General features: G+C 49.7%; 32 protein-coding genes and 2 non-coding genes across 34 annotated transcripts in view; 16 read left to right on the top strand and 18 right to left on the bottom strand.

The window, feature by feature from the left end:
- BCR38DRAFT_67607 (uncharacterized protein) overlaps positions 1 to 344 on the top strand; it is a 2,033-nt gene extending 1,689 nt beyond the window's left edge. The window contains exon 2 of the mRNA XM_040865552.1: positions 1 to 344. This exon is cut by the window's left edge and continues 1,110 nt beyond it. Within this exon, the coding sequence (XP_040711975.1) occupies positions 1 to 297 (297 nt within the window). The 3' untranslated portion in view covers positions 298 to 344.
- A 2,366-nt stretch (positions 345 to 2,710) lies between these two features.
- On the top strand, positions 2,711 to 5,076 carry BCR38DRAFT_446137 (para-nitrobenzyl esterase). Its single transcript, XM_040861070.1, has 4 exons — positions 2,711 to 3,600; positions 3,683 to 4,193; positions 4,271 to 4,404; positions 4,515 to 5,076. Exons 1-4 carry the CDS (start codon positions 3,104 to 3,106, stop codon positions 4,888 to 4,890), a joined length of 1,518 nt encoding a protein of 505 aa, XP_040711974.1. The 5' UTR covers positions 2,711 to 3,103; the 3' UTR covers positions 4,891 to 5,076.
- Positions 5,077 to 7,788: 2,712 nt separating this feature from the next.
- Positions 7,789 to 8,638, top strand: BCR38DRAFT_460575 (uncharacterized protein; the record flags this gene model as incomplete). Its single annotated transcript, XM_040862430.1, has 3 exons — positions 7,789 to 7,831; positions 7,880 to 8,491; positions 8,547 to 8,638. 3 exons carry the CDS (start codon positions 7,789 to 7,791, stop codon positions 8,636 to 8,638), a joined length of 747 nt encoding a protein of 248 aa, XP_040711973.1.
- A 1,629-nt stretch (positions 8,639 to 10,267) lies between these two features.
- Positions 10,268 to 11,132, bottom strand: BCR38DRAFT_412977 (uncharacterized protein; the record flags this gene model as incomplete). Its single annotated transcript, XM_040858769.1, has 3 exons — positions 10,268 to 10,273; positions 10,312 to 10,767; positions 11,010 to 11,132. 3 exons carry the CDS (start codon positions 11,130 to 11,132, stop codon positions 10,268 to 10,270), a joined length of 585 nt encoding a protein of 194 aa, XP_040711972.1.
- Positions 11,133 to 11,419: 287 nt separating this feature from the next.
- BCR38DRAFT_412976 (uncharacterized protein) lies at positions 11,420 to 13,468 on the bottom strand (the record flags this gene model as incomplete). Its single annotated transcript, XM_040858768.1, has 3 exons — positions 11,420 to 11,445; positions 11,498 to 11,535; positions 12,000 to 13,468. 3 exons carry the CDS (start codon positions 13,466 to 13,468, stop codon positions 11,420 to 11,422), a joined length of 1,533 nt encoding a protein of 510 aa, XP_040711971.1.
- Positions 13,469 to 17,355: 3,887 nt separating this feature from the next.
- BCR38DRAFT_446130 (major royal jelly protein-domain-containing protein) lies at positions 17,356 to 18,944 on the top strand. Its single transcript, XM_040861069.1, has one exon. It carries the CDS (start codon positions 17,456 to 17,458, stop codon positions 18,740 to 18,742), a length of 1,287 nt encoding a protein of 428 aa, XP_040711970.1. The 5' UTR covers positions 17,356 to 17,455; the 3' UTR covers positions 18,743 to 18,944.
- Positions 18,945 to 23,398: 4,454 nt separating this feature from the next.
- BCR38DRAFT_351637 (uncharacterized protein) lies at positions 23,399 to 24,599 on the bottom strand (the record flags this gene model as incomplete). The annotated part of the gene is made up of 3 exons (XM_040856657.1): positions 23,399 to 24,125; positions 24,253 to 24,426; positions 24,490 to 24,599. The coding sequence occupies 3 exons, from the start codon at positions 24,597 to 24,599 to the stop codon at positions 23,399 to 23,401; spliced, it is 1,011 nt and encodes a 336-aa protein (XP_040711969.1).
- A 3,676-nt stretch (positions 24,600 to 28,275) lies between these two features.
- On the top strand, positions 28,276 to 30,507 carry BCR38DRAFT_446108 (serine carboxypeptidase). The gene is made up of 3 exons (XM_040861068.1): positions 28,276 to 28,928; positions 28,984 to 29,493; positions 29,556 to 30,507. The coding sequence occupies exons 1-3, from the start codon at positions 28,657 to 28,659 to the stop codon at positions 30,499 to 30,501; spliced, it is 1,728 nt and encodes a 575-aa protein (XP_040711968.1). The 5' UTR covers positions 28,276 to 28,656; the 3' UTR covers positions 30,502 to 30,507.
- A 9,047-nt stretch (positions 30,508 to 39,554) lies between these two features.
- Positions 39,555 to 39,627, top strand: BCR38DRAFT_t304. Its single transcript has one exon. It is a non-coding gene; the product is annotated as a tRNA-Lys (tRNA).
- A 272-nt stretch (positions 39,628 to 39,899) lies between these two features.
- Positions 39,900 to 41,603, bottom strand: BCR38DRAFT_460571 (lipase; the record flags this gene model as incomplete). Its single annotated transcript, XM_040862429.1, has 2 exons — positions 39,900 to 41,035; positions 41,114 to 41,603. 2 exons carry the CDS (start codon positions 41,601 to 41,603, stop codon positions 39,900 to 39,902), a joined length of 1,626 nt encoding a protein of 541 aa, XP_040711967.1.
- Positions 41,604 to 42,225: 622 nt separating this feature from the next.
- On the bottom strand, positions 42,226 to 43,925 carry BCR38DRAFT_412970 (uncharacterized protein; the record flags this gene model as incomplete). Its single annotated transcript, XM_040858767.1, has 5 exons — positions 42,226 to 43,122; positions 43,186 to 43,311; positions 43,365 to 43,564; positions 43,616 to 43,623; positions 43,675 to 43,925. The coding sequence occupies 5 exons, from the start codon at positions 43,923 to 43,925 to the stop codon at positions 42,226 to 42,228; spliced, it is 1,482 nt and encodes a 493-aa protein (XP_040711966.1).
- A 7,569-nt stretch (positions 43,926 to 51,494) lies between these two features.
- Positions 51,495 to 53,414, top strand: BCR38DRAFT_351686 (thiamine pyrophosphate enzyme, N-terminal TPP binding domain-containing protein; the record flags this gene model as incomplete). The annotated part of the gene is made up of 3 exons (XM_040856663.1): positions 51,495 to 51,659; positions 51,724 to 53,056; positions 53,155 to 53,414. The coding sequence occupies 3 exons, from the start codon at positions 51,495 to 51,497 to the stop codon at positions 53,412 to 53,414; spliced, it is 1,758 nt and encodes a 585-aa protein (XP_040711965.1).
- A 2,944-nt stretch (positions 53,415 to 56,358) lies between these two features.
- Positions 56,359 to 57,240, top strand: BCR38DRAFT_295645 (cyclin-domain-containing protein; the record flags this gene model as incomplete). The annotated part of the gene is made up of 1 exon (XM_040854492.1): positions 56,359 to 57,240. A coding segment is annotated over one exon (882 nt), but the record flags the coding sequence as incomplete, so codon positions are not given.
- Positions 57,241 to 58,553: 1,313 nt separating this feature from the next.
- On the top strand, positions 58,554 to 60,172 carry BCR38DRAFT_488998 (prolidase; the record flags this gene model as incomplete). Its single annotated transcript, XM_040864350.1, has 4 exons — positions 58,554 to 59,387; positions 59,451 to 59,822; positions 59,892 to 59,998; positions 60,070 to 60,172. The coding sequence occupies 4 exons, from the start codon at positions 58,554 to 58,556 to the stop codon at positions 60,170 to 60,172; spliced, it is 1,416 nt and encodes a 471-aa protein (XP_040711963.1).
- Positions 60,173 to 63,405: 3,233 nt separating this feature from the next.
- On the bottom strand, positions 63,406 to 64,940 carry BCR38DRAFT_351835 (uncharacterized protein; the record flags this gene model as incomplete). Its single annotated transcript, XM_040856673.1, has 4 exons — positions 63,406 to 63,765; positions 63,837 to 64,016; positions 64,072 to 64,567; positions 64,639 to 64,940. The coding sequence occupies 4 exons, from the start codon at positions 64,938 to 64,940 to the stop codon at positions 63,406 to 63,408; spliced, it is 1,338 nt and encodes a 445-aa protein (XP_040711962.1).
- Positions 64,941 to 68,296: 3,356 nt separating this feature from the next.
- BCR38DRAFT_295534 (bola protein) lies at positions 68,297 to 68,539 on the top strand (the record flags this gene model as incomplete). Its single annotated transcript, XM_040854491.1, has 1 exon — positions 68,297 to 68,539. A coding segment is annotated over one exon (243 nt), but the record flags the coding sequence as incomplete, so codon positions are not given.
- Positions 68,540 to 70,918: 2,379 nt separating this feature from the next.
- Positions 70,919 to 71,588, top strand: BCR38DRAFT_488995 (uncharacterized protein; the record flags this gene model as incomplete). Its single annotated transcript, XM_040864349.1, has 2 exons — positions 70,919 to 71,456; positions 71,512 to 71,588. 2 exons carry the CDS (start codon positions 70,919 to 70,921, stop codon positions 71,586 to 71,588), a joined length of 615 nt encoding a protein of 204 aa, XP_040711960.1.
- A 1,026-nt stretch (positions 71,589 to 72,614) lies between these two features.
- Positions 72,615 to 72,717, bottom strand: BCR38DRAFT_t299. Its single transcript has one exon. It is a non-coding gene; the product is annotated as a tRNA-Thr (tRNA).
- Positions 72,718 to 73,678: 961 nt separating this feature from the next.
- BCR38DRAFT_67224 (fungal-specific transcription factor domain-containing protein) lies at positions 73,679 to 76,955 on the bottom strand. Its single transcript, XM_040865550.1, has 4 exons — positions 76,479 to 76,955; positions 75,234 to 76,428; positions 74,706 to 75,172; positions 73,679 to 74,646 (listed from the first exon to the last, which is right to left on the bottom strand). The coding sequence occupies exons 1-4, from the start codon at positions 76,664 to 76,666 to the stop codon at positions 74,130 to 74,132; spliced, it is 2,367 nt and encodes a 788-aa protein (XP_040711959.1). The 5' UTR covers positions 76,667 to 76,955; the 3' UTR covers positions 73,679 to 74,129.
- Positions 76,956 to 77,256: 301 nt separating this feature from the next.
- Positions 77,257 to 78,964, bottom strand: BCR38DRAFT_351926 (hexose transporter; the record flags this gene model as incomplete). The annotated part of the gene is made up of 3 exons (XM_040856676.1): positions 77,257 to 78,305; positions 78,384 to 78,752; positions 78,820 to 78,964. 3 exons carry the CDS (start codon positions 78,962 to 78,964, stop codon positions 77,257 to 77,259), a joined length of 1,563 nt encoding a protein of 520 aa, XP_040711958.1.
- Positions 78,965 to 79,818: 854 nt separating this feature from the next.
- Positions 79,819 to 80,772, bottom strand: BCR38DRAFT_460562 (uncharacterized protein; the record flags this gene model as incomplete). Its single annotated transcript, XM_040862428.1, has 3 exons — positions 79,819 to 80,079; positions 80,153 to 80,551; positions 80,614 to 80,772. The coding sequence occupies 3 exons, from the start codon at positions 80,770 to 80,772 to the stop codon at positions 79,819 to 79,821; spliced, it is 819 nt and encodes a 272-aa protein (XP_040711957.1).
- A 2,880-nt stretch (positions 80,773 to 83,652) lies between these two features.
- BCR38DRAFT_477514 (chaperonin 10-like protein) lies at positions 83,653 to 85,307 on the bottom strand (the record flags this gene model as incomplete). The annotated part of the gene is made up of 5 exons (XM_040863075.1): positions 85,148 to 85,307; positions 84,802 to 85,085; positions 84,151 to 84,712; positions 83,876 to 84,098; positions 83,653 to 83,723 (listed from the first exon to the last, which is right to left on the bottom strand). Exons 1-5 carry the CDS (start codon positions 85,163 to 85,165, stop codon positions 83,653 to 83,655), a joined length of 1,158 nt encoding a protein of 385 aa, XP_040711956.1. The 5' UTR covers positions 85,166 to 85,307.
- A 269-nt stretch (positions 85,308 to 85,576) lies between these two features.
- On the top strand, positions 85,577 to 86,677 carry BCR38DRAFT_399548 (uncharacterized protein; the record flags this gene model as incomplete). Its single annotated transcript, XM_040857720.1, has 3 exons — positions 85,577 to 86,362; positions 86,436 to 86,586; positions 86,637 to 86,677. Exons 1-3 carry the CDS (start codon positions 85,715 to 85,717, stop codon positions 86,675 to 86,677), a joined length of 840 nt encoding a protein of 279 aa, XP_040711955.1. The 5' UTR covers positions 85,577 to 85,714.
- Positions 86,678 to 89,061: 2,384 nt separating this feature from the next.
- BCR38DRAFT_446036 (uncharacterized protein) lies at positions 89,062 to 89,416 on the bottom strand. The gene has a single exon (XM_040861067.1). The coding sequence runs from the start codon at positions 89,409 to 89,411 to the stop codon at positions 89,241 to 89,243; it is 171 nt and encodes a 56-aa protein (XP_040711954.1). The 5' UTR covers positions 89,412 to 89,416; the 3' UTR covers positions 89,062 to 89,240.
- A 3,077-nt stretch (positions 89,417 to 92,493) lies between these two features.
- On the bottom strand, positions 92,494 to 92,998 carry BCR38DRAFT_446033 (uncharacterized protein). Its single transcript, XM_040861066.1, has 2 exons — positions 92,858 to 92,998; positions 92,494 to 92,807 (listed from the first exon to the last, which is right to left on the bottom strand). Exon 2 carries the CDS (start codon positions 92,741 to 92,743, stop codon positions 92,570 to 92,572), a length of 174 nt encoding a protein of 57 aa, XP_040711953.1. The 5' UTR covers positions 92,744 to 92,807; positions 92,858 to 92,998; the 3' UTR covers positions 92,494 to 92,569.
- Positions 92,999 to 95,578: 2,580 nt separating this feature from the next.
- On the top strand, positions 95,579 to 96,859 carry BCR38DRAFT_352037 (C4-dicarboxylate transporter/malic acid transporter; the record flags this gene model as incomplete). The annotated part of the gene is made up of 2 exons (XM_040856686.1): positions 95,579 to 96,326; positions 96,390 to 96,859. The coding sequence occupies 2 exons, from the start codon at positions 95,579 to 95,581 to the stop codon at positions 96,857 to 96,859; spliced, it is 1,218 nt and encodes a 405-aa protein (XP_040711952.1).
- Positions 96,860 to 105,676: 8,817 nt separating this feature from the next.
- Positions 105,677 to 106,412, top strand: BCR38DRAFT_67103 (uncharacterized protein). Its single transcript, XM_040865549.1, has one exon. The coding sequence runs from the start codon at positions 105,858 to 105,860 to the stop codon at positions 106,281 to 106,283; it is 426 nt and encodes a 141-aa protein (XP_040711951.1). The 5' UTR covers positions 105,677 to 105,857; the 3' UTR covers positions 106,284 to 106,412.
- A 39-nt stretch (positions 106,413 to 106,451) lies between these two features.
- On the top strand, positions 106,452 to 109,529 carry BCR38DRAFT_399541 (serine-type endopeptidase-like protein; the record flags this gene model as incomplete). The annotated part of the gene is made up of 8 exons (XM_040857719.1): positions 106,452 to 106,580; positions 106,631 to 106,978; positions 107,031 to 107,149; positions 107,203 to 107,293; positions 107,346 to 107,482; positions 107,540 to 108,041; positions 108,091 to 108,185; positions 108,241 to 109,529. 8 exons carry the CDS (start codon positions 106,452 to 106,454, stop codon positions 109,421 to 109,423), a joined length of 2,604 nt encoding a protein of 867 aa, XP_040711950.1. The 3' UTR covers positions 109,424 to 109,529.
- Positions 109,530 to 114,323: 4,794 nt separating this feature from the next.
- BCR38DRAFT_446010 (uncharacterized protein) lies at positions 114,324 to 115,723 on the bottom strand. Its single transcript, XM_040861065.1, has one exon. It carries the CDS (start codon positions 115,673 to 115,675, stop codon positions 114,605 to 114,607), a length of 1,071 nt encoding a protein of 356 aa, XP_040711949.1. The 5' UTR covers positions 115,676 to 115,723; the 3' UTR covers positions 114,324 to 114,604.
- An 857-nt stretch (positions 115,724 to 116,580) lies between these two features.
- Positions 116,581 to 117,196, bottom strand: BCR38DRAFT_412955 (uncharacterized protein; the record flags this gene model as incomplete). Its single annotated transcript, XM_040858766.1, has 2 exons — positions 116,581 to 116,838; positions 116,954 to 117,196. The coding sequence occupies 2 exons, from the start codon at positions 117,194 to 117,196 to the stop codon at positions 116,581 to 116,583; spliced, it is 501 nt and encodes a 166-aa protein (XP_040711948.1).
- Positions 117,197 to 118,908: 1,712 nt separating this feature from the next.
- Positions 118,909 to 120,879, bottom strand: BCR38DRAFT_399535 (dienelactone hydrolase). Its single transcript, XM_040857718.1, has 2 exons — positions 119,937 to 120,879; positions 118,909 to 119,857 (listed from the first exon to the last, which is right to left on the bottom strand). The coding sequence occupies exons 1-2, from the start codon at positions 120,694 to 120,696 to the stop codon at positions 119,037 to 119,039; spliced, it is 1,581 nt and encodes a 526-aa protein (XP_040711947.1). The 5' UTR covers positions 120,697 to 120,879; the 3' UTR covers positions 118,909 to 119,036.
- Positions 120,880 to 122,479: 1,600 nt separating this feature from the next.
- Positions 122,480 to 122,788, bottom strand: BCR38DRAFT_351834 (uncharacterized protein; the record flags this gene model as incomplete). Its single annotated transcript, XM_040856672.1, has 1 exon — positions 122,480 to 122,788. The coding sequence occupies one exon, from the start codon at positions 122,786 to 122,788 to the stop codon at positions 122,480 to 122,482; it is 309 nt and encodes a 102-aa protein (XP_040711946.1).
- A 4,959-nt stretch (positions 122,789 to 127,747) lies between these two features.
- Positions 127,748 to 128,796, top strand: BCR38DRAFT_488982 (uncharacterized protein; the record flags this gene model as incomplete). Its single annotated transcript, XM_040864348.1, has 2 exons — positions 127,748 to 127,946; positions 128,000 to 128,796. The coding sequence occupies 2 exons, from the start codon at positions 127,748 to 127,750 to the stop codon at positions 128,794 to 128,796; spliced, it is 996 nt and encodes a 331-aa protein (XP_040711945.1).
- A 2,213-nt stretch (positions 128,797 to 131,009) lies between these two features.
- Positions 131,010 to 135,055, bottom strand: BCR38DRAFT_445994 (uncharacterized protein; the record flags this gene model as incomplete). Its single annotated transcript, XM_040861064.1, has 1 exon — positions 131,010 to 135,055. The coding sequence occupies exon 1, from the start codon at positions 134,703 to 134,705 to the stop codon at positions 131,010 to 131,012; it is 3,696 nt and encodes a 1,231-aa protein (XP_040711944.1). The 5' UTR covers positions 134,706 to 135,055.
- Between the last annotated feature and the right edge of the window lie 660 nt (positions 135,056 to 135,715).

Below are 135,715 nucleotides of genomic sequence, written 5' to 3'. Positions count from 1 at the left end.
CAGAATCGCGCGCCCATCACTGCAGCGCCTGCTGGTCCACCTCACCAGGACATCCATAGTAACTTCATTATGCCCGTTGCACGGACACCCGAGCAGGTGGAAACGGCTATAGCAATGATTTCTTGCGCCAGCAATTGCTTGCTGGCTGCCGAGACGATGAAGGACTTGCTCATCTCACGAAAAGACGGGAAGCCTAGGATTGGGGGTCTAACTGGTTTGCCACCGTCAGAAGCAGATATCCAGGTCGCACGTCACAAGATGAGACTAGTCGCTAAAGATATTCTGAAGACGTTTTAGTATTGCAGCCATTGAGCAATCAGCTTGGACTTGAGTGCGCTAGATGGTATGCTCCTGTGCACATTCACGGCTCGTCGATTTCCAAGCCACCTGTTATGAGAAGCTTCTTATGGTCTGAAAGTAACTATTTGAGTTGTTGTAGCATGAATTTGAACGAAAATTGCGTCTCCGTATCGCTGCACGCAGATGGAAGGTACGGCCAAGTACAGGGCTACAAAACCCCGCCTCAAACCAGAAGTAACCATCATAGAAGAAGAAAAAAAACATCTTTTTTTGGCCTTTATATAAATCTCACGCTAGCTTCAAGACGAACGGCGTCCTGACCACTCCCGCCTTTTGCATTTTTTTGATGATTGCGTAGGAGGAGTAAAGAGAGTGCTACCACGGAGTTTCTCAAGTGTATTCTTGCTATGCATATAGGTGTGCTAATCCCGCCAGGGTAGGTACATCGCCATGTTTACTTCCCTTGCACGTAACCTCTTCCAAACCTCTGGTACCTCGAATCCGGTGTCGAAAGTTTCCGCCGGATAACTGTGTGGGGTTCCGCAGTTTGCCTCGAGAGGATAAATATCCATGTTTACTCCTTCCCAACCTTGCATACCAAGGCCAAAATTGATCAATAGTTAGACCGGCGACTGCCGTTTCTGTAATCATTGTTAATGCCCCTTGAGATATGTTACAACACATCTCCAGGGATTTGCGGAAGTTGTCAGAAATCTGACGCAAACGTAAGAAATTCATTTCTTTATCCTCAATACTCGGACTGACACTCGAACCACCACATTGATCAAAACTGCCGCTGCGGCAGACGTGAAGGCACTCATAGAAACCGGGCTCATCTGCCCCGCAGGGTTGGACCTGTATAAGGAAAGCACCGCTAGCTACCGTCCCTGAGAGCATAGAAGAAATCCCACTGGATTGCCCACCCCAAGACGACTGACCTGAGCTGAAGCAATTGTGTGATATTTCTACCATCATTAGCTACTGGTATGACCGTCGATCGAAGTACCTACGGCTTTCGTTAATATTACTAAATTTCCTTATACTACAGACTATGTAAGCTGAATGTGACTGATTATTTTCATTTGCTGGGAGAATGGTTACTTTATAGCGGCCAAACCTTAGCGCCCGCATTATAGGCATGTGCTAGATACTATGAAGTTAGTATAGAGCCGGGTCAACAGGCTAGCTGGAGGCTCTGCTTGGGGCTCTGACAGCTGATACAGCTATGGGAAATAACTTGCTGGATGAACCGGACGAGGATATAGAAGAGGCTATATCCAACTTCGCCAGCATTTTCCCAGGGGCAGGTCACGGCGACGTTAGCGATAGCTTCATTTCTTAGCATTTATTATAAATTTATAGCTACCAATCTCACCTCATCTCACCTCACCTTACCAAGCTCACTGGCGTGCTAACTTCAACAGCGTTTTGCTTACTGATTCGCCCACGCACCAACCCAGTGGGGTTCGTGAGGTTGGTGAGACTAGTCCGACCCTTGAGTACTTACAGGTGCTGTGAGACGCTTGTTGTCCGGGAACTCTAGTTTGTTGGCAGTTTGTAGTGAAAGCTCAGGGGCAGACCCATTAAGGTTGGAATAGGAGCTCCCATTGTATAAAAGGGTTTGCTTGCAGGGTCTAATATATGTATAAGACCTTTGAAGTTATAGACGGGACGGTTGATTCAAAGAGAGGGGCTTGTGTGGCATCCTCATCGCAGGTAAAATATGGTCGGCAACTTCCTACGGCGATCCTCAGTGAAGCACCGGTATAATTCGACAATGGCGACAGCTTGTGTCACATGATTAGAAGACAACAAGGGTTAGGTATGGAGAGGTACATCTAGGCTGCAATTTCACTGGTGTCAAGTTTGGCTTATCAGTTTGAGCCAGTCGTAATATGTTTATCTTGACATAATTATATAACTGTCGATTACAACTTACCCATACCGTTTAGAAGCAGCTCAAAGATGGGCAGCCATCATTTTCTTGCCATAACTGATTATACTTCCCCATCAGACAGATATTCGTTTTTGTGACAACTGTTGGTATGTCTGCCAAGTATTTCCAGCAACCGTTTAGGTTAGATCTCTGGAGTTAGCGATGTCGTAGTCGAACAGCTAACGCCGACAATGTTTCGTAATTTAGGCATGAGCCATAAGCATCACCTTCCGTACATGCGCAAGTACAATCCTAGCTGTTTAATGCAAGTATAGATCAAATTTCGATGTAATGCTGCATTGATAGTATAGGTTAGACTTCCTCATAATATAGAAGAAGTGGGGTGATCTCACTACCAGTATGAAGGCAGGGTCTTTTGCCTCCAATCTCACTGCGGCCCGAATACTCAGATCTTCAGCGATATGTCAGTGCCTGACGACCCGGCCTGTTTCTCCCCGCTTCTCCGCACTTTAGTGACACTCTCTGATCCCTGCTTACAGAGCCCAACTCTCACCTCCGCATTCACCTCTTACCGGTCTCATACGCGTGGGGTCGGCTCTGCCGACTTCTCTCATTCCTCGGCTAGCAGGACTTCCCCGATGGCTTTTACTCCTTACGGCCTAGATTTATGGATGATGTATCTGGCGATCGTCGATGGGGCGACGGAGGAAGCGCATGGTTCATCATCAAATCAGGTTCTGAGACCATTCCGGGTAACTTGATTCCGAGAACCGGCAACCTCGCCCGTGAAAAGGAATAGCTTCTGCTTGCTGAGATAAACCCTCAAATTTTGAACCACACTGCAGTACGCTTGCTTATTATCTCCGCAACCCCTATCAAGACCAAGTTACTCGTAACTAGATCACCATGCGCATTGCAATCATTTCCAATTTGGTAGCCCTCGCGGCGAGGGGCACCACCGCCCTGGTTCTCAAGGTCAACACAACATCCGGACCAGTGTATGGCATGATCAATGGTACAACTCCCAATGTGCGGCAGTTTCTAGGCGTACCCTTTGCCGAGCCACCAGTCGATGCCTTGCGCTGGCTGCCCGCCGTTCCCAAGAAGTCTGTGGACTATATTGATGCCATGGCATTTGGTCCGTCGTGCCCGCAATATGAGAGTGCGATCCCATCCGTATATAACGTGGACTCGCGCAATTTTCTCATCACGGGTCCAACATCCGAGGATTGCCTGTCCTTGAACATTTGGGCGCCCAAGATTGGATATGAGGAGCACAAGAAGTTGCCGGTCATCATCTGGATCTACGGTGGAGGTAGCTTAACGGGTGGTGGACGCATCGGGTACCAGATTCCCGCCCACTGGATAGAGAGAAGTCAGAAACATATTGTGGTTGGAGTCAAGTGCGTATTTCTGCCAAGAGCCAGACTAGCTCGCTTAAACGCAATTCTACAAGAATCAAAATTAACCCCTAGCTATATACAGCTATCGACTAAATATCTTCGGGTTTCCCCGTGCGGCTGGCTTGAAGTCAGACCAGCAGAATCTAGGCTTTCTTGACATCCGCCTCGGCGTCGAGTGGGTGCGAGACAACATTGCCAACTTCGGTGGCGACCCTTCACGTATCAGCATGTGGGGGCAGTCAGCGGGTGCCGGCGCCACAGATGCCTATAACTTTGCCTATCAGCAGGACCATATTGTCGCCGGTATTATACTGGACTCGGGCAATGTGCTCGGCAGGCCCTCAACCTTAACCGCGACTGATTATGCGAACTTCACCTTTGTCGCCTCTCATTTTGGCTGCGGCAACAGCAGTAGTGCACAAGCTGAGCTGGAGTGCATGCGCAAGGTTGAGCAAACTGACATTGAGGCTTTCCTGAAGGCGTACCAGGATGGGGGTTTCAACCCATCCATTAGCTTCGTTCCGGCCGTAGACGGTGTGACTAAGTTTGAAGATTATCCTGCTCGTTATGCAGCCGGAAATTTCTCCAGGGTGGTGAGTTTACAATTCACGTTTTGATTATATGAAGATGTTGGATTATGGTACGGCCTGGACTAACAGATACACAATAGCCAGCAATCGCAGGTTCAAATGCCGACGAGGGCACGTCGCTGTCATCCTGGGTGGCGAATGGCACTGCCGTCAACCAGACGGCTGCAGATATTATTACCATGCAAGAACTGTGTCGCGTTACTGAAACCTCCCGGTATGCCCACAACCGTAGTCCTCAATTCAATCCATTTCTTTAATCAATTCTTCGCCTTTCGCACCGCAAGTACACGAGACACGATTGCTAATCTGCATTAACCTTCCTAGCGCTCGCCACGCGGCTGAAGCTACGACCTTCCATTACTATTACCACGGCAACTGGTCCAACATTTCTCCCCGATCTTGGGGGGGTGCTTACCACTCGTCCGAATTGCCGCTAATCATGGGCACCCACGACATCGTACACGGGCCTTCTACAGACTTTGAGATAGCTGTATCTCATCGCATGCAGGATCTCTACTTAGCATTCGCGGAGGACCCGTATGCTGGACCTATTGCGCTGGGGTGGCCGGCTTCGGCACCTAACAGCAGTGTCATCGAGTTTGCTCCCGATGATGGCATCGCCAGTCGGCGCGTGCTAGTAAGTGAGTTCGAGGGGAGGTGTGACGGTGCAGCACCGGTGGTGGGGGCCGTGCCCATCTGAGGAAGGGGGGATGGTCACACGTCGTTACTGGGATGAAGGCAGTAGGGATAGCGTAAAAGTATGTAATTCGTCACTGAGAAAATACTATCTATCGTCGAGCTCGACCTCGTGGGGCAGGGGAACCCCCTACAAAAGTGTCGTTAGTGGATATCCAAAAGATATCTCACACTTACCCCGAGCAACGCCAACCGTTGGCATAACTCCCGGGGTCATAGTGCCTGGCATGACTGCAATAATCCCAAAATCGATATTGTGACGAGAGAAGGCCTTATCCAACGCGATAACGCTAGAAGTTCCTTAATCGACTCCAAATTCGTCCATATTGGTTATCCGACTCTGCAGGAGGCGAAAGACGCCTTTGGAAAAGAGAAAAAGGGTGCCGGGAGGGGGATCTACAAAGACCACAACACTCCAATGCAACATAATTTGTTCCTAACTAGTCAATACTTGAAGAAATTGGTATGTTGTTTTGGTGTGTGTAATTACGGGGTCAAAGCGGACAAGCCATCATTCATTCCTTCATTTGTAACATAAGTCGGAACTGGAGGCACGAGGACAGAAAAAGATAAAATATGATGATGTCTGAGTTCTATAGAAACCTTAATAGCTGAAGGAAACGGAAGAAAATAAATTACTATACCGTGGCCAGCAGGTGACGAATGGAGGAGCTCGCAACAATAAACCATAAAGTGAACATCTTCTGTCCTTGGGAGGAGCCGAGAAATATGAAATCGGCCCGTCTCATCTGATAGCGACGCATGCAGCTCAAGTTAGACGTCAGCACCCGCCACCTCCAGCGTGTTTGGAAACCGATGGTCAACGAAGCCCATGCCTTGGAGAACCTGCGTCACCTTGCTCGGAAAAGCTCGAGAGGATAGTAGAAGGAAGACTTCGAGAACTATACAAGAGTGGGGCTAGCCAATCCTGATGTCTGAGGGCTAAAATGAAGGATCCCGTGGCAAAAGAGACGAGGGGAGACCACGCCATTGACTTGATAGGTGATACCGCCCCTCAGACGACCCTGAGCAAAATCGCCGCCAACCTCCCAGAACATTCGTCAAACAAGTTGCCAACCCCTGCCGAGAGAGCTCCCATGGAAGAACCCAGATGCGTCAGCACGTCCCACGAAAAAGGCCAAGGCAGATGAGGTGTACTGGTATCCCAGTGCGAATGCGACACAGGGAATATCGTCCTCGACATCTATCTCTATTTTTGAAAATGATGGGGATGGCGAGTACAACTCAGCACCAATCGTGCGTCCCAACCGAACAGTATGCCTAGAATACGCAGGTTGCAGCCGTTGCCGGCCATCTCTATTGCAGGGTCCGATGTAAGTGACGCTAACACCGAGCGGTTGATCAGAAATACTTGACAAGACCTCCCGGCACCCAGTCTTTGACGTCGTTTGCCATGAAAAAAATCATCCGCTGGCAACAAGGCTTAAGCCATGGCAAAGTATGAGACGAGTCTACTGGCAGCGACAGTGAAAGCGAAGCAAGCAGCGACTTGGAACTGTTGTAGTTGCTTTTTACGTCGCTGGTCTTTCAATGCGGCTGCCAGAGACGAGAGGATTCCATAAAAGCTTGAGGGGCTGGCATGGGGAAGCCGTAGCAAGGGCCAACTCCAAGTTTGAGCCCAAAGCAAAGCATATGCTGCAATAAGCTGCGTCTTTGTCCAGTAGCCTGGGATGAACGCGGAGGTGAAATATGAGCAGACTAAGTTTTACGAACACGCAAGAAAGAGGGTAGATGATGGGCATGGGGCGAAAGTCCCGCATGTACTGGAGAGCTTTGTGTAAGTCCAGCTCGTAGGAATCACCTCCCTTGGGCCCGTTCACAACCGATCCTGGCGAGACTTAACAATTAAGAAAACCCAAAAGGCGTTTAAGTGCTCCTGCACTTACTCAGAAACAAGTCGTTCTCTGTGATTATCAACAACTATAAAGGTACATGATTGATAGGAAGCTGGGAGAGGGGCTAATCGGCATAGTTCTCTGGGACACACCTATGTGATGATCAGCATTCCATCTTCAACAGGAAGCTTCTTGTGAAGGAAGACATGGATATAGAACCGCTGCGCGACGAGAATAATTGCAAGCGCATTCCAAACACTCAATGTCAAATACAGCGCTTGTGTATATTATCTTTGCGGATGCTCAATGTTGGTAATCGGCTTAACGACGCCTATTCGTTGCCGGTATAGATGTAGCTTGGGAAGTGAGTTGCTCAGTTACAGGCGCGCATAATGTGGGTAATGTTACCTTCTAAATCGAACCTCCATATTTGTCACTGTCGTGGGAGTGTGGAGGTTTGGGTGTCCCCGGCCTCCCCTCTACCCCGCTTGCCTCGGACCCTATCCTTGGCAGTTAGCCAAGCTCCTTCCTAGGTTGTCCTATGTATTATTAGTCAATTATTGTTCTATAGGATGCTTGGTATTGACGTGCCTTCTCCACTGCCGTTAGAGACTGCTGTTTAGAGATATGCAACGGCATTGAACATTATTGCCTATCTCCAAAATCCTCGTAGGGCGTTATCCGCGTTACACAAGTTGCAACCCTGTTCCTGCGTTTTACTGTCTTGTATGTGTCTCAAGCTCTCTGCGTAGACACCTTCCGGAACGAACGTAATATTTACCTCACTAGTCTCGTTGGCCATTTGAAATTTCCGGTTGCTGGCCGCTGGTTCCTGGGAAGTATTGATAGAGGATAACCAATATTTGAAATTGTGGAAAGATTGCTTATCTTTGGAAGTCTTCAGTGTTTTCGAAGTGTATATATAGCATGCCAAGCTCGAATACATTTTCAAATTATGAGACCAGTATCACTTGCCTTCGCATCGGGCGGCTTGCATCTTTAACAATCAAAATATTCACATCAGCCGTTCTCCCTTAACCGTTAAGATGTTTATCTCCAAGACTATTCTGTTGCTTACCTGCTTGGCCGGTCTTGGAACCTCGTCAAAACCCGCTTACAACCCTCCCCTGAGCCCAGTCCGAAAGCGCGGCGACCCAGTCCTATCCACTTCACCCTATCCCAACACCACCATCGCCGGAATCACCGTAATCGACACGCCCACAGTCCGCGCGGCCATCGAGTTTTCGCGCAATCACAGCTCCGAGGCCGTCTTCTTGCACCAAATGCGGGCTTGGCTCTTCGGCTCCCTCATCATCGCCGGCAACGAGACGCTCCGAAACAGCGTCGACATCGAAGTCCAAGCCGTGTCGGCCCTGCTGCATGATCTCGGCTGGAGCATGGCGCCGAATTCTACCATCGTCAGTAGCGACAAGCGTTTCGAAGTCGACGGAGCCATTGCAGCGAGGAAATTCCTCGCCGACTACGGGGACGATGGTTGGGATGCGAGGCGCACCCAGTTGGTTTGGGATGCTATTGCTCTGCACACTACAAGGACCATTGGGTATTACAAGGAGTACGAGGTGTCGACGACTAGTATGGGCATCTCGGTTGACTATGATGGGCTGAAGCCTGGCGTGACGAATGAGACGTTCGCCACCATTATTAAGGAGTTCCCTAATGATGAGTTGAAGAAGGTTACCAATGATACTTTTACTTGGATCTGCGCAACCAAGCCAGCTGTCACGTATGGTAAGTTCCCCTGTACACTACACAAGATATTTACTACTGCTAATAATATGTCTAGACACTCAACTGCAGTCGTGGGGAGAGCGATACGTGGCAAACTATTCGACGGAAGGAAACTTGAGAATTGACCACATCTTTGACAATTTGTGAAGCGGTGGCATGCCAAACTGCGTTTGGTAATGGCCAGAAAGCTACAGCCGTCGGGCTTAAGGGGTTCTGAAATATCTGTAGGGATGGATCATGGATGCAGTCCGCTGATTTGAACTGAATAGGTACCATTCTTTTTGCGCGTTGCTCGATTACATAGCCCTAGGTACTTAGGTACTTTTTACTAGGTGTGTTTATGCTATGAATATCAACATCTAAACCCGACATCGGAACTTAGAACAAGATTCAATAGCAACGATGGCGTTGACATACATTTTCCTGATGTGTACTTAAAACCCTCGGTTTCTTAAGTAGGTAGATAATGATAACAAATTTGCTGCTATTCGCTGCTATTCGCTGCTGTTCACTCTATCCTGGGAATGCGTTTGATTTCATATCAAGACAACTCTACTCATACACACCACGAGGAAAGACAGATAACCATAACTATCAACTACCTCAATACCATTGGTCAGATGCATGTGTAATACAACATATAGACTGTGACAGCTTGACTTACATACCATGCCCTCACTCCCGGTAAAGCAGCGACAGTTTCGGCCCACTCGCGAAGAAGGATCTTCGAGAAGACATTCGCACTTCGAATTGGGCTGTTTCGGAGAACATTAAAATATTCGCAGATGTTAAGTGCAACTCAATGGATAAGCGCAGGGGTACACCCCATTGATTTATCGATAATTTTGTGGCTATTGGAGTGGCTATGGGCCTGGCTTGTATCATGTAGTTGGGACCTCTTCTCGAGTATAACCGAAATGGGACGCATTTGAAGACTGAACTACTTGGTGAAATACACTATCAACTTCAAATTTTTGTGAGACAACCACATGCCTGTTTAACAAAGCACGCTAGTCGATACTGTACAATGGCTTTGCCGATATTCAGCATGCCCTATTGATGATGCAATCAGTCTTATGGCCTCGGAGTTTGAATACATTATTATTATTATTATTATTAAATACGCCGTAGGCTCGAAGCCCCCGGTACCTCTACTAGTACTCCCGTATGTCAAACCGTGCCCTAATGGCTGGACTAAATACATACGCTGCGTCGTCGGTTCGCCCTATTGGCGACTGCGTTGCGTTCACTACCATACTACGTTGGTTCTCAACCTACCAACAAAGTCCCCCCTGAGAAGATCGATGCTATCTGGGCCTTGAAGCTGTCCGACCCGTCCCTAGCAGCCACCTTACAATAGTCCCACTAACTACTGGTTCTCCTGTTGCCGTTGCGAGGTCTCTGCGAGAGTATAGTGGCCGTGGTGCGATAGCGGCCCGTAATCGTTCCCTCGGTCCTTCCAACAGCCCGCAAAAGAGGATCACGTGCTCTGCCGTCTCAGGGGCGTCGCCACAGCGGCATAGCGGCGAGTACACGCCAAAAGCCCCTGTCTTGAATAAGAAGGCTGCTAGTCCTATTTTTTCCGTCCTGATCTGGCACAGCGTAGACGCTTCCAGTCGGTTCAGGCCGAAATACTTGTCCCCTTTCGGTATCTGCATCGAAGGGCCCTCCGGTTCCTCAGCGATAGCGCGTCGCTGGCGATCGTGATGCTCTGCTCCGGTGAGCCATCTCTTCCTCCAGTGGCCGAGGAGGGCAGCCGGGAAGTTTGAATACAAATCATTCCTGCTGAGCCACTCAGTTATGGTAGCAAAAGAATTCACATAAGGTTCAGATATAAGCCAGCTCAACGTAGTGAGCATGAGGACCTGCAGCTGGTTCATAGCTGTGTAGTAATGGGTAGTATTCGTTCCATTAGCGACGCCGTCGAAACTGGCCTTGAAGCCCCCACGACTCATCAAGTTCGGGCTCGGGACGTCGGTGCCGTTGACGATAACACTGGACGTGCTATTCCCTCCATTGACGTCGTACGTCGTTTCAATGAACCCTCCGTATTCAGGGCGGATGGGTCCTGTCGTGGAGTCAAACATGCTCGCCCACCCGGACAGCTCTGACCATGGAATCGTGGGCATTGTACAGTCTTTGTCACTGGTCTCATTGGATCCGTTTCCAATCGACTGCAGGGCCTTGACACGCGCCTGGCCGAGGACTGAGGTGCAGTTAACGCTGTTCGTGTCCTCCTCGGTGTAGGCGTGGCCACGTTGGCGAGATAGTCCATTCTGGAGAGAGTAGTGATGCAGAAAGGCTCTATGGAGCCTCCCAGGGCGTCTGACAGGTTGTCGCCGTCAGGCCAGGTGAAGTCGTAGACTGTGTTCACGACGTGGGGGTTAACGTAGGGGGTCAAATCACTCCATGGGATGTTTGCGCTGGGGACGAAGAAATCGGTTACGTTGACGCCTGGCCGCATGGATTAGTCATTACTTCAGCTAGTCCAGCGACATGCTTGACGCAAGGAACTTACGCCACGTCCATTTCGCATATTAGAAATCAGGATCATTGGAATACCAATCGAATGGTCTGAAAGTGATGGAGCGCGTTGCATTGGGGTTCTCGCTCGCTTGGCGAATTGTGTAAATGGTGGCATTGCTCGCGCTCCCCATTTGGGGAACTGAGGATCGACTCAACTCCGAGGAGCAAGGGAAGGAATCGGCGCGTACGCTTGCGGCCAGGGTGGCCAGGACAAAACTTCTCACCATGGTTGCTGTCATAAAGTGTAAAACAACCAAGATGGAATCCAGAGACATACGGGAGGTGCACGGTTTTATACAGGACATGGCAGGGCTGGTAAACCAAGTACCTTGTATTGACGTGTTGGTGACCAGGGCTTGTCCACTGGGTCATAGGTAATTACTGCTGCAATTACAACCATTATCACGCGCTCAAAGCCATTGGCCTTCCTGGAATGTGATGCAGAAAAAGGATCAATAAGTTAGGTATTGCTTAACTGACGTCGTGAGGACCCGTAGAACTCGGCCGCCAAGGCGCGACTGGTTATGCAAATTTAGCAGGCAACAGCGCCCTGTGATCAGCCTCGCAACCCTGCGGCACAACTTTCCATATGCAAAGGCACCTGCCCAGCAATGCCTCGATCGAAGCTAGCAAGCAACCTTAGCAATATCATCTTTACATCGTAATTCAATACTTACATGAATATTACACCCAAGCCCTCGCGTTCAGTCTCGAGGACAAGATAGTCGTTCCCGTTCAAGGCCTTATGCTAGAGTACCTTGTCCTAGAAACCAGCCAAGAAGCTCGATAAGGTGTGTGAGAGCTACCAGCCAAAACCCGCTGTGACGAAGTCCCCAATCGTTCAACATCCAAACAAACAACAAACGCGAAGGCGCGCTCCTTGCTTGTGACCTTCGGACTAGCCCGGCTCATATCTCAAGGCGCGGTTCCGCTAAAATGCCTCTAGACTCTGCAGAGTTGAGAGAAGTGCTCCCTAGCATACCGTTCGCAGTGATCCGCAGGCCTGCCAATGGCCCTCCCTATAATCTTCCACTTGTTCTCCTGGCGTTCCTTCACGGCATCATAGAGGGTCTCGACCTCTTTATTTGTGAATTGAACGGCATAGATTTCCTCCTGATCGTAGTCCGGCACAGCGGTTGTGTTTGGTTCAGTTGGCGGGACCGCAGCTGCCAACGTTTCCGCATTTGCGTTCCCAGGCCCAACCGTCGACATGCTGTACTTATGACCATCTTTGGTCAGTGTGGCGGAGTTCGCATTTTCGTTGGAAGCACCAACATGTCTGCTCTCTGGCGGCTCGTCAACAGGCATACTCCCAGCAAGGCGTCTTGGAAAGCGGGAGTTACCGTGTATTGGGCTCTGCGTCGGCTGATTGGCACCCCTGCTCGCAGCGGTAGCTGGTGTAAATGGAGTGATGTCGTAGTGTATCGGTTGCCCAACATTTACTCTAGTAGCAGCGGCTCGCAAAAACGCAGAATTATCGCATGGCTTGTCCTGCATGCGCTCGAGGACCTCGCGGCCAAGTTGATTTTCGGCTCGGAGTTGATTATTCTCGCTTCTTAGCCTCTCTACTTCCTGCCACAGTACCTGGTTATCATGTCGCAGCCATTCTATCTCGTTGCGTGGGTTGTTGTTTACCAGTTGTGGGTCCTGGCCCCTCGGTATCTGCATTTCTGGCTGCTGTCCCGCGTTGCCCATTGTTGGCCGTTGGTTGCCTGGCACCGGTACTGCGTTCTCAGCTCCCGACACGGGATTTCGTGTTTCCAGCACCCAATTCAGTTGGTATTCCTTATATTCCTTCGTATTCGATGGCTCGCCGCGGCTGACTTGTATCTCCAGATCTGTCGCCGCCGTGCGTTGTGGTGACTCTAGGCTGTCGCGCATAAACTCTCGAGCCGTCGCTCTTCTCAATGCCATGACGTCTGACTCCCGCATTTTCCTCCGCACCGATTCGTCCACATCTGCTATGTCCATCGCCTGCGCCTCCTCGGCCAGCATTGCCTTCTGTTGCATTCTGGCCTTTTTCCTTGCAACGTAACGGACATTGTTGGCAGCGTGGTCTTCGCCCTCGAGCAGGTTCCACCGCCGTTGCAATTGCCTTATGGTTCTGACCCCTTTTCTGAGTTTCATGCCGCGGGACAGCATGATGGTCTTGATCTGCTCGGCCGATTTGCCCTCTCTTGTCAATTGGGTGATTTGCTGATGGTGGGTGCGCTGGTCGCGACTTTCGAATGCGATCGGCTCCTGTTTGACTGCATCTGGGCCATGCGTTCGTTGGCGTTTGTTGTGCGGTCCCACGGGTTCCACCGGGTCGCCATAGAGTCTTGCACGGTCCTGCTGTTGTTGTTGGGTGTGTAGCGAGTTGTGCGGCTCGATGACGTGGGGGAAAGGAGAGAGGGAAGATGTCGACGTCGAGGGAGACAGCGCAGTAGAGCTGTCTGTCCAAATTGACATTTTTGCGGACTGGTAAGTTAGCAAAAAATTAACAACTCACTACATTGTGCAAAGAATTGATATATTGTGCGAACGATACACTTGTTGACGCGTTTTCGCGCGGATGCAGTATGCATCTTTGCCAATCGCGACCGGAATCATGATGCTTGTATTGTGGTCCCACGCTCTCTTGAGCCACCCTAAGCCACAAAGCTCAAGTGTAATAAGTACTTCTACTTACATACTTCAGAGTAAAATCGATAATTGAATACACAAAGTAAACACCATAAACAGTGCAGGTCCGATTTGCTATTAGACCAACATTGGTAGTAGTTAGCAATACCCAACTTCTTCGGTGTCGGCCAAAATGGTCCTGGCCAACGTTAGTCTCATCTTCGTGAGAGGAGCTTTCCATACTACTAGAAAGGTCGTGTGATTATAGCATAGTTATGTAACTGTTTTGCTTTGTGTTTCATCGCAAGAACCTTTCAGATCCCAAATAGGTCACTCTGTATACCTGTATGCTCTTAATTCAGCCAGGTTGATGCGTGCGTTGTCTGACAGATTTTATTGGGCATTCGAAACTTCATTGGCCATCCAATGCCAGGGCGATTCTGAGGACACAGGATATCATCACGTGGATATTTCTAAACATTGTCCTTGGCCAACTGTAGCATGTTGGCATCGGAACAAAGTGCGAATCAAAGCTCAGCCCCCCAAGTCTCTCCAGAAGTCTCTCCAGAAATCATGACCAAATTTAGACTGATAACCATAGACAAGTGGGGAAATGTTACTTATTTTCACTACTCCGCCTTTCCAGTCATGGATCAATACGGGACCGCGGAAGATCCGGTGATCCACAAACGCCAGCATATCTGAAATCAGTGAGGCAGATGTCCCGAGGGCCCACAACCTACTCAAGCACTCTTTTGATCATGACCAACCCCAAAGATCTACGTTCGAAGGCGAAGCAGGCTGTGGATGTAACCTCAGCGCCTGGCAATTAACATTATAACCAAGACCGAACGAAGCAGTAAACACACTACTGCTTAGGCCGGATAAATAGATATTTCCCCAAACTTGGTACAATTTCAAATAGGATATCACTACTAATATTTTGGCAGATGCTAAAGTGAGCAAAAGGAGGGATTCAGTCCTCTATTGATGACTCTGCGTAGATCCAGTGTTGATTGATCTATCTATCTGCTCTCTGTTCTGTTGTGTGTAGCTATTTTATCTACGAGGAAGGGTTTTGACCCCACTAGTGCAATTGCCGCTACACCACCTTCGGCCTAGGGCATAACCGTGGCGCTCAATCCCATACAAAACAGTCTAATTCAAAATGCGAATCTCTTCTTTGACAATCTCCATCTTCGTGAGTGGGCCGGTGTTGTTGCTGCCTTAGCGGGAGTAGCGGGAGTAGCGGGAGAGCGTAGTGTGGAAGTTTGGCGCAGCCAAGGAGGCTCGTGTCTCCCCGGCTAAAGCTGCTATAACCCACAATTAGCAACTATATATGCAGGGGCACTTGTCTTGATACCATTTTAGACCCAGAATTGCGACTCTAGATTATTAAAAATCCACACATTGCAACGTTACTAGCATCTATTGCCTGTCTGGCTTTTATTCTGACCTTAGTACTCACTGCTGAATAGAACTATCGCGTTACAACGGGGAATTGATACCGCCAAGGCCTTAGAAACTGGATGGATTCACTGCCACGCCCGGATCCTCCTTTCATTCGAGTTGATCCAACCAATTTTGATCTCATTTTGACTCTCAAGCACAGGTTCTGCGAAAGTTATATTGGTGATGTTAGTGGTAATAGGACTAACTCTCAAAGCCCGCGGCTACTGTAGTGGGGCCAGGCCGGACGTCAGGAAAGTAGGTGACGGGGGCCAGGGAGGACTCCCCTGTCTTCCACACTTCTTAAGGGACACGGAGATGACAGACAACTTTCAACAACTCGTCATCTCTTTTCATTATCTTATTCAATCAACTTGACTTTTGTTTTCTATTCTAGTTAGCTAGCCCTTCAATTATGCGGTTCATTCCTACGTGCACTTAGACACTACTTTCGAAATCCTATTATTCTGCCCTCATCCTAGCCTTGACAATGACAGAGGATTGTATATTGCTCTGATCAGAGCAATCTAGTGCTAGTGAGAGCTTCAATTCGACTTCCAGAGCCAGACGTCTTGTTCTGAGAATCATTCTGACGAGAGTCTCAGAGGCACATCCGACCAACTCCCGCACCAGACGTGTAAGAGCGAAGCTCTTACACCCAGTACCACGATCTTCGTCTGATCAGACCAACAGATGGGATCTGTTGGTACTGGAGCCGTCTGTTCAGTGTGTTAGGTAGTAGGTATATCCTACTGACCGCCTGACCCCGTTTCACTACGTGAAGACTTATTGGATTGTGGGCAAATGGTCTTGTATTGAAAGTGTCATTGTAACGAAACCTCCAATAGTCTAGCTGCGTAAACCACTAAAGAGTCTGTAAGGGTTTGTGCTAGTAAGTAAGTCCTGCTGCGGAGTCCTCAAGCAATAATATCGGGGTTTGACGTATGGAGTAGAGTGCTTTGGGTAACTGAAGTATTCAAGTAGGGTAATCGGGAATAGAGTCGTTAAGGCAGTTTGCCTCACCGATGGGTTAGATTGATGCTTAGATTGATCACTGAAGTAGAGACTGTCTATCTATGAAATGCCTGGGAGTCCTGTCCCTTATATATCCATCTCTCCTTCACTGATCTCGTTGGATCACTCCTATTCTTCGTGACCCTACCGGGGTGGCTCACTGGCTCACTGGGTGATGTCACGCCGTGCCAGGGGTTGCAATCCTTGCCACTACGCCACTGTACCAGGTGTCTTCACCAAAAGAGACCAATACTGTCACGACCTGGGTTGCATCGCATTGGTAGAGACCTCGATTAGGTGCTATCGACGAAGATTCTACTCTAAGGAGCGAAGGAAAGAAGATGACAACTTAGGTTTGAGGGAGCGCGACTAAGTCGTCCACGCTTGGCGGGGCTCCTACAAGGGTTATGATTGGCTTCCCATCTGGCACTGCCAAGGCAGGTGTTCCAGCTGTAAGCCACCTGGCTGTAGTGAGTCTGCGAGGGTTGACCTTCACAAATACCAAAGTCCCTGACTTTGGTATCTGCAACCACTTATCAATCTGTTCAGACCAGTGTGGGTCAATCACGTGACAACCGTCACAGGTGATCCAGTGATCCGTCACGTGACCTTCTCTAGTCGGTCCGTCCTTCTTCCGTTCCTATCTTCTATCCTTGTTTCCGGTCCTTTCCTGCAGGTATCCACCTAAGGCCTGCCAACGGGCCTATTCTGTGTTGGTTAGGAACGTGGTTCGTAACATATTAGTGTAAAGAAGACGTACGTAAAATTTCGTAATAATTAAATCGATATTAGTAAAGATAAAAGAGGTTAAAGTTAGAGGCTAGCGGTGTTAATAAGGCATTTTTAGGTGTCCTATATGTGGGTGTGGGACGTTACTAATATATCCTTAATGTTTCTTGTTAGCGATCGATCGTGAAAAGCGGCCCATAATTCCAAACCTAGCGACTACGGTGAAGGCGGCTATAAAACAGAGGAATGCAGATTGGTACGCGGATAAGGATAATTAGGAATGGGATGTGAAAGGTTGCACCAGGGGGGCTAACACATGCATTTTCTATATAACTAAGTCACAGCCACACTTAATTCTGCTAGGATCAACAGATAGCGGTACGCAAGAACATGTAAATAACAGCACATTTCGATGTCTGAGATCGAAGATCTTTAGAAATTACCTTAGGCACTAATGGAATTAGCTGCATCACCCCAGGTTACACGACATGCATTAGAGTGCCGACCTGCATCATGATATACGAGGGTAATTAGTAAGAAACTGTTGCTACCCTTTATTCACCTGGGCAAAAGCACAAGCTGGACTTGCTTGAAAACCAAAGGAATCGCTCATCAACTTGAAAGAAAATCTGCAAAAACAACATGGCATTGGGCCTTCTTCTTTCACTGGCCGTAGCCGTGGCTGCGCAAATCGACACCTTCTGCCCACCAGTCCCATTTCACGGCTTCCCAGACACTTGCCCATCTACGCCTACCAGAGGTCCAAATTCAACCATCGGTGTATGCACTCAAGATTTTGACATCATCGGATCGGGTCTGGAAGCCGTCCACGAGAGCATCCAAGCACCAACAGGACTCGCAGTGGACTCAACCCTGAACGTCTACCTGACCTACCCCCGCAACTCCGGTCCAACGCCCAAAAACGTCGTTCTAGCGACCAGCTTCACAGAAGAAGAACCCTGGCCATCTGCTGATATCCAGAACTGCACACCAAGCCAGAACATCTCGGAATGCTTCATCAACGTCCAGAACGTAGTGCTCGACTCTCTCGGCCAGATGTGGGTGATCGACTCGGGCATAGCTCCAGGCCAGAGTAGTGCGGTCCTGTTTGGCACCAAGGTCATGTCCTTCAATGTCACGACTCGGGAGTTGATCCGGACATATTTCATCCCCGAGTCCCTCTTATACGAGAATATGAACGCGAACGACCTGCGCATCAATAACACCCTTGGAACCAACGGATATGCCTTCATCACGGACGCATCGGCCGCGGGTTCGTTGATTACCATTAACCTCGACGATGGCAGCGCAAGCAGACGACTTTTCAATACTACGGTCACACGGGCAGATCGTAACTTCGTAGGCTCGTATAATGGCCGCCCTCTCTATGGTTGGAATGGGACGACGAAGTTATTTCCCAAAACAGGATCAGACGGCATTGCGCTGGCTTCTGGAAACGTGTACTGGGGTGTTCTTGCCTCTCGGCGATACTACTTCATTCTCCAGTCCACCTTGGTCGATGATACAATTTCGGACAAGGACATGCTGGACGCAGTGCAAGATCCGGGGCAGTTGGGCTCGGAGCAAGCTGGTTTCACAGCTGATGATAGAGGGCGAGTTTACATCATGGCCTCTGAGCATAACGCCATCTACTATGTGGACACCGTGCAGTCAGAAATGAGAGAAGAAGTCAATGGCGTTGCGCCCGGAGGATCGGGCTTAGTGGCTACGGAGAATTACATGGTCAAGACCTTGGTTCGGAGCGGGTTGATTCAGCATGCCGATTCAGCTGCTATAATGGATGGATGGCTGTACTTTTGCACGAACCAACTTGCACTGTCACCTGCGAGACAGTATAATAATGTGGATGCTAGAAAGGGGCCGTTCAGGAGCTACAGGACTCGGATCGGGAGAGGGCCCGCTGCTTGAAAAATCTAGCTTCGAGCGACTGACATCCAAAATGAAATAGGTTCAGTCTCTGATACTGGTGCCAGTTACGCTCTAGAGTAAGCCTGTGGCAAATGAGCAGACGATATTCCTAGATCTTGAACAAGTTTAGTCTGTAGGCCGTTTAAGGTTGTTCCTATCACACGTTAATATACGTAGTGGTTAGATACCCCATATAAGTAAGTTCAATATATATATATTGACGACGGGCAGTTAAGCCACCCGCAGGTTCAAGGTTTTGTGATGATAGCAACGAATAACAAGATCGAAGCTCTCTTGCTCCGATCAGAATAACAAGTACCTCAACAGGTCCTTGAACAATCACCTCAACAGGTGATAGATGGGAACAATGGCCTCAGCAGGCACAATCAGATTTATAGGGGCAACAAAAGCACCTCAACAGGTACGTCAGACAATAAATTCCTCTCCAAGTAAAGAGAATTGATTCAGATTACCGTGGGAAAGGCCGCTTGATTTCCTATCCTTTTCTCAAGAGAGTGACTATATACACAGGGTCTTGAATACCCTTAAGAATACGCTTAGATAATTCGTCTGAATATAAAAAAACGAAAAATAACACCCAAAAACCCTTAACGTAGTCCACAAGCGAACGGGTCACGCCAACTAGCAAAACATGGAATTCAACACGATTTCGCAACCACAACGCCGTAAATCAATTAAAACTACTCAGAATACTCTTGACCAGATAATTCTATCTCTACCTGACAGGTTCGCGCATTATGCCCGGTCTTCCCGCATACGCCACAGCGCCGTTGCCGTGGCTGGCCGCGATTTGATCCAGCGCTATTTCCACGCATTTCCTGCTGTACTTGCTGCGCAACGTCCTTTTGATCTTGAAGATCTTGTACGCCTTGTGAATTAAGTGATCCTCCAAGCCGTACTCGTGTTTTTTTGGCCCTGCGCCGCTTGCTAATTAGAGCATTTGCCTCTCGAAGTTCGGCGACCTCAGCTTGGAGTAAAGCCATCTTATGCATAATACTCCGCGCTCCTTTCGAAAACTGATCGATAGCATCGTAAATTGACGTCGGGGAGCTATTTTGATGCCTGGAAATTCGATATTTAATAAATTCGGATTGCGAAGTAGCCTCGGTTGGGTTGTTTGGCGTCCGAGAAGCCCAAGGAAGGGTTTCCCGCGTAGGGGGCCGGGAGGACGTTGGAGTCTGTAATTTCACATCCAGCTTCTCAATAATAATATCTGGGCTTAAAGGCACAAGCCCAGCCCCTTGAAAGCCTGCACGAATATTGCTTTCGGTCAGGCTCTTCTTGAACGCGTCGCAAAATGCCGGAAGAAAGTCCTCCTTTGTGATATGCGAAATCCGGGCTCGGACAAGCTTCTCAATTTGCGAGCCGTAGGCCTTTTTTAACGGCGCAAAACATGCCACATCTAGTGGCTGGAGGATATGAGAAGAGTGGGCAGGCATACAAAGTGTAATAATCTTGTTCTCTTTGCAATATTGCTCAAAGGCGTCGGAATGGTGGCTTTCGTGGCCGTCCAGGATAAGAAGGCGATATACACCCGATTTCCGGCCTTTGGTGTATTTGTCAAAGTGTTTTAGCTAATCTGCGGTCAATTCGTTCGTATTCCAACCATTTGGGCTCACGGCGATCCTCCAGTCCTTCGGCAACGCGTAGTTTTCGTACCAGGAAGAGAGGTGGTATTGGCCCTTGACAATGATGTATGGCGGGACCGTCCAGCCTTGGGAATTGACGCCCTGGATCACCGTAGCCTATTCCCGATTGCTAGTCTGGGCTAGCTTAGTCTTACCTTTCCTTTCAGAGCTCGTAATAACCATCGATGCGGTAATCTGACCTATCATAAAGCCGGTCTCGTCGAAATTGTAGATGTCGGTATCGGCGATCCCATATTTCGCAATTGTACTGCGCACAAGGTCAAACCAGCCTTGAATAAGCTCTGGATCTTCGCATAAGGCCCGAGAATAGTTGTGTTTACGGCTAAATACCGTCTTGAGCTGTGGTTGTCGCTTAACGAAGTTGGAGGCCCAGTTCTTGCCGACGCGTAACGCGTCGCGGTTGCGTAGCAGTCGGTTTGCCATATCTTCAACAGCACTTAGCCGGGGAGGAAATGCTTGCGAATCTAGCTCAATTATCCTTTGAATAATAGTATTTTATTCTAGTTTTGTTAAATTCCGAGCGTTAGCTTCGATATTGCGACGTGATTGACGTTTTTGAAGACGCGCCTGGAGAGTAGTATTCGAGACTTTGTAGATTGTTGCAGCACGTCGGATACTAAGTGTTAAGTCATTTCTGATAGCCTGAGTTGCAAGGAGGAATTGAGATTCTTTTTGAGCAGAATCCATCGAGAATTAGTTGCATGGTAAAGTTAGGAAGTTTAGTTCTATTTTTTGCTATGGGCGTGACCCATGCGGTTGGGTGACCCGTTCGCTTGTGGACTACGTTACTATTAGGGACTAGTAGTTTTAGGAGGGGAAGTAATTATAAGGATAAGGAATAGTGTAGCTGTGTAGCTGTGTGGCTGAAGCCGCCGAGCGATCGGATAACTGTCGGAGATTGAGCTTCTTAAAAGGGGCCAAACGCGTAACACTTAGCTCGGCAGATAGAAGTTAATAAAACATCTCACTTCTTGGAATTAACTTCCATGATAGCCTACACATAGTCACCTTCCCTAGCACCCAGCCGCACCTATCTTTATAGTCTCGAAGTATTTCTCGGCCTAGGCCCTTAGTTTCCCGGGATTGGCTTTGATTCTATCGAGCATACAGCTTCGGGGCCGGGACGAGGCGGCTTCTAAGGTCGCTCCACCTGTCAGGTGGCGGCGCGTCATGGTAGACGACACCACCGTCATGTTAGCGATGGTAAGGTAGAATAAGTCGAGACGAAAGGAAGGGAGAGAGAAGTTTTGGAGAGTGATATATGAGTACGGGGAAAGGGAAGTGTCGAATGGTGATATATGAGGACTAGGACGGCGAGAGGCGACGAGAGGGCGACGACGGCGGCGGCTTTTAAATAAATTAGTTCTCGTTTCTTCTTCCCTTTGGAGGGAGTTGAGGACAAGGTGGCGCAAGCAGGGCTACAAAGGCCCCCAGCAGGGCTCTGGGCCGGCGAGCGCGTAGATTCCATCACCAATGACCAGCCCCAGAGCTAACAGCGGCCGGCCAGCGAAGGTAGGCTGTAGAAGAGACCTCTCTGGTCTTCGTAAACCCTGCTCATTATTCCGTCGTGGCCCAGGGCGAAGCGTGATGGGGGAGGGGTGGCGACAAAGAATAAGCAAGACAAGATCCCGGTGAGTAGGGGGGGGGGAGGGGTGTTATAGCCCAGAGGTACTCCGGAGCCAGGTGCGTTGGAGTCGGGCGGCCAAGCGGGTCAGGCATGGTTAAGTAGAGCGCGTACGAGGTCGTCGACGTTTTCCTCTTTTAGAATGGAAAGCATCGCTTCTTACAAGCACTCTGGGACTTTATGACTCTCGTAGAGAAATTTCCGATGTTCTTGATCATGTTTCCGTATGTGTCCGTGAGACAGATCCCACTGCAATTGGCGACCGCAGGAGCGCATGCTCGAGGGCAGGGATGACGTAAAGAAATGGAGCCGATGGAATATGACATTGGGCCTGTCAGGTTCCTGCAGCACTGAAATAGTTAGCCTTCTGTGCATGAACACGGATCTTTCAGGGATGTCTGACATGAACTCTCGGTTGTGTCTCAGCGATCTTGCATCTACCGAGTGATCCACAGGACTCTGCACTGGAGCCAAAGACAATGCTCAACATGTTGGACAATGACAGGCAAATGACTATGAGTGATTCTGTTTTTTTGTCACGTCTCTAGGCAACCGCTAGAGCAAGCTTCTAATTTTCTTTTGCGCCAACTTCGCCGCGACTGAAGGCAAATACCGCATCTACGTAGTGTATTGAAGCATAGAGTTGGCATACTATCGGAACTTACCATTGGAGCATGATTATGGCCTAATCATTGTAGTCTGGGTGGATGTGACGGTAATGGATATGCCTGGAGATGACATGACATTGAATGTGACGTGCCAGTCAAAGAGTACTCAAATCAAGTACGGAACGATCAACACAGCAAGGAAGCTGTTCGTCGGCACAGGGGTCCGGCCAGACCAACTTTAGTTGCAGATCTTATTTGGCATGTGCAGCCTGTATGTCTAACTAGGAATAGAAGGAGAAAACACCAAAAACTGGAAATATCTAGAATTAAACTTGAGCCCTTCGAGATTCAAGCAAAGAATTACCTAACAACATCAAGCCACCAAAAGAAGAGCTCCTGAATTGTCTGCACACACTGCCCCGCCATCGACTCCAACTATCGCACCTTGAATTCGCCCTATCCGCCAGATGCCTTAGGAGATGTTGTATGCATCACTTTGGCCGTTAACCAGTTGGAATTGACTTGAATTTCTTTGGAGACTAAGGGCACGGTTATACGGGTCGCGGCCATGGCTAAAGAGGGTTAACGGCGGGAACACTGTTCATGGCTTGATTAGACAAACGAGATTTCCACGAGAGAATCTCGTGTGAGCCTACTAAGTCATAATTACTTCAATTGGTGATTAAAACGGATCTTCTGACACATCTAAACTTCTGCCCAAACCCGCGGCCAAACCCAGACCCAGCGCTCCAATCTACATGATTGGCATGCCACCCGGAAGTTCTGTGAGCCAACCGTCCAGGTTCTCATTGACCTCTGGCTTGATGGTACACTGATTCGCTTGATCTAGCGACTGCACCTGAAGTGTTGGGCAGTTGATCTGGTTAGCGAAAAGATCGCTGTTGCAGTTGTTGTCCATCGCCCTCTGCAGCGCATCGCCCTTCCAGCCAAAGACATAATCGCCATGGATACCATAACCCGTGTTATCACCAAATGACCAAACGAAAGGCTGAGAGCCGTCGGTGGGCCAGATGTTCTTATCGTTGAATGGCCTTGTATCCCAGTAGGTCTCGTAAAACACCTGAGGGACGACCACAGGATGCGTTGACGGGCAGGCATTTCCATTCGGATAGGCGACGTGGCTCTGGTGGTCGGGACTATCGGTATTCTTCCCATCCCAGCACGTCGGAAACCGGATGCTGACCATGATGCCCGCGGCACAGGTCGAAGTGGGGAAGTTGAGGGTTTGCCCACCGCGCGTCATGGACGACGCCAGGCAGGTGAAGTCCATGTACTTGTACTTTGCGTTGAGCTGGGCCGCGGTGCGGAACGTGGGGTCGCCGACGGTCATGCGGAAGCCGGGCTTGAAGGCGGTTACTTTGCCTGAGGAGAGGTAGTACACAGTTTGGCCGCCTTTGGCGGACGTGAAGCCAAGTTCATTGCCAAAGGTGTTGACGCGCTTGAAGGTTCCGTTGCGCGCACTAGTGGAAACGTAGTCAGCAAACTGTCGTTGTTTATAATCAGAGCCTGCCTGGGAATTGGTCTCAAGACCAGTGCTCAACCCTGCGTTGCAGAAATAATGGAGAAGAGTAGTATATGCCAACATACCGGAAGAATAAAGTAGCAGTCCAGTAGTTGGAAAAGTCCTCAACCGGTGTGCAAGAAGTACACGTCGCGGTAGTCGGGAGGTCGTGTACAGCAGGGTCCATGGTCGTATTGAATGCATTTCCTCCAACAACTTGGTGGAGATGGGGCGAGGGGTTCATGCCGGGGTTGACCAGTCTGGATGAAGATAGTGAGCACAGCCCCTATTTATTCATCAATAGCCGTCCTAGGTTGACTTACGGATCTAGACGATCAACAACGAGTTGCGAGCACGAGAACCGAAGTGTCGCAGCCGCATCGACGCTAGGCGCGATGGCCGCCGCGGCTAGGACAAGTGGTCTCCAAAGCATGTTGGGCTTGACTGGCAGCTGATGATAGTTGCGTCTTAGGATTCAGATTCGTCACAGGTAGAAAAGCGTGCCAAGGTCGACGATGAGCGGAGCGGCATGTGTAGAGAATAAATAATCATCAGACCGCTCTAAGTATCATATGCCGTTCTCCCGAGACTGGGAGATCCCAAGTGCCGACATGACCACCAGTACCAAGTCATGTGTCCTCGGTCCTATAGCGGTCTTTCTGGAATCTAGGGCGTATAGCAGGGGTCAAATATTCCAAGGACCCAGTCCTATGAAAGTATTGTCAAATCGTTGCAAGTTATGATATAGCGGGTGAATCTTGGTGGCCAATTATCCAGATTGCATTCAGCCGAGAGATGAGCGTAGGCGTCCTATGTGAACGAAACCCTTGTCATGACCACGTCGGCAAATCTACCGTAGATCACTTATTCTAGAACCCTAGCTTAGGTTACACGTAAGACGACGGAAAAGGATTAGACGTCGAAACGCGGGGATACAGTTCCCGTAGGTATACAGAATAGGTGTTGCGTTCATGAAAGTGATAAATGCAACTAGTGGGAACTATTGATGGCGCCCGCCTTCTCTTGCGAGCGCTCAAGTGTGGTACAGGTCATGAGCCATTTCATCAACCTGGTTGAGAAGGCATATCAATTTGGAGACTTGGTTGCCAAGTGGTTGCCAACCTAAGGGCTCCCCATTTTTAGTAATTTGCACGTGCTAGAGGCCCCTACTAGCCCTGTAGGAACTTTAGCTATCATCTCGGCGGTACTCTGGCGCTCAAGTCACCGAATTCTACGGAATCCGAATAAAATTAGCTACTTCAAGCTCGACAACGCGGGAAATGACCATATAGCGGTCAATGGCTTGGCTAACAGCTCGGTTGCGATGGACGGCGCCGGCATGCTAGTAGGTTAGGGCGCCGGCGAGGTTGACGATGATCTCATTTCCGGCTAGTTATGGCAGCCACCTTGACAATCAGTCAACCCAACCCAATGTGCATGGCCGGTTGATCAACCCAAGGGAAGGGGATGGTGAGGTTGGTTGGATTGACCCGTGGCTTGCTTGCATGTTCCTCAATAGTGATCTCCTTTTGTAATGTTGAGAACGCCGGAGGATACACTTGGCGAAGAGTTAAGCTTATGGAGGATTTAAGGGTCATACTTACTCTCAAGTATAAAAGAGATGAGAACTTCGACTTCAGGAGTGATTGGGAGAGAAATTCAGATTAGGTACTTAGGGACGGTGGCGTCCTCAAAGAACCATGATATAAATTAACTCAGGTTTGTTATTCATGAAGCATTGCCATTTTATCGTTCAATATTGCATATATTCTACGGGATGGACCACCGGGTAATGCCGTATACTAGCAGTTCCTAGATCGAGCGCCCGAATATGATGCCACTTAGCGACAGTGTCAATGACATTTTTAGGTGACGTTTCCAACTTCGTCTGATGGAGGATGATAAGCAAGAAGAATTGCTTGCGGCCTGCCTCATTTGCTCGGGCATGACACTTGTGCTTATTCGCGTGTATGCATGAGTTCATATACACTACGGCGTGGCTTGGTATTTCAAAGTCTAAAATCCTATAGGATGTTATGATAGGGCAATGAACAGGTGTGGGGAAGATTTTCGGCCGATCAGGTCTTTCGGGATAGGGCTGTAGATGAGAAGTGTCACGGCGTTATCGATGCACCTTAATCGCAAGTCGCAACGGTCTCAACGGTCTGGCTCTCTTTGTCTTCTCGAAAAATACATGAGATCCCTAAGGCTTGAGCTAAACATAGTTAACAACTTGCTCTCGAGTTTGAGCCCCTATCTTTACTGTTCAGATCCTGATCATTTTGATTCACGTTTAGGACCTGAAACAATGGCCCACGAAAAAGATAAACCGAGTCACAGGGGAACTGGACGCGACGAAAAAGCATGAAAGAAGTTCTTTTCAACAAAATGTCAAATGAATCGGTCTTTCCGCATAGTGCATTTAGCCAGGTCGATGAAACGATCCGTCGAGTTATGGTAGAGGCGCTTAGGGGCACATTCCACGAGTCGGGTTACTCGGAGGTATCGGTGAGAGATCTTAGCCGTAATCAACCCGAGTTAAGGACCACATGACGGCGATCAGAGACTCTGCCATGGCGAGTTAGATGGTGAAGAATACTCAATTGAGTATGCATTCGTCTGAAACAATCCGTTGTTCTCTTTTGTTTTGCAGATGTAGAGCAAGTGTAACTACTATAATTAACTTGCATGAAGGGCATCTCTCACAGACACAATGATAAGCAACCTTTGTGACGAATCTAAAATACTTCGGGCCATCACCCCCAGAACACGATAATCCGTCCAAAGGTTTTGATCAAACACGCTTTTATCTATTTGAGAGTTTGGGGACGAAGAGGGAACAGAACAGTGCATAGAGGGCGCAAAGAGAGGAGTAAGCAATACCGGAGAACTTACTTGCTGAGTTCGCGCTCAGTGTGGCTTGCCAGGTTGGGGCTGACTGAGAATGGACGATGGAGCTGTGAATTGCATGAGAGCACGGGAACGGCATTGTTGAAACCCACCGTGTTGCCGCGGGATTGCGACTGAATCGCAAGGTGCTATCCATAATACTGCGGCTTGATATGCAGCGGGACCGCCAATCGTCCAAACGCCACGCCCACATTCTCACACCGGAGCGACGAAACTCCATCTTGCCTTGCTTTTGGTGGACCAGCACAGGTGTTGTTGATCTGAAGAGCAACTTCTCTCGTCCCTAAGGAAAACTTTGATCTGGCTGTGCCGGTTTGAGTTAAAAAACTCCAGTTTCAAGTATGCTTGATTTGGGTCAATCAAGCTTTGAATGCCTGCGTGGATCATTGACTAATTTTGATGCCATTGTTACAGGTTTTGGCAGTGGGGCCAGATTGGATGACGCCTCAACGCTTCCAGCGTCTCGATGCTCAATCAGTGCCGTCTTGTCGACTCATTACATCGGACGATCTACAATCCGGCAGGGGTCGCAACATGGGGACCGGGATTGGCCCATAACGTACAACCCCACCTTTCCGGCCACCCACCATTCTGGCCACATATTGCAATCCAATTGAAGGTATTCGAAACAGTGTATTCAACGTACTATTATAGCTATTCAGGTACAACCAGCTCTAACAGAAAGCTGTGCTCTAGGGCTTCCTGAGGTATAGATCTGATAGATTCTGACGCCTTAGCTGGGTCCAGCATTACCTGATTCCGACGTTGTACCTAGTCTCGTTGCCGTTCTACTTCAAGGGCTCGATCCATCGCTTCCTTAATCTGTACAATGTTACCAAATCGTTCATTAGGCCCTAATCGTACCTTCTTACGTGGTTTGGGGCGTAACGAAGTTATAGGGTAGAGCGTGGAACGCCCCATCGGAGGGAAGCCTGGCGCTGGGATATCCCTTGATTGATATCGTTGAGAGCGCCTTGAATCGAAATTTTCTGAATATCGAGGCATTGTATAATAATAGCCAATACCGACGATAATCTGTTGTGCCGAAGGTTGTTGTAGCTGGCAGATCAGGTGGCCAGAAAGGTGGGTGGGTACGTTACCCCCGGCCATAGTAAGACACTGTTTTCGAGATTGGAGAGGCTCTACGCAGGTCAGACAGTTCACACAGACCAACAAGAGGCGATTGTGTCAGCCCGTGTCGGGATTTTCTACATAAAGTATTGGAGTATTCCGCTTCAATATAACATGCTTTGCTATGATTCCAACTGCAAATTAGCCAATCTACGAGACCCTAAGCGCCGTACACGAGTCAAGACAGGTCCCAAAATTCTGCTTAGGTCTATCCTAAACGAGATCTTGGCGGCTGAAACCCGCCTGCCACCCGATCTACTACAGGGAACCACAACCCTCGCCGCGTGGCATCTCCGTCACCGAGATTTAGATTGAGGATAGCGAGTCCCCAGCGCTTTTGAACTGAGGCTCCAAACCCCACGTTTCCTCGGCACTTACGCACATGCCTTATCTGGTCTGCTGTTCTTTTGAGTAATGTATTAATTTCTTAACTATATCAACATTTGATCATGATTTGGTTGTGCAGTCTTCTCCTTCTCCGAGCGATAGTACACAACGATGTCTCCGCGCAATTCGTCTCGCCGCCCGACGGCTTCACCGAGACGACGGGCTACGCTGGTGTTCCGGTGCGGTACAAGGAGGTCCCAGCCGGCATTTGCGAGCTGGATCCGGAGGTGAAGAGTTTTTCGGGATACGCCGATGTAGGGGAGGATCAACACATATTCTGGTGGTTTTTTGAGGCGCGGAACGAGGAGCCTTCAGAGGCGCCGTTGACAGTGTGGTAAGTTCTCTTCACCGGATTGTCGTCGAAATGCGTCCCTAATGATGCGGTGCAGGATAAATGGCGGCCCAGGCTCCAGTTCCATGATCGGCCTATTCCAAGAACTGGGACCTTGCGGCATAGACTACTACGGTCGTGTCTACAACAACCCGTACTCGTGGACCAACGCCAGCAACATGCTCTTCATTGACCAGCCGAGCCAAGTAGGGTTCTCTTACACCAAGCCAGTTCCGGGCTATAGGCTGAATGACGACATTATAGAGCTTCCGGACAGTCACTGTCCCGACTTTGTCTCCGAACGCTCGTCATGTGGGACTTATTCATATCCCAACTTGACGCTCACGGCCAACTCGACGCTGAACGCCGCGCCCAACTTCTGGAAGACATTGCAGGGATTTATGGGTGCATTCCCGCAGTACTCGAGAAACGGATTTAACCTTGCGACTGAGAGTTATGGTGGACACTACGGCCCTGTGTTCAGCGCCTACATCGAGCGCCAGAATGCTCTCGATATTCCAGGAACAAAACAAATCAAGCTCGAGACATTACTTGTCGGCAATGGCTGGTAATTACCCCTTTTCAACCCACGAATCTCCTAACTCTGACCCGCCTACTAAACTGCACCAGGTTCGACCCCATCGTTCACTACCAAGCCTTCTACAACTTCACCGTCTCCCCTGGAAACACCTACGACTACCGCCCCTTCACCCCGGCCCAAGAAGCCCTCCTCTACACCAACCTCTACGGCCCAGGCCACTGCCTCGACCAGCTCAAAGACTGCAAGCTTAGCGGTCTTGACGCCATCTGCTCCCAAGCTGACAGCTTCTGCGCCAACCAGGTCGAGGATCTCTACACCAACTTCCTTGGCCGAGACCCCTACGACGTGCGCGAACTGACCCCGGACCCGTTTCCGTATTCGTTCTATATCGACTATCTTAACACGGCCGAAGTGCAGGCGGCCATTGGTGCGTACACCAATTTCTCTAGCAACGACGCCGCGTGGGCTGCCTTCCAGAACACGGGCGATGATGCGCGGGACGTAGATACCGTAGAAGACATCCGGTACTTGCTTTCGCACAATGCCACGGTGGCTATCTATGCTGGTGATGCGGATTTCAACTGCAATTGGCTGGGCGGCGAAGCTGTTGCCGAAGAGATCCTGGCTGCTGGGTTCGAATCGGCCGGATACACGGACTTGCTCACGAGCGATGGCCTGGTGCACGGGCAGGTCAAGCAAGCGGGCAGGTTCAGTTTCACACGGATTTATGAGAGTGGGCACATGGTACCGTTCTACAAGCCCCTTGCGGCGCTCGAGTTGTTTGGCCGCGCCATTAGGGGATTGGATCTCGAAACGGGGAAGGAGGAAGTCATGGGAGATGGCTATTTGACGAAAGGTTCGGAGAGGAGTACGTATCGCGAGGGCAATGCGACGATGCAATGGAAAGTGGTGCCGGAGAACGCGACGTATGATGCGGATAAGAATAGACCGGGTGAGGCGTGGGAGAAGCCGAAATTCGATAGGCCCACGCAGGAGATTCTGTATAGGCCGTATCCTTATCAGAAGTGGGGCTAATGAGTGATAGAATATTATGTAATAATTAATGATACATCAAACCCGAAGACAGTCTCACACTGCGGATACCCAGGGCACAGCTTCAGAGCAAGGCATCACCAATCACGAGCAAGAAAAGAAGCAAATAACAGTCAAAAAGACTCAAAGCACCAAAACATACAACACCAGGGATTCGCTGGTGGTCACCCACCCAACTACTAATCTGGCGGTTTGCAGCTTGTCTATGGGAGAGCGGACGGGATCCCGAATTCTCTGCAGCCTATGGTCGTATGTGTTAAGATATGGTGTTAGTGAAGCTTATGTAGGACTCTAGAGCCTCCCTTGAGCTCGGATAGCAACACCTAGAACAAGGGCGATAAGACATCCAAGTACAGCTAAAATCAATTATACCACAAAACATAACGTTAGGACTGAGGATAAGGACTCTAGCGAGACCAAAAATAGCTACGGATATTCATAATATCTAGCATACGGCCGAGGGCAAAAGCATAGCAAAAACATACAACACCAGGGATTCGCTGGTGGTCACCCACCCAACTACTAATCTAGCGGTTTGCAGCTTATCTATGGGAGAGCGGACGGGATCCCGAGTTCTCTGCAGCCTATGGTCGTATGTGTTAAGAACGGGTTGTAGAGTAGATTAAGTAGGCAAAGAAAAACATACAAACTACGGATTCACTGGTGGCCACCCACCTAACTACTAATCTAGCGGTTTACACTCTTGTATTCGGGAATACCGGTGTCCAGAAGTGGATGCTTCCAACATCAGAAGTGGCAGTGGATATTCCCGAGGCAACACCTCCATCAGATCTCTAAAAACGGAGAATGATTGAAAACGGAAAAGAGTACCGTCTTGGAACACTTATCTTAGAGCACCATGTCAGTCCTCCTTATTCAAGAGGCACTTTCTTTATAAGCTGAAGTAAGTACCTCGTGTACGTCACGGTAGTGCTAACATAAGAATTCATCGTGGATGTAAGGCGGGAGGACCACGTATGTTTACATATTTGCGCTCACAGCATAACTATGATTACCCTGGGTAAGAGTCTAATATAGGAGCGACCAGCAGAATTTGAAGTGTTCAAGTTTGATAGGTAAATTCGCATATATTCACAATGCTTCAGCAGATGTGCGTTTCTGTAATTTTATGCCCTTGTCTTGAAACCCTGATGCCTGGGTCTATACACACTTGAGTCCATATATATGCTGGATACAGCCCACAGGGTTACCTAACAAGGTTTGTGGAGGTCTATGGGGGCTTGACACGGATCCGATAAATCAAGTAGCATCTTCTGGATACCCAATTCTGGCGTAACGCGCGATACGATTAGCGCCGAGACCCTGGCTGATACTAGCCAATAGTACATCAGCAGTTAGCCTCGACAATCTCGATACTTCAAGAGATATATCCACACGTTTCGCGAGTTATCTACCCCAATGATCCCACACTCTACGTGCTATCGGCAGGCGAGAGCCGACTTTATATATTCCTTGTGGAAGCACGAATATCATGAAAAGCACTTATTTGGTTGGCCAGCCATGTTGCATTACATACGTAATGTGATTGTACGTGCATGTCTCGCATGGCGCCTGGCATCGACGATGAGCCTAGATTGGTTGAATAATTTCTTGAAGAGCTGTGTATATACACGTGTGGCGACCGTTATGATGATGATGTTGACTTCGTGCGTTGCGACAACCCATAAAAAGAAGGTCATACTGTTAAGCGGTCACCCATGGGTTCTATGAGGGAAAATGGGAAATCTGGCTGGTATGACTGCAAAACCCGTAGCTTCATATGCCAAATTTTCCATCTCGATCTGTCCTTTGTATCTCAGTACTGACCGCGTTGAGCCTGCTGGCGTCGATATGTTGCGAACCGTTGGATCCATGGGCTCGTTGGCAGGCCCAAGGACAGAAAGGACCAAGTTACATGATAGATCATCAGGCTCAGGTGAGTCGAGGTGATCTATGCACATCAATCAGGATACGTATATTCGTAGTAAATTTCCTAGCTAAACAGTGCTTATGATGCGAGTGCATATGGGGTGTGAATTGTTGTATTGGGAAAGGATGCCAGGTCAGCTATTCTGGCCTGGCAGAGCTCTTTTATACCTCTTATCTATCTTATCTATAGCTATAGGGTAACCCCCATGGGGTCACGTATCAGCTTACCTACAAATGTAAGCATTTAACCCACAGACGAGACTTCTACTTTCAAAGGCTCTATGGTGAATATCTCCCTACATGCTACACAAGTAAAGTAATTCCATTGGATTGTGCGAAGACTGTTAGTTACGCAATGTAGACCCTGAACACTGACATGTTCTTTGTAATATCCAGGGTTATCCTTTGCTGTTATTCATTTGCATCACCTATATAACGAAACCTCTAATAGTCTAGCTGCGTAAACCACTAAAGAGTCTGTAAGGGTTTGTGCTAGTAAGTAAGTCCTGCTGCGGAGTCCTCAAGCAATAATATCGGGGTTTGACGTATGGAGTATAGGGCTCTGGGTAACTGAAGTATTCAAGTAGGGTAACTGGGAATAGAGTCGTCAAGGCAGTTTGCCTCACCAATGGGTTAGATTGATGCTTAGATTGATCACTGAAGTAGAGACTGTCTATCTATGAAATGCCTGGGAGTCCTGTCCCTTATATATCCAAATGATCCAGAAGAAATAAGAGGGAATGGATATGTTGGACAACCAACATATCCAAGTGGGGATCAGTGAAGGAGAGATGGGTATATAAGGGACAGGACTCCCAGAAATTTCATAGATAGACAGTCTCTACTTCAGTGATCAATCTAAGCATCAATCTAACCCATTGGTGAGGCAAACTGCCTTGACGACTCTATTCCCAGTTACCCTACTTGAATACTTCAGTTACCCAGAGCCCTATACTCCATACGTCAAACCCCGATATTATTGCTTGAGGACTCCGCAGCAGGACTTACTTACTAGCACAAACCCTTACAGACTCTTTAGTGGTTTACGCAGCTAGACTATTAGAGGTTTCGTTACAGAAACCACCCGCAGGTTTAAGGTGTAAGATGATGACAACGGACAACAAGATCCTCAACAAGACCTTACTATCCGGGAGGTGGAAAGAAATAACAAGATCAAGAGCTCTTCTAGCTCTGATCAGAACAACAAGTACCTCAACAGGTACGAACAACTAGAGCCTCAGGAGGCTAGGGAAGAAAAGGAACCTCAACAGGCCCTTGAACAGTCACCTCAACAGGTGAAAGATGGGAACAATGGCCTCAGCAGGCACAATCAGATCTATAGGGGAACAGAAAGTACCTCAACAGGTACGTCAGACATTGAATGCCTGTCCAAGTAAAGAGAAATTGGATCAGATTACCGTGGAAAAGGCCGCTTGAATTCCTATCTTTTTCTCAAGAGAGTGACTATGTACATAAGGTCTTAAATACTGTAGTGGGGTCAGGCCGGACGTCAGGAAAATAGGTGACGGGGGCCAGGGAGGACTCCCCTGTCTTCCACACTTCTTAAGGGACACGGAGATGACAGACGACTTTCAACAACTCATCATCTTTTTTTTATCATCTTATTCAATCAACTTGACTTTTGTTTTCGATTCTAGTTAGCGAGATCTTCAATCATGCGGTTCTTTTCTATATGCATTTAGACACTACTTTCGAAATCCTATTATTCTGCCCTCATCCTAGCCTTGATAATGACAGAGGATTGTATCTTGCTCTGATCAGAGCAATCTAGTGCCAGCGAGAGCTTCAATTCGACTTCCAGAGCCAGACGTCTTGTTCTGAGAACCATTCCGACGAGAGTCTCAGAGGCACATCCGACCAACTCGCGCACCAGACGTATAAGAGCGAAGCTCTTATAACAAGTACCACGACCTTCGTCTGATAAGACCAACAGATGGGATCTGTTGGTACTGGAGCCGTCTGTTCAGTGTGTTAGGTGGTAGGTATATCCTACTGACCGCCTGACCCCGTTTCAATACCCTTCAAGAACGCGCTTACATAACTCGTCTGAAACCGGAAAAAACGAAAACGAGCACCCAAAAACCCTAACCCCACGTCAATATCCGGGCAGGTTTCAGGGAGACAGGACTTATTCCGTACGACCCGGAATATGTGATTTCACAGCTGGATATTAAGCTACATACGCCTACACCTCCTGGGAGCTCGTCTGGCGCCCCCTTAATCTGGGAATCCAAAACTCCAAATAACCCAACCGAGGCGCAATCCCAGTCTGAATACGTTAAAAACAGAATCTTATAGCATCAGAATAGCTCCCCGACGACAATACTTACGGCTATTGACCAATTTTCACGTGGTGCGACGGCTGTTATGCATCGGTTAGTTTTACTTGAGGATGAGGTTACTACACTTCGGAAGGCCAATCAAGAGCTAAGCCGTCGTCGAAGGACTCAAAATCGACAGCTACAAGTTGGAGGATCTCTTAGTTTACGAGACGCTCAGAGCGCACGTGCCCCCTGCAAAAACACCGGTCCCCTATCGTTTGTATGTTTTGGGGCTGGAACGTTCCCCGGTTACAACCCCAGTATCTGACATACTGAGTAAGGCATGTTTGACACATAAAACCAGGGGTGGAAACTCCTAGGACAAGCTGGAGTATTGGGGGTTTCTACTCCAGTAGCTACCCTGTTATCTGAGCTAGCTGGTACGAGGATCCCATCTATCTTTGTCAATAATTGAACACACGACCTATCACCATGTTTATCCTTGCTTTTTATCCATAATAAATCCAGTGCCTGAGCGCTCGATGCCAACACGCCGTCAAAGCTGTGTGTGGGTGACAGTGGTAAAGGGAGGCAATAGTGTTGGCGGTATTGGCCAAGGTATCATCCCATAGAGACTTGCTTCGACCTACTGTATCTGTTTTCTCGCTGCCCATAGTTCAGAAGGAGGGTTCGCAAAGGAGGTTCAGAAAGGTGGTTCGGTGGATGTTGCCTTGCCGCTCAATTGCTTCTGCCAGGATTTAGAGAATTAGTAACAGTTGGGAGATCAAGCGGTCAGTTAGTTAATTTCTCCGAATGGGAAGGTCTCGTTATGAGATCTCCCGATTTGATATAGATAGAGAGATGGAGTTTATTTCGCCCGGAGACCTAAAGTGCACCCATGCTACTGTGCATGGTTCGCTGTTCCTATTTCAGCGTGTCCTTGTCAGGCCTCATTCTTTATTATAGCGAATCTTACGACATTTAGAACTGCAACAAGCATAGCTGTGCCGACCCGGCTGAGGGTCTTATCGAGGTGATCATTTGCCCCGCACGTCTCATCTGGCGCCAGGGAAGGTGACTATGTCTGATGAACGGCGGTAGGTGATTCCAAGACGTGATATGTTGACGCGACTTCTATCTGCAGATCTAATCTCATGCGTCGAATCCCGTTTGTGGAAATTGCGCAACTATTTATTCTTGGTTGTGTTGTCTCTAACTAAATCCCTGCCCTTGCGTGATCAGGCAATTGCCATACCGATATGTGGCTGTGGGTACCCCAACAGGATGCTAACTACCCACCTGATGCGCTTGGTCTTGATGCTATCTCTTACACTAGGGAGCAAATTAAGACTGCATACTTCAAAGCGTTGTTACATTCCCATCCTGATAAGCGGAGTGGCACCGGTATACCTAATGACAGGTGGCCTACGGTGGACCACATCAAAGCTTCACAACAACTTTTGTACCAGAACTGCGACGATGCCGTGAATACGTATCGAGACTTTCCCCGATCGTTTTTCCCAGACCAATTCAATCCAGGACACCCTGCGACGCACCTGGTTTTATTACCTGCCCCATATGTTCCATGGTCACAAGAACGACATCTGAAGTCAATCACCTGGAGTATTCGCATTTGTTTAAAGAAGTGAGAAATATGCGAAGCAGAAATTTCTTTTGAGCTAGCTGACGATCATTATCGAGTAAAACATATTTGCCATCTTTGCAACTATCAGTCAGAGAGCCTACCACAGCATATTGCCTCCGCGCCGTCCACTAATTTAGAAGTAGGGTTAGTCACGAAAGATAAGCTTCCGGCTATCCTAGAGGAGTATCTAGTAGAGGTGCCTCTAGTCTTTCTAGAGGAGCTAGAAGTTGTACTAGCAGATGATATAGAGTCGCCGTAGGCGGGAACTGCTAAGGAGGGAAAGAAAGCAGGAAGATGAGCAGTTATAAGTAATTGCACAGTCAAAGACAAGACATTGAGGAATTTAGCTGAACTATCCCCTGCTTATAAACGACTTTCATAGCTCACTAGGCTAGCTAATCCGTGTTATAGGGGTTGGATCAGCTGATAGCTACGCCCCCTAGCGGGCCTTCTCTAATGACGTGCTGCTCCTCGAAATAGCCGGCCCCTCGTAATAGTATTTCAGCGTGATCGATGTGCCTGGGACCTTCAAGAGAAAACCGAGGGCCTTGTAACAAAGGAAGACATCGCGTTGGTGGATGATATGGTCCGGACATATATACATATTAAATCCTCGATCCGTCATGCTCATTATCGTGTCGTGCAACGTTGATATTGTCAACTGGATATCGTTGAGCAAGTAGAGGATCTCGATCATCGCGTAGCGCTATTGAGGATGAAATTTTCGCTATAAAAGCCCCCTGTAATTTGCTGAGCAAGGCTAAGGTCGGCATCGACTTATTACGATGCCGGCTCCAGGAGATCCTAGCCCCTCATATCCACCGCTAGTTTCCAAAGGTAAGTCAGTCGAATCGCATATATTAATTAGCTATTATTCATACCCGCCACCTAATATGTAGCTCGCTCACTAAGGTTCTCTTTCGATAGTGATGCGAGTGCATATGGGGTGTGAATTGTTGTATTGGGAAAGGATGGCCAGGTCAGCTATTCTGGCCTGGCAGAGCTCTTTTATAGCTCTTATCTATCTTATCTCTAGCTATAGGGCAACCCCCCTTGGGGTCACGTATCAGATAGGTTAGAGCGGAAGTCAACCAGAAAATAAAGGAGGGACATAGGCAGCTCGATATGCTTAGGCTTAAGAGGCAGAGCTAGCTAGAGCAAGTCCAGTTCCTTATGGACATCGCACTACGCTTCCAGGACATAGTAGCCGCCGCCACCCGCGCTGAATACGGCTAATCGAGCCTCTTCGACGATGACACGTTGCGGTTGGATACAATAGCGGTCAGCCGTGGCGAGGAGTTTGATCGCGTCGTGGCCGCGAGCGGTCATATGTTCGGCTTCGACAACTCGGACAGCATAAGAAAGATCACCGAGATGGACCTTGGCAATCTGAGCTTAGATGACTTGTTGCCCTAATCTAACGTAAGGCTCGTGCCGGACCATATTAGCACTAAGGACATCGTGCCAATCGACCGAGTGCGGCAGGATCTGATGACCTGCGTCTCGTGGTCTATTATTGCCCTCGCTGGTAGGCTCCCGTCCTCGGCTCAATGTCGGCATTGTGAGGGGGACTGGGTCGTATGGTGCGTGTGATGAGCAGCTTGGGGTGACCGCCGGATTCCCAATCGTGCGGCGACGCTACTTTTTCGTCGTCGATGCTGGTCAGATCAATGACTTCAGTCCCTTCGAGCGTGACTGTCGAGGTTCTGGTGATCCTAAAACCGAAAAGCAAGACTCCCAACCCTGTCCCTACGTTAATATAGGAATTAGGGGTTACATAATAGATTACTACGGATTAACAATCTACTCCGGCTCTCTAGGCAAAAGAAAATAATTAATACGCCTATGGAAGATTATGATTTCGAAATTGCACGTAAGTAGTGTAGCAAAACAGTGAAGTATATCCATTCTCTTAAGTAGTAGCTTAATCAGCGTTGGCATGAACAGCGTGCCTGGTCTAAGCGAGCTTATAGCATGCATGGCGCAGTCTTAAGTCACATGTGTTCAAGCAGAATCCTTCACTTTTTCACTGTTGTGGCGTTGGGTAGATTTGATGGTGATAATGAGGCTGCTGGAAAACGTAAGAAATAATTTACATGAGGCTATATGCGGAGCTCATAGACATCGTAATCCAACACAACTTTCTTTTTATTTAACATAGACGCAGGAGCGGTTCCGTACCCCACCGCCATTCCCTCTTCCTTTGCCTAGCTTCTCTTCTTCTGCTCTCTTTTTGAAAACTTGCACACAAGCAAATTTCGGATCATCTCGCATCCCGTGATGAAGCCGGTCCTTGAAGGCGGGTGGTGGAAATTTTCCCCTTGTATTCATTGACATCAGATTCCACAAGTTGTCTAGGACTGACCAAGAATTTGCCCTGCAGCCGAAATGAATCAGTAACTAGACTCATGTATTTGACCTACATGAGAGCAATTTTTATCTCATGTTCCCTTCTTACCACCAGTTCAATACCTACAATCCAGCAGAGGATCATAATTATTAAGCAACAGAGCTTTTTGATATCGGAGAACATCGTCCACTATTCGTGTATCCAACTGATATATTAACGACATGGAAGAGAGAGTGTGTATCTTATAATCCAACGTTAGCTGCCTATTGTTTGGTATGCATATTTCCGCACTTCGAGGGTTAGACTCGATAGGTCAATTTCCAACAATGAGATTGGTGGATAGGGTGCTCACGGTACAATAAGGGACTTACCTAATGTTGAACTCCATGCTATTTCTCGGCTATCAATGAATAGCTGGCAAGACATGTCGACCTAATCGCAAGAACAAAAAGACAGCCAGCCACTGTCGATAGTGGATGTAATTAGAGGCAACTTGGCAACTACGATTCTTCCCAACCCACCAATCATTTTTGTTTGTGCGTCCATACTAATTTGACTGTGCAGTGGAAATTCGGCTTCAAGAAAAATTGACCCAGACAGCCAACTGACTCATCCTTCAGCAAGAAAAACATCGAGTCAGAACCTCTCCTATGTGGGTCTACTCAAGCGAGCAACCTGAGTCCAAGTCGTGTCCGACCCAGCTAATGCTTTGATGCAAACCTTTTGCAAAATTTCTTCCATTATCTCCACAATTGCCGATTTTATAGCTATCTAATAATTAGAAATTCATCAATGCCAGCTCAGCTCATCAGAGCAACTGTCACGAACCGCCCGGTTAGCTCAATCGGTAGAGCGTGAGACTCTTAATCTCAAGGCTGCGGGTTCGACCCCCGCATTGGGCTCAATTCCCAATGCCCTCCTGATTACAGGAGGAAGCAAGCATTCCTTCATTTTTTTTAACTAACCCTGAGCTTTACGCATTTGTCTTGTTGAACACCATTTGGTGGATTCATTTTTGTTTTCATTTATTATGGTGTAGCTCGGGAATATCCCTAGGACTGGGGACAGATGAGAAGGGAAGACTTGAAATATTCATTCCAAGTCATTATTGCTAAACTGCGCAGCTACCACACAAAACCTCTTTCTACCCACCCTACGCTCCGTATTCATCCCTCTATCCAAGTAGCTCTTTACTCACCTCAGGCGTATTTATATATGCAATCCCCTCTTTCCTAAATGTATCCTCCTCGACCCAGCTCCTCGTAGCATTAAGCACGATATTCCTCGGCCTCTCCAGACTATACACCGGCCACTCAGGCAACAATCCCTCCCCAACCGTCTCATTCGTTCCATGCGTCGTATTTGCTCCTCCCGCGCCCCTCCCATTCGGATCCAAATACCTCACAAACCTCGCATATGCCGCCCCGACCCCCCTCGCCAAATCCAGATGCCCTTCATACTCTGGACTGGGCCCCAACAACCCCGAAATATTCTGAAAACTAAACGCCACATTTTGAAAATGCTTGACCCCATCCCACTCATTCCCATTCCAGATCCTCTGATCAAATCGATAACTCCATGCCGAGACACCCGCATCCGTCATCAACTCCGCCATCCTCCTCCGCTGCGCCACCATGACCAGATCCGACCCCATCGCCGCCCCCCGCCGCCACTGTACCCCCTTCGATGCGGCAGATGGGCCGAGGCTGCAGTTTGTGATAGCGTAGGGGGGTGCGTAGCAAGGGTTGTGGGGGTACAGCTCCAGTAGCTGCCTGACCGTGTCCGGGGTCAGGCCGTAGGAGCGCCAGTATAGGATATTATTTAGGATATCCTCCTCTGTGTCTAGTTTTCCCGACAAGGCAAACATCTCGTCCGTATTCGCGCCCGTGATAATGGGGACTTTGATGAACTTCCCCTCTTGCATCAGCTGGCTCGGATATCCCGTCAGAAAGTCCCCGTCGAGGAGCGGATTCCAGACTACGCTCGGATGCGCAGCATACAACGTATCCGCGTCAACGGACCGGAGGCAAGCGAGTTGATCAGGAACTCCGACCCCCCAGCAGTTCACTGCCCGCGTGAGGTTCTCGACGGCGGAATTGTACCACGACAGCGGCTCGACCTGGCATCCTGTGGGTCCACCACTCTCCATGATAGCACCGCGGAACAGCCCGTCATCGCGGCCGTCGTGGCTGAAGAGGTGGTAAGCTATGCTTTGGGCGCCGGCGCTTTCGCCCCAGATGGTTACTTGGGAGGGGTCGCCACCAAAGGAGGCGATGTTTTCTTGAATCCATTGGAGGGCTAGGTGTTGGTCTGCGCGTTACCCAAGGCAACATTTCAGTTCTCTTGGAAATGATGGACTGGATACGGGATATGGGAAGGAACGCGTACCCAATAATCCAGCATTGCTAGACCCCTCCGCCAGAACCTGCGGCGTCTGCAAAAACCCCCACATGCCCAGGCGGTAATTGAAGCTAACCGCCAACACGGGCTCTCCTATTTCCTGGCTCAGCTTGACCACCCCAGAGAGGTTATACTGCGGATCCGCCGAGCTGCCCCAGTAGAGGCCGCCTCCGTAGATCCACACTAATACTGGGAGAAGCTTCTTCTCGGACACAACACCCGCCGGCCGCACCACGTTGATGGTGAGACAATCCTCTGATAAGCCTGGGGAATAGTTGTAACCGTACTGCATGCAGCTGTACCCGTACGACGTGGCATTGCGCACCCCTTCGGAGGCGAAGGAGGTGTTTATGCTCTGTGGCCGGCGGAACCGCAGGTCGCCCAGGGGAGGCTGCGCATATGGCATGCCGAGGAAAACATCTTGTGACCAGACAGGGAGGTGGGCGCCAGTATACGTCCCATTCAGGGTTTTGGCCATGGGCGATTCTGCGCCATTGACAAGGGGCGCGAATGAAAGAAATGTTGATGCTACGAGAAGTAGAGTATTGCGGGTGCCAGCTAAGAGAAACATTATAGTCGTTACGAGACTCGATTCTCGACGAGACAAACGACACGACGGTATTTCCCTGCCATCTTGGAGGGGATATATATATATATATATTCACGAGAGTAGTAGGTAACCCATTTGAGGTTTACGAGGGGTGGCTTGTGTGATTGGAGGAATAATCCGTATTGGGCGTCACTGTAGTAGTTGGTCTTGGCTCCCAGGGCAAATATCCGGCTGAGGGGAATCCTGAACTCTTGCTGATGAATATTGCCATGACGTGTGGGGAAATTGGGGAAGGTGTCAGTCCATGGTCATCAAGATCGGCATAGGGATGGGAACCATATATGTACCCGAGATTGAAGGTGAAGCCACTTCACGACAGCGACGATTGGTAAGCTGGGTAATTTCATAGGCACAGTGGTAACATGGGCAACCGTCACTACGCCAACCCTGTAGAATCAAATTTATGTATTATTCTAGCTAATTTCGCTTAAGGGTATCATAGAGTCGAGGCCTGTCGTTTCTTCATTGCATGTGCATATTAGGGCATTATTCAGTGCCCATGATTCCACATCAGCGGCAATGTTCTCCTACGGTGTGCGTGTGAAGTCTGACCTGCATCGAGTGTCGACGGTGCAACACTTTGTGGATTATGAAACAAATCGCTTGGATCCCACTTCGACTTGATCTCGCCGAGCGTGTCGAGATTGGGGCCCCAGTATGATCCCTGCGCATTGGTCAAGACCGGGTCGACATAGCCCGGATAAGTCGTCAGAGTCTGCGGTACAGTCCCCTGAATCGTTGAGATGATGCCGTTTATGAAGTCCTTGGTGGTCTGGGTGAGGGTGGGAACACCGACGCCGTAACCCTGACAAAACATGATCTTGTCGCGATGTGAGTATGCGGTTGCATTCTGAGCGATATCACTGATAGCCCCGCCCGTGGCGTCGAATATCAGGAACCATAAGAGCGTGCCACGTTCCGTATCGTCGACGTAGTTCATGAGGTCAGTGATGGAATCCTTGGAGAGAAGCTCATCACTTTTGAACGCAAGGCTTCTGGCAGTGAAAGCGCTCCGAATTTCCGAAATGTAGAGTGCAGCATCTTCGGCCTGCTGGGCGATGACGGCCAGCCAATCGTCGACCACGACGGACACCTTGCCCGTAGGAATCTTGTCTGGAATCCCCGTCGCGTCAAACTCTTCTTCGGTGCCGTAGAAGGTGGCGGTGATGACGACGCCGAGTTCGTGCATGACAAACTCGGTGCCAAACCGTCGGTCGAGTTCGGGATCGGAGACAAGTGTCTGCCACTGGTCAAACACATCGACCATATCCGCATGCTTCCCGAAGGTGGATGAGTAAGAATACTGCACGACATCGCCGGGCTCAGGATGCGTCTTCATGACGAACTCGGTGATGACGCCGAATCCTGCGCCTGCGCCTTTCAATGCCTTGGTATTTGTTAGTCGTGAACCTCTCTTGGTTGGCAAGTTGCCGGAATGAAGTGCACTTACGAAGAACAAGTCAGAGTTCTCAATCTCGCTGGCGCGTTGAATGGTCCCATCCGCAGTGACGACTTCAACTTCCAGAACATGATCCAAACATGATCCCCACATCCGAGACGAAGGACCCAAGCCACCCTGCGATTGCATCCATTAGTTTCCAGCATACCGGCAAGTCTGAAAATACCCACAATAGTCGCATGGCCTCCTATTCCGACTCCCGGACAGGTGCCATGTGCCATGGCTCTCTTCCCGTTGTTGTGAAGTTTATCCGTCACATCGCTGAGTCTCATCCCTCCTCCGATGGTCGCTTGCCAAGTGGTGGTGTCCATGGAGAACTGTTGAAAGTTTTGCAAGTCAATGACCAACTCGCCGTCTGTGCCTCCGACACCTGTTGCTATGGATTAGATATTGCGGTGTATTCAAGTGGCATTACCCATACCGAAATTCCTGAAGACTTATTAGCTTGAACAGCGGTTGATGGTGGAGCAGGACACCTACGCATATGAGTGCCCTCCAGACTTTGCTTGCACCTTGACGTTGTTGGAAACGGCACATTTCACGAACCCTGAAACATCGTCGGTGGTCTCTGGTCTGGTGACGGCAACGGGGGTGACGGGGATGTCGAGATTGTACCGATTGACCCACGATATCTGGTAAAGCGGGTTGTCTGGATATGCCACACAGCTACTCCGACCATCGCAAACGGCGTTGAGGCAGTCACTCAAGGGCGTGCTCTGTCCACTGCCCATGACGGCTGTGGTTTTTACAAATCCACCAAAAATAACAGAAAAAGGTCAACAGACAAGCTTAGGAACTTGCATTGGAGAAATTAGTTGCGAGGGAAATGAAACGGTTTCGGCAAACCTGTAGGCACCAACCTTGTACATTCTTGAAGCTGCAGTCGAGATATTTAACCAAAATTCCCGGTGAGCAACAGCGATGATGCAGTTGTGCTTCGGCTAATCAAAGAATGGATCGAGTAGGACATAGCAGGGTAGCTAGCCTGGGTAGGTGGTTGATTGCTGATTGAACTAGGTATGAGTAACAACTACTCACCGTACAAAACTGCCACGTCTGCTGTCCCTGCATACAAACTTCTATGGGTCACTGAGCGGCAAGAGCGCCTCGCTGAGCCAATTGTGCCAACCTGTGGTTAGCTCGCCACCTTGCCGGTCGTTTAGTTTCTTGGCCATGGCGACAACAGGATCCAGGATCCTGCCAGATGATCTTACTCAGACGATGACCAGTCAGGCAACACGGGGCTTGCTATGGTTCGTGCTTCTGTAGATGGCCCCTCGTGTACAAGTTTGGCGGAGCATGCTTCATGCAAAACATCGTCACTCCCAGGCAGCCCCGATGGCAGTACGTGGGGTAAAAGGTAAAAACAAGTTGAAGAGGCAATGCCCCATTTATTTGCGGTCAACCTGAGCAAGTCCAATAGGAGGGCTCTAGCATTGCCCTGTCTATAGAGGCCTATAATACAAGGTCAATATGATAAGATGGGTTGGACTTTCGGCGGTTGGAAATTTTACGACCGATCAACGTCAGCGCAACGGCCGTTTCCGAGATTGTGGCTGGGGCAGACCAATCAGGCGGCCAAAGGAGGCTGGACAGATTTCCTACAGTTTGCCCTTTTTTCTGGGTAGGGCATAATTTTTCGATGACCTCACTTTTCTCGCGCTGACTCCTCGGTCTCCCCCATCTCTCATTTCACGTTGCCAATCATTACTTTCGTTCAAAATTGGGTGGTATTTCGGTAGTCTAGGTCGGCATAGGTGTCCGAGAGTCCTGTTGGTTGGTCGTTGAGAAGCTGGGACGAGCCTATCAAAGGCAGGGCACCGCGCTACAGTTGTACCATCCACGATATTGACTATAGTTGAGACATGCTTGGCCGTTGTCAACAAGGATCAGTCTCCCGCAAAGGTGTTTACTGACTGTCGGAGTCCAACGGATCGACAGGATCTACCCATCTACCCGAGGTTGACCCGAACTCAACACCAAGAGGGAATGCGGCTCTCGACTAGGTTGACCTTGCTAAGGCTATCCCATAATGCCTCTATCATAAACCTCAACATACGGACGACTGCTTCGTTATTTGAGCTATCCAGAAGGAACCTTGAACTGGGACAAACAGGGACAAACAAATCGGCAGACAGATAAGGACACGCGTGTTCCTTGACCGAGATGGCAGTTAAGCAATGATGCCGCCTAGGCCAAGCGAGATAAAGGCTTCGAGAGATGCCCTTGCTGTGTGCAAATCCATGGACGCGTCGGTCGATTTACACCACGGACGGAGGGACGGGTCGAGTCTGGTTTTGTTGGAGGCTTGTCAACGCAAAGGACAGCGGCCTCTCCACCCTATCGCGGTGCCACTGTAACCTCAACAATCCCAAGCAGGAATCTAACCGCATTGACCACCTTTTTGCATGCACCCCCATTTTGCAGGGAATTTCTACGCCTTAACAACACGACGTCTCTCAATTTACCTCGCAATTGCTCCCTATCTACGTACAAAATGGCTAATCCAGTGGAGCATAGTCTGGACGATTTTGAGCAGCGAATCGAACGCGCTAAAGAGCTTGTCCGTCAGGGCTCTTCCCAGGCCGTAGCAGCTCATCGGTACGGTATCAAGGGGACTACACTGTCCTACCGTATTCGTCACGGTAATTCGCATCGCGACGCGGCCTCCAGGCAACAAAAGTTGACTCCAGAGCAAGAGGAGGTTATCGTGAACTGGATCCTACACAAAGAAGTGTGTGGACGGGCTCCTAGCAAGCGTTATGTGGCCGACTTCGCTGCCGAAATCCTCCTTGCTCAAGGGGATAAAAATACACTCGGCCAACACTGGGTGGATCACTTCGTTAGCCGCCATCCACAGATACGTACCAAAATTGGGCGCGTCGTAGATGCTAGCCGAGTTAGAGCGTCCGATTCGAACAAGATCCGAGACTTCTACACCCTCCTCGAACGCTTACATACGAAGTATCGTATCAAACCCGACAACGAGTATAATATGGATGAAACAGGTGTCCAAGAGGGGGAATCTGGGCATGGTACGGTTATTGGGACGTCTAATTCACGCCGGGTACGCGTATCAAAGTCGGACGCTTCGTCGTGGTGCTCCTGGTTAGAGTACATTTCGCATACCCAACGGGGTACACCTGTCTGCGTATTTTCCGGCAAGAGAGTCCAAGCACAGTGGTTCCCAGACCAAAATATCCCTGAGTGGGAATACACCGCGACGAGTAAGGGCTGGAGCAATAAAGTTATCGCAAATAGGTGGTTAGATCAGGTTTTTCTCCCCGAGACGAAGCCTAGGGGTACCGAATGGCGACTCCTTATCCTCGACGGCCATCAGACACATATTCATGCCGAATTTATGTGGAAAGCCTACTCGAATAGAGTCGCCGTGCTGTATTTACCCTCACTGCAGTGTAACGAAACCTCTAATAGTCTAGCTGCGTAAACCACTAAAGAGTCTGTAAGGGTTTGTGCTAGTAAGTAAGTCCTGCTGCGGAGTCCTTTAGCAATAATATCGGGGTCTGACGTATGGAGTATAGTGCTTTGGGGTAACGTACCCCACAAGCAAGTTGGCCACTTTTTCTTGGCACCGTACGAATAACTTCAATAACTTAACTAAACTAAAAAATAATAATTCAAACTAACCGGAATCCTCTTCCTCGTACGTATCTTTATCATTCTCACAAGTACGAGCATTATGTCCGGGCTCTCCGCAGATCGACCCTACAGCGCCGTCGGCGTGGTTCGGCCGGTCTCGTACTGTAACGAGGATACCACACGTCTCACAATATAATAGTCAGGTAGTGCAAAGGGTAGCTAGAAGTAGGCCAGTGTATGGGTGCGTATATTGCAAGACTGATTCTTGAAGAATCTAAACTAGGTGCGAGCGTCTCGAGTTCTCCTCTTAAGCTGGGCGGTTCCGGGGTTTTACCGGATCGGGGCGAATCCCTCCCGACTCAGCTTGTCAGCTGAGACCGGCCCGCCACAACGGCTCTTTCCTTACACGTACGACGACGACTTACACGTATATCATCCTGTAGCTGCTGTTCAATATCCCGTTGAGACTGTAAGTCCTGACCGTCTCGTAAACTAAGAGATCCTCTATCTTGTAGCTGTCGATTTTTAGTCCTTCGACGACGGCTTAGCTCTTGATTGACCTTCCGAAGTGTAGTAACCTCTTCCTCAAGTAAAACTAACCGATGTATAACAGCCGTCGCACCACGTGAAAATTGGTCAATAGCCGCAAGTATTGTCGTCGGGGAGCTATTCTGATGCTGTACGATTCTGTTTTTAACGTATTCAGACTGGGATTGCACCTCGGTTGGGTTATTTGGAGTCTTTGATTCCCAGATTAAGGGGGCGCCAGACGAGCTCCCAGGAGGTGTAGGCGTATGTAGCTTAATATCCAGCTGTGAAATCACATATTCCGGGTCGTACGGAATAAGTCCTGTCCCCCTGAAACCTGCCTGGATATTCGACTTAGTTATAGTCGTACGATACGCCCTATAGAATGCCAAAAAGAAATCCTCCTTCGAGATATGGGTTACATACGCCCGTATTAGGTCTTCAATTTCTTTGCCGTAAGACCTTTTCAAAGCCCTAAAACAGCCTATATCGAGAGGCTGGAGCTTATGTGACGAATGAGCAGGCATACTAAGTGTAATAATAGTATGCTCTTTGCAATATAGCTCGAAGTCAGTCGAGTGGTGGCTCTCATGCCCGTCGAGGATAAGAAGACGATAAACACCCTTCGTACGATCCTTCGTATAGCGATCAAAGTGCTGAATCCAGTCTACGCCTCGCTCATTTGTTGTCCAACCGTTTTTGGTTACAGCGATTACCCAATCGGACGGGAATGGGCTATTCTCGTACCAGGATAAGAGGTGGTTTTGACCCGCGACAATAATATACGGCGGGATAACCCAGCCGGACGAATTAATACCCTGGATTACTGTAGCCCATTCTCGATTGCCTTGTTGGGCTGTAAGAGGCCTTCCGCGTCGTTCGGCACTTGTAACTACCATCTCGGATGATTAAGCCCATCGCGAACCCTGTCTCGTCAAAGTTATAGATATCCGCCTCTTGGATACCATATTTCGCAATTGTATTTCGTACGAGCGTAAACCACGCGCGATACGCGTCAGGATCTTCGCAATAGGCTCGTTGGTAGTCGATTCTTCGATTAAAACGCGTCCGAAGGTCTGGTTGTCGTCGTACGAAGTTCGAGGCCCAGTTGACGCCGACGCGTCCAGCGCCACGGTCACGGAGCAGTCGGTTAGCCATAGCTTCAACACCATGGAGCCGGGGAGGAAATGATCGCGAATCTAGGTCAAGTATATATTGTACGACCGCTAACTCTTCTGATTCCGTAAGCTTATGACTAGATTGTCGAGTATCGCGTCGAGATAGTAGTCCGCGTTTTCGGTTAGCTAGAGTTGTACGAGGGACATTGTAGAGTTGGGCAGCGCGTCGGATGCTTAATTCGGGTTTCGATTGAAGCGCCTGACGCGCTAGAATTATGTTGCTTTCTTTCCAATTCGATCCCATCTTGGTATGTGTAAAGATATTAATTAAAAGGTTGTTCGTACGGTGCCAAGAAAAAGTGGCCAACTTGCTTGTGTGGCCAACTTGCTTGTGGGGTACGTTAACTGAAGTATTCAAGTAGGGTAACTGGGAATAGAGTCGTCAAGGCAGTTTGCCTCACCAATGGGTTAGATTGATGCTTAGATTAATCACTGAAGTAGAGACTGTCTATCTATGAAATGCCTGGGAGTCCTGTCCCTTATATGCCCATCTCTCCTTCACTGATCCCCACTTGGATATGTTGGTTGTCCAACATATCCACCCCAGTAGGACACGTGACCTGTCGGTCCTTTCCTTCCTCCGATGCGGGGTCGCGTGATCCTAGGGTCTGTATCCACCTGGCCTGCCAACGGGCCTGTAATGTTGGTTCAGGGCCAACGGTTCGTAACATGTAGTGACGATCTCCAGCCGTGCGATGTCGGGCCGTTCTCACCTTTGAAGACCTACTACCGCCAAGAGCTCAGGGCTTACGCTTCCTACAAGGCTACAGCCCCAATTTACAAGCAACGTATGCTAGAAGCATATCTACGTGCCTCAGAGAGAGCCTTTGCTACGGAAAATATTAAATCTGGCTGGCGGAAGACTGGTATATGGCCCTGATACGTGACCCCATGGGGGGTTACCCTATAGCTATAGATAAGATAGATAAGAGCTATAAAAGAGCTCTGCCAGGCCAGAATAGCTGACCTGGTGATCCTTTTCCAATACAACAATTCACACCCCATATGCACTCGCATCAGGCCCCTAGGCTCCGAAGGACTAGTCGACGTATCTTGTAATCCTCAGGAGCCTCATACACCAGATCCTCCGCCTCATATATCACCACCTTTAGTTGCTTTTACTCCTCAGAAAGCGCAGCAACTATCTAGCCAACTACAGTCGATAGAGAAAGCCGAGGGCGGGGTATCTCGTAAGATTCGTACCCTAGTAGGCAAGGCGGGCAAGGCCCTTACACTCCAGGCCGCCGAGAATGCCAAATTACGTATCGGAAACGAGCAAATATATAAAGAACTCGATAAATACGCTCCAGATATACGCCAGCCCGTCGAGCCAGACCCGAATAAAGTATTCGTTAACTTATCAGCGATCCGAACAGCCCAGGACAAGTGTCACGACCTGGGTTGCATCGCATTGGTAGAGACCTCGATTAGGTGCTATCGACGAAGATTCTACTCTAAGGAGCGAAGGAAAGAAGATCACAAACTTAGGTTTGAGGGAGCGCGACTAAGTCGTCCACGCTTGGCGGGGCTCCTGCAGGGGTTATGATTGGCTTCCCACCTGGCACTGCCATGGCAGGTGTTCCAGCTGTACGTCACCTGGCTGTAGTGAGTCTGCGAGGGTTGACCTTCACAACAAGCGAAATAAGCGAATACGGCCTATTTTACCGGATAAGCCGTTAGAAATTGATACTTTTCTGGAAGGAAGGGTCCCTCCTAAAAAGAGGACTCGAAAGAATATATTTAAGTCTTCGGACACTTAAATTAAGTATGTTCTGTATATAAATAATATGGACGAAGTATTTAGGTTGATTCAGTTAGACCCTGCAAAAAGGTGGTCAATGCGGTTAGAAATGTATACGGCTAAGTCCCAGCAGGGCCTAGCAACCCGATACTCGGGCCGAGGGCCGGGGAAAAGTTTGGTAAACTAAAGCCAGTCTCATGATGGCCACCAAAGTGAAGATACTTAGGTAATAGCGCCTGCCTTGTATATATCTCCTATGGCCCAACCGCCAAGTACAGTTACAGGTCGGCTCCAGAGCGGCCCACTGTTTTCAACTTAAATGGACAAACTCTCCGGGGTTCTGCTGGCCTCGAACTCCTTTCGCTTGTCTCCTTGCCCAGGTTGCCCAGCTACTATCGTCCTAACAACGTGTTGGCCGTCTTTATCATTCTCCGGCTCACATGCCAGTTACCCACGTTGTTGATGTAGCTGCTGGAATCACACTTTCCACCGAAACCAAGACAAAACTTCTGAGCAAGTGTTGTTTTGTTGAACCTTGGAAGTAAGTTGCTTGCGTGCCTGAGATACAGAGGGATTGCAACTTCCAACTTCCTAGTCGATAACTGAACAAGAAAGCTACGAGGCTTTCAGTGAAGTTAATAACACCTGGGCAATTTCCAGGTTGACAAACAGCCGATCTGACCGATCTCAGTTGTAGAGCTCGAGCTAGATTGGTCCAGACAATGATGCTCCGGTCGGTATCAACCACCCCGCTTCTGACCCCTCACGGCAGGATGTCCGCTCGATTCCAGTTCCCGGGGAGTCTTGGCAGAAGAACGCTCGTTACCAAGGTAACTCGCCATGGCCTTTTTCCGTACCCACTTTCCGATACCGCATCGCCTTGCCGCAACTCATGCAGGCCCGGAGATGGAGATGCAAACCAAGTCCCATCCAACAAGTCACAGGGCCTCAAGGCGTCCCATAGAAGCTATCATTCGGCCAGTCGTACACATCTGGGCAAAGCTTCTTCCCGCGGAGAGACAAGGTGCTCGCTTCGGCCCAAAACCGCTGTCGTCATTCCGGGTTTGCGTGCCGCTTCACTTATTTCTCTCCATTCTCCTCCCGTCTCTTTCAGGTCTTTCAGCTATCTTTCCCCAACCCAAGCAACTTCAGTTCTTCCGGACCATAGAATCAGCATTGTCACCGCCCGTCGACGCGACCTGGCATTGAGCAAGAACATACCCCGCGATTACTCCACTTCCACAACAGCCAACATGTACACGGCGTCCTTTGCCTTCTTTGAGGCGATAGGGGAGGCGGGTGTGACACATTGCTTCGTGAACCTGGGTTCGGACCACCCTAGTATTATTGAGGCCATGGTCAGGGGGAAGCAGGACAAGAACAAGAACTTTCCCCGCATCATTACATGCCCCAACGAGGTACGCACTCAGCCGTCTGTGGGCGCAAGTTTTACTACGAACAATGATGCTGATCCAACCTTAGATGGTGGCCATGTCCATGGCAGATGGGTATGCTCGTCTCACGGGCAAGCCACAGGCTGTCATTGTACATGTCGACGTCGGAACCCAGGGTCTCGGTGCCGCGGTGCACAATGCCAGCACGGGCCGTGCCCCTATCCTACTTTTTGCAGGCCTTAGCCCTTTCACACTAGAGGGCGAGATGCGAGGCTCCCGTACCGAGTACATCCACTGGATCCAAGATGTGCCCGACCAGAAGTTGATTATCGGCCAGTATTGCCGATATTCAGCTGAGATCAAGACGGGCAAGAACATCAAGCAAATGGTGAACCGTGCATTACAGTTTGCGACGAGCGACCCCCAAGGTCCGGTCTACCTTGTTGGTGCCAGAGAGGTCATGGAGGAGGAGATCGAGCCCTACCACCTGGAACAAGGGATCTGGAATCGCGTCGAACTCGGAGAATTACCTGAGAAAGCAGTGAGCCAGCTCGCGGAAGCGCTCGCTGGCGCGAAGAAACCGCTGCTCATCACAGGTTACGCTGGACGCAACCACAAGATCCCCGCGGCGCTTGTGGATCTAGCCAACACCGTGAAGGGGTTGAAAGTCCTCGATACGGGCGGCAGTGACATGTGCTTCCCTGCCTCGCACCCAGCCTGGCTCGGACTTCGGTTCGGCATCGAAGCCGAGATCAAGGAGGCCGACGTCATCGTGGTGCTGGACTGCGACGTCCCCTGGATCCCAACACAATGCAAACCCGCCCACGGCACCAAGGTATTCCACATCGACGTCGATCCCCTGAAACAGATGATGCCCCTTTTCTACATTCCGGCTCAGCACCGCTTCCGCGCCGATGCCCTGCTCTCCGTCCAGCAGATCACAGAGCACCTGAAGACAAAATCCGCTAGCAAAGTAGATGCCAAGGCGGCCGAAGAATCGTGGAATGCCCTCGTGGCCTCGCATAAGAAACGCCTCGAGGACATTGCAGCCAAAGCGGCACCTGCGAGCGACGGCACTTTCGGCACCGGCCATCTCTGCCGCATGCTCAGGGACATCTGTCCCGACGACAGCATCTTCGCCATCGAAGCCGTCACCAATACTGCCTTTGTTCACGATAATCTGCAGCCCGAGCTGCCCGGGTCGTGGATCAACTGCGGTGGTGGGGGACTGGGCTGGTCCGGCGGTGGCGCGCTGGGCATCAAGCTCGCGACGGATGCGGAGCACGGCGGGGCGGGCAAAGGGAAGTTCGTCGTGCAGATTGTGGGAGACGGGACGTTCTTGTTTAGTGTGCCGGGAAGTGTGCACTGGATTGCGAAACGCTATGGGATTCCGGTTTTGACAATCGTATTGAATAACAAAGGTTTGTGGTTTTCCGTCTTCCCCTAGCCCCAGCTCGGAATTCTTCCCAACCGCATATTATGACCAGACAAAGGACTTACGAGATGGAAACTTCAACAGGATGGAATGCCCCCCGAAAGTCCCTCCTCCTCGTCCATCCCGATGGAGCGGGATCCAAGGTTACAAACGAGGAGATCAACATCTCGTTTGATCCCGTACCAGACTACTCGGGCATTGCCAAGGCGGCCGCTGGTGGGGATCTGTTCGCGGCTAAGGTTGAGAAGGCGGAGGAACTGGGTAAGGTGTTGAAGGAGGCGGTGGAGGCGGTTAAGGGCGGGCAGTCAGCGGTATTGGATTGCAAGGTTACGATGGGATGTTAGCGCTGGGGTTGACGGGTATTCAGGGGGAGCTGGGATGGGAGCTGGGGAGTTTGGGAGGATGAAGGTGAGGATCGTCAAAGATCAGGTCGCCGGTGTGTGCCTGTGAGCAAGGTGAGTATCGTGCGATAGGGACCGCTAGCTACCGATTGGACTGCTTTCGGATCTGGCGCATGGATTTATAGACCCGGCTAGGGATATACTTGTATGATCATGGAGGATTGTGATGTTGATTGAGCTAAGTTAACCTCCGTCAGGTGTCACGGTAGAATGTTACCTATCTAACTAGTGTACATTGTTACGGAGTAACTAGGGCTCCGCCAGTGGACTGTGTGCCACTAGTCCTCTGTTATATGATATATCTACTTTCAGCATTCATCATCGTAGTAAGTGGACTAAGGTCGATAGTTTCCGCTTGATGCAAGTCTATTATCAGTAGACTACTAAGCAGATGATGAATTTGAGTACATATCTATGTGACGGGTTTTGTGGTTTTCAATGTTCTATCGAAGTGTGCTAGATGTACTTCTTGCAGCTCTTATTACCTACGGAAGAGTACCACTCCTGGTGCTTACATGGCCTGGTCCTTCTGTTAGTACAACAAGATTTGCGCAATGCTCATTCCAGTTATCTCTATCTTCAATTGATGATCTACCGTAGCATTGCGGTTTGGTCGGTCAAAGTCCAATTGGCTGCCATCTTGTTGAGCGTGAGGTTCTCGACAAGAATTGATGGCCTATTATTGTCGTGGTATTCGGGAAGTCAGAACTGGAAACTGGGTGATGCAAAAGCGTGAATTATTTTTGCAAATCAATCGGGTGGCATGACATGCTGCGGGACGAACTAATGATACTTGAGATTTAAATCAAGATAACCGAGCCGTCAAACGAGGTCGAATACGTGGCTGGCAAGTTGCCAGATATTTCCGAAGTATTTATGTCTTGCTTTGTCCCTGACTTGGGCGTTACACAGGATATTCCTAATTAATTCTGCCATTAGCTGGCATAGAGGAGACACCGAAAACACACCACACATCCAATCTGTAGCCAAGTGGGAACTGCTGTGCCGCCAAACTCAATACGGACTCCATGTTACCCTATTCTTGTATGCGGACCAGCCTTGCCGTCTTTGGGCTGGAAGACAACCTTCCACGTCCAGGAGTGGCAATGTTTCTGCGAGTGGGTTTCAGAATGTAACGTACGATCGTCATTTCATATGAGATCGAATGTTGGACAAATCAGCTAGAGGGAGGATTCCGGGATGAGCTCCGCAAGGGGGGCAAGAGGAGAGCAGAACAGGGATGGATATCTGGATATTAGAGTCATCTACAAAGTCGAGAACTCAACTCCTCAAATATTCAGATGATCGTTGCACCTCTCTCCCAGGTTTGTTATCAAGATTTACGGCAATAAAATGTCAGTTTTATAATTGGACTATCCGAACTCGGCTTAGTTCCTTCGAGAGGAACCACCATCAAACCCCACCTCAGCCAGAGCAAGGCTCAAACCCCGAGGTAGACCCTCACTGGCTCCGACAACACAACATGCAAGCAGTACTCCTTTGGGCGAGTCTGCTATGTACACCGTCCACTACCTGCTAGTGCAAGTGGAGGTTGCACAGGAACACGGTGATCACATGTCTCTTGAATGAGCGCTTCGATGCGGGGTGTTTCTCCAATAACTCGAGGCTCGACAGACGAAGAGACCTATTGGGAGTTGCTAACTTGTTTGGGCGTCCGCGGAGCTGTCCCCTAGGTGGTGACAACGCATCTACCATCCCTTTAGTACGCAACGAACTCTTGTAAAGTTTTGCGTAGGTGTGCTTCATTGAGCCTACTCTTGGAGTTTTCGGATTGTTCTGTCGACATCTACAGCTCTTCTATTCCAAATGGTGTTGCCGCTCTCACAAGACCGTGCCCAGGCCCATCCCAATCTTACTTGGCCCATACTACAAAGCCAGACGAATCACGAGGCCCTCGATATCGCAGGCGGCACGAACACCCGCTAGGAACCCTGGATACCCAAGAGGAGCCTTTGGGCAGGAGAAATTCATCCCCACTCACGATAGATTCCATCCACGGATGGGCGTTGCAGCTGCTTGATCAATTTAAAGCACTTACCCTAGCGGAGCCTAGGCTTGCATTCCAGCGGGGTACAAACTAGACCACCACCGGACGCTAGGACAGACGCACCGAGTCGGAGAAGAAGCAATAAAAAGGCAGGCGCCTTATCCATTCCGGTTCAACGGGCGAGCCCAGAGTTCACGATCACCCGCTTCATGCTTTTCGGCTCTTTATTTTTACTTGGCCACTACGACCTGTCACCACCCATGGTCAAAAGTCGCTGGCAAGGACGATGCTTGAGTGATGTGACCCGCCCTGCACCCCTCATTCTTCATCCCCACAGCTAGAAGAGGACCGACTGTAAGCAGACAACTTCGTCGAGCCGTCGCAATTGTACCACCGAATATCCCGCGCATCATCTGCTCATTTTGATCGCCGCTAAAGCTGTCCTACGAAACACAACGGCGACCATTGTCACTCATCCGACCGCGGATAACGTGGGGTATCATGTGCCTTGCCGCGACCAGTCTACGATTCAGGCTCGAGACATCGAACGAGCCGTCTGGGCCACGATAATCAGGCGAGGCCACGACTGCTTCTCGACTAGTTCCTGTCGAGGTCCTGCGCAGTCTTCAGTCTCTCTCCAGCCTCGTCGCTTTGCCCACGGCGACGGACACATCCTTGTTCAAACAACGTGGTGGTTCCCACGAGCAAAATTGCGGCGCAGGCGAGCGACGACAAGCAGACAAACGATTTAGGATTACAGAGAATTAATTCACAGGCGACATGTCGGACGGTGACGCTTGGAATGATGTTGGCGCGGGGTCTGCAGCATCCAGCACCGAGACTGACGGTTCTAAGAGGACGACTCCAACGTCGCCTCCTCCACCACCGAATCCCAACGCAGACCCGAATCTCCCATACCAAGCTCGAACCCCTCCGCCCCTCCATCACGTCACGCACACGCCATCCTCCCAAGACCTCTTCAAGCTGACTCCCATAGCCGCCCTCAAGCTGCTCAGCGGCGGCATCGAGGCCCTCGTCCGCATTACGGGCGACATACCACCGACTCCACCTCCCACGAGTCCCACCATACCGCACATGCGAGGCTTCCAAAAAGAGAAGGCAGATATTGCACGTTCGCACTCGGAAAACAACTTGGCGAGGCTCGGCCAGGAACAAGCTGCGGCCGAAGAGACGCCCTTCTTCGCACCGCAGCCCCAGAAATCCTCCGAATCAACATCGAGGAGTAGTACACCGTCCGCATACCAGCCGATCGACGGCGTCCACCTCCGGCATACCCCGACACCTCCCCCCCCTCCGGCGACCCCCGAGCCTTACGTGGTCATCGGCGCGAACTCGCAGCCCCTAAACCTCCAACACAGCGCCATCACGCGCAAGTTCTACAGCAAGGCCCCGCCGCCCATCAGCATCGAAGACTACCTCATGCGCATCCATCGCTTCTGCCCCATGAGCACGGCCGTCTACCTCGCGACCTCGTACTACATCTTCCGCCTCGCTGTGGACGAGCGCGCCATACCCGTCACGAGGAGGAATTGTCATCGTCTGCTGCTGGCCGGGCTGCGGGTTGCCATGAAGGCACTAGAGGACCTGAGCTACCCGCACGCCAAGATCGCGCGGGTCGGTGGCGTGACGGAGCTGGAGCTCGCGAGGCTAGAGATTAGTTTTTGCTTCCTGGCTGGGTTCGAGCTCGTCGTCGGAGAGGAGAGCCTCAGGAGGCACTGGGAGGTGTTGAGAGACGGCCGAGGGCTTGGTGGTGGCGGTGGCGGCGGTGACGGCATGCAAGACGTCGGCAGGGTGCCAATTTTAAAACTTGAGCATAAGCGGAAGGTGGCTGCCAATGCCACCGCAGCTGCAGCAGTAGCTGGTGGTCCGTAGGAGGCAGGCACATCAGTGAGCAGCAGAGACGGCGTGGCGCCCCACAAAGAACAAGCTAGTCAACAAAGGCTGTGCGGTCCAGCAAACTGGATTGACAGATATCTTGACAGTGTCAAGACGATTTTGAGTAGCGGAAATAGGGTTCTTGATGGGTTACCATAAGCATTGGGGCGGTTTTCTTGTCATTGGACGGGCTTTTGTCGACACTACTGCATCCCCCGCGCATACGAAGAAGGGTCATATGGGTTTGCGTGGTTGACATTCTGATCTGAGAGCACAGCATTCTTGGGAAGGGGCAGCACTTGTCGAAATTCGCAACAGCAAGCAACGATTTTTTACCCGCACACATGATACCCGAGCAAGATGGATTTAGTTGTCGTTGGCATTGTATTATACTAGCTTACTTTTTTTGGCCCTTTGGGCTTGGATGAGACGGAGGTTGAACGTTGAAAGCGGACAGCGGATCAGTGGAACATGGAAACAAAGAGAGAGAAAGAGAGGAAATCAAGGAACGAAACTGAGATCCTAAGGGTGACATCTGCATCATGGAGCAAGAAGGAAACGGGCAGACGTGGATGGGGAGTACGGTAAGAGACGAAGAGCATACATAGCATTACCCTCTCCCTCTCTGTACACAGGGTGTTCACAGAGAGAAAGAAAGGCAAGGTTGATCGACTCAATGGTAATAACTGAATGATCCTATCCTCAAGTTTCATTGCAAAATATGTATTGTTCTCGAGGGTAACAATTCTTAGGGCGATTCAAGTTCGGCTTCACTTTATCATTGCTTTCTTCATGCGGTTCGGTGGGGGCAAGAACTAAGTTTCCCCGCACCTGCAATCCCGCCCAGGAAGGTATCAACTCTCGAGATCCAGTCAACGAGTCACAACCACATAGATCTGGTGCTTGCATGATTGATGCTGCCAGCCTACACTCAGCTCTGCGCGAGGTTGACTCCACAAGCAATTTGTCAAGTATCAACGAAACTCCGAATCCCTATCTCAATCGACATACGCCAATCGCGTTGCTTCTCTTCCATCAACAGAGAAGCCCTTCCAAGAACCCCACGACAAACAATTGGAGCTCCTCCTACCCGAACCAGGAAGACTCCCGTAGCAACTTCAAGATCTAGATACTTAACTCTGAACCCGAGTTATCTCCGCCAATCCCAGACAGCCACCATGGCAAGCCTTCAAGAAGTCGACGCCATCCTAGCAGGCAAATACCCCGCCAAAGCTCACGCCCGCCGCGTCGCCGAGCACATCCTCTCCAAGAAGTCCGCCACTTCATCGACAACCAAAGGCATCATCTACCTAGAAGGCCGCGCCGACGCCCTCCTAGAAGACACCGACGAGCCCGTCCCCTTCCGCCAGCGTCGCGCCTTCATGTACCTGAGCGGCGTCGACGACGTTGCTGACTGCGCGCTGATATACGACCTCGACGCCGACAAGCTGACGCTCTTCATCCCGCCCATCGATGCCGCATCCGTCATCTGGGCCGGTCTGCCGCTGAGCGAGGCCGACGCGCAGACGAAATATGATGTGGATGAGGTGCTAAGGACGACGGAGCTGAACGCCACGCTTGCGAAGCTGGGCGCGGAGAAGGGCGAGCAGGGCATGATTTATGCGATTGCGGACCGGGTCGCGGATAAGATTTCTTTTCTGGAGTTTGGGGGGAAGGATTTCAAGGTTTTGGGGGAGGTGGTGGAGGAGTGTCGGGTGGTCAAGGACGATTACGAGATTGCGCTCATTAGGAAGGCGAATATTGTGAGTGGGGTGGCCCATAGAAAAGTGTTGGAGAGCGTACGCAAGGTGGCGAACGAATATGAGCTCGAGGGTGTGTTCGTGGGTGAGTGCATGAGGGGGGGGGCCAAGCATCAGGCGTACCCGTGTATAGTGGCCAGTGGTAGGGCTGCGGCGACGTTGCATTATGTGCATAACAATAAGGAGGTCGAGGGGAAGGAGTTGTTGTTGTTGGACGCTGGGGCGGAGTGGAAGTTGTACGCTTCGGATATCGTGAGTGTTTATCATCACGGGAGGAAATAACAGAAGAGATGACACAGCTGACATCAACCGTAGACAAGAACCTTCCCCATCTCGGGCAAGTTTACCAAGCGCTCCCGCGCCATCTACGACATCGTCCTCAAGATGCAAGAAGATTGCACGGCCGCGCTCAAGGAGGGCGTCCTCTGGGACGACGTCCATCTGCTCGCACACAAGATCGCCATTGACGGACTCCTGGCGCTCGGCGTGCTGAAGGGCGACAAGGAGGAGATCCTGAAGGCACGGACGAGCACGGCGTTCTTACCGCATGGTTTGGGGCATTATCTTGGCATGGATACTCACGATACCGGCGGTCATCCCAATTATGAGGATTCGGATCCGCTGTTTAGGTTTTTGAGAGTCAGGGGACGGTTGCCGGCGGGGAGTATAATTACGGTCGAACCTGGTGTAAGTGCTTTCTCAATGAGTTGAACTGAGATAAGATACTATGGTGGGCTCACTGGCTGATGATGACAGATCTACTTCTGCGAATTCATCATCCGCCCCTACCTCAAGAACCCGAAGCATGCGCACTTCATCGACGAGAAGGTGTTGGATGAGTACTGGGATGTCGGTGGTGTACGGTGAGTGACTCTCCATGGTGGAAACCATTGGTTTCACGCAAATACTGGACTGACTAACTGTGCGGTACTAGAATTGAGGACAATATCCTCATCACGAAAGATGGCACCGTGAATTTGACGGATGCGGTCAAGGATCCTGAGGAGTTGGAGAAAATCATTTCTGGCTCTGGCTGAGGGAGGAGGTGTATACGTTGGCATGTGACAGATGGCTTGGAGGGAGTATGGAAGATTGGTTCGTTGGCTTATCGGTTGCCGGTTGATTCACGGTTGCAGTTGCGGATTAATGTATACTAGACGTTCACCGGATATCAACATCTGGTAACGTATGAAGAAATTCAAATCGACGTCGATGATGTGGACTATATGAGTGAAAAGTCGAGCTTGTTACGTTGTGCTGTATAAGTCTACTACGCAATGTCGCCGCCTGCCCTTCCGCAGGCTATATTCCATTCTGATGGGGGAGGGCCGGACCCGGATACACAGGTGTGTGGCGCTTCGTGAAATCCTCTGTTACTTTCTCCATGACGGCAACGGCATAAATTTCTTGTTCCCACCCTCTGTCAGTCCTCGCTTGGACCTCTAACGATGTGTCGCCACCAGCGTTGGAATGTTCCTTCATTATGTTGACGGGACCTTGGTCGGGGCTCTCTGACGTGAGGCCCAGTTTCTTTTCAGTATCACCATCAGCATGATTCTTTGCTGGTATCTCCAGACACTTGGCCGGCGCTCCCTAACTTGTTATCCTTTCTTTGCTAGTAATCGTGTCATTATTGTTCAGGGTCAGGCCTTAATATGTTGCTACTACTAGTCAGTGATCCCGCTTTTGACTAGTTTGTGTTAGAGGTTGACTTCGCAAATTAGGTTTGAGTGAGTGGCACCACTTATCCTCGTCTCAGCGCCTGGGCACAGATCTTATGTGCTGTTTCAAGACCGTGTTATAAGGGACAAGCTCAAGCCCTGGGTACTATAGCAATTCTATATGTCAAATAATAGTTGAGCAGGATGAATTTCCTATTGATGGCAGGAATGCTAAATCTGGGGTGTGGTTAAGGGCATCTTATACCTGCATCCACGTACTTGACGGTCAAGGTTTGAAAGCCTTTCAACCCTCACGAACCTATCCTATTGTTTTCGGTTGGCGCCGAGAGAACGTGTGACTACGGCGTCTTTAGTTTCTACCGCACATGACTGCCGTGGTTGGATGTTGGCTGGAAGGCATCTCTTGTGTACAAGGAGCACAATGAGGACAAATACCACGACATGGACTGACTGGCTGCATAGTATTTAGCGGGGTTGAAGGTTTGCTAATGTATGATATATTGTTTCTTTCCGACATTGATACCATATCTGCATAACTGATAGCCATGGCCATGGTAATGTAAGTGTATGACAACGAGATTCACAGTGCGGCAGCTGTCACCATCTTCGTACTTTTCCACCTCCTATCCTGTTCATTTGTACAACTCCCTGGACTAGTCGCACAACCTAGTGATCACGAGCCTCTCCTCCGAATTAGACACACAGTGATCCTCCCAAAAGCATCCCAAGCCTCAGGCATAAACCACATCTTCACCATCCACCCCACCACACTCCTCAACCTCCTCTGCCCCTTCTTCCACTCTTCCTCCTCCAATTCCGACGCGGTTATCCTATGCAACCTCTCATAGACGGGATAAAAACGTACCAAATGATTAATAACCACAATCACCATCTGTTGCGCCCTCTGGCTCCGGCGTTTCGTCCCCATTGCAAAAAGAAACTCGCACTCGTGCTAGAGAGTAGACTTTTGGCTCTCTGAAGGACAATTCCCACATCTCTGCGCCCTAATCGTCCGCTGCATCGTCTTCACAATCCACAGTCTTGCATGCGTCACGTCGTGAGACCCAGACATTTCCGGCGCTGAATTCAACCCCCCGTCGGCTACGAGCATCATAATGTCCATATTACAATCCGTAGTGGGAGGGCACCAGTCGCAGGCTGTCTTGAGAGCCCAGGCCGCCATGACGATCCCGGGGCCCAGGTTTCCCGGCCGCTCGCGGTGGCCGCAGATGGCATAGTACAGGCTGGACTGGCACTAGGTAAAGTGCGCGCGAGGGGTTTGGTTGGCCTAGGGACCGATGCAGTAGGTGTGGAAGCTGTGGCCGCAGGAGAGGGTCACGAAGCGGGAGGTGGGGGTTTCGTTTTCTTGACAGATGGCACAGAAGCGGGTTCTGCTGGGGGTTGTTGATTGGATTGGATGGGAACAGTTGTTGGTGGCTCTGATTTTGGCTCTGATTTTGACTCGGATGTATTGTTTGATGGGGATGGTGTGTTAGTGCTCGTGGTAGCGCTGGCGGCGTTGGTTTGGTAGTGTTTTCTTTCAGGAGTGTTGGTGGATTCTTGCGGTGCAATACTGTGAGACTCGCAGAGGTCTGTAACAGATGTTTCGGTCATAGCCTCTGAGACAGCACCTTCTAGAATAAGTTTGATGTCTCTGGTTGATGATCCAGTAGTAGTAGTACATCGCTACTTGTCATGATGAGTCTTACCAATGATGGACTCGTTGTCCATGGCTGCTTGTCGAAGTCTTGGTTTGAAAGAGAGTCAGACTCTTGCAGGATGTTCTAGTCGTGACAATGGTTCAAATTTGGAGTATTTTATAGTTGAAATGTAGCTGAGCATGTATACTCGAGTGCGTGATGTCGTTCGAGACGGTTGACTTTGCAACTCAGGGGATGTGGAAAGTCTTGCAGCCAGAAAAGTAGTTATACACTTGGATATATGTAATCAAATTATCTATTCTATTCTGTCGGAAAAACAGAACCATGAAACATGATATTACCCACTGAAGTTGGTGACATGCTAATGGACTTATGGATCCCATTTTTAAAGTCGGACGAAATTGCTCAAAACACAATATCGCAATACTGGTGCTCTATCAAGAACCATTCCAGCTACGGTGGGTGGTCTATGGCGACACCCAGCAGAATTTTCGGATGTGGCCAAGACATCGGTATACACCCCGTCAGGAGCTCTGTTAAAAAGCTTGTGAGAGACTATTTTAACTTGGGACATTTATCTTCTTCGCCATGTAATTTGGAAAGGTGATCCGGCAATACTGCTCGAGCCACCAGGTACTGCGCATGATGAGAAAGGAAATATAGAACCAAGTGAATTCCTGCTTGTATGCCGCTATCCAAGCTGTCCTGTGCATACTTTGTGGCGGGATTTGGCAGGTGTGACACATTAATGTACGGTTCTATTCATTTGATCACGCAGATCTGAAACGGAAATGATGTAGTTCGCAAAAGGCCAACGGGACACATGCGAGCCCCTACTCCTATCTGTGTCATTAATTAAGGCGTCCCCACACAAACGTGCCACCAGCACTCCTTCCCTACCCCCTGATTTATCCCCTCGCCCGCAACTTAATCCCTATACTTCGCAACGTCCTCCCCCGTCTTCACAGGCAAAAAGTTCAACTTAGGCGCACTCCCATCAAACCACGAAAACACGCGCATCTTGACACTGGCCGGAATCCAGGGGAATACCCGCTTCATCATCTTCGTCCACCACCCACTCATACACTCGAAATCAGCAAAGATGCTCGACGATATGCGCACGAAGTGCGCGCGCGGCCGCGCCTGCTTCTCGTACTGGTCGAATACCTGGACGAGCTCCTTCGTGCTTGGTGAGGGGTTGCGTTCGAGGAGGGGCACGAGGCCGTTCACGAGGCCGCAGATGTCGTCGACGCAGAGGTTGCCCCCCATTCCGAGGTTGGAGGTTGCCTGTGGGAAGTGAGGCTCGTTAGTGGCGTGTAGAATGGCTTCGTGAGGAGGGCGAAAAGGAGAGATCTAACCTTGTGCACGGAATCGCCGACTAGAACCGTTCGACCTCCCGAGTTCCATGATGTTTTTATGATTCCTTCTTCCATCGGAACCATAACACATTTATCAAGGTTGGCGAACATGTCTTTGAAAGTACAATTGCCCGTGGCCCGCAGGTGGCCATACTTGGTCATGACGGCATCTATATCCGTCTGCGAAGCCACAGTGTTAGTCATATTCGCTGCGCAGTCTATCGAGTTCACATACCTGAGTGAATTTCCTGCAGGGATATTCCGAAGGCGTCTCCATGGGCACGTATATAAACCAGAAAACCTTCCCCGGAACGCCCGCCACCGTAAGTCCGCCGACTTGCTCCTTTTCGTCGTACACATTGCTACCCTTCCCATCTGCCAGGAAGGCAACTTCCGGATTGCCGGGGAAGTGGTTGTAAGACGTACCCGCGAGGACGTAGTATCTGGCCTTAAACCCCCTGGCGAGGGCCTTGGATGCGGATGGGTTCTTATCCTGGAGAAGCTCAGCCATGTGCGTCCGGACGCCGCTATGCACGCCGTCGGCGCCGACGAGGATGCTGCCCTCGATGACATTGCCCTTGTCAGTTATTACAGTCACGCCGTGGTCGCTCTCCGTGAACGAGGCAACGCCTTCCCGCGTTCGAATTCTTGCCTCGGATTTGTCCTCAAGGCCGTCATATAGCGAAGTGAAGAATGTGTGGCGATCAACGAAGAGTGCCGGGCGCTTGGCCCTTACTCGGATACGAGTGTCAGTGTATTCTTCATGACGGCCGTTCAACAGACGAATTTTGACCGAACTTACCTTTGGTAGAGCTGAAGAAGCTCATCCGATGAGCAAAACAAGCTTCCCGTGCCGTCCCAATGCTCCCTTAGCAGTATCGGGAACCCGACCTCCCTGGTAGCTTTCCCGACACCAAGTTGTTCGTGCACAAGACTGGTGCAAGGCAACACGAAGAGAGATTGTCCCACGTCGGTGGCAATGTCCCGCTTCTCGAGCAGCACAAAGTCGATGCCCGCCCTTTCTAGAGCATTAGCCAATGTGAGCCCGGACACACTGCCGCCGGCGATGATGACCTTGAAGCCAGATTTTGGGGAGTCCGACATGGTTAGAAGGATTGACGTTGCACAAAGATTCTTGGGAGGGAAAAGCAGGAGGGGTCAAGTTGGACAGATAAGTCCTCTAAAGACAAGCCGTGCCCCTAAGCTCTGGCCTACAATGCCGATGTAAGCAAAGTCGCATTCGGGTCTAGTCCATATTGAACCCGGTGTATGGGTACCATCATGAATCGCTATGCTACGGTGCAAGGCCCTAAAACCCACAGTTTCTAGCCTGATACGGCGTAAGACACCGCACGGCAAGTAAGTCGTGCTAGGGGCTGTCGCCATTCCATTGGTACGCTGCTGGCGACTCGGCGGCTTGATCGCCCTGCAGCCAACTGGTTCGCCGAGGGTCCTTGACGCATCGAAGGGACCCTCAATTCCTGTCGACTCTCACGCGGGTACAGACCGAATCTCAACTCCACCAAGCATCCGGGCCGATCACCCTGGTAGGTCGGGATGGGGTTGGCTGAAAGTATGATTAGCGACCAAAAGAATCCCCAAGGATATTGATAACGAGTTGTCGAGACACAAGCCCCTTTCAAGTTTGGAACTTGGAAAAAGGAGGGAGAACATTGTTCCGTTGGACTCGACCAGCACTGAGTGAACGTACGATAGGTCTCAGCGCTTCAGTCTTACCCCATTCTAAATGGATATTAACCCCACTATATCGACATGTACCGGACCCGCGTGCAACCCCCAGACTTGATCCCATTTCGGGCGTAAGTCAGCGCAGTAAACGCGGGCATGTAGTTTGGGGTCCCTCTTGTGGGAGGGCAAGTCTTACAAGAGAATCCGGGATTAGCCGCTGGCTCTGTCAGAACTTTATCTTACCTTTGAACCACTGGTCGGAGCACTGCTATGAAGAGGAGTTGCTTTATCGAGATCGAAATGGAGCAACGGTTTTTTAATATCGTTTATTATAACCAGCTGTGATCATTGAAGAACCAGACATTAGCCTGTATTACAGCGGCCGGCTTATGCACCAGCCAAGCTTAGAACCACTAAGCTAAGTGGGGTATGGAGCAACGTTGGCAACGCCGTCGGGCAAGGTCGTCTGGACTCGAGACTGCAGGGACCAGTTGCGAGCCCGATATGATGGAAGTGAACTGATCTGGCACAAGGAAAAGCTGCTATCCCAACTCCAACTTATCCTGTTTGGGTCGGATAATCACACTAGTTAGTGAACGGAATCATAGATCGATGATAGAGATGGGCAAAAGATGAGGGAGTTGGAGATGTCTGGTGGATGATGCTCAGGTGTTTTGAATTTTCCATTTCCGATAGATTGGATTGGAGGTACCGTAAGGCTGGACCATAAGTGAAGTTGCGACGAGTCAAATACCTATGAGCGTACTATGTAAGCTAACCAGGTACAAAACCTAAAGTCTTGGCAAAAGTCTACAAGCGGAGGGTACTATAATGCAGTAGTGCGCAACGTTATAGTACCTAATTGAATGGGATTCACCTAACCAGTGGGTCCCCCTACCTCTTCGTATCAAGCAGGTACCCGTGCCACTTCTTTAGATTTCGCGAATCCTTCAGGACAGCGAACTCGGTAGATTTCGACTATTTTCTACTATTTCTTACCTCCCTATCTAGAAACGCCGTAATAGTCGCTTTTGCCCCCTATTTTCAATAAGCTCAGCAGGCCGCCGGATGCGAACCAACTGCGCTCGTCATAGACCCAGACATCAGTTTGTGTTAAAGACCTCTTGTAAGCGTTGGAAATAGAGGTGGATGTTATTAACGTCTTCGGCACACTATCGAACAGTATGGAGCTGCTTTTAGGTATGTTTGCAGTACGTACGGCGTTTTAGGAAGCGTGCCGACCATTTACTGCTAACTTACGGAGCGTCTTCTCGACCACACCTATTACGTAGAGTGTAGTTTGCCGCGTTTGTAACGAACTCTGGCCTAACAGTACCATCCATCCATCCTGTCTAACCTAGGCGGTCGATATAGTTACAGACGGCCTTTTCTTCGGGTTCTGATAAAAGCTTATTTAAGCTTTGGCGACTCTTTTTAGGTAGGATGCCGTTCTGCCGGTCTTGGAGCGTACTACAAGGCACGCTAAATTCTTGCGCGACGGTCGCTACTTTGGCTTGTGGGAGATTTATACGAAGGCCAAAAAAGGATGTTTTTTTTCTCCTTTCTGATGGCTACTTCTGGCTTGATGCGGGGTTTTGTAGGCGTTCGGCCCTGCACTTGGCCGTACCTTCCCATCTGCGGGTTTTGTTCAAGGTATCTTAGCGCATCTTAGAGTTCTTCTTCCATCGTGGGATTGATAATCTGCTGATTTGATAGAGATACGTGGTGCTGAATTCGAATGGTGTGAAAACTGCCGAGTCTGCTGTCCAGCACCAGCTTTAGCTGATGAGCTCTGGCGAAATCTGAGAAAATGGTAACGCGCTCCGATGTCTGACATATGTTCAGCATATCCGGTAGCGATACGGAAAGTTTTTTATGTACATACCCTGCCCTTTTATCAACGCGACAACGGTTAAGGACATGGATATATTTCATTCATAGATTAATGTTGGATTACAGCCACTCTACAAGCCACACACATCCATATCGGAGGAATAAGTATCGTACCCAACCCTACGTAGGGTCACATCGGCAGTCCATCGGCAGTGACAAGGACACAGACATATCAATCAATCCATTACTTGAATGCTCATTTGGCCAGATACATGTGTAACCCAACAAAACTCCTACTTGAGTTTAACATATATTGAACTTCGAAGCGCGTTGTGTTTGAAGTACCTGTTGAACTTTGCGAAGACCTTAGGTGTTGTACCTGGTTGGGAAAACCCTCAGTACCTATTGTGTTGCGTTACTTGTAGGTGCTTGAGTGCTGACTAAGGCCATCCTTTCATTGGTCAACAGCGAAGGCCAGGGAAATAGTCGGCCCGGTCTGAGACGGGAAAAATGTCCGTGACGTCAAACCAACTGCAAATCGGCGTTGGTGATGATGGGAACTGCGAGACTGTTCAACACTCGGAATCAGCACAAGAAATCGTGAGAGGAAAGCCCAGTTCAGTCTAAGGCGCATAGGGAAGGCACACGATACACTTGTCGTCACTGGAAACATCATCCCTCATACATTCCTCCTTCAGTTGTTCATCATGCTGTGCAATACGTGCCGGCGTGTCGTGGCTTTGTCAGCGCGTCAAACATGTCGCCAATCACGAGCAGCAATCTCCTCAAAGGCACCTTTGATACAAGGCATGACCCGCCTAATCCGGACAAGTCCCTCCACCAGACTACCAATATCTTCCTCATCTTTTCTTCAAAACTACTCCACCACTTCAGACGCAGCAGCCGCCGCCTCTCCATCTGCAGAGCCATCAGGACCGCAGAAGCCCGATTACTTGGATCCCGCCGAGACAGAAATCTGGAATAAACTGATGGCCGAGTTTGAGCCGACGGAACTCATGGTGCAGGACATTTCCGGCGGATGCGGCTCTATGTACGGCATCGAGATTGCTTCGGACAAGTTTCGCGGCGCAAATATGCTCAAGCAGCAGCGCATGGTGAATGCCGTTCTGGGCGAGCAGATGAAGGGGTGGCATGGGGTACAGTTGCGGACTAAAGTTCCGTCATGATCGCTTGGGGGAACGCGCTAAGAGGGGCCGTGTCGCCGACCCAGGAGACGAGGAGGCAGGGAGGAACGCCTTTGAAGATTACTGATCTTGGCCAGAGACTCAGTTCACGAGTTGAACATCGTGATACGTTTGTCTTGCCGAATCAGCACGACGGTGCCATGCAGATTACGGACCAATCCTGGAAAGGATTCGGTCGACAGCTTGAGAATTGGGGCTGAATGTATCAGTATTGTACACTTAGCATTGGGATGGGGCTGTCATAGAGAAGGGGTCTCGTCGCTCGTGCGAGCAAATGAAACAAGGATATATCCGCCTCGGGCTCCGACATTGCGACTCATTACGTGGCCTCAAGACTGCAGGATGTCAGAGGCAGTGTACAATATTAACAACTTGTCCGACATGTGCGCATCTGCTATTGACCAGGAGACCCACCCCGTCTGTACCGCCATTGACGTATCTGTAAGGTGTCAGGCTCATCCTCGGTTGGTCATTTTCTTGGAGAAGCATCATCCCCTTGTTGAATATTGGGTCAGGGATCCATGCTTCGGGCATAACCTGCGTTGTCTTGCCAGGGATGTCGGATGGCACCCTGAGCACGGCACTAGGTTTGGCCGCATGTTTGACAGGCTAATTTTATGTATTGAATCAATCACATCTTTTCATTATGTGGTACCGTATTGAGCCTCAAATCGACCCATTGTAGCTACTATATCTGGTGGTTTGGGTTTCTTGAACTCGTCCCTCCTATCCAGCACATAGTGAGATGTCTCGGATTACTAAACCACCGATATATCCCTCTAGTAATAGCACAAGACCAATAGCCGGCGGCACGCGCTATACTCACGCCCTGCTGCTCTGATGCCCTGCGTGGGACGTGATCGATGACTTGCATATGTGGGGCTTTCCCTACTGAAGATCTTGTATCCGCATCAATGTTGATCATGTGTGATAACTTCTAGAAGCTTTTCCCACTTCATCTTGAAGACTTATCAGTCTTCTTTGGCTGGGGACGGTTGGAGTGATCTGTACTTGACCCAGGAAGCTTACAGCAATGTGAGACACGAGTATTTCCGCATGCCGGTAAAGCTGAAAAGTAAGTTCTCTTTGAATGCCAAGCGTTAGTGGGAAGAAGGCCACAGATGGCGGCATTCACACCAGACTAATGGTGATACCACGTACAGGCAACACCTACATATCCAAGGCTTCCCGAACGCCGAAGCGTAATAATGTCGCGATTGATTTCCCATCAAAGGATTCATCAATGCAACAAGACGAGGCGAACCATGCTCGTTAGGCATATAGGGACGACTCTGGGTGCTTCACGATAATTTGTTCGGCTGCATCCCTATTTCTCCTATTTATGTCTGATTGGGTTTTTCGTTTTTGCAAGTTTGGAACAGAAAAAAGCAAGCTTCGTCCAAAGCTACTGTGTAGTACATACCCAAGTACCAGGAAACCGGAGCGGTGCCAATGCGGCCGGTCGGTTCTCCGTATCACCCACACACGACACAAACAGGGGCTCCCTTGATCCTTGCTCGAGCTCGGACAGCAGTGCGAAAATGAACCACCACCTCCCCGTTAGATCTAGATTTCTTACTCTCCTCAACTGTGTTTCGACATCTAAAGTAGCAATCAAGTTTAAATGGCCGACAGGGCTATGCAGTGACGATTGGGTTACGCTTTTGAGAGGTGGAGAGTGAGGCACGGTTCTCTCTAAGGCTGAAATGTTCATGCCAAGATTTTAACGAAGGGAAAACCTTGCGAACTATTACTGTGAAGTAACTAGAGGCGCTCCCACCCCATAGTTCGAGTGCTGCTTAATTCCCGATTACTGAACACACCATCACTCAAGTTGCGCCGCACCCATTGATGGCGGTTCTTGTTACTAACACGCCGGGTGTAGCTTATACTTGGAGCGGCATGATCCACTTACTCCTTCGTGAAGATGGGAAAATACCCATGCGAAAGACCCAGCGATCTGGTACCCGTCCTTTCAGATCTCAGATTTGAAGTGACTAGCCGTGATCGTGCTAGCTCTGGTCTCATAATCCGGGTCACGACGACGTCGCCTAGGCGCTGCCCCGGCTGCTTTCTATCCCATGAGCCAATCGACATCCCCCAAGCCGAGTCTTCACTGCTAGCACCACCTAGGTCCACCTTGCAATGCGGGCCGCACGCCGTATAATCGACCAAGCCGCCTTCCTGCCTTGTGGGCCTTTATTTGTCTCGAGTCAGCATCGCAGACTTGCAGTTCTTCTTTTTGAACGTCTCTTGCTAGTTACCACTATCTAATCTTAAGCCTCCTTTTCGTGTCACGTCCAGGCCAAGTTGTGTCTATAAGAGACGAACCCATCGACTACAAAAACTGCCATCATGCTGGCCCATTCCAGTTACCCAGGCATTAGTAGAATTAGTAGTAACAGCGCAGCTAGAGTTAACAGGCCCCCGTACGCTGGGACCGCTGCAACGACACACGACACCTACCGCCAATACCCCACGCTTCACACAGAAATCATGAACATCGACGTCCAACCTCCGAACCAGGTCCAAGCCGGATCCACGCTGTACCCACCGCTAGTTGTCACTTCCGACAGCAGCGCAGACTACGACTTTTTGCAGGTGATGGCGCTCGATGCTCACGGCCGCGTCCTCGACGGCGTGCTACATGGGACCCTATCGACCGCCCGACAAGCTCTCGATGATAATGCCGGAGGTGGGGCCAGTTCGTACTCCTCACTGGAATATGCCGTGTTCCCTGACCTGGCATTTCGGTACTCGGGGTCGTACTATTTGCGAGTCAGTGCCGTGCGTATAGACTACAGCCAGCCGGAGCCCGAGGCTGTCGTGGTCACGTCGCTTTGCACTAGGGAAGTGCTGGCCTGGGAAGTCCCTGTTGCGGTCGAAGTACCATGTAAGTATTGCTTCAAATACTTCCATGTCGTCGATTATTTCTGACATCGTTGCAGCGAGCCAAGAAAAGTCTCTTCTGCGCAGACTACGACGCCACGGCGGATTTGGAGTCCCCAGGCCTCCAACTCGTTGATCTACCGGCGAATGGGTCAAGTTGCTGCGTACGTACATAGCAGGCAGGGTAGCATGGATGGGCGACTCATGTCACAAGGTTACGGGTCATGGCTAGGAGTTGGAAATTCGGGATACAGTATTCTTTCCGGTGATCCGGTGATCCCGGTGGTAATGGTGGCAATGGTGGCTCGAGTCTGTTCAACTTTGTGGACATGTTCACTCCTTAGAATCGCATGCTAGATTCTGTCTAGAAGTTTCTATTCTAATCTTATGAATCACACCAGCATGTTGAACTCCCATTATCAATGGAAGTGAACATCAGCACCTCTCGTGACTGACCCTGCTATCACCAAACATCTGACCAGATTGCCCCAGTGTGGATGGGAAAATAAAAAAAAAAAATATTAAATACGCCGTAGGTGTTAACCCTCGGTACCTCTACAAGTACTCCCTTAAGGGGCTATAGATGATATAGCGGGCCCTTAAGCCGCGTCGGGCGGTTATACAGGTAAACTTGTAGCCAAATGACTACTAAACCTCCTGTCCCTCCCTAAGTCTGTGCTACAACCCCTGCCTGAACTACCGATAAGTGTGGTAATGTGGCACTTAAATTCGTCCTCAGGGGTGGGATGCTGCTGATGTGCAGAAGATGCTCGACTATTTTTTGTCGCGACAAGTCGTAGTATCTGCTAATTGGGGTTCTCGTCGAGCGTATACATCTCAACCATACGCTCAAGTGGATAGACCGTAACGTGGTCTAGACGCTCGCAAGAATCGCGGCGAGGGGGCGTGCTGCGCGCCTTCTATCGTGAGGGGACGGGTTCGCCGACGAGCGTTATCGGATAGGCGAGGTCCGATAAGGGGTCGGATTAACGATTCGAATTCTGGACCGGCTGTCGAGTTATATTCCGCCGACGTAGTGCTTGACGGTCGACTGGCTAGGATGCTCGTAATCCTAAACTGCACCAATCTCCCTATTATCGCTAGGTAGGCGAAGTCAACAAGGTGGGCAGCGCGCCGTAAGGGTTGACTAAACCCCCTTGTGTGTCAGCTGCGGGATTCGAACCCGCGACTCGTCACCGACCCAAGTGGGCGAGGCTCAAATCGGGACTTATCTACCAGCGAAGTGACCAACTACACCAGCCGACATGGGAAAATATCACCATCAAAACAATGGGCGCATGCCGCTTCTCGGTGTACAAGTAGAACTTATCGCAAACCAAGACGTGCTCATCGAATCACCATGAGCTCAGCTCGCAAGCAAAACCACCATAAGGCCAGCATATGCTGATCGTCTTATCCACTGCAAGTGTTGCCCAAAAAGTAATCATAATTCTATGGTCACAAAAGCATGTTTGTTATACTTGCAAATATGACCGATCCCCTCCTAGGGTCAAGGATGAAGACATCGTGACCTACTTTCTTCGGTCCGCCAGGCTTGCGGAGCCTAGAGATGCCTGTGCAGGAACTATCTACAAAGCGAATTTTACCAAGCTGCGTCCTGAAGTGAACTAGGAAGAGCCGCTTGTCAATGTAAAGGGACTTTTCGACACGGCCAGCCAATGACTACTTGGAGCTCTCTTTGAATATGTAGCCAATCCCTGGTTACAGAATCAAATTAGGAATTTCATTCGCAAGAGTATCCTTCCAATCAGAAACGTTTGAAACAAATGGTTCAGAACATCAAATTTCTCTCAACTATTGTTGTTCGTGCGGCCGCATGTGCCTTCGAGAAAAAATGAATACGAGTTAGATCGTTTCACAGACCTGTCGATGAACAGCGACGATACAGGGTTCCCCCGATCTCACAGACAGATCGGAATCCTGGCTTGCAGCCAAAACAGGTATGACACCAAAGATCTGCCACGGCTGCAGAATCAGATCGGGCCAATGACTGGTCGATATGTTTCTTTTCATCTGAACGCCACTAGTGGAGAAACCGTAATTGTTGGGGATGGAAGGACAAGGGGGCTTCGTCGCATTTTATGCATATGTAGGATTTCCAAAACGGTTTCTCATCTCATGTCGCTGGCAGTACGAGGTGGCCAGATGAGGCAAACCAGCTCACGTATTCATTGGTGGTAAATAGTTTCGCGAGTGTTGGGGGGGAGGGGGGTTTAAAATGACATGATCTTGTCATCACTAACTATATGCTGTGAAACATATATGTAACTTGTGTAGAGAATACATGGGCCACTGTGACAAGCCACAAATCTGAGGACTTATACCGCCGGAGACAAGCCGTACCGAGATGGGATGAGATGATTGAGCTCTAGGATCTAGCAAACCTACTCTTCCTTCTCGGTTGGTTTGGCACAACTTGATGGGAAAACGGGTATTGGAAATTAACAAATGCTGGAACTATGAGTTTCTTATGGCATTTGTGTAGACGACGTGTGAGGGAGTTTGGTGGCGTGATTCCGCGGTCAGTACCAACTATTCCTGTTATGACCCGGTCTGTCCCACAGGGTAGCTCAGGGTCAAGAAGAGTAGGCAGCACCGGCACCAATAGGAACACCAACCGACGCAACCAAGAGTAGAGTGCTTGAAACCCTGAACGTCACCGTTCCTCCCACACGGGACGGTCTCCGACGACGCCACCATCGCCAGCCCTCAGAAACTCAAGCCACGCATCATCTCCCATGATCTCATCGGCCGCTTCCAGAGCTGTTACGTTGGGCCACATCATGGGAAAGACCTGGTTAATTTGCGTCTGTGGGCTCTCGTCGATTGGTCCGAGTTGCTCTCCGTTGGGTGTCTGCGTGAATATCACGTTTGGGTCGGCCGCGATGTTACTCTCTGGCCCCCTTTCGAGATTATTGGGCTCGTGAGCGACATCTTGAGGGTTCTGTTGAGAAGAAAGTGGTATGGAGACCGACTGGGGGTCTCTCAGGTATTGGCCGCAGAGATCAACAATCACCTGGTAGGATCTGGCGGAACTTGGATTTATCAGTGCCATGGCCTTGATCGTGCGGAGAGTCATGGAGATCTGCTCTGACCAGCTGGGTGAGTCTGGGGTAAGAGGCGCATTTCGTAGACAGATGCAGGGTATCAGAGCTGCCTGGAAGAGGAAATACCTGGTGTTATGTAAGTATCGTATCTTCACAGATGTCATGTATTTGAAAGGGGGTCTTACAAGGCATACCAAGCAGCAAGGCGATTGTGCTCGTTCTCATCCCAGAATTTGCTGATCGACTCAATGGTGAACTTGGCGTCAGCAAGACAGCGACTGTAGGCCTTTAAGTCGGCGGCAGAATCTTCCACTCGCCCCTGGCGCGTGTTTAATGCTTTCCGTATGACAAACGGTCGGTACATGATGATTCGGAGGTTTCGGTACCGCCATTGCATCACCGCATGTGCCAAAGCGTACTTTGAGGGCACAATACTGCCTTCAGTGAAACAGGGGGGCAGACTGGCCAGCCAGGATTCGATGCACTCGGCGTCCATTCGGAGGAGCTCCCCCGAGCTAGGAAAGGGCTTGGATATAACCCTCGAGTAGATATCATTCGTGGCTACGTGGAAGCGAGCTTGTGTGCCTACAGCCGTGTATGGTGTTATACCGGTGTTTCCACGTGGGTATGTTTTCGAGTTTGCGGTCAACTCCTAATAAGGGGTCAGAAACTATATACGTAGCTTAGATGTTCTGAATATGACAAAGACATACTCGATCGGTTACGTTCATCGGAAACGCCACCTCGACGCCATCATACGGCCAGACCATTGGTCGACTGAAGGTTATGGTGGCGCCAACATCAAAGACGCATAGGGACCACCAGACACGACGACGGATTTCCATATTTAGTGGTGAGATATTCCAGCCAGGGAACTCCTTGTGGAGGCCTAATCCTGTAGCCATCCTCACAGCAAGGCCGAGGTAGTTGTACCCGGAATTTGGCTTGTCTCGTTTCTGCTGGTAGTTGGAAATCAACGTCAAAGCTTGCAAAAGTGTCAAATTCCCCGTCTCTAGGAAGTCAAACGATAGCATCGACCTGGCGCGGGCGAATAGTTCCAGATCCAAACTACCGACCGAAGTGGCTGAGCAAAAAACACCGAGGGCAGCAACGATGTAGGCCAGTATCTGCCAACTGCGCCCATGCGGTTGTGGTATTACCTCGGAGTACTGCGCACGAAAGGTCGGCTCGTGAATGATGGGGTAGCTCAGATGATAACCGGAGAAGTAAGCGTCGATCATGCTGTCAACGATGTGTTGGCTGGGATCAGGCTGGGCCAAAAGGGACGGGGCTCGTCGGTATTGTGAGCTCGCTGGAACTGTTATTGGACGCGCATTGGGTTCAATGAATCGTAAGAGGGCTGCACCGGATGCCACCCCAAGATAGCCTGTCTCACTCTCAGTGACAGTGAGTGATGCCATGCCATCCTTGATTTGGTCCTCCTCTCCTGTTTCGGCAACGGCATTGGATCCTGGGGACTGGGTATTGGAAGTATCCAGTTCGTCCCATTCAAAGTCATCCCGCGGAGGCGTCTCTACCAATCCATGGGAAGGCTTAGGGTCGACTGAGTCCTGAGTGCCTTGATAATCATGCAGGGGTACTGATCTTGGTCGGTACGTAGGCCTTGCGTGGATCTGAGCTGAACTTGGATTTGATGATGGGGCTACAGGCCTGTTGACTTTGCCGCTCACTCCGATAGTCTGAGATGTAAGAGGGGCGCTAAATCCCAACTCTCGATGGTTGAGATCGCCGAAATCAAAGTCAATCCCCTGCCTGCTGGGACTGACCTGTTGCGGCAATATGAAGGTTCTTTCGCTGGTCGGTTGTTGGCCATTGGTTTCGTTGCGCCGCATTCTCCTGATGAGTGCCTCAGCCCGTTCAAGTCTTTCTTCAACCTCAGTCAAGTGTCTGTACCAGGTTCAGATATCGCGCAACACGGACCGTTGTCATGGTCTTACCTTCGGGTCAGTGGCGTGCGAGAATGCTTCTCGTATAAGCAGTGTCGTCCGTATTTGATGCAGAGAGTGCATGTGGGCATGGCCTTGTCGCATCGCGCCTTGCGTCTCCGGCATTCTTTGCAGCTCTGGTCGGCAACCCCTAGGGGCAGATCTAGATCAGACTCTGCTACCCCTGCGAAGGTGGCCATGGCCCGGCTTCGGTGGAGACTGGAGTCGACACTATGACCCACTCTGGGGTAAGTATCATAGCTGGCGGTTCATCCAGGTGCACTGCGGCAGGACAATGCGAGCTTGCAGGCGGAAATATCGGGATCAAGAGCATTAAGCAAGCAGGTTCAAGGAGGAGCTGGGGTTTCAGGGTGAGAGATGACGGCTTGACGGCCGGGTGTACCGCATGAAGCAGGTCGTGCGGGGGAGCATTGATAGAAGTTGTGGAGTTGTGGACTGGGGTTAATGGGTCCACGTGGAGAACCTAAGACGAGACGACTGAATGGGTAACAAAAGAAACGACGCGCCCAGGAATACTTATCTGAGTAAGCCATATCTTTCTACTACACTGTAATATCGGAATGCTTATATGTTCCTGAATATTTGGCTTATCTTCGTGTACGTTTGACCATTGTTCGGTAGACGGCCTTTACTCGGAACCCCGTCCTTGATTCCTCCTTCTTTGGTACCTCTGGGTTAGAAAACGATGTTTGAGATACTTCACTCATTTGTGAAAGTCGTTGAGAATTCCATAACGCGATTCAATGAACCGTGCTTGGAGATCGTCCTCTCACACCTCCTCAGTATGAGCTGCGGATGTGATACCACCAGCCTTCAGGTTCTCCTTCTCGTCGGCGCCGACATCTTCCACAAGAGCTACATCCTTACCATCAAAGATAACCGCGATTTCTTCCAAGCTGTGCCCTTTGGTCTCGGGGAAGGTAAAGTACACAACAGGCAGCATCAAGCTCAGAAACACACAAAACACGATGTAGTACTTCCACCCAATATTCTCGATCCCGATGGGGTTGCAAAATGCAGCAATGACGAGCGACCCGTATATAGCGAACAGCTCGACGGCGATCCCCCTTGAACGCAGACTGTAGGGGAAAATCTCCGTTGGATAGCCAAATAGTAGAGGTGTCCAGGCGATGTCGTAATGGAAGAAGTAAGTAAACAAACAAACGACCACCACAATACCCGCTGGTTTTGATCCCGTGTCTGAGTTAACAGCCGAACAGGCCGTCCAGACGATATAGGACAGAAGCATGCCAACGCTACTCCATAAGAACAAAGTGCGCCTCCCCAGACGATCGACGAGGAAAGCGGCAGCGAGAGCAGCGCCGAAGTTGAAGATTTGCAGCAACCCATTGATGAGCGTCTGTTCAAAAGTGTCGGTGATGCCAATGGTATCCAACACAAGAGTGAGATAATACGACACAATTCCAATCCCATTCCACTGCGCAAAAGCGCCGCAACAAACGGCAATCATAGTCCTCTTTCTATTCCCAGGGGTAGAGATCAGTGATATCCACCCTGTAGTTTTAGCCGTCTTCTCTAAATGAATAGTTTGCACGATTTCAGATAATTCGCGGGCGACCAGAGGTGTGTGGGCTGCCTCGCCGGGGATGGGCTGACCGGCGTGATATTTGGAGAGGAGGGCGGCGGCTTCGGGGGCGCGGTCTTGGGCTACAAGCCAGCGGGGAGACTCAGGGATCCAGTACCAGAAGGTGAGTTGGACGAGGGGGAGCGCTGCTTGGATGATTGAGGGGATGCGCCAGGCCCAGACGCCGGAATAGGACTGTGTGCCGAAAGTTGTCCAGGAGGCGAGGATGGCGCCTGGGATTTTCACATGTTAAAAGGTTGTTCCCTTTTGTTCTTATGGTTGTGAATAGAGGCTTCAAGAAGTGAGCTCACCCAGATAATACATAGTCCAAAATGCGCACGTGTATTTCCCCCGATGAGTCGGGTACGCCAACTCAGCGATAAGCAGTGGGCTGGGCTGCACCACAAACATGCCTCCGAATCCAACGATCAACCTCGACACCACAAACATGGGCAGGTTGATGGAGGCAGATTGGATAATCGTCGCGATGATGATAAGAATGATGCCAAAGAGGAGAATCGGCTTGCGGCCATATTTGTCAGACAGATCCCCGACGAAGGGGATTGCGATGACGGAGCCGATTGATTGGGCGGCGTTGACGAGACCGAGGGTTGCTCCTGCTGGGTGGCCAAAGTATTCTTTCCATTGCGGGAGGGACTGGAGGCTGTTCATCAGGGAGCCTGTTTTCTAGTATTAGGCACAGCCTGTGTAGTTCTGAGGATGTAAATGGGACAGTTCTTGACGTACCATCGTAGCCTGATACTGAAGATGAAAGAAGAGGAACGAGGAGTAGTAAGTTGAGGCGAAGGAGATGTGACTCTTGGAACCAGTATCTGCCCTTCTGGGGCATCACCTCCGCCAGGGCGGTTCCGACGATCTGGGAGTCCTTCATGGCCGACCTCGGATAAAGAGTGCCAGTGTAGAGGTAGGTATACTGCGATGGTCTGCGATCAACAACTGTGGCTTAGCTACATGACAATCGACAGAAAATGAGTCAATCATAAACCCGGACAGGTATTGAAGTATGTGACAGTGATTATATGCATCGTGTACAGAGGTGGCAATAATCCCGCCTCATCAGCTCACCCAGCTGCTCTTGTTGCACTCCTGCGCTCCACTGACATCACTCCAGGCACTCCAGGTTTCTCCTCATTTCCCCAAACGTTCAGTTCCACAAATCCGGGGTCGACCCACGAAGATCTCATGTTTCTTGGAATACCCATGCCCTCGGCACATTAAAAGCTCGAGTTTCCTCAGAATTGTGGAGTTGCCGATCCTATGCAACCGGACTTCTGTCACCCTTGTGGGGACTATTCGCAGCCGGGTGACTGTCAGCTTTGTCGGAATCATTCAATACAACTTATGAGCTGCCTATTTAGAGACAATATTTGTTGACTAAAGCTGTTATATGGCCCGAACTTGAACTGAACTTTCGATCGATGGCCAAGACACGCGGGCCAGACGGAATTTGCAGCGACGAGGAGTTTCCGATAATGCCTGAAGTCTTCAAGAGTCGGGGGCATCGCCCAATAACTTTAGCCAATTCAGTAGCTAGCTTCGCCAAGTTTCGGAAGGCAATCACTGTTGGAGTAACCGGTTGAACGTGTAATTCGATGCGAATTGTATTAGTCAAATTAGTTGATCTGCGGCCAACGTGCATATAGATGAAAAGAAAAGGCTTAACGAGTGACAACAAACACTGCGAGCAGTAATATTTCTAATTTGTCCATCATTATCAAAAGAAATCTATCTGGCAGTATACCCACCATCAATAACGAAATCCGCCCCTGTAGTATAGGAGCTGGCATCACTAGCCAAGTAGAGATAAATCCCCTTCAACTCCCGCGGGTCAGCATCCCGCTTCAAGGGAGTCAGACTGAACCACTCCTCCTTCATCTCAAACGGACAATCCTCCGAGATCTCAGTGTCGACATAACCCGGTGAAACAGAGTTGATCCTCCCACCCCATTTGGCCCACTCCACCGACAGAGACTTTGCCAGGTGAATCTAGTGGAAACAATCAGTACCAGCTACTCTGGTCGAGAGAACTCAATGAACAGGTTGAAAAGGAGCCACTCACCACACCAGCCTTACAAGCATTATAACAGCTCTGCTCCTGCGGCACGTTCGCCGCATGCCCACTCATCGATGCCGTCGCAATGCCCACCCCATGTCCCTGGTTCCTGAACACCAGCCCCGCAGCACGCAGACAGTAGTACGCCCCGTCAAAGTCGACAGCCCGCACGTTGTTCCAATCCTCCACCTTGTCGTCGAGGCCGCCGGCTTTCGTAGGAATCCCGGCATTCGCAATCATGACGTCCAATCTTCCGAAATCGGTCACCGCCTGGGCTACGGCAGTCTCGACCGCCTCGTAGTCTCGCACGTCGACTTGGTATGTCTTGGTTTTGACGTTGAAGTCCTCGCTGATGGTGGTGGCTATTTTGGCGGCTTTGGGGGAGGAGTTGTACCAGATTGCGATCTATTTTCTCGGTTTTCTCGTTAGTGATGGTTGAATACCGGGAAGGGATAGTGGTAACGAACGTTGGCACCCGCCTCGGCTAGGCCGCGAGCAATTTCGTAGCCGATGCCGTCTGCACCGCCAGTGATGATGACGGTTCGGCCGTCAAGGCGGAAGGATTTGAAGACGCTGTCCTCTATGGGAGGGTTGGGTGCCCGGATGGATTGTTTAGTGGCAGGCATGGTGAACGTTAGGGCTTTTGGTTGGAGGAAGATGCCAGCAAGCAATGACGAGAGAGCACAATGCAGGTGGCTTCTGGTGCTGTTCAACTGGTTATGATGAACCTCATATATTACTATCACATGCATCAAGCCTCGCAAAGACCGAAGTTATTCTATGCTTTCTGGCCACCTTAACTTCCGTATCATAGCCGCAAAATGACCATGGACGCCTGTTGCCCTTGTCCGCCTCAAACAACGGGTAGACCCACTCCAGGTTGACAGACGACCGCTAGCCCGGATCTTAGGGCCTGAGCAGACTCGGATCCCATACACATGGTCATATAGATGATATGAGGCATCTGCGGATGATGTCGCAAGGTTTTACAATTGCAGTGAGGCGGTTTGAGAATGTGCGTGCTATGCTGATACTGCTAACAGACATCTGGGACACCATGCCCTATAAATCTTGGTCGCGTCGGTACTCATGTAGCTGAGCCGAGCTCAAGGGAGATAGGCGACATACATGGGTCTCATGAGAATAAATGCCATGATTGATTTGCTTGGCCCTCATGGTCTGGCTTGACTTGTGAGATGATGAGACTCGGTTCCGGACTTTGAGTCAAATCCACCTGCCCGCCCTTGCATAATGCGCCAATGCTTGATGTGGGTAGACTTCCTCAGTAAGGGGTGGCATGGTGGAGGATCAAATCGATCCGATGGCATGATTTAGGAGAAACTCGGTATCGAACAACTTCTGTTTAATTTACATGAAGGCACTTTTTGCATGGAAAATATGCAGGAGTTATGAGAATATTGAGTGGCACTCCAGGTGAACTCTGAGCGTAACTTGGTCCAAACAGATGTATAGAACAACCCAAGCCTGTCTATATCGCCTTGGTTACGTATAGCATTCTGGTAGCCAAACGTGTAAATTTGGGTCATGTCATTCAACTTGGCCGCAAAACTGTTAATCCTGGGGTAGATGCTTCTGAGAATCCATGATTCCCACCTGGCTATGATTCTATGTGTCCAGAGACCTTTCTTCATAAACATTCCCATAACGTACCCCACGGTCCAATTGAACACTTCTTAAGACCTCGTACAATAAGATATAAGTTAATTCAACTATAACGTAAAAAAATAATTAAAACTACTCGGAACTATCTTCTTCAGATATCTCTTTACTATTCTGACAAGTACGCATATTATGACCGGGCTCTCCGCACGTCCTACAGCGTTGCTGAAGTATCTCTGGCCTCCTCGTACGACTACGACTCCAGCGCGATTTATTATCTAACTCTCCGTTAACTAGCTTCCGAGACTGTAAATCTTCTCCAGCTTGTATACGAAGTGATCCTCCATACTGTAACCGTTTTTTTCTCGTATAACGCCGCCGGCTAAGTGTCTCATTTGCCTTTCGAAGCGCGGCGTTCTAACCCTCTAAAAGAGAAAGCCGGTGCATAACCTGCGTCGTACCCTTCGCAAACTGGTCAAGTGCAGTAAGTGTAGCTGTCGGAGAGCTATTTTGATGTCGTATAACTCGGTTTTTCACGTATTCGGTCTGGTATTGTGCCTCAATTGGGTTATTTGGGGTCTTCGACTCCCAGATAATAGGAAGGCCAGACGAGGTACCCGGAGGTGTTGGAGTATGTAACTTCACATCTAACTGCGAAATCACATATTCCGGATCGTACGGTACGAGTCCTGCCCTCGGAAACCTCCCTGGATATTTGGTATCGTAAAAGTTGCCTGGAACGCTTTTAAGAACGCGGAGAGGAAGTCCTCCTTCGAGATATGGGTAATATGTGCCCGCATAAGATCCTCAATTTCTTTACCGTACGCTCTTTTCAGTGCACGAAAACAGCCGATATAGAGAGGTTGGAGCTTATGCGACGAATGAGCAGGCATACAGAGTGTGATAATAGAGTTCTCTTTACAGTAGAGCTCGAAAGCGGTCGAGTGGTGGCTCTCGTGGCCGTCGAGAATTAAGAGCGATAAACACCTTTCGTACGAAGCTTTGTATGTTGATCGAAATGTCGAATCCAGTCCTCGCCTCTTTCATTTGTAGTCCAGCCATTTTTCGTAACCGCGATAACCCAATCCTTTGGTAGTAGGCTATTTTCGTACCACGAAGATAGGTGAGTTTTACCAGCAAAGATGATATACGGAGGGATAGTATAGCCGTCCGATCCGACGCCCTGGATAAATGTAACCCATTCCATATTCCCTTGCTGTACTGCTCTAGGTCTTCCACGTCGATCAGAGGTCGTTACAACTATCTCGGATGAGATTTGACCCATAAGAAACCCAGTCTCATCAAAATTATAGATATCCTCCTCTTGAATTCCATACTTATTAATTGTATTCCGTACGAGATAAAACCACGCGCGGTACACGTCGGGATCTTCGCAGAGGACTCTCTGGTAGTCGATTCTTCGATTAAAACGCGTCCGGAGGTCTGGTTGTCGTCATACGAAGCTCGAAGCCCAGTTAGTACCGACGCGTCCTGCGTCGCGTTGGTGGAGTAGTCGATTCGCCATATCTTCAACACCACTTATTCGAGGAGGAAATGATCGTGAATCTAGGACGACTATGTAGCGTACGATCGCGTCTTCTTCGGAATAGGTAAGCTTTTGCGTTGGTGATCGTATATCCTGTCGTGAAGTACCGCCGCGATATCGGTGACGTAAGGTTGTATGAGGGATATTATAGATCCGTGCTACGGATCGTACGCTTAGTTTGGGGTTATTTTGAAGCGCTTGAAGCGCTAATTGAATATCGCTTTCTTCCCAATTACGTGCCATTGTAGAAGGTGGAAAATAAGGGATAAAACCTAGGTTGTACGGAAATGCGCGAAAGTGTTCAATTGGACCGTGGGGTACGTTATGCTTATTACGAGTACTACTTTCCGTTCTCTGTGATTTGAATGAAGAAATCCGACGAGTGGCTTGTGAGGAGGATGTTGGAACTTTCTGCAATGACACAGCACTAGTAGCAATATATGAGCCAACATTTCAGTGCATATAAGCCAAAATCGAAAGCACTTGGTCGAAACTGTTGTGTATTGGGTAGTTTCCATATTGACCGATAAGCCACATTCATAAGTCCGAACACTATTTCACACCGTGAATGATAACTTTGAGTGTGTCTTCTTGCCCTTTCCTCACCAGCTCAAACGCCTCCAACGACTCCTCAAACTTGAACCTATGTGTAATCAAAGACCGGGGCTTGACCTTTCCAGATGCCACCAAATCCACGGCAGCGGGGTAGCATCCAGCTGTATACCTAATTGAACCCTTAATATTCAACGCCCTAATACAAGCTGTTGTAATCGGGAACACGACATTCTACGCCAACCGTTAGCCGACAATTCGAAATAGGGATAGCACCAACACTGACCTCTTTTCCCATTCCCGCCTGGACATAGGTACCTCCTTTTTTAGTCGCAAAGACACCAGCTTGGATGCAGGGCTCAGCCCCAGTACACTCCAAGACCACATCTGCCCCCTCGCCCAGGCCAAACTGCTGCACAATCTTCTCCCCCATCGCCCTCGACGCCTCGATTGGATCAGCCGCCGACTCCGCCGTCTTCTCCGGAACATAAACATCGTCAGCACCAAATCCCCTGGCGAACTCAGCCCTCGGCTTGGAAATATCCACCCCAATCACCTTCGTCGCACCATACCCTTTCGCCACAGCTTGACACAGTGCACCAATGGGTCCACACCCGAAAACAAGAACAGTCTGTCCCGCGCGCAGGTCGGCGACTTTGCAGATCTGCACAGCCACCGCGACGGGCTCGACGAGGGCACCGTCCTCGGCACTCATGTGGTCGGGGATCGGGTAGCAGTAGTCTCCCGCTACGATGTAGTATTTCTGCAGGGTGCCATCCCAGGGTGGGGTGGCGGCGAAGATGGAGTCGGCGCAGAGGTTGTAGGCGCCGGAGCGGCAGTAGTCGCAACTATAATTTCCCAGTCAGTCAGCAACCCTAATCACCGCCATGACAAATTCACTGTCAGAGTTGTTGACATCATGAAAGGGAAAGCTTACTGCCTACACGGCACACCCGGCTCAATCGCCACCCGAGTTCCCACCTTGACATTCTTCACTTTGCTCCCGACCTCGACGACGGTGCCCGCGCTCTCGTGGCCTAGGACGATAGGGCTGTCAAGGATGAAGTCGCCGATGCGGCCACGCTGCCAGTAGTGTACGTCGCTGCCGCAAATGCCCGTTTGCTTGATGTGCACACGCACATCGTGCTCATCGCGTAACTGGGGTATGGGGCGGTTCTCGAAGGAGACGTTTTTGATCGATTGGAGGACGAAGGCGGGGTTCTGGATTTTATGTTGGTTAGCACTCGGTGGAAATTGGATCTGCCTTTGCTTGGGTGACTTACTATGTTGGTCGAAGTCATGGTGGTGTTGTTCAGGCGTGTAGCAGGAGTAAGGGTTGAATGAGCGCGGGGATGGTGACTTTCATGAATTTTCTCTATCCTTTCCGTAATAACTGTAATTATACAAAAGCCAAAAGTCTTTGTAGACTGCTTAATATGAAGCAAGTGCCACGGGTGGAACCAACACCTCTCACAAAGTGTCATCCATCGAGACGAGGGTGAGGGCCATGCGTGCCGTCATGGCGGCCGTTCACTGCTCTATGTTCTCCGCACCTTCGGCCATCACGATCATCGTGGGGGACGGTTGAGAGTCATCCGCTTTCTCCACCCGCACTCACTTCACTTTGGTGGGGTTGACGGCTTGGGGCAACCGTCTCCGCATGGTGGTGGTAGGGGTGGGGGAGTTCTCCTGCTCCCGTCAGTCATTGAATTAGACGTGCCATGGAATACCTTTATTCTCAACTCAAACTTCCAACACTTAGATATCCCCTATTTTCATCATCACTCTAGAACATTATCTTGAATCGACACTCGCATCCTCCCAAGCAACTACAAACACCAACCGCCACCATGGTCCTCGCCCCTCACCCCAACCCCACTGCTCCTGTACTCTCACACTTCGACCTCACAGGCAAAACCGCCCTCGTCACAGGCGGCAGCCGCGGCATCGGCCTCGAAGTGGCCCGCGGCCTAAGCGAAGCCGGCGCCAAAGTAGCCATAACCTATAGCAGTACCCCCTCCGCCGAAGCCGCTCAAATCGCCTCCTCCATCTCCTTTGCCAACGGCGGCCGTCCCTTCAAAGCCTACAAGTGCAACGTGCGATCACGCGTCGACGTTGATTCGGTATTCGCCTCTGTCATCGAAGAACTTGGTGATGGAAAGCTTGATATCGTGGTCGCGAATGCAGGGATTGCCGAACATATCCCTGCACAGGAGTATCCGGAGGATAAGTTTCGCGAGATGTTCGACGTAAATGTGAACGGGGCGTTCTGGACGGCGCAGGCGGCGGCGAGGGTGTTTGAGAGGCAGTGGAAGGAGGGTGGGGAGGATACGCCGCATCGGGGATCGCTTATCTTCACAGCTTCGGTTTCGGCCACGCTGGTGAATGTTCCGCAGAAGCAGGCCGCGTATAATGCGAGCAAGGCCGCATTGGTGCACCTTTCCAAGTCGTTGGCGGTTGAGTGGGTGGATTTTATGAGGGTGAATTGTGTTTCGCCGGTAAGTGCCCTAGTGCATTGTGGTGTGAGCGGATTCCTGGGGACACGCTTGCTAACATACGAGTTTGATTCAGGGATTCATTGAAACCGATATGCTTCTTGTCCACCCCGAGGAGTGGCGGAAACAGTGGTTTGACATGATTCCTGGGCGGAGATTGTGTAAAGCAGCCGAGCTGAAGGGATCTTATGTCTACTTGGCAAGTGATGCTAGCAGTTACATGACCGGTAAGTTGCTTGACGAACCCTTTCAATTGAGTACTGACTTGTGCGATCAGGTGCCGACCTGATCATTGACGGAGGCTACACACTACCATAGACGAGAGCGAATTTGTCAGTGTACCAAACGAAAAATAGAACTGTCCATACTCAGGACAGCAAAGTTGTGTCTTTTCTTCTGGGATTTCTCTTTCTTACTCGTGAACCTTTTTCCAGGGATGCCCACAAAGATGAGGAAGGTGTATTCTTCCTCATTTTAGTTCGATAGCCGCAACTGCTATAGTGAATAGTTATATGAAACACTCACCATGTAATTGAATTATTCAATGATTGTTAGGTTTCAAGCAGATGAACCAAGGACATTGCTGCTACAAGACCTCACAGCACTTGCCTAATCACACTACAAAAGTTCTGCCAACAAGCTTGTTGAGAAGCTACCCTGTTGTTCATGCTAACATCCACCCACCAAGCCTACTTACCCTCCCTCGTCACAGTAATCAGAAGCAACCTAATTTATTCCCCAATTTACCCATCTGTCCCCCTCATCAACATCGTTGAAAGAATGACGCCCACGCTCATCTCCTACCTCCTCCTTCTAGTCGTCTCCGGGGCCGGCCTTGCCGTCGCTGCAGACGCAAATGCAAACGCCCCCACGCGTAATCACTACCACCACTGCTCCCTTTGACATTGCCGCCCCAGCCGGAACAACAGTCCTCGATATTAGCGGCCCCGGCTGCGCCAAGAAGGCTTTGGGAACCGTACGTACCAGGTGCTGTTATTGCTGACAGCCCGCCAAGCAATATCTATTCATGAAGAATTAAGCAGCTCAACTAAGCAACAAATAACCGAAAAGAAGAAGAAAATCCTAGTGAACCGAACAGAAGGCTACACTATTGTATATGAGCTACGTCGATTCGAAATTCACCTAGATGACTCAGTAAAATGTCACTGCGAATGGACCAAGGGAGGCTGCCAGGACGACCTTTAGGATTGGACGTTTTTTGGAGTGAGTCTTTGATTACGCTTCTAATGTGAGTGGCTCACATGAATCTGGGACTTATATTATTTAGGTCTCTGTGTGTTGTGCTAAAATGGTCCGTCGCATGTGAACTGGGTGCCCGAGTGCATCACCGATAAGGCGCAGGATGAGCGGTTTGACCCTGTGGTGTTTCTTATGGGGTAAGTTGAGGTTTTATCTTTTTGTTTTGTCTTGTAAAGGCAGTTATTGGGATTTGATTTGCATGGAGCATACTGAGGTGTGGATAGGTGGTGTATATGCTGCACTGGGTAGAGAAAGGGGAACGGGAGGTATTATGGGCGTAATGCCCGGATACTTAAGTGTACCGATGAGGCCATTTTCTTCACGTAATACCTCGACTAGTAGTTGGGGACTCAGGTTTATAGGTGGCAATATTATGCATTGATACTATGTTGCGAACAAGATTGAGTCATGTTCAAATTCGTTGAGGTTTGTAAGCTGAAACTTCACCTGGGTCTTGGCCCACAAGACATCAGGAACCCCGGTAGTTTCTGGGATTAACAATTCCTGTATGTCTTCCTACTGGTTCCAAGCACTCAGGTCAATACGATGGAAGAAAAACATCACATATGAGAAAATATTGTATGGCACAATGCCGCTGCAGGTTTCAAACATGAGGAAGTAGGACCCTCGGTGGTTATGACATATGCTTTGTTCAGTCGGCTATAAAGACCACAGCCTCCTACCGGTGACGTTGACATAACTCAAACACTAATGACAAATATATAGCGATAATGGCTTTATGATAATATCCTGTACACATAAGTCATGGGGTCGTTCATATATATTGAGCACATCGATCTCCCATAGCCATCCAAGTGCGCACCTCCAAAACCTGAAAAGTTATAGGTAGCAATCACTCGAGACAAACCATATGACAACTCCCTTGCACAATCGGGTCACTGGATAACCATTAATTGCCTTTGATCACAAAGCCATTTCGATATCAAGGAGGTTGGTTCCTAGGAGCAAATGCGCAAAGGCTGTTGAAATTATATAATACAATGGCCTTAGGAGCTTCCCACTCCGCTTATAAATTTGTAGTATCTTGCTCCCCTTTATCCCAACCATAACAATCCCAACATCCCACTAGAATGTAGCCCATCATGACCCAATGCAACTGCGAGATAACCAATGCGTTCTATTGTGCTACCGCCACTTTGCCCCCATCACAGCCACAAGGTGGTGTCGAGACTCTTACGGAAAAGTACCACATAAGACCGCCGTCCATCGTTGGAACTGTACGTGTGAGGTCTGCTTCCAGGGCTGCGTGCCATACCATGAAGGGGCGACTAGTTGCATGCGAAAGTGTCTCAAGTCGTGTAGACGGAGCATTAGGGACAGGATCAGAGGTAAGTAGACGAGTGAAGATGAATCGTCACGGGGCTGTAAGGGAGGTAAGGAGATGTGGAGGTGGAATTTGACATAAGTTGAACAACGATGCTTCCTGTGAGAGAAATTTCGCGGTACGTCAATTTGAATATGCTAGACCAGGCAACGTCAGACGTGTTGTCTTACTCAGTAGACGCGCCTAATGGATGTTCGGAATAGGAGGTCCTCAACCTGAAAGGTACCTGTATAAGTATGTGCAACGCTGAGTAGGACTTGAAGAATGTTTCCAAGTTCAGATCAAGTTGATGAGAAACAGCGTGGTAACGAGTAGAGTGCAAATGCGGTTGAAGACGTTTATGAAACCCATTAAGAAGGACTTGCCCATCAGGATGGTTAGAGTCAAGGCGAAGCACCGCGCGCAATACAGATTGAGTGGAAGGGAAAATACGGTGATATGATACATCCCTCATCCCTTGCGATAATAAGATGGGATCTGATATTTTAACCCCCGTCCGAGAGTGCTAGCCTCATCATTGAGCGTGAAACCATGATTGGGGTACATTGGCTGTTTATTTGGAGGTTAAATTTTGTGTGGAAATTGAAACGTGATGACTCAAGAGTTCAAGAGTGAAAAACATGCTTAGTCAGTAATAGTTGATGTCCTTGACAGACTGTGCGCATCAGGGTTGACTCTATTCTTATGCTAGATCTCGTCCCATTCAACACTATCTGCCTGATCTTCGCTCTGGGATTCGGACCAAACTCATAGATACCCAACGAAGTTCCCTTTCAAGATTCGCGGCCTAAAAATATCCAGTGGGAAGGTGATGAATAATACCGCGGTGAGAGAGATCATACATGTCAGAGTTGGTCTGTGCATAGACACCACCGCATAGCCTAGATTTCCTATCACACCACGCTGCAACTATCTCTCTATGCGCCCTAACCATCCACGTATTTATTCTAACAGATGCTGAATTAAATAAATCCTTGATCAAATGAGGCTGCGGGTAAATGTCAGGGTACGGCTAGGCCCCAGGCAATAGTACAGAGTGATGGGGAGTAATGGGCGTCCCTCTTACGTAGCACCGGGTGGTCACTGGCGGTCTCAGGTAGGGGTGCCCACGATGATGCATTGGTCTCTACTCCTTCCCTGTCCTACTTCGAGATGGTCCTTATATAGATAGCTAGGCCGCCGCTTGGACCCGGCGTAGCCGCAGGTTTGGCGATGCCGGGAATCCTGACTCTCGGCATCCCGAAACTTCACATAGATTGTAATCATGACTCGGGAGGCTTTTGTCCGAAACACCCCACCGGCACCCCACCGGTGTCCTGCGTTCAGTGTCTCTGACATCAAATGACTTCTTGGTAGTGGCAGTTGTGTGATCATTGAAGACTTTGGAATCCTTCAAGGGACTCTCAATGTGGAATCTGAGCATGAATGCGCCCGAGACTCCAATAAACCATATAAGCACCGCACATCATAGCTCCATCTGCCTTTACCAGCTGGCAGCTAGATAGTGTCGGTAGTGGAACAACTGACCTTGCAAGTCCTTTGTCCCTGCGCTTCATCGGCACATATGAAGGTGTGTTCTTTGTTAGGCCATACCGCGGTATTAGTCCGTCGGGGCGATGATTGTTAGATACCACATGTGATGATGCTCTCCTTCTTCCCGCGTGAAGCGACTACAATACCAACGGCAACGCTCCACAGGCAAGTCTCCACAGGCACGTCTCCGCAGGTAAGTCTCCACATGCAGGTCACCATAATTTTGATCGCCCTATATTCTAAGCGTTGTTTAGTACAGCATGGGGACCCGCCTATGTAGACTATGGAGTTCACTACACGGCTGCAACATGTATCTCAATACTACACGGTTACTACGCTTGAGTCAAGGACTTGAGAACTTGCATGACATACTGCTAGTGAGCTCTGGATATGGCTTCCATATGGTTTCAAAGTCCAGTGGGTTTTTACTAGGACTTGCTATATATGTTTCAAATCAAGAGTTCGTATCCGAGGAGATGGGGTCGGGCTGCGGAACCGAGCTTTGACATTGGAATGTTTGATGCCGATCAGGATTAGTTAATATGGTTTGTTCTGAGTACGTGTCAATGTCCAGTGGGCCAAAATAATTTTTTCTTGTCCATTTTCTTGTTCAGAGCCCTTTGGCAGATTTGTGTGGTGACCCAATCCTACGCGCAGATTTATCCACTGGTTCATTGCAAAGCGCCGATGACGGTGCTGTTCCTACCTAAGAGTCGTATTCTTGTTGCCCTTGGATTTTAAACAGGATGTCAATCCCTGGGTACCTGCGACTCGACCCCGGCTAACCATAGCCCCAACGTCCATGGGCACTGTTTAGCGCCTTTCCTGAGCTTCGGTGCCACTATTCCGTCCACGACGCCCATCTCACCAGAAGCGGAAGCTGATTACTCTCCTGATCCGACCCAACTCCCGACTAGTATTGCTCACCCGCTTGTGAATTATTTGTCAAGGTCATGATTCGTCGACTATGAGTCAAAATCTGACGAGCCAAGGGCTCTGGGCTTTGCGATTAGCGTAATCCCGATAGCATTAGGTCCACTGTCTTCATTTATCAACTATACCCGTGTGTGTATTAGGCTACAACACCTCTTAGGCTCGAAATGTTCTCAGTTAGTGCGCTCCGTCCCGTTCCGCCCCTCTGTCTTGACCCACTGTACAGTGAATCCGCAAAATCATCGATTCTCGTCAGCATTGGTCTGACATTTAATTCTTCCAGAACGAAATTGGTGGTGCCAAGTGACTGGTGGGCGACTAGTCCTAATTCTAGCTCTTTTAATTCCCTTTCTGTATATTTGGTGATGCCATGCTGTCATTCGGAGGCTGTGACCGACCCCAGCCATCCCCATCGCATCTCTGTGTCTCGTCAATCAATCTCATGGTCGATGGTTTCGAGTTGATCTAAGAGCATTGAGCTCGTGTGCAGGGCCAGGCACTTCTGTTCTAAACCGTGCATTGCCTAGCAAAACGCTTAAAGAAACGAGCGGCTGGACGTGTTCAAACTAAAGCATCATGTCTAGCCAAAGAGGCAGCCGACGGTCTTACTCGAACAGACTAGATGAAATAGATTGCATTTGACGCGGTGATGATCCTGCTCTGAACGGCCTCGTCATATTTGATATATCATGCCAACAGATAATAGGCACAGGGTCTACAAGGTTTCATCGTCACTGTTGGCCACAAAAGGGCCGAAGATGCTGGCACTCGAGTTATGGTATAGGCAAAAGGACTGGATATAGAGACGCCTGAGCCGTCCCGGATGGTTATCGTATGCTACCTTCGCATCCAAGCACACCATCTGCCTATTTCAATTTTTGATGCCCAGCAGTGGAGAGCAGCTGAAATCACTGCGACATGGTTCTCTCTTGGCGATAAAATGACGGGGCCCACTGCTGTAGCAATGGTATATCCTGGCGCGGCGACAAATGCGGCCTGTCTGCTTTGTCTACCGAGTTGGCCTTCTTGTAACGTTTACACCTTGCCAAGCAGTCAACGACGCGGGTCAAAAGGGAAGGATTATGCTTGACAGCCGAACGGCTCAATCCGCGGCTGGCGATGCATGACTTGAGCCAGATCTAGATGACTAGATCATCGGTCTCGACGGCGGCCAATGAGACGGAAATTGTAACGCCAAGCCAGTCGATTAGCGACATGCGGAGCCACCCCTGTCTCTGGCTGGCCACGTCCTGCGTATGACACGCGGCCACAGAGCACCACAGAGGCACACGACTACTACTGATCATCATCATGGTTGAAATCTACCCGTCCGCCTTAGTCCGGCCGTTGCTGTCCACTCAAACACCGACAAGATGTCTGCGTCCAAGTCAAAACTGGAATCCAGCATGCGGGCGTGGATCAACTACCTCGACGAGAAGCGGTGGGACGAGCTGCCAAAATACATACACTCTACCTATGAGCAGAGAAACTAGGAGTTCAAACCCGACACGTTGAACACACGTCGAGTGGTAGGTTAAACGTGCACTCTTGGCGACTTTATACCAATTGGGATATCATGTTGGTTGACGGGGCCGGGCAGCGACTCGCATGCACCATTTATTTCCAATGCAGGCCGACGAAGCCCGTGTTCGGCGTCGCACCCACAGGCCCAGGACGTGCTCATGGTGGAGCAGCGCTTGACATGGTCCACGAATGGGACGCTAGAGTGTCTTTATCTTGAATGTACACAGCATCCGTAGACAACTCGGCGTCACTGTCCTAGAGATTCTTTGTCTTGAACGTGGACAGCATCCGTAGACAGCTCGGCGTCACTAACTCGCCGCCGATGCAACCGTACATACTGGATCTCATAGCGATTAACCCGGATTGGCAGCGTCGCAGATCAAGAAATTGCCCGGCCAAAGCTTGGAGGCGATCTACAGGGCTTATACCGACTGCCTTGACGAGCGCCGGATGGGGTCCAACTTGGCCAGATTCTGCCACTCCGAGCTGACGCACAACCGGAAAGCATTGACGGTAGAAGAGTACGCGAGCTGATACATGAGGGTATCGCAACCATGCCGCATCAGTGCTTCCAGGTCCACACGCTGATGACTGATGCAGAAACGCAGCGTGTGGCGGTGCGGGTCTAGAACGGCTGCACACCTAGCAAAGAAGTTGCTGGAATCGTGCCCAAGGGTCGCGCGGTGCAGTCTGCGGAGCATGTGAACGATCTGTCAGTTCGCGGACGGGAAAACTAGGAGTTTGGGCACCTGTGGACTGGGATGCAGCACGTCGCCAGCAAGCTTTTGCATTATAGGCGCGTCATGGCCCCAATAGCAGAGATGAATCTATTATTGGAGGGTAGCAGCAGACGCTCCCGTGTGCGTTTGGCATATCAGATAGAATTTCCAGTGGCATTAGCCCGTCCATGATATTGACATTGACGATCGGGCTGTTGATGAGTTTGTGGGTGCACGAAATCCTTTAGTGAGGCCGGGAGCGGTCCGGGCGGCAGCAGGGGCGACCGAGTCGTGCCGAGTCGTGCCTCCCTAGGTTATTTCCTTCACGTACGGACTTTACTGTGTTTCAAGTTTCAAATATCGGCGCCACTAGAACATACAAAACTGCAGCAGGAGTGATGGCCACTCAAAGCCTGCACCTAAACCTGGTGAAACGGCACTCTCAGATGCACCTGCTGAAGATTTGCGCAGCTGCGTACGCCACTGCAACACTGCAGCAACTATTAGCTATTGCACCAGTCCTCGTCGGAACTTTTCGGACCTCCAGCTGCTAATCTAGAGCTGTCCTGAGTCGAAACGCAATTCTCCCCATGTGAGGCAACGTGCCCCCCACACCCCCACTGAGAGCCAATTCCAGAAGGCCAAGAAACAAGCCAAGGAACAAGCCAAGACACTTGCCACGCGCCAAGCAACCACGACGTTGACGAGCCTCATCAGTCCAAACTCTCGGCGGTCTAACCTAGCGCAGCTCGTCGACGAGGCCCACCGACCTAAATCAATCTGACGTTTGATGTCGCTTGACGTATCAACGAATGGTCTTCTTCGTATGCCTTCCTTGGCGGTTCCCTGAGGATCGACCACCATCAGGGTTTTTGCTGCAATCTTGCCGCACCGTTTCCGATTGGCCCTCCCACTTCTGTTATACTTTTACTAGCAACTTCCATATGCCTGTCACGTTTCCCCCCCTTGAACCTTGACCTGTCACAGGTATAGATGCACCGAGATCTGCTGGATGCTGCTATTTCCATCGCCCACCTCGAGACTTGACCGGTTACAACGGGTGGGGGCTGGACAGGGGAGATGGACACACCCGCAGACCAGCTTCTCGTTCTGTTCACAATATCCTGCAACAAACGTCGTGATGGTGTTCTACACGGGGTTATGCTTACCCCCATGGCTGCCCATCTCCCACCCCCTTTCCGCTACGTGGATGACTCAGGGTGGGTCTGACTGATTTCAAAGTGCAAAAAGGAAAGTCTGGTTGACTCCATCGTAGCCTACCGGATGGGGCCAGCGATGAAGATCCCAATGGCGGCACGGGCTCCGACTTGGCTCCGTATACCCCCATGGCCCACCTATTTGCCGCAGTCCTTATCTCTACCCTCACGGTGATCTCGAACTCTGCTGATATTGACACTATGGCCACAGACGTTTTCCATATTGGGTCCATGTTTCTTATTCCTTGGCGTACCCAATAGCCCTGGCTTGGCGACGCTCGTTTTCGATTGAGCCTTGGTGACGACGAGTCCTAATATGAATACAGCCCAATGCCAATGGTTCGGCCCAATTCTTAGTCTTCGATTATTATTAATTACAGTTGCTGGGCACGATTTTCTCTTCTATATCAGAGTCAGGTACTCGCTTTCATCGCGTCTCGTTTTGTTTCGTCATTCTTCATCTTTTGTCTCTCACTAGGTTTTTACAAACCCCCTGGTCCTCTTGGCCTTCAATTTCTTTTCCGAGTTAATAGCAGCAATGGAGAAGGGCAAGTACGTCGAGTCTTACCACGAAGCTGGCCCATCACTCGCATTCGATCTTCAAACAGAAGCACAAACACAAACATCCCGAAGAATGGAACCGCATCCCGGATACCTGGTGGATGAGAAACGTCAAAGCTTGGGCATGATGGAGACACAAGTCAACTCGGCGGCAACATCGATATTCAACGGCAAGGAAGGACACGATGATCTCGAACACGGTGAGGGAGCCGGACATGTCGACCCTAACGATGTCAACCGACCGAAACTCAAGTTGAAGCCGCGGATTCACCACTTCACATGGGCGTGGTTTACTCTCACCATGAGTACCGGTGGACTCTCTCTTCTGATCTTCGCCCAACCGCACCAGTTCCCCGGTCTCCGTCAGATCGGTCTGTTCATCTACATCGTCAACATCATCCTCTTCGTGGGCGTTTGCTTCGCCATGCTTACCCGCTTCTTCCTGTTTCGGGGTGCCTTCCAAAAATCTCTGACACATCCGAGAGAGGGTTTCTTCTTCCCAACCTTCTTCCTGTCCCTAGCAACGCTCATTACCAGTACACAGCGGTACGCCGTTCCCGCGGACGACGTCCCTCTGATATGGGCCATCCAGACTGCGTACTGGGGATACGTCGTATTAACCCTGTTCGTCGCTGCGGGTCAGTACAGCTATGTGTTTGCCAAAATCAGCTTTGGTCTTCACACCATGATGCCGACGTGGATCTTGCCCATCTTCCCCATCATGCTCTCGGGCACAATTGCGTCAGTCATTGCCGACACACAGCCAGATATCACGGCACTGCCCATCATCGTTGGTGGAATGACGTGTCAGGGACTGGGAATTTCGGTGTCGTTCATGATGTATTCTCACATGATTGGACGCTTGATGCAAGCTGGTAAGTTCTACCAGGCAAAAACACCTGCGCCATGCGAACATCTTTCTGACTAACCTTCCCCAGGTCTTCCTAACCGCGAACATCGCCCCGGTCTATTCATGTGCGTAGGGCCCCCGGCTTTCACCGCCCTCGCTATCATCGGCATGGCCAACGGCCTCCCCGACACGCTTGACCTTCAGAAGTATGGTGTCTTAGATGTGGCCGTCGTTCGCACTATGGCTTTAGTCGGCGCTATCTTCCTGTGGGCGCTCGCCTTCTGGTGGTTTTGCATAGCTGCCATTGCCGTCATCGCCTCCCCTCCCAAGTACTTCCATCTGGGCTGGTGGGCAATGGTCTTCCCCAACACTGGCTTCATCCTCGCCACCATCTCCATCGGCAAAGAGCTGCACAGCGAGCCGGCCTTGTGGGTCGCGACTGGCATGTCCATCTGTTTGGGGATCATGTACTTCTTCGTCCTGTACCACCTCATTCGCGCGGTGATTGTGCAGGATATCATGTATCCTGGTCGCGATGAGGACGTCGAAGACCACTAGACGAGCAACAAAAGCCATAAGACTCGGCATCGCCACCAAACATGTTTAGAGCAAGATGTATTGGGTCAATATCTACGTCAACAACAACAACAACAACAACAACGCAACGGATTACTACGTCAATCATTCACTGTTCTCTTCCATCATCACTCCTTTTTATCTAATGTGGTTTTTCTGTCATTACTTAGCATGTTCCTTGGCATTTCGTTCAGCGGTGGCTGCATTTCCATGTTCAAAGAGATATCCAACACATATAGAAGGTGGGGTCTGGGGAGTTTTGCTTTTACGGTTTCAAAAGTTGGGGCATACAGTGAACGGTATCTGCATTCTTAGGATCGCCCGATTCTTGCACGACAGTCGTGGCGACAGGGAATGGAAAGGTGGTTGATTCAGATAGGGGAGGAAGTGTGTGACGGACACAGCCAGGGGCAATAAACACGTCAAATAATTACGCACCTTGGTGTCAACTGAATGCGCAGGTGATACTTCAGACTTTCTTTCTGGCCTGCGCTCTGCCCACCTACAAATCGAAGTAAATGACATTACGCCACAAAGGATAAAACAAGCGTGTCTAGAAACCTTTCAATGACGTCTATATTACAGGCCCGTATATAATAAGCAACGAGGGGTGTGCCAAAACGAGTCGCACAGAGGAACTCTGTTTCAAGCTCACCTCAAGTCCGCCAAGTACCGCTGTCAATGTAAAACGAGTAGGTTTGAGCTCGAGTCTAAAGTTCATGTCAGATGGATAGCCGACAGAAAGACGTCGGAATCACGTTTGCTGCTATTGTTACTTAACTACCGATCTAGGGTTTCTTGCTATAACTGCGTCTTTAACACGAGGCTTCAGTTACATAAATTATACAAAGGAGGAGAAGTGGATAAATTGTGACAGGCTAGTCGGTGGGCATACGAAGACAAGAGTTATTTTGTGTGTGGATGGATTTAGCTCGTGTGTCTTGCTGACCGATTCGGTTTATACGTCGGGACGACCGAGATCTTCCCGTTCAAGGCTGCAAGGTAAATATAAATGCTCTCCTTCAAGACCGACGAATTAATTGCCGTCTTGATGAGCTAGGTGTTGTCAAGTCTTTCTCATGTGTTGCTGCCAGAGTCGCAGCATTGCTTCATCCCATCCGCTGGTCAGCAAGTCTTTCTGCGTGTATGGCAGTTGGGGTTCAATGTGGAGTTACAGTATAATTGCTTATGGCTCCAATAGCACATTTCGAATTATATACAGTAATTCCTAAGCTCATATACTGCAACGAAGACTTCACAAATGTTCTGTGCAAGGATTTAAAAATAACCACATACCATAATGCAAGATCTTATGTCGTACTCAAACGTTGGCTGGCCAATAGAGACAGAGCTATTAATACATTTTCCATGCGAAACAACTGTTGCGTGAGTCCGGCTGCATCTGAAATTATGTTTCTTACCAAATGGCCGCAACCGCGAGTAAGTTGACAGAAGTTCGGGATTTGCTTTCGGTCTATGAGGTCAGTTCTACGACATCTGATAGTCGGAAAGTTCAGCTAGATCTGGTATACTCTCCTCCCACCCTGCTAGTTTCAAATGAGGTGCAGAGTTCTGCAGCTATATCGTTTTGTTATTGGGTCGTTCTCTCTAGGAACAGTGAACACGATCAAGCATTCATTCCCAGTGCTTTTGGTGATGCAAGAGGCTGTTCATAGTATGGCAGGCTTAATCGGTTATTCATACCCACTGAGGTGCCTTTGTTGATCTGATAAGAGCGACGAGGATCTTGATTTGTCATTCTGTTGCCCGCCCGGACAGCAGATCTTGTTAAGTATCTTGTTATCTGTCTCCATTATCTTTACCTTGAAACCTGCAGGCATTCACCAACGTCCCACACCCACATCCGGGACACCCCCACATGTGGGACACCCAAAAATGCCTCAACACCGCTAGCCTCTAACTTCCATCTCTCTTTTCTTTACCAATATCGATTCAATCGTTACGAAATTTTACGTACGTCTTCTTTACATTAATATGAGTCAATATACCGAAGATGATATTTGTCGAGCTCTTCAAGCAATAGCTACCGGTCAAAGTCTCCGAAAAGCAGCATATGAGCATGGTGTCCCAAGGTCTACTCTTTCACGACGGATTCAGGGAGCCCAGTCAAGAGATATAGCCTTCACTGACTACCAGAGGCTCTCTCCAGCCCAGGAATCTCATCTGGCTGAATGGGTTCGAATCCAGGCTGCCCTAGGCCTCCCACCAACCCATCAACAGCTCAAAGACTTCGCCGAGCGTATTCTACAGATCCACGGAGACACCAAACCACTTGGAAAGAACTGGGTCCAGGCTTTTATCAAGAGGAACCCTTCAGTCAAGGTCCAGAGAAGCAGAGCTATCGATTCCCAGCGTATTAATGGAGCCTCAGCTAATGTGATCAGGCAATGGTTCAAATACCTCGCTATCCCTGAGATCAAAGCTATTAAGGCCTCGAATCGATACAATATGGATATGGATGAGACAGGTATTCTAGAAGGTAGAGGATCAAATAGTCTTGTTCTAGGATCATCTGAGACTCGTTCCATACGGAAGAAACAGCCTGGATCTCGAGCTTGGACATCTCTTATAGAGTGTATCTCTGCGACTGGTACTGTACTACCCCCACTTGTGATATACAAGGGGAAGTCTGTCCAGTAGCAGTGGTTTCCTCTAGACTTGACTCTATACGAAGCCTGGAGGTTTACAGCAACAGAGAATAGGTGGATGTCTGTCCAGCAGCAGTGGTTTCCTCTAGACTTGACTCTATACGAAGCCTGGAGGTTTACAGCAACATAGAATAGGTGGATGTCAGACTCTACGGCTATTGAGTAGCTACAAAAGACCTTTATTCCTTTGACTCAACCAGAGGACCCTGAAGAGACTAACCTAGGTTACTTATCCTAGATGGGCATAGTAGCCACGAAACGACAGAGTTTATGTACCTCTGCTTCATAAACAAGATACACTTGCTTTTCTTGCCGCCACACACATCCCACGTTCTCCAGCCTCTCGATCAGTCAGTCTTTGAACCCCTCAAGGCAGCCTATAAGAAGGAGCTTGGTTACCTTGACCGATGGGATACTACTACTGTCGTAGGGAAGAGAAACTTTCTCCTCTGCTATAGAAAGGCACGTCTAGCAGCATTGACCGATAAGAACATTATCAGTGAATGAAAATATACTGGTCTCTGGCCTTCGAGCATAGCTAGACCCCTTATGAGCGTCCTGCTCCTTGAGAATACGTCAGCACCAATCAGACAGCCTAGTCAGAATTGCAAAGGGTACTCTGATAGTAAGGGTAATCAGGACTGGGCGTTAGAGACATCAGCAGTAGCCTGGTCAACGCCTAAGAGGAGAGATGAGCTTCAAGATCAACTCAGCTTATTTAGCAAGCTTGATAGTGATCCAAATACCCAGCGGCTACTCTTTCGGAAAGTTCAAAAGGGCTTTGATGAGAAGGACTACCAATTAGCTGTCGCACAGCGAAAGATTGAAGCAATAGAGGCGGAGCTTGAGGCTAGTAGGGCTAGGAAGCGGAGGAAGGTCAAGATGAGCCCAAATTCGAAGTTTACTAATATCAAGGTTATTCGGAAGGCTCAAATCGAGGCTGGTGAAATTGAGGATAGTACATATGAGTCTAGCGAGTCTGAAAACCCTAGTGACGGTGAAATCTGTATTGTAGTCGCATTAGAATAAGTGTAACAAAAGGTTGAAGTTAATGGTTATAATATACAGTGTCATTTTTAGGGCGTCCCACATGTGGGGGTGTCCCGGATGTACGTGTGGGACGTTACCCGTCATCCATAAGGATATCCTTAAGGTAACTAAGTACTAGCTACTCTTTACCTGTTAGCTTTCTTGCCTTGCGGAGGACCCTTAGTATTGCAATACTCGTCTTAACGGTACTGACACATGTACGGTAGATCTTGTTCTATTTCAGCTTCTATTTCATAATAGCCACTTAAAGCTGTGATTGTAAGCGGGTAGCTCTTTTAAATATATACATAATAAAAGAGCTATTGCAGTGGGGCAAGGCCGGACGTCAGTGAAAATGGAACAAGAGGGGATGGTTTTCCTCTTCCTCCCATCATATCATCACTTCTTTTCACATAGCTTCTAGCACAAAAGATACAAGAAAATAGAGAGCAAGCAGGAGACACAGTTTGACGCTTCGAGCCAGTCTTTTCAGTCTTTTCATTCAGCCCATTCTTCATATTCCGATAGCACTTTATTCTCAAAGTCAATTTCTCTCGCTCCCGCCTTGACTTGGACGTCTACAGGAGCCCCGTCTTGGTCTGCTCAGATGGAAAGCATCTATTATGGTGACCTCTTCACAGTGTGTTGGGTCTAGCGGCATATCCTACTGTTGGCAATGCAGGCAAGAGGGTTGTATTGGTGATGACGCTGCCTCCAGCACAGGCGGTGTGCCTGGAGCACGCAACACACCCCCTGTAGCCCAACAGCTGTAGGAGTGCTCAAATCTTTGCTCAAAGGCGTATAGCCGAAGATCCTTCATACACATAAGAACAGCAAAGATCGACTCATCCGGAGTCATGTTCATAGAAGTTTTGTGTGTATCGTACGCATCCATAGTCGTCCAACCCCCCCATAGCCAGTCCTCCTTACATATTACCTTGTATTTGCTCGACTCAGTTAATTCGGTTTGAGGTCAGTGGAATAGTTGGTCGACAGAAGCGATACCTTCAAAGACGGTCAACGATGGCAATAACGCGTACAGGATTTTCGTAAAGTGGGCCCCACCAGCCATAGTAACTATAATCCAACTAACGTCACTAAGCAAGTCTCCAATTCGGTATAGCTTGGTTACCAATATGCGGAGATTTGGTGGGTTGCGATTGTTCATCCACGCCAACCCTGGCCAACCAGGTTGACTTTATGACGTTGCCTCGAGGCTTGCCAAGATCAGTGCCAAGTATACACTGCCGTAACAGTTCGTATTTCTCTATTTGTCCTTACAGTATGTTCCGGACACTTGCCGTGACTGAAATTCGTACGTTTACATCGTCAGGGTGTTTCCACAGTCCCACAGACGGAGTTTTGAAGGATGCGGTAGTGGCTCTATTGCAGTAGCCCACAACAACCACTAATATGCAACTATGTGCCTGCCTTTGGTGGACTTCAGTGCGTGCAATCCTGCTGGCGCAACAACGCCGGTTGAAGCTGAGATAATATTCGTCGGATCCAGTCACATGTGTCGCTTTCCCTCCATTACGTACCTGATCCCCACGTTTAGGTGGTGCCATTTGCGTAGTTCCGGGCGGACGGTGGGTATCGTCAGCCCCAAATGTGGAGCTGGGATCGACAGATACGGACACAATACAGAGAATTAGATAAAACATGGACGCCTACGCGCCTGAACAGCGTGACTGTACAGTGAAGGTAGATTTTAGCCCACTTCCGGGCCTCGCAAGTACGGTCAACCTGGCGAGAGTAAGCAGCAATCATACCGTTGGCAGTGCAGGGACGAGGGTTGTATTGGTGATGGAAGATAATGATGATGATGGGACTGAGTCCCAAAGGCTACAGCTACGCAAGGGCTATCTAAGGGCAATCGGCCCAAGCGCTGCACTCAGCCCACAGGCGGTGTGCCTCGGGCACGCAACACATACTATGGAGAAAAGAATGTATGCAGGAAGGATCGAATCCGTCACACTGTCCACTAGGCGATGAGCACGCAGGTCGCTATTTCAGAGTAAGCCCATAGGGGCTCTTGACTCTTGGCTGTTCTCATTGAGGTCGATATTCTTACCAAAAGGAACGGAATAATTGTTAAGCAGAATACCGGTTTTGTTGACATATGGTAATTGACGGACTATCTGCTGGCTCGCGTGGCTGTTTGACTTGCAGGAGTAACCTCGGATCCTTGGAATTTCGTGGGAACGTATGGAAACAAGGTTGTGTCTTCTTTGCTGATATTGACGGGACACAGTTCTTGAAGGGTGGAATTTACTGGGTTATGAGGCCGAGAACAGCAAAGCACTGAACTCCTGAATCACTGCTGCCTTGTGCGGCTGGGTCTTGATCTGAGTGCCCACTGTGGAGAATATCAGTATGGACACGAGTGGATGACGATTCGATCTTGTACATCCATGAGGTAGCTAGGATAAGTATATAAATGTCTACCTATTTCATTCTTGACACCAAACTTCCATCCTCCACAACTTCAACCCGACAAGCACACATCCATCCAATATTACCTTGAAACGAGCTCGATTAAATTACCAACCAATCTCAAAATGCAATTCCAAATCGTCATCTTGTCCATCATCACCCTTGCCATAGCAAGCCCTCTCGAAATCCGTTCGTGCCCTGTCAACGAGGTTTCGTACTGCGACTCCGTGGAGGACTGTGGCTGCTCCGACAACCTGGGAAGCTGCATCTTGAACGGCGGCGTCTAGTAAGTCTCAGCTTGTGGATAAACATGATCGATTGGACATATTGCTAACCAAAAACAGCTACTGCCAATGTAGTAACTGCTGAACGCTCTGCGACTTGAATTATTCGGCCATGAAGTCTTCCGGCGTAGACTTGGAAGCGCAAATAGGGGATGTTCCTGATATCTTGGTCTGACTTAAGGGGCTTGGCTGAAGGTTGCTCGGATGATGATATTATGAACTCGAATAGGAATATCTACAATATTTAAAACTGGGAGTTGTGATACCGTTGGCAATGACGACCTGTGAATTATCTGCGTATGCATATCAGCACATGCTTGTTGTTGGACATCGACTATACCAAAAGGAAAAGGCGTTTATTTGAAGTAGTCTCGGACTCGAAGAACCATATACCGAATGAAGGTAGCCATCAGGGCCCTTAGTACAGAGCGATAAGTGGTCCAACCCTGTTCAAGTTTCGAAGTCCGTCACGGAAGTGCGCCACTTGAGCAAATGACTGTTCAGCCTAGTTTCATTTCTTTCGAACACTTTTTCGAGATATTCAAAGACATGGGATCTCGTGATTGTAGACCTGGACTGTTGGAATTTAGAGTAGTCAAACCAAATTTAGTATTGTCACGGCAGTAACCTGTACCCTAACCATACACGAATACCCGATTCAGTCTGTTACTGCCAGGGTCAGCGGCTTGCTCAGAGGTCTCCGTCAACCCCCTCTTAAACTGTCATCTTGGAGCTGTTGGATGCATGACTCAACTGGAGCGTAGTGATTCCGGGCACAGACAAGTTGGCGGTCTTACGGTTCGAGACAAGTGGTAACATAGAGTAAGATCCACAACGTGCAAGACTAGAGGCACTGCCTGACATCTAGCATGCAAGTCTTGAGTTGGATATCTCTAAGTGCTACAAGGAGTAATGCCCTCGTCACATTTCAGAGCAAGTCAACTGTCAGTCTCAGGATCAAAATGCAGAGGTACATTGGCAGAATACATGCCGGACCTCCTATGTAACAGCTAATATGTCCATATTCTGCTAGAGTGGGCCCCTTCACCTTTTGGCGGGGTAGTCCGATAATATGTTGCATCTGGCCATGATCTTCTCCGACAAGACTAGAGAATTTCAGAGCGAGTTGCGTAGGATAGAAGCCGCAGGGCTGCCTACTTTCGTGTCAGGGACGGCCTCGCGGTCGGCGGATCACCGGTCTCAGCGGCCCACCTGGCTGGCTGCATAGATTCGTGCCGATAGAAAGCTATGGCCACGGGTAGATCAGAGCATCCGAAAGAAAATGAGGCAAGAGGGAAAAAGAATAGACGGTGTGAACGATCACCCACACGATTGGCGCGTCGACTTGAAGTGATGAGGCAATCATCTGTCCAACCATTGTCATTGTTCAATCCTGGAAGAACTCCTGACCGGGTTCATTGTGACTGGTGGCAGGCGTAGGTTGCATTGCAGCATTGCATCGACGCGAGGCACACATTACGATGCGAGCTCGAGACTTTAGCTCGGATGATGGTACCATGGAAAGGCGACGTGATCTCCTACCTTGGCTTCTTGGCTTCTCGACCGGTTTGCCGTAGACAGGATGATAGATGCGCGAATAGTAGGCACCCATCCATGGATCACCACCTTGTACGAGTGGTGATGAAAGGAAAGGCGCGAATAAGATCGGTGCCAAGCGCCACAAACAAGCAGCATTTGGACCCTGAGCCGTTAGCGCGGCCCGTCTTGAGCGGCCCGTGGCAACTGCAAGGCACGTACGGAGGAAGGTGCCGCCAAGCAAGATAAATGGCAAAACAGCCCATGGAGCTGCCGTCATCAGGAGCTGGTAACAAACACCCAAAATTAGCTGAGAAACACGGGCGGTGCGGTCCAAACCTCTGCACATTCAGGAAATCAACTGGCAGCAGGTTTTTCGGTTGATGAGCCCAGGGTTGGTGTCATCAGGTTAAGATTGCAGGTTAGTGGAATTTGATATGCCGGTGGACGTTTCTGTCCGTGCGTACCATATCTTAGCCCCATTTACCATCAATAGCCCACAACGGATTTAGGCCAAGCTCCGGAGCTCAAGAACAACATGGCTTGCATGTGGATGGACTCTGCAGGTCCAATTACCGACAATGATGCACTTCATGCGCCTCTTATCCATGATAAGCAGGTCATGAGTCCGTGGACATTGCTTTGCTTTTGCTTTCAGCAATGACTCGAGTATCCTGTCTTCGTTTGCGCCGTGGGTTGGATGGGTGCCAAACCGGCTAACTTTCCGAGTCCCTCTTGAGCCTCATGGGGTAGGTCGTTCACCCTGCCAGAACGCAACTACTTTCCACGCCAGTAGCACAAGCGCCATGCGGGTCATGATGCTATTGGCATCTGGGCCTATCAACCTCAACCCTCCGAGTCGCACGTACGATCATGTGCACTTGACATGATTCTGCCTCATCTTGCCATGCCAGAACTTTGCTCTGATCCCCTCACGCCAAGACGGCAACGGCGGCATAGCATCGAACGTGCTCCAGGAGAACGATCACGGAACTAAGGGATCTCCAACCGGCACCCAGATCTGCCATGATGTATAGAATACCCACGAAGCTGCCATGGCTTTTGATCCAAGTCCCATCGTTGACAACCTCAACTTTCGTGGCTGGCCAAGATCCCTTGGTTGTTGCAGAGATCGTGGTCCAACATTCAGGTGAAAGCGTCTCGCTTGCACGCGTCCCAGACACTGCATGTCACAACTGCCCGAAGGCCAAGTATGCCGGGATCCATGAGGGTGACCACCGACCGGCCGCACAATTTCTATCCGCAGTCCGGCCCTGCCAAGCCCTCGGGGTAACAGTGGGCCTCACTCTAAGCTACCCTAATACGACAATGGCAACTGCACCGATAGTGCGCATCGGTCACAGCTTATCGCTTCCAAGCCGCACATCAACATGCCCTGCTAGCCACGCTTGGCGTACCGGGTTCTCAACAAACGGAGCCCATACACAATGATCGAAGGCACAGCACCCCGTCTCCTACGTGCGATACAAATAGGACAGCTCCCGCTAATCGCATGGAATATATGGGTCCACTCGTTCTGTATCGAGTGCGCTCGTTCTCTACTCGTCATTCTTTTCGTCGCGTGATCGAATTACTCCTTCTTGCGCAGCTTCACTCACAATGGTTCGAGCCAATATCTTGGTGTTTCTCCTTGCGGGAGTGAAAGCCGTGGTAGGGGCCAAACCAGTGAGCAAGATTGTTCCAGGCGCTTACATTGTTGAGCTCGAAGACGCCCAGGTAAGCCATTCCGTCTGATCGTCGGCACACGTGCAGGAACTGACGCGTTATGTCATGGGTAGAATTCCGCCTTCTTCAGCAAGATTGAATCCAAGTGCAACACGCGCATGAAGTTTAACTCGTCTCTGTTCAAGGGCGCCTCGATCCAATTCAATGACCTGCAATCAGCAGAGGCGAACGCTAAAGGTCTCTTGTCACTATATGGTGTCAAGCAAGTGTGGCCGATGAAGACGTACTCGTTGCCCAAAGACGAAATCTTGCATGCCGGCAACTCGGGCTCCTTCATCGAAAACGTGAAGAGGCAGGTCGGCAACGACACGTTTTCGCCTCATCTCATGACCCAGGTCGACAAGCTGCGAGCGGAGGGCTTTGTTGGCAACGGCGTCAAGATTGGTATTGTTGATACTGGTGTACGTTGTCGACCAGGAGACTCGCCGTGGAACGGTTTGCTGATCTTCACAGGTGGACTACACTCACCCTGCCCTTGGCGGTTGCTTCGGCGAGGGCTGCTTGGTCAGCTACGGCTATGACCTGGTTGGTGACAATTACACAGGTTCAAACACCCCCGTGCCAGATACCGAGTATGTTATGCATGTTAATAACTGATCTTCCAAATGTCTTACCTGTTCATCAGTCCGTATGATGGCTGCGAGGGCCACGGCACCCACGTGGCCGGAATCATTGCTGCCCAGGCAAACCCATTTGGCTTCACTGGTGCTGCCCCCGTACGTATTGTGAGAAGGTTTCGAGATGCGTCGCATTTCTAATACGGATTAGGGCGTTACCCTTGGCGCATACCGAGTTTTCGGCTGTGACGGTAATGCTGGTAGTGATATTCTTATCGATTCTTACCTGCGAGCCTTCGAGGATGGTAGCAACATCATCACTGCCTCCATTGGCGATTCTTCAGGATGGTAAGGCATCAGGTCGACCAAAAGGACTTCCAAAGAACTGGCTGACATTGCGTGCAGGAGTGAGGATCCTTGGGCGGTCGTCGCCTCACGAATCGTCGAGCAGGGAGTTCCCTGCACTATCTCAGCCGGAAACTCTGGCTCCGCAGGCCTCTTCTATACCAGCACGGCAGCCAACGGCAAGAAGGTCACCGCCATTGCATCAACCGACAATGTGATTTCTCCGATGCTCTTGGTCAGCTCGTACTACACGGTTGACGGTGGCGATAACTTGACTTTTGGTTATGTTCTGGGTACACCAGGTGACTGGGCAGGTGTCAACTTGCCCCTCTGGACACCGACCTTCAACGTAACCGACCCAGCTGGTGGTTGCGACCCCTACCCTTCTGACACTCCTGACTTGTCTGGCTTCATTGTCCTCGTTCGCCGTGGAACGTGCACGTTCGTTCAAAAGGCGGAGAACGCTGCCGCCTTCGGTGCCAAGTACGTCGTGTATTACAACAATGTGGATGGTGCCCTTTCGCCCGCTGCTGCCGTGGAGGGAATCTTGGCTGTTGGCATGGTAAAGTAACCGATCCAAAGAAATACATGGCTGGTGCTAATGGTAACAGGTGACTTCATCGCAAGGAGAGAAGTGGGTGGCCCTTCTGGAAGCAGGATCAGAGGTCTCATTCGACATGCTCGACCCTGATACCGCCCCTGTGGTGTATGTACACATTGGTCTTGGATATTGTAGACATCTTACTCACAACTTGAAACAGCCTTGGTGAGGGGATCAACAACGTGACGGGTGGATTTGCCAGCACTTTCTCAAGTTGGGGCCCGACTTTTGAGGCTGATATCAAGCCCCAACTTGCCTCTCCCGGCGGTCACATCTTGTCCACCTACCCAGTTACTCTCGGATCGTACGCTGTTTTGTCTGGAACTTCAATGGCTTGCCCCCTTGCAGCAGCTATTTTTGCTCTCATCTCCAACGTCCGGGGCACGCTTGATCCTAACGAGCTTCAGCATGTTCTCGCCACGACATCGAACCCCAACCTCCACAACGACGGAACAACGACCTATCCTGTTCTTGCACCTGTTGCTCAGGTTGGCTCCGGTTTGATGCAAGCTTACGACGCCGCTTACGCCACTACTCTGCTCAGCGTCTCGAGCCTTGCCTATAATGACACTGACAACTTGGTCGACACCCTAAACTTCACCATCACCAACACAGGAACCGAAGAGGTTACCTACAACCTGAGCTACGTCAGCGCTGCCACCGGGTACACGTTCTCGAACGATATCTACCCCGATCTTTTAACCGCTATCGAATTCGACGAGTCCTTTGCTACCATCGAATTGAGCGAATCCAAGGTAGCCGTCCCCCCTGGCGCCGAAGCCACCATTGAAGTTACCGTCAAGCCCCCCGAGATTGACGCCTCGCGCCTGCCCGTCTACTCCGGCTACATCACCCTCAACGCCACTAACGGTGAGAACCTATCGCTCCCCTACCAGGGAATCGTCGGTAGCCTTCACGACACCACTGTTCTCGACGGCGCTTACCTCTCCTCCACAAGCGACCCAGCCGCGGAACCCATCACGTCTGAAAACATCACCTTCATCCTGCCGCGATATAGCAGCACTGAAGCCGCGCTCCCCCTCGCCGTCATCTCCCTTTGCTTCGGATCGCCCCTCGTCAAGATTGAGGTGTTGTCCGTGCCCGGCTACGGCAATTCCACCAACACGGCCAAGAGCCTGGGGAATATCCTCGGCTCGCCCCTGCCTTACCTGCCTCGCGACTCCTTTACCATAGACTGGAATGGGAAGCTCGAAGATGGAAGTTTTGCGGCCGCGGGCAAGTATTTGTTTAAGGTTGCCGCGCTGCATATCTTCGGCGATGCGAATAACACCGATGAGTACGATGTTGCTCAGACGGCAGCGTTTACGATTGAGTATGTATGAATGATGTGATGGGATGTCTTTTCACGAGTAGAGTAGAGCAAAAATTTCTTTTTGCACATAGTTGAATACATTTTAATCGAGCTCTACTTTTTTTTTGTGGTACAAAGTGAACTGCCACCGCTTTGATGCCCCTGCCCCTGCTTGATGATTCGAACAAGGCTTTTTCTTATTTCATTTGCCTTCATTTGCCTGGGAACGACACATAGATCGGCGCCTGAGCTGCTCGCACGTATGCTGCGCCGCTTGAAACTGTTTTCAGGGGGTCATTGCAGACGCGGCTATGTCTATACACGTAATTTCGACATGAAGCTGAGGACAAGTAAGCCTTCTCTCGATTGTATTCTCCTAACTATGTCGTCTTTGGCGGGTGAGTGGTGATGTTCAGCAGTTCTAGTAACGTACCTATCCGCGGCTATCCTACTCAACGGCCTACTCTACGACGCGACGCGAACCTATGCATCCCCACTACTATTTTCTATATAACGTCACAACTACGGGTCTAGTTGATAAGAACACCGAATCACCTATTCTTCTGCTTCAGCCCTACCTTCCCCTTTATATATCTCAGCTAAAATACGCATACGTGACGCTGTCATCGACGTACTTAATAGCAGGTCATAGCGCTAGTCATCAGAATCAACTATATGCCGCGTAGCACCCTATGCTACTGCCTCGCTAGTGATCCTACTAAGGAGGAAGCCAATAAGAGCCACAGGCCTTATCTTCCACTTAAGAAGCTTACTTAGCCTTATAGCCACTAGCGTAGTACAAGCTAGGTTGCGTACCGCCGGTGACTAGATTCTGGCTGTAAGCTAAACGTATACTCAAGCACCCTAGGGCTAATTGCTAGCTTAGCCGCGACTATTATAGGACCTTGTGGACATACTAGCGAATCGAGGGCACATATGTAAGCCGCCGGCGATGCACCCCCATAGGAACACTCGGATTCTAAGGACTCGGAATTGACAGAATTAGACTCTAACACATTTAGTGGTGCGCTGTACTTAATTTGGTAGAAATCGGACAACTATGTGGTTAGTAATTATAGAATACGTTGAGGAACTTGCTAGCCCTGAACCGTACATGGACCATATTCATATGATCTGCTTCGTACATTCTTATGGGACCATTCACCAGATGCCATAGGTTCATATTATACAGAAATGCTGTCAAAATGGGGTAATCAAGTTTCAGGTAGTATTTGATGTCACCTAGATGTGACAAGAGACAGCTTGGGTAAAGAGTGCAAAGAGTACATCGTGTCAACATCAGGAATCCAGTGGCAGTAGAATTTTTAGTTTGAAATACAGTTAAACCATCGAGCGTCCAAACGCCTCCTTCCCAACGGGGGGACGTCCACCACCCTGAACCAAGGTAAAGGCCCTATAATTCCGAAAAGCACCAAAATTGCCTGAAATATTAGTGGACTGGTATTGGCCCAATGATGAGTCAAGAATCCTCCCAAGCTCTTTGCAGGGGCGTGGGCTCTCGATCTTTCATCATAATATCTCAGCTGGTGGGCTTCAATTCGCTTATGGAAATATGGAATGTGTGGCCGTGGCACGCTTCGCCGGCTAGTGACCGCGTCGTCACGATCCACGCATTTTTGCAGAGTTGACGCGATTTGCAAAGGCATTTCAGTATTCGCCACATTGGCATGTGTTGGCCAACCTGACTCGGCATCAGAACAAAGAAAACGACCAACAACCGTGCCGCTGCTACTCTGACCATTATGGGCGTTATTATTCCTAAATCTGCATCGCACATGAGCCTTGTTGGTATTATTTGCCTTAGACGTACTCGTGGAACATGTGCAGGTGATATATCACACCTGTTTATAAAGTCGCACGGACAATCGTTCTCGATCCAAAATCGTCCTCTATAGAGTTTCTACTTTCAGGTTTATGTGATATCTTTGCGTTTTCTTTTCGCATATCACTTGTAATTTTCAAAGTATACACCATCTCAAACCGTATGCAAAACGAGGATGCGCTCAGGCCGAGAAACTCCCGTCATACTGGCACCGGAAGACAATGGCAAGTCTATCACCACTGTAGGAGAGTTGCATGTCCCCGACCACGAGAAAGTAAGCACAAATCAGGGAAAGAAGCTAGTCTCAATCCTCCGTGGTCCATATTCGAAGCCCACAAGAGGCGGTAGGAACGTAAGATGGACCACGAAAACTCTTGATTCCCCGTCTTCCCCTGGGTGCAAGTCAATGAAGGAGGGGGGTGTGGAGAACTGTGTCCAACGACCATGAGGCCACTGGAATTTGGCGGGGTGGAGGAGAAATCGCCTCGATCCAGACGACCAACGGAGACTCTCGGTGATGATCATGATGAATTTTGCCAGAGCCGAGGAACACGTCGCACACCGCAACGGATAACGTCCCACACCCACATCCGGGACACCCCCACATGTGGGACGCCCTAAAAATGACACTGTATATTATAACCATTAACTTCAACCTTTTGTTACACTTATTCTAATGCGACTACAATACAGCTTTCACCGTCACTAGGGTTTTCAGACTCGCTAGACTCATCTGTACTATCCTCAATTTCACCAGCCTCGATTTGAGCCTTCCGAATAACCTTGATATTAGTAAACTTCGAATTTGGGCTCATCTTGACCTTCCTCCGCTTCCTAGCCCTACTAGCCTCAAGCTCTGCCTCTATTGCCTCAATCTTTCGCTGTACGGCAGCTAATTGGTAGTTCTTCTCATCAAAGCCCTTTTGAACTTTCCGAAAGAGTAGCCGCTGGGTATCTGGATCACTATCAAGCTTGCTGAATAAGCTGAGTTGATCTTGGAGCTCATCTCTACTCTTAGGCGTTGACCAGGCTACTGCTGATGTCTCTAACGCCCAGTCCTGACTACCCTTACTATCAGAGTACCCTTTGCAATTCTGACTAGGCTGTCTGATTGGTGCTGACGTATTCTCAAGGAGCAGGACGCTCATAAGGGGTCTAGATATGCTCGAAGGCCAGAGACCAGTATATTTCCATCCACTGATAATGTTATTAGCGGTCAATGCTGCTAGACGTGCCTTTCTATAGCAGAGGAGAAAGTTTCTCTTCCCTACGACAGTAGTAGTATCCCATCGGTCAAGGTAACCAAGCTCCTTCTTATAGGCTGCCTTGAGGGGTCCAAAGACTGACTGATCGAGAGGCTGGAGAACGTGGGATGTGTGTGGCGGCAAGAAAAGCAAGTGTATCTTGTTTATGAAGCAGAGGTACATAAACTCTGTCGTTTCGTGGCTACTATGCCCATCTAGGATAAGTAACCTAGGTTAGTCTCTTCAGGGTCCTCTGGTTGAGTCAAAGGAATAAAGATCTTTTGTAGCTACTCAATAGCCGTAGAGTCTGACATCCACCTATTCTCTGTTGCTGTAAACCTCCAGGCTTCGTATAGAGTCAAGTCTAGAGGAAACCACTGCTGCTGGACAGACTTCCCCTTGTATATCACAAGTGGGGGTAGTGCAGTACCAGTCGCAGAGATACACTCTATAAGAGATGTCCAAGCTCGAGATCCAGGCTGTTTCTTCCGTATAGAACGAGCCTCAGATGATCCTAGAACAAGACTATTTGATCCTCTACCTTCTAGAATACCTGTCTCATCCATATCCTATCGATTAGAGGCCTTAATAGCTTTGATCTCAGGGATAGCGAGGTATTTAAACCATTGCCTGATTATATTAGCTGAGGCTCTATTAATACGCTGGGAATCGATAGCTCTGCTTCTCTGGACCTTGACTGAAGGGTTCCTCTTGATAAAAGCCTGGACCCAGTTCTTTCCAAGTGGTTCGGTGTCTCCGTGGATCTGTAGGATACGCTCGGCGAAGTCTTTGAGCTGTTGATGGGTTGGTAGGAGGCCTAGGGCAGCCTGGATGCGAACCCATTCAGCCAGATGAGATTCCTGGGCTGGAGAGAGCCTCTGATAGTCAGCGAAGGCTATATCTCTTGACTGGGCTCCCTGAATCCGTCGTGAAAGAGTAGACCTTGGGACACCATGCTCATATGCTGCTTTTCGGAGGCTTTGACCGGTAGCTATTGCTTGAAGAGCTCGATAAATATCATCTTCGGTATATTGACTCATATTAGTGTAAAGAAGACGTACGTAAAATTTCGTAACGATTGAATCGATATTGGTAAAGATAAAAGAGGTTGAAGTTAGAGGCTAGCGGTGTTGATGAGGCATTTTTGGGTGTCCCGGATGTGGGTGTGGGACGTTATCACAAAGGACCCCAATTGGGTTCGTCGAGATGCAGTCATGAACGAGCACCTGACCAGACCGCTACTACGTACACCTACCTGGAGGTGTATTAGGTAGTGGAACGCCTTGGCCCGATGCAGAGGACCAACATACTCGGACCTCGGATTACGATTGATTGTGTAAAGTTTTCAAGGCTGGAGAGACGACCGAGGCATGATGACAGAATTCTGCAGGGCCCATCAGCGGGAGAAACGACGGGCTCCATGGGCTACCAAATGGCTCAACTACAGGTGACACAATGGCTCAGGCCTTTGTGGCTCCATCACTGCATGAGGCTAAAGACGAAGCTTTGCAGATGGCAATCTCTAGTGTATGAAAGAAGCATGGGACGAGTTCTATAGTCGGGAAGACGGGCCAATAGCAAGACCGCCCCCAGGGTTTTGCAACATGCATGACTTACTTTACCTGGGCGAGTTGTCAGGCCCTGATGCCAGCTAAAAGTTGAATGAGGCCCCACTCTGTCAGAAGTGGTGCATGCGTACACACGACCACTTGGCTTCAGCCCAACAGCAGCACTAGCCTAAATTTCCTCACCACAATACACTATAATCATCTCTCTCTGTGCCCCAGCACACTCGGACAAGTCTGGTCATATTGGGATATACGCGATCCAACACGAGGACTACGAGAAGGTGAATCCAGTAAATTTAGATATGTTTCGTCGAGTAGGAACAAGTGTGTACTTCTGCATATGGCGGTGCTTCACTTCGTCTGGAGATAGCCCTTCCTGGTCTAACCGACGGTCACTTTGGACCACCAGATGTCACTGCCCTGGGCTAAAGCAACCTTGCTGATGTTAGCTTCATGTAATAGAAAACACTGCTTTGTCCAAGGCATCCAGGTGGCCAAAGATAACACTAACCCGATCCATCCCTTGCCGTTCCCCATGCTCTGTGAGTCGTTATAGTTCATGCCTTGAGTCCTCCCTTAGGTAATTTCCACAGCCACTCCTCGAACTTTTCCTCGCTCCAGTCTTTGGGTATCTTGTCCACGCCCTGCTTCCACTTTCCATTCTTGTTGTAGAGCCCATGCTTCTCCGGGTTCTTAACCAGAGCCATGGAAGTATCCGCCTCCGGGTTATCCTTCCCAAAGCAGGTAATCGTCTCGTTATAGTAGCGCTGAGCAAACACCTTCGCGCGTGCCAAATCGCCATTAGCTACGGCGATCTGGAAACCGTCGTGGTACGTCCGCGCGACAAACCCATCCGAGATCCTCTCCTCCTTCATAATTTCCAGCTTCTTGTACACATCATGCAGTGCCTCGACAGGTTCCTGTACAATGCGCCTCCCATCATTAACCCGCTCATCCAGCCGATTGATCTCCTCGCGTCGCCGATCGCTCTCGGCCCGCATCTCCTCGGACTCGGAGCACCGTTCGCACTTGCACTTGAACCCAAAGAAGGACTTCAGAGTCTGCTGCCTCTCCTCGTACCCCAGCACACCGGATAGGTACCGCAGGTTGACCTCCTCCCCCTTCTCAATATCCCGGCACGCATGCACCGTCATGCGCTTCCGTCGCGTATTCCACGTGTTCTGCGCATTGTGGTCGCACGAGTGATTCATGCGGCACGCGAGCAAAAACATGCCCGCCTCGCTAGCTGACGCGCCGCCCATGGGGTGCATGTTGGTGCTGGCGGTACCGACCAACGGCCCGTTCTGCGGGTGCGCGTTGGGCAGTGCGAGGAACTCGCGCTGCTGGTCCTTGGTCGCGTTCTTGAGGCCCGCTGCGATGATCTGCTTCATAACTGCTAAATTGGTCACAGCGACAGGCACTATAAAGAGCGGCGTGTCTTCCATGATGCGTGTCCCGCGCGGGATGCGCTGCGCTGCGACTACGCCGAGACCTTTGCCGGGCACGGGCTCAATGGTGTATAGATTGTTTGCCGGCGCAGACGGCGTTTGGGAAAGGCGTTTATTGGTGGATGATGCATCTGGCTGAGCCTTGGCCTCTGGGCCGGGGCCGTCAGTTTCTGGCGGCATCTTGCGTTGTCATGAACAATGCTGGACAGTGGAAAAGTTTTGTAGTGTTTGATCACTGGCGGCGAAGTGCCTCGTCCAATTTAGCCCCACCAGCGGTGCCCCCCACCTAGAAGTATTTAACAGCACTTACGGGGTTTGCTCTCCTTCGCCGCAATTTGAGGAAAGGCATTTATCGACTTTATAACATCCTGTATGTCCAAAAGAAGAACATGCGATTATCACATCACAACAATGAATTTAGAACATCATCTTGCTTTGTCACCATGATCCTAACTATGAGAGCTATGGATTTATGCTACTAGGGGTCGTTATGACGTCACCCTCCTTTCAGTAGAATTAGTGGTGCTCTGTGTTCACACCATCCGTCTCATTTTCTTGACGTTACTTCATGCGCTACAGGTTTCAATGATTTACTATATTTGTAAAGGCAGTGGCCATGGGCATCGTTGGAAGCACGTCCATGGTTGCTTGACAACCGTATTTGAAAGCGGGCTGTACTTGGTGTCTAATACACTTGCGTGCAATTAATTAACTAAGGGAACTAAACTTCTGGCTCACTTGGGAGGACCAAATTGTCCTGAGGTAGGAACAGCTAGCCGCGTAAAAACTCTCCTATTGAACTAAAGCCTAGGTGCTGTTCCCAAAATTACAAATTGGATAAAGACCCTGATGGGATATGCATATTTCAATGGTTGCACAATATGAAAGCCATTTAGAAGTGTACAATGTCTCGTACCGGCTAGTTTCTCTTAGACAAGTCAGCTTGAGCCGGCTCCTTCTTTCTTCAGTATCCGCCCAAGAATTCAAGATCCATGCTGCTATAATTTTCAGAAGGAATCATGCTTATAACGTCACTAAAAGCAGGTAGTTTTAGTATCGAGAAATAAGGGAATCTCATTACTCATTCAATTAATACTACACATCAACAACAGATCGCCCCATGGGATGAAGTACACCGTAGCCGCAAAACCCACGCCAAGGGGAACAGCTGGTCCAGTGGCCGTCGCGATGGTAGATGCTTGAACTGAGAACCATCCAGCTTTCAAGGCTATCGCGCCGAATATGAAATTGACGATCAGGCAACAGGCCGATGCCTTCATGGCAATCGCCAACTTTGCCCCCGTGACGGCAACACCGAAAATTCCAGGAACGAAGTCTTTCCACTTTTGGCCACCAGTTACCACTCATGTCGGTTTCGTACGTCCCTTGTAGGTAGCGCCTCACTATCTAGCACGAGGCAACAGACAGGTTGTCAGTTGACTCAGACCAGGCGCTGACTTGCGAGAGATTGAACTGGATGTGCTGGATATGAACAGCCTTGCCGAGGTAGAGCTTGGTATGTTTTTGAAGATCGCTCTGCCATTCACCCAAGCGAACGTTGTAGAATGTAGATGACCCTTTGATGACGAGCTGCCCATAGGCATCCTTGCCACCACCGCAGCGGAGCATCTTGAGGGTATTGATGCCAAACCGCACTCTGAACGAGATCTCACGGATCTCAGCGCTGGCGAGGTTGATCATTGAATGGCATTGCCTCACATTGCGGACCTCGGATGGTGTCCTGAAGGCAATTTCTGGTCGTGACCAGAACTAGGGATTTGCCTGGTGAAGAGGTTCATGATTAGTATGGGTGCAACTGACCAAATAATATGTGGCACCTACTAGTTACGCTTAAGTGGGAAACGGTATGAAGCGCCCCTTTTTAAAAATGCGACCACCGTTTCTTGTTTTTCGACTCCGGGTGGGGCAAGCACTCGTCTCCGGCGACGGCGATGATGGCGAGTTCTTGGTGACCTCTCTTTTCCTCAATGGCTTCATGAATTCAGGTAATCTGCTTCTCTAAGGCTTTCCACGAAGGAGCTGCCACAGTAGATGCATCATCTAACCAGATTGAAGTCATTGCTTGAGAGCATACCTAGGTGGTTCATAGGACCAGAGCTTGTTAGAATATTTCAGATCCCTAGATGGTTTGATACTTAAAGACAAAAATTGAACATAAATCAGCCTGAGCACACGGTATTTAGCTTCCATTACATTGCTTAATTCACCGTCACTCTCAACTACGTCCAAAATCGTAAAATTTACTAATCGAAAATTGGCACCAACACATTCCATAGGTATTATTTGTATTCTGAGGACGCATATGTAGATTGTTGGTTCAGCACGAAAATCGCCACAAACATTCGGCTACGCAAATCAACAATCACCCACCAGCCAACATTGCAAAGCGCAAAGAGTGCGAGCACTTTCACTCATGCGCCTTTACCTAAAGGGCAATGGCTATGAGGCGATAACAAGATAATCAGCTACCACGTCGAAATACAGACTAGAGCTCAATCGTCTTCATTTCAGTTACACACGCGCAAGAAGACTATGCTATCTCCTATCAACAAATACCTGACTATTTCCTTCCAAACCAGATATCCGCAACATCTTACATGGAGAGTTTATTGAAAATTGTCATCATGTGCTTATACTAATGTGGTGTACCTGAAATGGCATCGTTGAATTGCAGGATGTCAGGAATTTGTAGAGAATGCGCTTGGTTCCTATTGTTCATTTTATTCATTTTTTAGAACTCTGCACGGTGTGTAGATATGCGCCACAATGGAAAAATAAAGTCTTCCTCGATTATCTGCCATTTGCAACCTAATGCATTTGTATATTCAAGCAGGACCTCTTGCATCCTGCAATACTATTTTTTCCAGCTCCCTAAGCTAACAACAAATGTGTTCTCTTACGGCCTATAACAGCTGCTAGGGCAACTTTTAATGAAAAATACCTTATGCTCGACCAGTGTCTTGGGCTCTCCTCTTTCGATAGTAACGTGTGAAAGCTTTCTTACACCTAGGTGGAGTCGACACTTTGAGTTGGTGTCTTGGACCCTGGGGCATTTTCTCAGCCCCTCCCACGTTGACGGGGTACTTCAAGAATGCACCAGTTTCCGTTTCATCAACTCCCATGTCGATGTCTAAATACACAGCAGCAGGCACACACCTATCACTCAATCACTATGATCGCAAATCGCCACCAACACCCCCAACTTCACAAGACAATCTTTTACCAAGGTCAACTCCATCCCAAGATGCCTGTTAACGCGGCCAGCGACATTACTAAACAGTTGGGCGGATGATGTATATCTATGATTGATTGGAATTGAGGATTATGGGTGATGGCTACGGAAGTTGAACGAGATGTCACCGCACGGAGTAGGGATTAAGTAGCACACGGATCAGTATACTGTACGGCAATGAGAAGGACCACCCCTCGCTGGTACACAGAATTATCCTAAAAACTTGGCCGACCGAATTCAGGTGATACTATTACTCAATCGATCATTTTGTACAGACGGTATCTCTTCTCAGCTCGACTCGTCCGCATTCTCCACAGTAGCATTTTGCGCATGCGACCCAAAGTAATCATTCCCATTCCCATTCCCATTCGCTTTCTGTTTCGGCATGTTCTGCTCGTTATCCTTCTCCTTCCCCTTCTCCCTCCTTAATTGTGACTTTTGCTCCTTAGACTGTGGCTTCACCGATCCTCCAGCACTCGAAACGTACTCCATTCCGTCCTCCTCGTCATACTGGTTCCCATCTGTGTCCTCAATGGGTTCTTCTTCCCCAGCGTCATTCTCATCCTCAGAATCCCAGAACCCATCAATAAGCTCATTATCTGCCTCGCCCTCTTCCCCGTCGTCCAACCCCTCCAAAATTTTCCTCGCCGGCTCCCAACCATAAACGGGCAATCTCTTCACCCCCTTCGCCTTCGCTTTTCTTGGAACAACCATCGGATTCAGTAGACCCGTCTGCAGCAACACGCTTGCCTGGTCCCAATAAATATGCTCATGGAATATCTTTCCTCCCTTGAACGTCAAAATACTAACAATCATGATTTCAACATTCTTGCGCGTAGGCGGAATCCCGGGCAAGATCCAGGGCATTTCCTGTGTATGCTGGAAAGTGACATGCATCTCGTCGACGACGCGGTCGGCGCCGATGGTGCGCGAGATGAGGGTGTGCTGCAGCGAAGGTGGGTTCTTCTTTACGAAGAACTGCGTGTAGAAGTGCTGCAGCTCCTCGGCACCGATGCCGCCTGTTAGGGTCGGGATGTGCGTCACGTGCGGGTCGACGTTGGCCGTGTAGGTGGACATTAAGCCTGGGACGTTGCACGTGTTGAATTTGGCTGTAGTCAAGTTAGTCAGTCGGTGATGTCACTTCTCGGTCTCTTTCTGCTGTGATCATGCGTGAAAGAGTCTTCTTACCATGCATATTATTCTCTACAACCGCCTCCAACCGACTATCCATCCCAAACGTCTTTTTGGCCGTCGCCAACGTCCGACTCCAAGCCAGCTCCGCACTAACCTGGTCAAACTCATCCATGTCGTGCTCCGCGAACCCAGGCTCGGCATCATACGAATATGCGGGATATGCAATATTCAAACTGCCTCCAATCCCAACTCCCTGATCAATGGTTCTCTTCCCGAACCTCTTCTTCCCCTGGAACCCAACCAGCTGGCTCTGCTTGACTACCCCAACCTCCCCAAACGGTAAATGCACCAACACGTGCACCGCAGACGGAAACTTGGCTTTCGGGTCCGGAATCCGCGTCGGGTAATATGCAATCAAGCACCCGAGCTTGTGGTCCGGGTTATTATCCATCATATGGAAATGCTCGAGACAAAACGCGGCCGCCTCGCCATAGGCAACAATACCGAACATTTCGCAGGGCCCCATGTCGCGCCGGAACAGCGAGAACAAAGTTCCGCGGTACTCGGGTCCCCCTCTGCCCATGGGCAAGTACTCAACGTTAAACCCCTCCTGCTTCCATTCTGTGAAGGTCTGCTCGTCGAAGCTGTCGTCTTCGGCTGTGATGTACAGCTTGGCGGGCGAGCGGGGGAAGTCGCTCGACAAGAAACCCTGGTCGCGGTAGTTGGGCGTGTTATCTGCGATGATGCGGGCGTTTCTGCCCTTGGCCCGGTCGGGGAGCACCGAGTCTACTAGCTTGGGGACGTTTACGTCCATGGTGGACCGTCTTTTCTTCTTATTCTTTTTCTTTTTGCTGACTTCGTCGTATTCTGAAGTACAGAGTCGGATGATACAAGTCGTTGAATTACATGCACGGGAAAAAACGTGTACATGCGGATCGAAAGATTGAATTGTTATAAACCAAGTCTGACGACAACTTATGTGAGGTTGGGGGATATGATTTTTCCGTTCCCCGCAGGAAGTCAAAACAGGGACGGGACGTTCATGATGACGTAGTTGCTCGGTGCCAACACGATGCAGGATCTCGAGGCCTTCTGCTTATTTTTCAGCGGGGCTCCCGACTCGGGATTTCCTGTTATTTTATTCCAATTGTCGGTTATGTTCTCTAAGTTAGTGGTCACCTGGTTTGTGCCGCAGTGTCGATCCTCAGATGGTTCGGTTTGCCTGCTATTGTGTCGCATTGTGTGCAAAATGGGTTGGTCGTCTCACCCCTGTCGCCCCTTACGCTAAGAGCCATTTGTCTGGGAAATCGCTGAAGGAAACCTTATTAGAACCACAGCCTCTATTATGTACCACGCGAGATGGGTTTAGCTTGCTCTCCTGAGAGCACGCGGTGCTATAAATCTTAGTGCTGAGGGCGTTGTAACTTGTGGGGAACGCTTCGCAGCACATTTCCTACACTCGAGTATAGTTATCTTCAACTGGAGGTTGGCAAATCGTGGAATGAAGGTATCCACACTGACGTAGGAGAATGCAACGTGTTTCAGAATGAGACACCAAGCTACTGAATATAGGCCTCGGCCTAAGCGTTAGGACTGGAGTTATACTAACTTCAATCTAGCAATCGTCAAACGAAAACGGTAAATTGGTCAAGCGCCACAAGTGGATCGTAGTCCCAAATTGGGCCAGGTTAACCTCCAGAGCGTTTTAAAGGGGCTGAAGCCGGGCCCTGCACGTGAGAAGAGCCAGTCTCTATTGCAAAACTAGCTGAGGAACCCTGTGACGGCTCGGTGGAGAAATTCGATGCTGGAGTTGAACAGAACCGGGCTTTTCATATGCTCTGTGAGGGTGATGAGGTCCTTGTACTGGGCGATCAACTGTCTCTTTTTAGTTTCGAACATTTCCGCCTCGACGTCATTCGCGTTGGGTCAGTCCTGGAGAGAGGTAACTTGGCTGGACAGCCTCTCCTCTTTATCGAAGAAGTAAAACGTGATAAGTGGCAATGGGATACGAACATGGGCCAATATCAGCTGAACTTTAGCGGTCCGTGATTGGTAGAAACTGTCAATAAATTGTAGCATCTGGTCGAAAAACTCATCCAGTCGTGGCAGTAGCTCATGTAGTCTCCTCTGCAAGTCGAAAATGCTATCGGCATTGACCAGCCCCCAAATCAATAATCTGACTGCTAGGTAAGCCCAGAGGAAGACCCCTTCGGCCATGGTGGTGATACGATAAGATATCTTTTGAGGCTGCATCGTTTCGAAGACTAAACTGTCTAAAGCGCCTCTATCCCACTAAGCTGTCCAGAATATAATTGCCAATACCCCCTTAAGAAGATCTTGCAGGTATAGTTTCCAGGGTGAATTTCTCAAGGCATCAGAAATTCGAGCCAGGGGTGACTGGAAACACAGCGTGTCGAGCGAGTGTACGATCTCCATGAGCGCATCATGGTCCATTGTTATTCATCTAGCCCATCAATCAGAATGAACATGCAGCTGAAATCTCCAAGCCCTGCCAGCGCTAGGAGTCCATTAACTAGTTCTCTTAGTGGCCTGGCGTTCGGGGGGATTTGGAAGAGTATTGTCCTCAAGAGGCCTTCTTACGACTGCTGCATGACCGTCCCAGCGTTCCAGAAGAAACGGTTGGCCGAAACCAGTCTTCGACCTCTGACCCAGAAGCGAACGCCACTTTTGAAGTTTATATGGTCGTGAATAGACTTCATCAGGCTATATTTACCGGAACCTTCCTTGCTGGCGATCCAATAAATGGATTTCTCTGCGTTCACGAGCCATTGATTGGAACTGGCCTTGTTGCCCTCGAGGATCCACTTGGAGGTATTCTTATGTGCTTCCGGGATAGTACTTTGGCGCTCCTCGATATGGCTAAATCGCAGACTCTCCACGATCATTTGGGTCTTTGGAACTCGAGGAAATACGTATGCCGCGATATGTATGTGTTGGTAAGGTCCTCGAGTTCCTGGGAGTTGCCTAACTAGGAAAAGACCTTCAAGTCAGCGGCCTTTGCTTTCCGTGACCTTAGCAGGTTGATGATGTCGTTCAATTTTGCGTCAATGGCAGTTTTGTACTCCCGGTCGCTGTCAGTGTTATCATTGAGGCTGTGGTCTGGATCTTGATGCCATATTCATTTGTCCTCTCCACTCGCGGCTGCTGGAACCTAATGAGCATCGTCTGGATGACATACCTCCCATCCCCATCTTCGCCTGCACTGACGCTCGCTGCCCAGTCCAAATGCTGTTACGGCCACTGGTTACCGACACTATCCCCACAACAAATTGCCCCTCTCCCATAATACCCAACTCCATGACTCTTCCATCCGTACTACTCCGTCCTCTCATCTTCCGCGACCTCCGGCTCCGTAAACTCCGCAAACCACCAGTTATTCTCGGCTTTATCCCCCTCCCATAATCGTTTAACCCACGTCGATGCAAAGTTCATGGTTTGGTCGATCTTGATTCTTTATCAGCCGTGCTTCATTTTATCGACTGAGAACTGTCACCTCTGAGCTCTTGAATGCCTGTTCCTCATTCTACTCGTACAATGGCGTCCCATTACATCTTATGACTCTACAATAATTGTACTGTTATCTATGTTATGACTGTAAAGTGTTTAAGCTTAGAAGTTGTAAGTGACCTATATTTTACAGTAAAAAATCGAATTAACTTCTTTGTTAGATAAAAGAATAATTTTTATGGAAGTATGCTGATTAAGTTATTCAATAGTAAAGCGTTCAATGTACTTTCATCCTTGCTTCCACTTTTAGTTAGATTGATGACTCTGAGGACATTACGGGAATTGAAAGGACAGTCTTCATCATCAGTGACGCCCTATTGCTAACCATTGGAACCCAGATTTGTGTATACTCCGTCTAAAGCTGAGTTGAGAAATCATGTTAATCATTTAGTTTCCCATCCTACCCGCCGTGGTATAGAGTGATGTCGTGTTTACACAGCAGCAGAACTACAAACCGTAGGAAGTGCGGTGGCCTTTTCCTGGGAAACGTGTACGTTCGGCTAGGGACTAGTGGGATCATACCACCTCTGCAGGAGTACTCAAGACGTTCGAAGACAGATGATTGGGGCGTGTGAACAGTTAATGATGCAGTCCCCAGAAAAGTCAACAATACGCAACATTTGTTTATTTCTACCTTTTAACAAGATATGGAGAATTCATTTACGTGTGAGTAAATCCTCTGTATGTAGCAAGCTTGTACTAACTCCGACGCATAGATGTTTTTGCTATGGGTGTCCATAAGCAGCACCGCTGTATGGGCCCCAAATCATCTGGCAAAGAGACGAAATTTCCAGTCTTGTGGCAGCCACCTTAACAACAAACGAGTTAATGCAGAGTTACTATCGATGATGCCCAACCATGGCTTTCCTTGTGGTAAGTCAAAGTACCCCATCTGCGGCCACCCCACTCAACGGCCCACTCCGCAACGCGATGCGAACCTAGACATCCCCACTACTATTTCCTATATAACGGCACAACTACGCGTCCAATTGATGTGAAAACTTAATCATCTATTCTCCTGCTTCAGCCCTACCTTCTTCCATGGATATCTCAGCGAAAATACACATATGTAACGCTATAATCGACGTACTTGACAGCAGGTATAGCGCCGGTCATCCAGAATAAGCCATGTGCCGCGCAGCACCTTACGCTACCGCCTCGTCGGTGATCCTACCAGAGAGGAGGTCAATAAGCGCCGCTAGGCCTTATCTTCCACTCAAGAAGCTCACTTAACCTCATAGGCACTAGCGTAGTGCCGCCTAGACCGCCGATAACAAGATTCCGGCTATACGTCAACCGTATGCTCAGCACTCTAGGGCCAACTGCTAGCTTAGCCGTAACTAGCGTCGGGCCTTTTTATGTCGGGATCCAGCCGTATACTCCCTCGGAAGCAAATCAATCGATTATAAGCGAATCAACGGCGCTAGCACGACGAAGATTAATATCTTCTTCGACCGTCTGAACCTGCTAGAGGTTAGTAGCATTCCGCCGGCACATACCTAAAATGCTAACGAATTTAGTATTATACAAGGGGTTAGGGATAACTAAGTAGTAATAAGCGAGGCCTACCGTAAACATATTCTAGTTAAAGATATATAGAGTCGCACTTAGATCACTATTATCGAGTATATAAATGCTTTTCTAACAAATTCTAGTTTCTCTTTCTCCTAGCGCACTCATATACTACAACCACTGGATTTAGCTAGTTTTTCGGGCTTGAAGCGGTTCTACCGTATTAAGCGGTATTAGCTTCTGTTAACGTAGCATTCGGTCAGGCTACGTGTCAGAGAACAGAATGCCATAGGCACCAGTGGGTGTCAGGACACTGAACGCAGGACACCGGCGGGCCGCCGGAGGGGTGTTTCGGACAAAAGACTCCCGAATCATGATTACAATCTATGTGAAGCTTTGGGATGACGAGAGTCAAGATCCTTGGCATCGCCGACCCTGCTGTTATGCCGGGTCCAAGCGGCGGCCTAGCTATCTATATAAGGACCATCTCGAAGTAGGATAGGGAAGGAGTTGTCAGAGCCACAAGTGTCATCCGAGGCGGGCCGGCTTCCACCAGGTAGGAAGCCGTTTGTGGCGGCTAGAGAGCCGCTTGTGGCGAATGAGAGCCGTTGAAGCCGTTTGCAGCGGATAGGGAATCGCTTGGTTGCAGATAAGGAGCCGCTGTCCAAGATATTGGCCGAAGTCGGAGGAACACAGACATACGGAAGCAAACATCCAGAATCCAAGAGAGAACCTCGGCTGGCTATAAGTAAGGAGTCGAGACGGAGGAAGATAGAGAGGGCAGAGATCAATGCATCACCGTGGGCACCCCTACCTGAGACCGCCAGTGACCACCCGGTGCTACGTAGGAGGGACGCCCGTTACTCCCCATCACTCTGTACTATTGCCTTCGGCCTAGCCGTACCCTGACACTACGGCGCGGCTGTTGTTCCGGAAGATCGGCAGAGCACCTGAATGAAGACCTAGCTGCTAAGTTAGAGGAAGCGAAGCCTAAAAAACGCCGTAGAGTACTCCCGGAACCTAAGAAGGACTTTGTGGACATACTAGCGATTCGAGCAGAGAAGGCATGTATACAAGCCGCCAGCGAAGCAGAGGATTTCATCGTGGTGCGCTGTACTTAATTTAGTAGAAATCGGTTAATTGTCTGGTTGGCAATTATAGAGTCGTATTATGTTGAAGCATGGTGAGTCGGCGATTTTAGGGTGGGCCGCGGAGTGGAGTGGCCGCAGATGGGTGGATTGACTTATAACCAGCCTCGATGCAGAGCTAATTAGCCTTTCGTCAATGTTAGGTGCCATCAGATGGAACATACGCAGACATGCAGTCCTCAAGATGCCGCCCATTTCCTCCTTGGATATGCGAACGAACAACTCTGATAGGCTAGTCACTGTATGGTGCTTACCATACCTGCCGTACGCGGCATGCACGAACTCGATCGAAAGTCCGAATGAAATCCGTATCACCGTGTCCATCTGCAGAAACCAATGGCATATGCTCCACAAGATAACCATCATAACGAGATCCGGCAATCGCCATTCCTGTTTGGGTATCTTCTGGGTGGGAACTGTCCCGATATATCTGGCTTGGACCTTTGCACGGTTCTTCTTGGCACCAATGCTTAAGTGGCACTTTCACCTGCGCCGAAAATTCAACCCAATTTCGTATTCCTGCGCGAGAAATATGGACGTGGCGCCAGTATGCCTCCAGCTGTCCTGACTGAAGGGCTTCTCCGGAAATCGCGTAGCGCTCAGCTATGTTTAGCCATTGCGTGCAGAGATCTGAAGTACCCTGTGGTGCGAGGAGTTCCCTTGCAGCAGTAATCTCCTTCGTGCCTTCATTTCTTGAAGGCATCAACGCCCCGATTGAGTATAGGATCAGCTCGGAGGGCCTGCATGCAACGGGGCACAGGAGCGGGTTTATGAAATCAGCTGCTTCTGCAGTCCTCGATGTCCCAGAGGTCAATGATGGTTAGTGTCAAGTGCTTCCATGCGGGTACATGTGGACCACTCATGAGTGCGGGGGTCATTGTGTTTGTCAAGATATATGAACACAGCGACAGTGAGTCGTTGCTCTAATCCCAAACTCGCAGTTGTGTGGGTGAAGAAATTCCAGCGAAATCAAGGGCCATAAAAGCTGTATGAAATTTCTGAGAAAACAGCTTCACAGTAGGTCACGCACAACCACAAAGATAGCGCGCTCTTGCCAAAGAATTCGGCTTGTTTGTGAGTGGCACGACACAGCAGAACCCCAGAGAACGCTGAGGTCTGCATTCCGATGTGATCATGTCGACCAACCTGAAGTATACCCACACAGTACGAACAGACTTCAGTAACAGTCTAAGAGCTATGCAGTCGTTCCGTGGCAGGGGTAGCTTGTGCTCGAATCAGATTCTGGGGAAAAGGTGCAGAACTTGTCGGGTTTCTTTCAACAACGATCGAGTACAGAAAAAGGCTAGCTTGGACTAGTCTATTTGGGAAAACCTGTAAGTTACTAGATCGGAACCTTGCGCTGACAAAAAACCCCACGAAGCGGTCGGTATGATACGTGATGAGTTGGCCAACACAATTATGGGTCGAACGAAATGGGGCTCTGCGGTACGGAACGGCGCCTGACAGGAGTGGATACATCCAGCAGACGATTGCCAGTTCAGCAACTCTCGTGTCTTCTATTACATGTTCCCTGAATCTGATCTCCCTGCCAAATTCTTCTTCACGTAACATTCCCTTTGCTCAGTTGTTACTTTGCCCACCCAGGGTTTCCTGGGTTTTGACTTACACTCCTTCCATCACTTCACTTCACTTTACATCATTTCACCTCCGGTCAACATGTCTGAGAAATTAGCAGTTACCACGTCCAATACTGGACCTCGTTTCTCACGCTATGAAGAGTGCGAGGAGGTATACGACACTGTAGACCAGTGGCGCAAAGAGGGATCAGGGGTCTTGATTCCCATTGTCCGAAATCACACCGTACCACTTCTAGAGCAGAAATGCAAACGACCATGGTGGGAGTTGCTCAAACGCTGTAAGTCCGTCTTCTCTGGACCGATAGTTTTCTGCCACTAACCCGCCTCAAAGCCAAGTCCATCATCAGGCCCTCAACTGTCGATGGTCTCAAAGAGGCAATCGCCGAGACCTGTGAGAAGCCAACTCCGATGCTATTCATGCTCATCAGCCGACACGTCGACCTGGGCCTCTTTGACATACCCGCCACTGTCGGCAAGCTTGCCATCATCCGCTGCGGGCAGCGCGAAGACCGACACAGACAGCTGCGAGTCAGTGGCCTTTCTACCTTCTGCGGCATAAGACTCGACCAATGGGAAATCCGCCGCGTGCGGAAACACGCCGTGATTCTCGGCCCCGGCGTCGTCATCCAGCTCCATCGTGGCATGCCATGGGGCCAGCGGAAAGTCCCCTTGACCGCCGACGAGGAGGCCAAGGCTTATCAAAACCTGAAAGCTCTCCTTGAGAAGGGGGTCAACAGTGCTTCCGAGGCCAAAACAAATGTGAAGCATCTCAAGAGCACAATAGCCGCCCTTCTCAGTCTTCTCATAGGGGCAGGCAGAATCGTTTCTGCTTTGAGGGTCACGCCGGAAGGTGTCACGCTCAGTCCGGATGCGATACCTTGGCTCAAGATGGGCGCCGTCAAGGTTGCGTCGGGGTTCTTCAAGCTGGCCAATACGGCGGGTACCCCAGTTGTGGCGGGGGCGAGTGTCACGGCGGTTGCAGCTGCGATGTATTTCATCCCTTGGGACACCCTTTGGGCATGGCTAAGGGCCAAGTTCTCGTCGGCCTTGGACAAACTGCGCAGCGCTTTTACGAGATTATGCACGATGATTCGCGATTTCTTCTTGAAGAAGAAATCACGACGTTAGCCAACATGGCAGTCAATAGGGGTTGAAGGGTAGGAAAGGCTGGCGACTTCGAGGGCTTTTTGGTTATCTATTTTCGGTTACTTTTCATGTTTTCTACTTATCTATGTTTCTGTATCTGCTTGCATCGCATAAATGGAAGGAGTTTATGATGTTTTAGTGGGAGTTTTAGGATGATGATGGCTTGTCATGAGGAAGGGGTTTGGGACTCGTGTAACTATGAACAATGTTGGTCTCTGTGGAATTCGCATCAATAAGAAACATTATTGTTTCACACTATAGGAGGGAAACAGGGAGTTCTTAGTGTTTATTAGTGAAACCCTGGAGGGAATCATGACTGTCTGCTTTATTGATTCTACAAAAGGGGCTGCTACTACGGTTAAACAGACAGCAAATGTGGCCTTGAGGGCCAAGTTATGACATGATCATACCGACTATCCAACATATTCGCAGTGATACGTGACCCCATGGGGGGTTGCCCTATAGCTAGAGATAAGATAGATAAGAGCTATAAAAGAGCTCTGCCAGGCCAGAATAGCTGACCTGGCCATCCTTTTCCAATACAACAATTCACACCCCATATGCACTCGCATCACGCAGCCTTGTCGGTGCCTTCACTTACATCCCTAGTAGTTCGATGAGCTTCCCAAACGATGCCTTTATTTACGGGAATATGGAGCTTATAAGCATGGATAAGCGTGGATAAGCCCGGCTTCGAGCATGAATTGTTCAAACTGCTAGATATTTTGGTCTATGTGGGGTAGTTGGTTACCGGCGGCCATTCTTTACGGCTAGTCATTCAGAAATCGTTAACATATGTGGTAAAGACAATGCCTGTATTCCTTAGGTAATAGACAGCGGTACTAGAGATCAAAAGGATAAGCCCTAAAGTAGAGATTGTTTATCTATGAAATACCTAGGAGCTCATCCCTGATATATCTAACCTCTCGTTTATTAATCCACCTAGACTACTTAGATTATCTTAAGACTCTAATGATCCTTTTTCTAGATTATTATCAAGAACTAATGATCCAGTTACGTGACCTTTCTTTCGCTAGAGCCCTGATCCGTTCCGCTTCTTTTGGTTTCTAATTGATGCGTGAGCATACGGGGTGTGAATAATTATATTGGAAAAACTTGGTAAATAGCTAGCCGAAGGCCCTCTTTAGCTGCCTTTCTTATCTATAGCTATCGGTAAACCCGCCTTCGGTTCACATCACTGAATCTTGCCGGGCTGCCTGAAAACGGGCCTGTTAGGTTAGTTAGATTCAACGGTTCGTAAACCCTAGTAGGAAAGGCGGGTAAGTGTAAGGGTCAAGGGTAATGTCGATGCAATTAGCCTAGCCTACTCTACGAGTACTATCCATCTATGAAGAGAAAAACATTAGATGTATTCAGTGTGGTGAACCCTTCTCCCTTTTATCCTTCTGTCCTCCCGTCTCGTCGTTTCAGGAATCTTCGAGGAGTGAAGCTTACTCAGAGATTTCCGTGGGTCCAAGTGCTGTAGGAGTGAAGCTTATTCAGAGCTTTCCGTCGGTCCAAGTGCTGTCGGAGTGAAGCTTATTCAGAGATTTCCGTGGGTCTTTCTGGCCGAAGGCGTCGCAGAGGCCACATACCGGTCATAGACCGTGACAGGTAGGGTTATCATACTTTAGGCTGCCGTGATAGCTAGATTAAGTATACAAACTGACTAATTACATAAAGAACCAAACAAGTTCTTTATGTCGAACTCGGCAAAAGGGCACTGAGTATGAAAAGGCGACCAATACGTTTTAAAATCATTACTTAATTAAGGCTATTCTTTCTGTCTGGCATTCCGTTTACACCTGAACCTCTCATAAACCATTCCATCCTGCTCATGTAATGCTCTCTTATGTTTTCCTATTCCGCTCCACACAAATGCTTAGGTGATGTATCACGACTTGCCGACCACGGCATTCTGATGTGTGAAAATCATCAACGACAAAGCCCACCCTCCAACGCCCCGCAATGCATATTGCCACGTGTCAAATCTAGAGCCTAACCGCAAGTATGCCATCCACTCAATGGTCCACAAGGGGGTGTATGCCCAAATAAGGGGCAAAAGGGGCAAAGGGGGCAGTGCAAATTGCACTTCTAACTTTCCTCAACGGAGACACCAAAAGCACAAGGGGATAATCAAACCAACCATCCAGTTAAGCTTTACACAAACAACTCCAGATACCTTTCAGCGACCACTAGTGACCAGGATATATCTCCGTCGGCGTAGCATCTTGTCTCTGCCCCGGCGCCCCCTCGGTCTCAACGTCCTCTTCAACAGCCCTCCTCGCATTCATTTCCGCCTCATCCTGAATCTCATTCCTGACTGTGGTCTCTTGATTTAAAACCCTCCTCTCCTCGCTCTTGTGCGTATCCACACTCTTCCGTTTCGTATCCTCACTCTTCTTATTATTAGTACTGCTGCTGACCTCAGGCTTCGTCTCCTTGCCCAGCACATCCTCCACATTCTCTCCCCGCTGGATAGCGGCTATAGCTTTTTCCGCGATTTGTACGCTCTCGAACGCCCTACCCATGCCCCATTTACCAAGTTGCTGTCCCTTTTTCCCCCTCTTCCCACCAAACACCTCAAGATGACCCATAAGCCCCCGTTTGCTGTTCTCGCGCATGATAACGGAAGACAGCTGCCTCATTACATCCCAGCCCTTGTATACTTCTTGCGATAGCGCCTTCCGCTCTTCCTCGGACATACCAAACATCTCGCGTTGGGCCTGAACGATGCGAGCACGCCTGATATACTTAATAGGCGCGCCTTGTTTCTCAATTTGTTTGGCAATACCCTTCAATGTGTACCCGAACGGCGCGGCCAAGGCCGCCAAATCTTTGAGGACGAAACCGCCGATCCCCATGCCGACCCCTGCAAGAGCACCCCTAACTCCATCTTCTTTTGCTCCTTTGACAGGGAGTCGCACGATGCCCGTAACGCCATCATAGACACCGTAAAAGAATTCGGATCGGGCGGCGCGCAGACCGGAGCGCATGCCTGTCACACGCGGAGGCCGTCTCACAGTGTCGTCACCGTATAATCGAGGAGCGTTGTGAAAACCCTGAGCAATGGCCATTGACAGATCAACCGGGGCATGAGCAATAGCACGTCCGGATTTGGCCAAGCCTTCCGAGAAATCATTCGCATATTCTTCTGCCGGATTGTCATCAACCGACATGTCGGTACCCCCGGTTCCTGGCGTTTCGGTGTCGGTAAGGCAAATGTCGGGATTTGGCACTGATTCAATCTGCTGGTGTGTTTTTTGACCAGGCGCCTGGTCCTTAGCCTCGATGCGTGCGTCAGGGAAGGGAAAGCCAGCAGACCCACTAGCATCTGTACAATCGTTGGCGGTTACTATGTTGTTGTTGAGTTTGTGCTCATGTACCTTCTTGTTCTTCTTCTGCTGCGATTTGCGTTTTCGCCTGGCCGCATGCCTCTCTGCCCTCGCCTTCTTCCGCTCGGCGCGCTTGTTGGATGTCTTGGCTAAGCGATATGGAACACTGCCAAAGCCGCCGAAGAAATCACCCACCGTGCCCATGAGGGAGCCGGCTATACCTGTAAGTGGTTCACCAGGGCCTTCAAAATCATTCCATTCCTTGTGACGAACGAGTCTGAGCTTGCGCCAGGATAAGTACCCCTTTTCAACAAGAATATCGGCAGCCAAGGCGCTGAGCTTAAGGCTTGTATCTTTGACCTTCCAGACTGCAACGCGATCACTCAGTACCGAACAGCGCATCGACTGCTCACCGCTTAGTGTCAGGTGGTGGTGGAATGATCTGACTGCGTTCTTAGCTCCGTCACCTTCCAGCTCGATATCCCTAGCAATAGATTGCGCCGCGTCACGGGCTTCGTCTGTGAGACAGAATTTGATGCCTTCCGCAAGTTTTTCGACATTCAATTTCTTGTAGGGCACAGGATCCGGCCCGGCACGGGCACTGCCAACCATGGAGCCCCAGAAGTTCTGGTCGCCGAAGAAGGGCACAATCATCGTTGGAATACCACACTTGAGCGCAATCGCAGTAGTGCCGGCACCGCCGTGGATGACGGCAGCTTTCACTTGGGGAAAGAGCCAGTCATGTGGAGTATTTCCAAGCATGTAAACGGTATCGGGGACATTGTCTTGCCCAAGTCCGCCCCACCCCTTGGACACAAGTGCTCGTACACCCGCTCGCTCAACCGCGTCGAAAATCATTTCGGTAAACTTATCAGCATCGTCCACGACAATGGAACCAAAGCCAATGTAGATCGGTTTATCGCCTCCGTCGAGAAACTCGACTAGATCTTTCGGAGGTTCGAAGGAAGACGCCAGATCCAAGAACACAAATCCGGAGATGTCAATCTCTTCGCCCCAGTCCTCGGGCTTTGGCACAAGCCCAGGACTCCACAGGTATGTGAATGGCACATGGAGACGATACGTTGCTCCCGGTGCCCACAGTGTCGAGACGGGATCCAATCCTAAGGTCTTGATTCTAAAGTCATTGACCAGGTCTCCAAGCCCCTGCCAGACCATCATCTCAACCAGGGGGTAGGATATGAAATTGGTGTACCCAGGGTCCACATTGGACTTCTTGATGCTCGCCAGGGGATGAGGAAATGCTTGCGTTGGAGTGTAAGGAAACGTAAACATAAGATGTAACGGAATGCCAAGGGCCTCGGCGCAGTGCATGTGCGCAAAACTGGGCGGATTCGCGATGATGGCATCTGCGACGAACGGGGACCTATCGCCCATCATCTTCAGGTTGTGGGTGTCCTTTTCGTTGTCGGTCGCATTGATGCACGCGCGCCAAAATCCGTCGAACATCTCGGCCATGGCCGCTCGTCGGCGACCAATGTCGCCTGCTTTCACAGTCTCCAGTTTGGGGATCATGCCAGGATTTTTGACCATGAAGGCCATTAGCTCAGAAGGGTCTCCCCCGACGGAGAAGAATTCGAGACCAGAATCCTTTTCGACAAAATCTCGAAACGCGGGATGGGTGGCGATTCGAACTCGGTGTCCGTAGTCCTCCTTCAATATTTTTCCGAGCTTGAGAAACGGTTGCGCATCCCCTCTCGAGCCAATGACCATGATGACGATATTCAGGCTTGGACGCCCTATGCTCTCCGATGTAGCAGTAGTCACCGAAGAGAGCCTCGAGGTAGTCGGGCGGTTACCTTGTACACATTTGCCACCTGATTTGGGCACGACCCTCTTCACAGCCGCTCCCAAGGCCTTGGCCAGATATCCCGTATTGCTCGTATCGTTGACCGTGATGTTGAGACGTCCATCTCTTTTGGATATTTTGCCCTTGGTATTGTAGTTGTCGTTGGCGACCTGAAACCGTCGATACATGTCCTCGCTCGTCCGCTCTTTTGGCCGACTGCCCGCTTGACCTGCTCGTACGCCTTCCTCCTCATCATCCTCATCGGACAAAAGTGAACTATCGGAGTCTTCTTCCTGGGCCATGCGATCCCACAAGGCTCGATTTAGCATGGATGCATTGGTGCCTGCGCGCCTGATGACGGGGATTGTCGAAACAGAGTGGCAATCGCCTCGTCGCGGCGCATCGGTTAGAAACTTTCTAGTTCCTTCGAGAGAGGGTCTCTCGGTTTCAAGCGCTTTGGACGTGGGCTGGGTCTTGCGTGCGTTAGATGGAGGTAGGGAATGCGATTTCTTGGGTCCCGTAACCGTTTTGGGATCCTTTGCAGATGCGAGCATCGTAGAAGACTCGGTCTTCTGCGAAGCAGGTGAATCGATGCCCGGCGGTATAAAATTGGGATAGGCGACTTTGCCTTCATGATCGCGCATGACGGCTTTCGGTTCATCATTGAGGAAGGTCTCCTCGAACTTGATCTCTTCGGTCGAGTCCTCGATGGGAGCCGTAGAGGGCTTGTCGAGTTCAATTCCAGGCATCGCAGCAGCTGCTCCCGTTGGAGCTGGGTTTGTTGGTTGTCTATCTATATCGCAGATGTTCTACTGTTTTGTGTCGTCCATTGTAGGTAAACTCAGGGTGTAAGGCGTGGTTACCTCAGCATTGCTGGGAAAGCCTAGCCTGTGTGGTGAGCTCATATGTTTGCCTCTTAAACATACTTCTTGGGCGAAAGCAGAGAGAAATTCATTCCCAAGCTATCGAACTCCTCTCATTATTAGGATTTTTGTGATGCGTCGATTTGGATTTGATTTTAACCAAAGTTCCAATATGGAATCTTGCTAGTTAGTTGCTCGAATCGAATTGTGTTCATCAAGCCTCGTCTGTTATTTTGTCGCGGCGGCCAACAGGTTAGCATTTTTTGTGGAGTCCTAATGTAAGTGCTATGACATCACACGGCCTGACCGTTATTCAGTTTCGCCGAAGGCGCGTTTGGGAAATTGGGAATTCGCATCAATGCGGCCAAGAAAGTCATTGGCTAAATACAGCCGATTATCCGGACAAAAGCTCCGCAGGGCACCATCCCGCAATACCTACCTCTCACAAAATCTCGGGCTTGTGGGCGTGAGTCTGGACTGGTGAGACATCATCGAGATTCCAACTTTCGCATAGGCTTGCTCGTAACTGCTGATGGGCCATTGTATGACCCTCAATACTTAGTTTGGAAAGCTTGGCGTCACTCAAATCATGACCAAGACGTTAGTTGCTAGTTAAGGTTGAGAAACCACAACGTAGCAGCGCCAACACCATGCTCTCCACATGTCGAAAGGCAAATCAAACCGATTTCTCGTTTCACGAACGTATGGTGACGGGATGTTAGATTCAATGGAACTTAACTTGAGAATCACCGTCGCACATGGCAAAGGTCAATAAGTGACGTCGTGCGGGCCGTGGTGTATTATGAGCCCAAGGAACTGTCTGCCAACTCTAAAATCTACCCCACGTTCCCCAGACGCCTTGTGGAGTAGTGGTCCAATGTCCAATCTAACCACGC

This window comes from Pseudomassariella vexata (assembly GCF_002105095.1).
Source record: "Pseudomassariella vexata strain CBS 129021 chromosome Unknown BCR38scaffold_14, whole genome shotgun sequence".
NCBI classification, from domain to species: domain Eukaryota; kingdom Fungi; phylum Ascomycota; class Sordariomycetes; order Amphisphaeriales; family Pseudomassariaceae; genus Pseudomassariella; species Pseudomassariella vexata.
Note: the sequence above shows the minus strand (reverse complement) of the source record. Positions and strands in the feature narration are given on the sequence as shown.

Excerpts from the sequence above, each read along its gene's own strand:
- BCR38DRAFT_446130 (XM_040861069.1), top strand. The coding sequence starts at position 17,456 with ATGGCATTGGGCCTTCTTCTTTCACTGGCCGTAGCCGTGGCTGCGCAA.
- BCR38DRAFT_446137 (XM_040861070.1), top strand. The coding sequence starts at position 3,104 with ATGCGCATTGCAATCATTTCCAATTTGGTAGCCCTCGCGGCGAGGGGC. Across the intron at positions 3,601-3,682 it reads CATATTGTGGTTGGAGTCAA|CTATCGACTAAATATCTTCG; the intron begins GTGCGTATTTCT and ends AGCTATATACAG. Across the intron at positions 4,194-4,270 it reads CCGGAAATTTCTCCAGGGTG|CCAGCAATCGCAGGTTCAAA; the intron begins GTGAGTTTACAA and ends GATACACAATAG.
- BCR38DRAFT_446033 (XM_040861066.1), bottom strand. The coding sequence starts at position 92,743 with ATGATGATGATCAGTAGTAGTCGTGTGCCTCTGTGGTGCTCTGTGGCC.
- BCR38DRAFT_446108 (XM_040861068.1), top strand. The coding sequence starts at position 28,657 with ATGATTTGGTTGTGCAGTCTTCTCCTTCTCCGAGCGATAGTACACAAC. Across the intron at positions 28,929-28,983 it reads GAGGCGCCGTTGACAGTGTG|GATAAATGGCGGCCCAGGCT; the intron begins GTAAGTTCTCTT and ends GATGCGGTGCAG. Across the intron at positions 29,494-29,555 it reads TTACTTGTCGGCAATGGCTG|GTTCGACCCCATCGTTCACT; the intron begins GTAATTACCCCT and ends AAACTGCACCAG.
- BCR38DRAFT_67224 (XM_040865550.1), bottom strand. The coding sequence starts at position 76,666 with ATGGCCACCTTCGCAGGGGTAGCAGAGTCTGATCTAGATCTGCCCCTA. Across the intron at positions 75,173-75,233 it reads CGATGAACGTAACCGATCGA|GAGTTGACCGCAAACTCGAA; the intron begins GTATGTCTTTGT and ends ACCCCTTATTAG. Across the intron at positions 74,647-74,705 it reads CTTGCTGCTTGGTATGCCTT|GTATTTCCTCTTCCAGGCAG; the intron begins GTAAGACCCCCT and ends ACATAACACCAG.
- BCR38DRAFT_67103 (XM_040865549.1), top strand. The coding sequence starts at position 105,858 with ATGATGTATAGAATACCCACGAAGCTGCCATGGCTTTTGATCCAAGTC.
- BCR38DRAFT_399535 (XM_040857718.1), bottom strand. The coding sequence starts at position 120,696 with ATGGACGTAAACGTCCCCAAGCTAGTAGACTCGGTGCTCCCCGACCGG. Across the intron at positions 119,858-119,936 it reads TGTAGAGAATAATATGCATG|CCAAATTCAACACGTGCAAC; the intron begins GTAAGAAGACTC and ends ACTTGACTACAG.
- BCR38DRAFT_446010 (XM_040861065.1), bottom strand. The coding sequence starts at position 115,675 with ATGCCGCCAGAAACTGACGGCCCCGGCCCAGAGGCCAAGGCTCAGCCA.
- BCR38DRAFT_446036 (XM_040861067.1), bottom strand. The coding sequence starts at position 89,411 with ATGTATCATATCACCGTATTTTCCCTTCCACTCAATCTGTATTGCGCG.